Source organism: Mercenaria mercenaria, chromosome 5, assembly GCF_021730395.1.
Source record: "Mercenaria mercenaria strain notata chromosome 5, MADL_Memer_1, whole genome shotgun sequence".
Lineage (NCBI taxonomy): Eukaryota > Metazoa > Mollusca > Bivalvia > Venerida > Veneridae > Mercenaria > Mercenaria mercenaria.
In genome coordinates, this window is record NC_069365.1 from 24910499 (window position 1) to 25036858 (window position 126360).

Genomic DNA, 126360 nt, shown 5'->3' on the forward strand with positions numbered 1-126360 from the left:
GCTCTAGCGTAGCGGTCCCTAAAAGGGGCCTCGTGTCCCCATTGAACAAACTTGGGAGAGGACCATATAATTATGCTACATACCAAGTTTTGATGGAGATCCATCAAGCAGTTCATGATAAGTTGTTTAAAATGTATTTCTATTTTTAGCACTAGCGACCCCTTAACGGGGCCAAGTGCATCCATCTGAATAAATTTTGGTGCGAACTATATAATGATGCCACAGACCAAGTTAAGAAGTCGTTTAAAGGTATTTCTATTTTTGGCTCTATCGGTCCCTAAAAGGGGCCAAGTGCCCCGATTTGAACAAATTATGGAGAGGACGACATAATTATGCTTCAGACCAAGTTTGATGATGATCAATCAAGCAGGTCATGAGTTCATGTCGCTTAAATGTATTTCTATTTTAGCCCTAGCAGCTCTAATCAGGGGACTCCCTCCCCACCTGGAAAATTTTAAAATACAGATATGAAATAGTGGCCTCTGGTGAATGTTTTATCTAAATTCTGGGGAACTGGAGGGGTAATCTCCTCATTTGAAGGGGGTCAGGTGGGTCTTTTCAAATAAAGGCATGGAATAGTGGCCTGTGGTGCGTTTTTGGGCCTAAATTTTGAGAAAATGTTATTTCTTTGCCAAAATAGTTGGGTGCAACTTTGATGATTATACGTCACTTCTGAGGGGCCCAGCCCTGATCACTCAATGAAGTATATCTTTATTTCATGAAGCTGTAACCAAGGAACTCATGGAAACTGATAGAATTAACATCCTCAGTAAATGAATCTGAAAGAATATTACCTTCAATACAATAATTAGGTCATTATGTGCACACCTTTGTGCAAAAAATAAGTTCAGACCAAAATTACAAACAAGAGGGCCAAGATGGCCCTAGGTCGCTCACCTGAGAAACACACCATAACACAACATAACAGTGTAAACATGTTTGACCTAGTGATTTCATGGAAAAAAAATATTCTGACCAATTATCATTAAATTGGAGCAAAAATCTTGAGTATAAGTAAGTATTCTTTGATTTGACCTAGTGACCTAGATTTTGACCCCAGATGACCCATATTAGAATTTTACCTAGATTTTATCCAGGCTATCATTCTGACCAAATTTCAGGAAGATCAATTCAAAAATATAGCCTCTATCGAATACACAAGGTTTTCCTCTGATTTAATCTAGTGACCTATTTTTTGATCCCAGATAACCCATATTCAAACTTGACCTAGATTTTATCAAGGCAATCATTCTGACTTAATTTCAGGAAGATCAATTAAAAAATATAGCCTCTATCGAATACACAAGGTTTTTCTTTGATTTGACCTAGTGACCTAATGTTTGATCCCAGATGACCCATATTAGAACTTTACCTAGATTTTATCCAGGCTATCATTCTGACCAAATTTCAGGAAGATCAATTCAAAAATATAGCCTCTATCGAATACACAAGGTTTTCCTTTGATTTAATCTAGTGACCTAATTTTTGATCCCAGATAACCCATATTCAAACTTGACCTAGATTTTATCAAGGCAATCATTCTGACTTAATTTCAGGAAGATCAATTAAAAAATACAGCCTCTATCGCATACACAAGGTATTTCTTTGATTTGACCTAGTTTTTGACCCCAGACTACCCATATTCGAACTTGACCTAGATTTCATCAAGGCAACCATTCTGACCAGATTTTATGAAAATTCAGTGTAAAATGCAGCCCCTATTGCATACACAATGTTTTTCCTTGATTTGACCTAGTTTTTAAACCCAGATGACCCATATTCGAACTTGACCTAGATTTCATCAAGGCTATCATTCTGACAAAATTTCATGAAGATCAGTTGAAAAACAAGAGGACCATGAAAGCCTTGTATCGCTCACCTGACCTATTGACCTAAAGATCATCAAGATAGTTTCATTAAGATGGGATTAATTGGACCCCATTACAAATAAGTAATTAATTTTAACTTTGATGGGTCATCCCAGGTATTTTTTTCTATTTAATAAATCATAAAATATACTGACGTAATCTTTCATGTACCAATTATGAAGTAGAAATCTGTTTTAACATGTATATTATATTCTAATCAAAACATCTTTCAATCTATATACTAGGCTATTGTATACATATATTTCAATGCAGTAGTTTTATTTAATGTTTTATGATCTTATGCCTGAATAAATTTGAATTGAATTGAATTGAAGATATGGTCATAAATATGGCCTCTAAAGTGTTAACTAACTTTTCCCTTGATTTGACCTGGTGACCTAGTTTTTGACCCCATATGACTCAGATTCAAATTTGACCTAAAGATCATCAAGATTAACATTCTGACTAAGTTTCATGAAGATACAGTCATAAATGTGGTCTCTAGAATGTTAACAAGCTTTTCCTTTGATTTGACCTGTGACCTAGTTTTTGACCCCACATGACCCAGATTCGAACTTGACCTAAAGATCATCAAGATTAACATTCTGACTAAGTTTCATAAAGATACAGTAATAAATGTGGCCTCTAGAGTGTTAGCGAGCTTTTCCTTTGATTTGACCCGGTGACCTAGTTTTTGACCATACCTGACCCAGATTTAAACATGTCGTATGGATCATCAAGATTGACATTCTGACCAAGTTTCATTAAGATACGGCCATAAATGTGGCCTCTAGAGTGTTAACTAGCTTTTCCTTTGATTTGACCTGGTGACCTAGTTTTTTACCCTACATGACCTAGATTCAAACTAAATTTTGAGATCATCATGAGTAACATTCTGACTAAGTTTCATGAAGATACAGTCAAAAATGTGGCCTCTACAGTGTTAACAATCGTTTCCTTTGATTTGATCCGGTGACCTAGTTTTTGACCCCACATGACCCAGATTCAAACCTGACCTAAAGATCATCAAGATTAACATTCTGACTAAGTTTCATGAAGATCAATCATAAATGTGGCCTCTAGAGTGTTAACAAGCTTTTCCTTTGATTTGACCCGGTGACCTAGTTTTTGACCCCACCTGATCCAGATTTGTTAATAACCTATAGATCATCAAGATTGACATTCTGACCAAGTTTCATTAAGATATGGTCATAAATATGGCCTCTAGAGTGTTAACAAGTTTTTCCTTTTATTTAACCTGGTGACCTAGTTTTTGACCCTACATGACCCAGATTCAAAATGAATTTTGAGGTCATAATGTGTAACATTCTGACCAAGAATCATGAAGAAACAGTTATGAATGTGGCCTCTACAGTGTTAACAAGCTTTTCCTTTGATTTTACCTGGTGACCTAGTTTTTGGCCCCAGATGACCCAATATCGAACTCGTCCAAGATTTTATTAAGGGTAACATTCTGACCATGTTTCATTAAGATTGGGCCAAAATTGTGACCTCTAGAGTGTTAACAAGCTTTTCCTTTGATTTGACCCAGTGACCTAGTTTTTTACCCCAGATGACCCAATATCAAAATCATCCAAGATTTTTATGAGGGTAACATTCTGACCAAGTTTCATTAAGATTAGGCCAAAATTGTGACCTCTAGAGTGTTAACAGTCAAATTGTTGACGACGGACGGACGGACGACGGACGACGGACACAGGGCGATCACAAAAGCTCACCTTGAGCACTTCGTGCTCAGGTGAGCTAAAAATAGCCTCTATCGCATCCACAAGGTTTTTCTTTGAATTAACTTAGGGACCTATTTTTTGACCCAGATGACCCATATTCTAACTTGACCTAGACTTCATCAAGGCAATCATTCTGACCAAATATCATGAAGATCAATTGAAAAATACAGCCTCTATTGCATACAGAAGGTTTTTTTATTTGACCTAGTGACCTACTTTTTGACCCAAGATGACCCATAATCAAACTTAACGCAGATTTTATCAAAGCAATCATTTTGACCAATTTCATGAAGATCAATTGAAAAATACAGCCTCTATCGCATACACAAGGTTTTTCTTTGATTTGACCTAGTGACCTAGGTTTTGATCCAAGATGACCCATATTCGAACTTGACCTAGATTTTATCAAGACAATCATTCTGACTTAATTTCAGGAAGATCAGTTGAAAATTATAGCCTCTATCGCATACACAAAGTTTTTCTTTGATTTAACCTAGTGACCTAACTTTTGACCCCAGATGACCCATATTCAAACTTGACCTAGATTTTATCAAGGCAATCATTCTGATAAAATTTCAGGAAGATCAATTGAAAAATATAGCCTCTATCGCATACACAAGGTTTTTCTTTGATTTGACCTAGTGACCTAGTTTCTGAACCAAGATGACCCATAATCAAATTTACTGTAGATTTTATCAAGGCAATCATTTTGACCAAATTTCATGAAGATCAATTAAAAAATACAACCTCTATCGCATACACATGGTTTTTCTTTGATTTGACCTAGTTTTTGACCCAAGATGACCCATATTCAAACTCGACCTAGATTTTATCAAGGCAATCATTCTGACTTAATTTCAGGAAGATCAATTCAAAAAATATAGCCTCTATCGAATACACAAGGTTTTCCTTTGATTTAATCTAGTGACCTAATTTTTGATCCCAGATAACCCATATTCAAACTTGACCTAGATTTTATCAAGGCAATCATTCTGACTTAATTTCAGGAAGATCAATTAAAAAATATAGCCTCTATCGAATACACAAAGTTTTTCTTTGATTTGACCTAGTGACCTAATGTTTGATCCCAGATGACCCATATTCAAACTTGACCTTAATTTCATTAAGGCAATCATTCTGACCAAATTTCATGAAGATCAATTGAAAAATACACCCTCTATCGCATACACATGTTTTTTTCTTTGATTTGACCTAGTGACCTAGTTTTTGACCCCAGATGACCCATATTCAAACTCGACCTAGATTTTATCAAGGCAATCATTCTGACCTAATTTCAGGAAGATCACTTAAAAAATATAGCCTCTATCGAATACACAAGGTTTTTCTTTGATTTGACCTAGTGACCTAATTTTTGATCCCAGATAACCCATATTCAATCTTGACCTAGACTTCATCAAGGCAATCATTCTTACTAAATTTCAGAAAGATCAATTGAAAAATATAGCCTCTACCGCATACACAAGGTTTTTCTTTGATTTGACCTAGTGACCTACTTTTTGACCCAAGATGACCCATTTTCAAATTCGGCCTAAAGTTCATTAATGTTACCATTTTGACTTAATTTCAGGAAGATCAATTGAAAAAATACAGCCTCTATCGCATGTACAAGCTTTTCCTTTGATTTGACATAGTGACCTAGTATTTGACCCCAGATAACCCATATTCGAACTTGACCTAGATTTCATCAAGGCAATCATTCTGACCAAAATTCATGAAGATTAATTGAAAAATACAGCCTCTATCGCATACACAATGTTTTTCTTTGATTTGACCTAGTGACCTAGTTTTTAACCCCAGATGACCCATTTTCAAACTCGGCCTAGATTTCATCAAGGTATTCATTCTGACCAAAATTCATGAAGATTATTTGAAAAATATAGCCTCTATCGCATACGCAAGGTTTTTCTTTGAGTTGACCTAGTGACCTAGTTTTTGACCCCAGATGACCCATTTTCGAACTCGGCCTAGATTTCATCAATGTAATCATTCTGACCTAAATTCATGAATATTAATGAAAAATACAGCCTCTATCGCATACACAAGATTTTTCTTTGATTTGACCTGGTGACCTAGTTTTTGACCCCAGATAATCCATTTTCGAACTAGGCCTAGATTTCATCAAGGCAATCATTCTGACCAAAATTCATGAAGTTTAATTGAAAAATACAGCCTCTATCGCATACACAAAGTTTTTCTTTGATTTGACCTAGTGACCTAGTTTTTGACCCAGATGACCCATTTTCAAACTCGGCCTAGATTTCATCAAGGTTATCATTCTGACCAAATTTCATGAAGATCAGTTGAAAAGTACAGCCTCTATCGCATACACAAGCTAAATAGACAGACAGACAGACGACAGACGCCGGACATCGAGCGATCAGAAAAACTCACCTGAGCTAAAAAAAAATAGGGATAATCTAAAAAAAATAAGGGCTTTTTTAAGAATCTGGTCCTTTCTGAGAGGGTTTTCTAGGAATTTTGGAAGGCCAAAAAATTAGATTTTTATGAACTTAAGGGCCACTTGAAAATCCTAGAAGACGTCATTTAAAGGTTTTTTTTCTATTTGTAGCTCTAGCGGTCCATAAAAGCCCGGGTGGTAAACGCGCAATCCAATTCCCACTGGGAATACGCTACAAATGGGTTGCGCGACTTCCGGTGCTGGCGATGCGCATCAATATATACAAAATCGAGGTAGGTGGGTTTTTGTTTTTGTAAATAATGACACATTTACGAGTGCTTTCGAAAAAAAAAGAAAATGCTATTCGACACAAAAATGAATAAAGATCATATGTGTGAAATACAAATTTATTAATTTAAGAATCAGCTCCGTCAAAAAAGCATGGAATCATGAAAAATGAAACTTTTCTAACTCTTGTGCCTTCTTTCTGGAAATGTGACGCTTCTAATGATCAAACACGTGTAGAACAGTCATGAATATTACATACACTTGAATGAAATGTTGCTTTTGGGGAGATTGGCAAAAAATAATCTGGAATGGGGTTGCGCCCCGGGAATGGAGTTGCGCGTATACAATATATACATTACCGGTATATACATTATGATGTATATGAGCAACTCCATTCCTGGTGCGCAACCTCATTCCCGATGAATTTTTGTCAATTATGTCCCCGTTAGCAGGATTTGAAGCAAATAATTTTGATATTCGTTACTTTATAATAGTGGAGTTATCATAAAAAGCATCAGATGTCCTTAGATTAGGCATATGAGGTCAGAAACTTCCATTTTTGTTGATTTCCTACTTTTTTCACGCTTCGTGTCGCCTGAGTTTTTGTGATAATGGAGCCGATTCATAAATTACAAACCAGACATTTTAAACATAAATATGATGTATTACCATATTTGTGTCGAATAGCTTTTTGTTTTTTTTCGAGAAAATTTATTCTTGTCTTATACTAAGCAAAATCATAACTTCACATACCTCAATTTCGTCTTTTCTTACGCGCAATACTAGCACCGGACGTCGCGCAACCCATTTCAAGCGTATTCCCAGCGGGAATTGGATTGCGCGTTTACCACCCGTGTAAAAGAAGCCAAAGTGTCCAAATTTGAACAAACTTGGGAGTCTCAGGACCATATAACGATGCTACAGACCAGGTTTGATGAAGATCAATTAAGTCGTTCATGAGAAGAGGTTGTTTAAAGCTTTTTCTATTTTAAGCTCTTGCGGTCCCTAAAAAGGGGCCAAGTGCTCCCATTTGACAAACTTGATAAGAGGACCATATAATGATGCTACAGACTAAGTATGATGAAGATCAACCCAACAGTTCATGTCAAGAAGTCTTTTCAATGTATTTCTATTTTTAGCTCTAGTTACCCCTAAACGGGTCAAAGTGTCCCCATTTGAACAAATTTGGGAGAAGACTTTATAACAATGCTACAGACCAAGTTTGATGAAGATCCATCAAAGGTTCATTAGAAAAGCAAGTGGCTATTCTTATGTTTCCTTTTGTCTATCCATATTTCACAAAGATTGAATTTCTGTTAGCTGCATGATTTATCAAATGATTTGTATAAAACTGAATCCCAATGATCAAGAAAATGTTGAATGATTGCTAAATTTGTATCATATATATATATAGTAGATAACATTATTGTTACAAATTAATGTTTGAAAAATTTTAACAGAAAGGCCTTTTCAACAGTAATATATATATAATGCATATCTCTGCAAATTCAGGCTACACCCGAGTCACATAAACAATTTGCTAAAACTGAATGGTTTCAATTAAATACAGCCTGCAGTTAGCAATTATCTGTTTGATGGAACGCATTCCATTGAGCGATCTATTATATATTGCGTTCTGTTAAGCTATCTATTATGTGATCCATTATACGATCTATTTTGTTTTGGGTTTAACGCCGTTTTTCAGTCATGTAACGATGACCTATGTTGTGATCCTTTTACTGATCTATTATGCCCTCCATAAGGGTGTTGTTAAATGACACATTTATGTTAATTAGTGATCCATTAGCTCAGTTGCATGTGAAATTGGAACATGGTTTTGAAGGTGTTTATTGGACTAACAACTCACTTGCGGACCATGGTTTTAGTGGTGTTTATTGACAGTGTTTATTGGGCCTTTTTTTGTTTGGGTAAGTATCGAAATCATAAGTAAACAAGCAGCTGCGTTCAATAAATGCTTGATGCCCCCAGTGGCATCCTTGTCGATACAAAGCAACCTAAGTCCAAAACGAGGTCAAGGTCAAACTGAGGTCAGGTGATGTTTGAAGGTGAGGAATGGTCACAGGTTACATCTGTATTAGTATCAATTCATTCTTGTAAGCGTTATTGATGCAAGACGAAACGGTCCCATTTGGTTAACCTCGTACGGACGAACGAACGAACGGACAGACAGGACAACCACTATATGCCTCCCGCATCAGTAGATGCTGGGGGCATAATAACAGTTAAAACTATATAAAATCATTACTTATTCACTAAGAAATCAATTACCGGAAAGCTAGAAAATCCCCTGAGGATTTGCTAGCCATCCAGTGACCAGACAGACAGAATGCCGGCTAGACACTTCCTTCATGAAAAGACGTTGTTTAAATGTTTTTCTATTTTAAGCTGTGGCTGCCCCTAAAAGTTGCCCAAGTGCCACCATTTGAACAAATTTGGGAGAGAAGTTTAAAATGATGCTAAAGACCAAGTTTGATAAAGATCCATCAAGTGGTTCATGAGAAGAGTTTTTCCATTTTTAGCTCTAGCGGCCCCTTTAAGGGGCCATGTACCGCCATTTGAACAGATGAAACAAAAGGACCTCATCAGGATGCTACAGACCAAATTTGGTGTTATTCTGACCAGTAGTTTTATAATAGAAATGTGTAAGCAAAACTGTGGATGACAGACGATGGTCAATGGCTGACGGATGACAGACGCAGGACCATCCACCCAATACTAATAGCTCAGCCTCGGTTTAGGTGAGCTAAAAAAAAACAGACAAATTTCACAAAAATAAAAATTTAATCATAATCATACCAAATAGTCACAGATAATATGTCCTTGCATGTAACTGCATCAAAAACTAACAGTTATTGTCAAAGGTTTTATTGTAACATAACTTTCAAGTCTGTGAGGCTAATTAAACAAAACAAAAAGTATAACTGATCTTAATTGCCTTAAGGAATGTTAGAGATCAAAAACATAAACAAAATTTAGTCTTACTCCAACATCAAATTCACAGATATGAAATAACAACATGTTACTATTAGTTTATATACAAGATTTAGTACAGAGCTGAATAATTTACAATCAAAAAGATTCTAAGTTTGATTAAACCAAGAAATGACAGTCTTTCAGTTCTGCAGTTATTTTGATTGCATGATAAAAACAGATAACAGACTGTATTTAAAAAATGCATTACTCTCAATTTTGCATTTTCAGAAGGTGAGCTCGACTACAACGGTCCTTGATAGCGGAACAGGGAATATCTAAGAAACTAAAGCTATCACTAGAACGATTAATACCCTCAAATATATGAAAATAAGGAATAGCTTAAGTCTGTGTCAAATCTAGCTGGTATTTGATTTACAAAAGAAAAGAGTGAAAGTGCAATAAAACATTTACGAGTACAAGAGTCTCTTAAGTATAAATGGAATTCAATTAATGGAATATTTCAATCAGAATAATGCACCCTGTGTAATATGTGGATGTACATGTAAAACAGGGAGTGTGTGTGTTGTGCAGTTGTGATGAAAGGATACTGTTGGGCAAGAAACTGAACGATTATTTTTTTATCATTTTTATTTTTTGCAGGAGTGGGGGTATATATTCCAAGTTTCAAGTCAATACTTTTAATAATTTTTAAGTTATGCTCCGGACACAAAATATTATGGGCAGATTTGACCTTGCTGTGACCTTTTACAAAAATATTCGTAAATTTTCTAGCTGTATAGTCATGTTTGAGAGTTTTAAACAAATTAAAGTCAAAGGAGTGTCTTTCTATAAATTAGAGAAATCACACCCATAAACTGAATGTACCTACGAAATATACTAGCATTTCCAGCCGAAAAAGACATGTCTTGCAAGTCGTAGTGCTATATGGTTATTGCAAAAAATTGAAAACAATGTCAAAAATTCTTTGTAAGTAAGTTAAACTAGATAATCAATCAACGTTTAGTCTTTAAACATCTTATTTAACCCTTTACCGAGTATGATCAAAACAGATCTATGCATCAATAACAGGGTCATAACTCTGCAGTTTCTGAAGAGATCCTATAGTGATATACTTGACTTTAATTTCACGATGATCCATTAATGGATTACTTTGTAAGATTGTAAAACATTTAACTAACTCTGAGATTACAGAGTGATCCTGACGGAAGTTGCAGATGCTGCACGGCCCAATAGGGATTTATATTTGTGTGGGTAAAAGCCTTACAAACAACATCAAATCTGTATCCCTTCACTTTGGTGGGGAATTTTAATACTTTTTATATATACTGTGAAATCATTAATATTCGTGGGGGACTAATTTTCGTGGATATCGTGGTTGGGTCAATCCACGAAATTTAATCCCAACGAACAGGTAAAATTCCCATTCATTTTATGTTCAAAAGTTTAATCCTCGAATTCATATCCCCACGAAATTGCTGTTTAGACCAAAACCACGAAATTTCATGCCCACGAAATTAAATGATTTTACAGTACATTCAATGTTAATAACCAAACAACAAAAAAAGGAAAATGTGGATTTCATTGAAATACTATTAAAATTAACCCTTACCATGCTGGAAATGACTGATTCTGCCTTTGCAACCAGTGTAGATCATGAGGCATAAAAAAAAATATGTTTGTTTCCTGTAACATGCTGAAAAAATGGGGGTCGGTAGGTAGGGATGTTTTTTTTTTTTTTTTAATTTTTTTTAGTAGGTGTCAGAACATTTCAGTGTTTAGTAACCTTATTATCGCCAATTAACTGCCTAATCAGGCCTCAACCTTAACTTTCTTCAGCAGTTGCCAGCAGGTTCACCAACTGCTAAAATCTAGTAGACCTGCTCAGACTTTAGTGGACCTCCAATTCTATCTCATAAATTGTGATGCTGTAGACGTCATAACTTCATATGACTCAAAGAAACAGGACTTATTTCTAAATAATTAAAAATGGAAGACTGTAGCAATCTGTTATCCCGAAAAATAATTATTTTGAAAAGTGTCCCAGTGTTGAAAGTGAAAAAAAAAAAAACATCAACAATTATCGGTAATCATTCTGATGATAAACTAAGTAATTGGCCTCGTTTTCATCATCAATTAACACCCCCTCAAAGAGCTAAAAGAAGTGTGTCGGTTATTGTGGCATCTGCAGTGGAGATGAAAGCGGTATAGTTTCCACGAGATTGTCATTGCATTACGTCATGTTTTCGCGCCATGTGACACATCACTGTCTGATCGTACTTTCTCGATTCCTTTAATTGTTGAGAAGAAATCAGTAAAAAAGTTTTTTCTTTAATTCTTTAAAAAGCGAATGTGCAATATCCCGAATAAACTGACATGTAAATGTGTCAGATCGTGAACGATACTGACCTATTTGCCCTCAAGAAATTTACATTATTGTTTGAGAAGAATATCTAACAAAGTGTTGTGTCAAAAAATATATGTACGAAGACTCATTTACATCTTATTAAAAATCGCAACGACATCATACTGCCTCATTTTAAAACCACATTTCTATTTACGTTCATGAGGTCACGTAACCTATTCTGCCGTGTTAACAGAACAAGAGGACCATGATGGTCCTGAATCGCTCACCTATCCCCACATGACCCCGTGTTGAATGAGTATGACGTCGTTATTTCTATTATTTGAAAAGTGAACTGTTTTTCAGCCATTGACCTAGATTACTCATCAAGATAAAAAATTCTGACCAATTTTACATGAAGATCCATTGAAAATATGCCTCTAGAGAGGTCACAAGTTTTTCTTATATTTTACTAATGACCTAGTTTTTAAGCAACGTGACCCACTTTAAACTTGACCTAGATATCAAAGTGAACATCTCACCAATTTTCATGAAGATCTCGTGAAAAATATGCCTCTAGAAAGGTCACAAGGTTTTCTATTTTCTACCATGACCTAGTTTTGACGGCACATGACCCATTTACGAACCTGACCTAGATCTCATCAAGCTGAACATCTCACAATTTTCATGAAATCTCATGAAAATATGGCCCTAAGAAGAGGTCACAAGGTTTTTCCTATTTTTAGACCTACTGACTAGTTTTTGACCCCACGTGACCGTTTCGAACCTGACCTAGATATCATCAATATGAACTTCTGACCATATTCATGAAGTATCTCATGAAAATATGGCCTCTAGAGAGGTCACAAGGTTTTTCTATTTTTAGATCTACTGACCTAGTTTTTAACACCCACGTGACCCAGTTTCGAACGTGATCTAGATATCATCAAGGTAAACATTCTGACCAATTTTCATGAAGATCCATTGAAAATATGTGCCTCTAGAGAGGTCACAAGTTTTTCTATTTTTCTACCTACTGACCTAGTTTTTGACGGCACATGACCCAGTTTCAAACTGACCTACATATCACAGGTGAAATTCTCACAATTTTCATGGAAGATCCATTGAGAATATGGCCTCTAGAGAGGTCACAAGGTTTTCTATTTTAGACTACTGACCTAGATTTTTGATCCACATGACCATATCGAACTTGACCTAGATATCATCAAGTGAACATTCTGACCATATTCATGAAGTATCTCATGAAAAATATGGCCTCTAGAGAGGTCACAAGGTTTTTCTATTTTAGATCTACTGACCTAGTTTTTACCCCCACGTGACCCATTTCGGAACTTGACCTAGTATAATCATCAGACTGAACATTCTGACCAATTTTCATGAAGATCCATTGAGAAATATGGCCCTAGAGAGGTCACAAGGTTTCTCTATTTTTAGTCTAATGACCATACTTTTGACCACGTGACCCAGTCTCGAACTTTGACCATGATCATTATCAAGGTAACATTCTTGACCAATATATGAAGATCTCTGAAAAATTAGGCGTCTAAGGAGCACAAGGTTTTTTATTTTAGACCTACTGACCTTAGTTTTGACGGCACGTGACCCAGTTTCGAACTTGACCACGATATCATCAGGTGAACATTCCTGACCATTTTCATGAAGATCTCATGAAAATTGGCTCTAGAGAGGTCACAAGGGTTTCTATTTTTAGACCTACTGACCTAGTGTTCGACCACGTGACCCAGTTTCGAACTTGACCAGATACTTGCATAAGGTGAACATCCTGACCAATTTTCATGAAGATCTTGTGAAATATATGCCTCTGAAGGTCACAAGGTTTTCTATTTTTAGACCTACTGACCTGTTTTTGACGGCAAGCGTACCCAGTTTCGAACTTGACCTCTAGATATCATCAAGGTGAACTTCTGACCAAATTTTCATAAGATCCATTGAAAATGTACCTCTAGAGTGGTCACAAGCAAAGTTTAGCGGACCGACGAGACACAACGCACCAACGGACGGACGACGACGAGGTACGCCGCGCGATCACAAAAGCTCACCTTGTCACTTTGTGACAGGTGAGCTAAAAATCGTTTTACTCCATGTATTTAAATTGCTGCCGCTTTTTCATTATTTAAAATTTTTTAATTGTGTTTTTTGTACTTTCTGGTCAAAAGTCTGAATTTTATTACCATAGTAAGTACCGTTTATTTACTTTAAAAAGGAAATAAATAATCAAGATCGCGCTGTTTTGAAATTATACAAAACATATATGAAATTTGATCGTTTAAAAGAATTTTGCCTACATTCCTGTCGATTCTTTAAAATTGTTATAGAATTTCAAACTGTATTAGTTTCTCAAGCGGTGTTGAATATCTGAAGCGAATATTAAAAAAATGATGCACTAACGCGCGTTTTTTTGTGTCAAAAGTAATGCGATGTAAATTAAGTATACGATAGGGCGCACGTGCTTTGGAATGGAAAATTACCAGCATGACGTTTTTTATATTTTACGATTCGCGGTAAATTCCAGTCAATCCAGGTAATTTTGCCTGATGTAATTACTCAATTTGGTAAAGTTACCACGTAAAAACCACTCACCCGATCGGTGGAGTAGTCCATTCGTGCTATCCTGACTTTAACTCGCCAATGCTTATAACTGTAGAATGCCGTACTAAGGCAAAATCAACTTTCGTTTTGTGAATTCGCCGATATGGGTACGATCCCCCACCCCCCATCACCCCTATTTTTCCACTTTTAAGGGTTTTATTTTATTTGCAGACCGTGACTGAAAATTGGTTGACCGTCGGTCTACCCAACTTTTGATAGTGGACCTGCCGATTTTGGTTGCGTCGGTCCAACGGTCCACCGCTAAGGTCGAGGCCTGTATAAATTAAATTACTAATCAAATAAAATTATTGAAAATTTGCTCCCGCCTTTCAATAACGGATGTTGTTCATACAAATTTTTTTTCTACACTGATTCCTTTCGTTCAGTAAACATTGTGTAACAGGCAAAGTTCATAGTTTTGCAGACAGACATAGCTTCGGGCCGTTTCTGCCAATTAGAGATTTTCGGGGCCACAATTAATCTTTTGTCGCAAATGGCTCAAGTGCAACCGACAGCGTGACCCCTGAACAAGTGGTACAAACATGATAATAGACTGCTCTTCTACGAATTGTTTATCAATTAACGTTTACACCTTGATCAATAAACACCTTTCATAATGAAGTACTAAATACAAACCGCGAGATAACCACGTGTCAGTCGGCGCGTGGCGTGATTGACATCTGTCAGTAGCTAATTAGTATATGACGCTCCGCCTACTGCCATACTTCCGCTTGTGGCGGCGAACAGTATTGAAATTCACCGAGATTTTGATTGACTAGGGGCAGAACTTTTGAACTCGATATGCATCAAAGAAAACTTCTCGATTTTCGCGGGTGAAAACCCGGAACCTCGAGTCTACCGACAAACAGGCTTTTCGCCATGTTGTTTCATGTCGACAGAACCAGGAACGTTCGTGACTATGCGCGACGAGGTCGGGTGCAACTAAATTATCCCTATAATCAATAAAGATATGATCAGAATCTCGAATTTTAGCCCATAAAAAAATTGCGGTCGGCGGTAAAAACTTACGGTCGGTCGGGTTACAGGAAACAAACATATTTTTTTTTTAGGCCTGATCAACTTGCATATCCATGCAGTCTGATCATGATCAGCACTGTTCACCACTCAGTATCTTTTTGGTGAGCACCCCATTTAACAGTCAATGGCACTGTCCAAATTGAAAGGTGGACAAGTCCATTACAGCAATTTAGCAGGGTAAGAGTTAAAGATACAGCCACAGACCAACATACTGTCAGAGGTAAAGCTTGCAAGTACTAGCTACTTCCTGCATTCTCTATCATTAAAATACTTTTAGTCCAAAGTTCATTTTGGAAATCTTCATTATATGTTAAACTAGCTGCTTCTGTTCTCTCTGAGTTGTCATAGTAACATCCAGTTTGACCTTCCACCTCCGGTGATATGGCGGCATATAATGTAGTCTCTGCACCTTGCTCTGTATTCTGAAAATATTATTGCACATAGATTTTGATGTACATGTACATGTCAGAGTTTAATATTCATTGATTTATTCTGGAATCTCTGTATCAAATACACATATTCTTTAAATTCACAACCATAAAAGTACCAATCCAAATCTTTATTATTTCTTGAAAGTTGAATATTAAGTAAATTCTTTTAGTACAATCAAGTTCACGATATTCAGTACAGCACCTAGACAACAAACAGTCTAAAATACATATGTCAGAATAGTTTTTTAACTTGCAAACAAAACAATCCAAGGGAAAAAACTCCCAACATATTGCAGAGAAAGATAATACCGGTAGTTTAGCTTGATAAATACCCTGATGCAACACACTAGGTAAGTTCTGTAGGTGAAGAACAAAACTTTATTATGTCATTCATACTCCATCTTTGATTTTCTCCAAAAATATGACAGAAAACTTTATAACTAAAGTCATTAATGCCCATCCCCTTACCTCCCCGCTGATTTTCTCTAAAATTTGAAAGAAAACTATGCTTGAAGTAATTTATGCTTCACTTCTAATTCATGTAGGCAGGTATTTGAAAAGAATCATGAAACACCTGTAAGGTTAACCAACTTTAGAATTGTTGAAAAATTCTGTTTAATTCAATCACAAATATTTCTGATGTCATATACTTACAAGATAGGCCCAGCCTTCTAACAGCAATCTGAATGGCACTTTGTGTATTGCACTGACATGTTGGAAGAGATTTGTTCTCACTACCCCAGGGTGGAGACTGCACACAGATACTGGGGCCTCATCCTCCCGCAGCCTTTTACTCAACATGTTGGCCCCTGCTATCACCATCAGCTTAGAATCCGCATACGCTCTGTGTGAAGAATACTCGTACCAATGTTCAATCCTGAAGTATGAACTCCATGGTATGAACAAAGAAAACAAAGAACATACTTATTTAAAGTCTACTACTTGAGAAACAGATTGGTCATTTTTCTAAACATACAAATATAAACTATCATGGCTTCAATGGGACAAAGTATTTTTAAGAAAGCCAAATACCAAATTCAAGAAAGAGGAAATTAGTAGGACTGGGATGATTACTTGGTTAATCAGATCCAATTTGATTACTATGTGAAACCGGTTTCAATTTTGCAAAACCGCTAATCGCTCTCAAACGATAAACCACAAATCGTACTTTATATTTATACATTTCTCTGACCAACACATAAACCCACAGTATATTTCCGCTAAAACACATCAACTTGAACATAATCAATAGTCTCTGATTTGCTTGTCATGATATATCCAGAACTAAATACACCAAAATACAACTTATTAATTATCAAACTGCTTCCAAATGATAAAGTCCATAAGTTTATGGGCTTTTATACAACAAATACTATTTATAGCAAGATTTACAAAAACAGTTTTGTGGAACAGTTATCACCATAATGAAGCATGCATTACCAAGAAACAAATATGGCAATATTGTAAGGGGTAAATCTGCATGAAAATATAACAACCCTATGTATCTATAGTGCTGACCTGACAACTATGTTTACAGTAGCAAATATAACAAGAGCTGTCCGTAAGACAGTGCGTGTGACTTTTCTCAGTGCTTGACTCTGAATTACAGCTTTGCCAGTAAAAAAATTCTAAGTTAAAAAGGGATATTACTCTGTCAAAATTCAAATCAGAGTTATGGGAATTGTGTCTCCTGGTGTAGACTTTGATAGTAAATAACTATTTTGAGTTTCAAGTCAAAAGCTTTAACAATAACAGAGATATCTGACTTTTAACAAAAAATTCTAAGTTAAAAAGGGGCATAATTCTGTCAAAATTCAAACAGAGTTATGGATATTGTTTCTCCTGGTGTAGAATTTGATGGTAAATAAGTATTTTAAGTTTCAAGTCAAAAACTTTGATAGTAACAGAGATATTTGACTTTATCAAAAACTTTAACCAAAACTTCTAAGTTAAAATGGGGCATAATTCTGTCAAAATACAAACCAGAGTTATGGGAATTGTGTCTCTTGGTGCAGACTTTGATTGTATATAACTATTTTTAGTTTCAAGTCAAAAGCTTTAATAGTAACAGAGACATTTGACTTTATTAATTTTTTTTTTTTTTAATCTACGTTAAAAAGGGGCATAATTCTGTCAAAATTCAAACCAGCGTTATGGGGATTGATTCTTCTGGTGTAGACTTTGATGTTAAATAAGTATTTTTAGTTTCAAGTCAATAGTTTTGATAGTAACAGAGATATCTGACTTTATCAAAAACTTTAAACAAAAATTCTAAGTTAAAAAGGGGCATAATTCTGTCAAAATTCAATCAGAGTTACGGAGATTGTTTCTATTGGTGTAGGTTTTGATAGTAAATAACTATTTTAAGTTTCAAGTCAATAGCTTTGATAGTAACAGAGATATTTAACTTTATCAAAAACTTTAACCAACAGCGACGCCGACGCCGGGGCGAGTGCAATAGCTCTACTTTTTCTTTGAAAAGTCGAGCTAAAAAGGATATTTGTTTGTTTCAGTGTAAGATTGAAATATCTTTCACCGACTGAACATCAAATGCAATATTTTCTCAGTGGCGCAGCCACAAGTTAAAATATAAATTATGATGTTCATGAGTGAAATATATTTGGATCTTACAAGTAAAACAACAAAGTTCTCTTTTTATATCATGATTTTTAATTGTTTTAACCAAATGATACTCACTTTAACCATATAACGTCAGATGCATTGCATCATGATGTCATACTGTCATGACATCACAATATCTATGTTGAAAAATTGTCAAATAGTTCTATGAAATTTCCAGATTTCTCTTACATTTTATTATGGTGGAGCATATAATCTTAATGTTTGTGTAGGTATTTATGTATATCTGTATCTTTATTGAAGCATATTTTGCAAAGAATTTCCGATTATCTATAATTCATATTCTTTCGCATTCTAGTGTAGTTCCGTACAGTAAAAAATAAAAATGAAATTTTCACTGTTTGAAACAGTGAAAATATAAGCTCTTTTTCACTGATATATTCCAGTATTTCACAGAAAAGCATAAAAGAGCAGTTTGATTACTTTCTTCACAAGCTTAGGCGTGTCAACTTTGTAATAAAAAGAATCAAAATACTTTTAGGAAGAATTTTGATGAGACACTATAATTTCTGGAACTATGTTGTAATGTTGAGACAAGAAATATTCAAGTATTTAGGGTTGACTTCATTTCTTTAATAAATATATACACCATAACAGTGCTAGCCCTGGCCATTATAAATTAATAGCCACTTTTTTTTCAGGGAAAAAATTAATAGACAAACTTGGCGGCGCGTACCTCGGGCGTGCTTTAGCATTTGGATGAAAAACATAAAACACAAAAACTGTTTAATATTTTTTTCATGAAACACTTAAACACGCTTTATTTTTCAGTTATCATTATTCATATTTATCATAGACTTTGAATTATCATACATTTATGCATATCTTCTGTTGTTTGTATTCAAATGTCACTGAAAATACCATTTTAGTAAGTGACATGACCCCTTGTGAATTCTTGTCAAGAATGATCATTAATACTTTTTGTGATGGAAGTCAGGGCTTAAGCTAGGCTAAGATTTTTAGGAGAAGTCACTTCTCCCTCAGCTAAGATTAAGGAGAAGTGGAGAGATTTTAGGGAGAACTGACAAGATTTTAGGGAAAACGTGGAAAGATTTTAGCGCCATGACATGCAAGTTGAAAAAGGAACTAAATATGCTTAATATAATGTTACTATTTTTCTTATTTCCTGTCTTTGTTTAAGTCTATTAATTTAAAGTAAATAACAAATTCACTGAAAATGTCAGTGATTCTATTTTCTTATCCTTGTAAACCTTGTGAATCTAATGTGATTAAACAGCAAATTAAAGATTTTTTTTTCACTCTTGCAATGATTGCCCAAACCAAGAAAACCCTTTAAATATGAATACAATTAAAAAAGTTAATTCCATATCAGCAAAAAATAAATCAAGCTTCCAGTGCTATAATGCACTCAAAGTCAGTCACGTTAAATAGCAAGTGTGTGTTATGCTGGTCCTGTCAATAGCAGTGACATCACTATGACATCACATGGAATACATGCATGTCTTCTTTGATCTGCAGGTGTCTTCTTTGATCTGCTGGTGTCGGCACACATTAAAAGAAACAAATTGTCAAACAGGTTAAACCCAGTTTCTGATGGCAGGTGTCAAAAATTTGCGTAAATTTAAGTTTGGTTATTTTAGTCACAGAAAGTGTCAGTGATAATATTATGTTTCTAAAGTTTGGGTTTTGAAAAATACGAGTAAAATTAAGTGGATTTAAGGAAATTACTGAGCCAGTCAAGGTAAGATACTTTCTAAAGATAAAAAAAGAATATGTAAGCTTATGTAATATAAATCCCTACTGTTAATTTGTACTTGTCCGTGGACAAACGGAATGCAAAAACACACTTGTCCACGTCAAAAAGTCTCGAGTCAGACCACTTAAACTTGTGGATAAAAAAATCTGTAGTTTTGAACAAAAGGGCTATTTCGCTCAGACATGAATATGTGAATTTCCATTGAAATCAAGATAAAAGAAAATGATAAATGTAGAAATTTCTTGTTGGCTTGGATTAAATTTTGTGGACTGATGCAACCAAGAAATACATGAAAAGTAACCTCCAAAGAATATGAGCCGCGCCTTGGGAAAATCAACATAGTGGTTTTGCAACCAGCCTGCGCATTGGCACAGTCTGGTCTGGATCCATGCTGTTAGATTTCAAAGTATATTGCAATTAGAGAAACAGCGAACAGCATGGATCCTGACCAGACTGCACATCCATGCAGGCTGGTCTGGATCCATGCTAGTCGCAAAGCCACTATGTTGGTTTTCTCATGGCGTGGCTCAATTACAGTCAATTTCACAGTACTTTTTATCCATCCATAAAAATGTAAATATTACCTATTTGCCATGTTTTCTATATCTGGATTTCCAATATAATGCATGTATGTCGAGACATTTACAATTCTAGACCAGGAGCCTGGAGTTCCTGAGCGCACGAGTCTATCGAGCAATAACTGTGTCAGGTAGAAATGAGAGAGAAAATTCACCTGAAGCTGGCTCTCATATCCATCTACTGTACAGCTGTATGGTGTAAACATTATTCCAGCTGTAAAAAAATAAAATAGTGTTTTAAAACTTTCAAGCAGTAATTACATACAGTATATAAAAGTTCACCCTTCTTATAACTAAAATGCTTTTTTCATCAAAGATACATCCAACATAATACCTAAGTTATTCAAACTAGAATGTGTCTGTAGGACACAGGGTGTGCCCCCCACTGGTACATTTGTCACAAATAAGGGGCAATAATTCAAATGTCTGCAGTCTTAATGGGGTATAGCCTCAACAAACATTTTATGAAAAGGATTCATTATTCTAGGCCCTATACTTTTTGAGCTATGAGCATCACAAACAAACAATCCACTATTTTGGCTATTTCAAGGGCCATAACTCTGTAATAAGAGCTAAGATTCTCAAGAAGAATGCCAAGTGTGCCAGGTCACATCACGTTAAAGACTCCAGCAAGGTTTCCTGAATCTACATCTAATACTTTTTGAGCTAGGCACATAATTAGGTGAAAAGGTGCATTTTTTTACTATTTCAGGGGCCATAACTTTAAAAATAGGGGGTGGAGCCAGCCAAAAAATTAGAGGTGTGCAAGTTTATTTCATGATAAAGACTTACGCAAGTTTTCAACCATATATATTAAATATACTTTTTGAGCTAGGTGCGTCACAAGGTGAAAATGAACATTTTTGACAATTTCAGGGGCCATAACTCTAAAAATAGCAGGTGGACCCAAATGAAAAATAGGAGGTGCGCAAGTTCATATCATGATTAAGACTCATGCAAGGTTTCATGAATCTATATCAAATACTTTTTGAGCTAGGCATGTCACAAGGTGAAAATGTGCATTTTTGACTATTTCAGGGGTCATAACTCTTAGAATAGGGCGCGGACCCAAATGAAAAATAGAAGGTGCGCAAGTTCATATCATGATTAAGACTCATGCAAGGTTTCATGAATCTATATCAAATACTTTTTGAGCTAGGCGCGTCACGAACTTCGGACGTACGCACAGATAAGACCAAATCTATATGCTCACACCACAACAGAGCTAAAGTTGAAAAAATTCATGTGACTTTACCAACAACCATCCTAAACAAAATAGTACTGATATCCTTCAAAACCTTTCTATAATTTTAAGTAATTGTCATACACCCTGACCAAATGCTATATTTATCATGAGGCTCTCTATTTTCTTGTTTGTTTTTTTGGGGGGGTTTTGCCTCATACCTCTGACCAATAATATGAGCATTTTGCAAAATTCACTACCAATGTTATATATCAAACAGGTAAATAATTTTTTTTTTCATAAAAAAAAAAAAGCTGGACACTGTGATAGTTTTAACATTTGGGTACTAGGTTACTATTTTTGTTGATTATCAATGGAATTAAATCCCAACAAACATGCAAAGTTCCCATAACTTCATCTTGGATAATGGGAACCAATAACTCCAAATCCCAATGAAATAGTCATTTTGGGCAAATAAATCTGAAAATTTTGTAACAAAATTTGGCAATACTTGTGCACACTGAAATTGACATTTCATTCCAAGTTTGTATATATATTTATTGATGATAGAATGCACTGAAAAACTTATAATAACTATATGATATACAATACTGTTACATATAAAGATATGAGTCATAAAGACATTGTCCAAGTTTTGTTAACATAACCTCTTAATTACTTACTCCATTTTAAAGTCCAATAAGTTACAAAGGAAATTAAATGTCATTATTTTTCCATACTGACATACATCAACAATACTTTCAATTTGCCTAAAGAACAAATTTACATCATCTATATAATTTCATTTTATGAGAAGACGAATAGGTGTGTATGTTATAAAAAGATAACGAGGTTAGCATTAATTCCTCCACAAGCTCCTGAAGTCTGGCAATATTTTCACTGCGGAACTTGTGCATATTTCTAAATACAACTCTTCTAACCTATAATTATCAATAAAACAGATTTTTGAAACACTCATGTTATCACATACCATTATTTATAAGTATATGAAGTGGTAAATTCCTTGATAGGAAGGTTTCTGCAAATTCTCTGACTGACTTCAGGGATTCCAGGTCCAAGTGGATATAATCAACTGAAACAGAAAATATTACAGTACAGCAACATGACAAATGAGGTTATCTACTCATGCAAGTCTACTGTAATGTAAAATAAGACATTTTCACCTGACTATATTTAAAATTAGACCGGCACATTTTGAGTTTGAGAATAATTCTGATGTAACGACAACTTAGGAAATTTCACTAAAATAATGTCACTTCACTAGTATTCATTTCTTCAAAAACAAGACAGTCAAGTAAAAAATCCCTTGAAAAACTTATGATACTAGACAGTTACCTGAAAAAATTCTTTAAGCAAATATCTGCACCTCCATTTTCTTCAAAATAATTGAGAACTAGTAAATAGTTTCTGTAATACTGACATTACAACTAAAATGACTAGATTTGCTGTTGCTGAACTTCCTTAATTTTCTGTAAGGAATTTTAAACCCAATTTTGAATTTCATGCTGAAAATCCTGGTTTGTCCATTTATTCATAATCTATATAGAAACTGATTGTGCAAGTACACTTGATTCTTTTTAAGTTATCTCCCTTCCATTTCTAACCATGGAAAAGTACTTGTGATGCTTGTGAAAAATCTAGTCCTTTCATTAAAACTATCTATATCAGTTTTCTTCCAGCGTTTTTATGAACACTGGCAAAAACGTTATATTCATTAAACCTAAATGAAAATAGAGACGTCTGAACAGATAAATAAAGGAAACATGTCATAACATATGCACATTGAATATCCTGTTACCTTTAGCATTTGGGAAATCTTTTCTTATCTCTCTGATAGCATTCTTGCCCGTCTCTTCACATTTCCCTCCTGAAAAATAATAAAAACTAAAATACACGTCTCACAAAAACAAATATTATCTCTTTAGTTATGTAATTTACAGATGGCAAAACTCTTTTTATTAACAAAGTCTGCAAAAAATATCTCTGTTAAGTCACCTGGTTTTACTGAGAGACATTTTTTCAGAATTTATTCATCAGAAGACATATTTTTATGTACTATTCACAGTGAAAACAAATGAGCCGTGCCATGAGAAAACCAACATAGTGGCTTTGCGACCAGCATGGATCCAGACCAGCCTGCGCATCCGCAGGCTGGTCTGGATCCATGCTGTTCGCTTTTAAAGCCTATTGGAATTGGAGAAACTGTTGGCGAACAGCATGGATCCTGACCAGACTGCGTGGATGCACAGGCTGGTCTGGATCCATGCTGGTCGCAAAGCCACTATGTTGGTTTTCTCATGGCGAGGCTCAAATACAAATTTGTTACTGTACACATTTCTAAGTATTTCAGCATAAATACTGATGTGTGGCTATTTGTGTGCCACTGTGAAAACACTGACAGGTTGTTTTTTTTTAAATATTTCACTTGTTAAATGACTAACATCAATCAAGTACTGGTCGTGGTTATAAGACCTTTGCCTGTCAACTAGCAGGTTGTGGGTTTTAGTATTTTTCAAAATATATCAATGTTAAGAATGTATCTTGTCTTTTTCAAAATTTATCTTTCTCCCATCATATCTAAGAGTTTTTTACCTAAAATCAAGTTTACCATTTTGGAAATGATAGGTAAGTATGCCTCATACAGTGTAGTACTTGAACAAAACATCCAGTGTGTAAATAATACTCAAATTTCTTTATCTATTTGTTTATTTATCTAATCTGGGTGAATCACAATTTTTCAACATTACTTCAGTTATTTTTTACTGGCAGAGTGTATCTAAAATATGTCTCTGCATTCTATAATGAGGTAACAGGATGGACCCTTACAGCATTATGAACAACAAAATGAACAGCCTACCGATAATGACATGTACATTTTTGGCTACAAGCCCTTTTGATACATCGAAGCCAATCCCTGCACCTCCTCCTGTAACTATGGCAACCTTTCCTGTTTGTAACGGCAAATCTGAAAATATCAGGTTACACTTCAATAATATGACTGTCAATAACTAGAGTTGCTTTTGAGAAAAGCGCATGTCTCCCACAACTGCCTAATCATCTAAATAGCAAGTCAGTCTTTATACACTGTTTACTCACTACAAATATACCCTTAAGAGCAAAAAGGCCAATTTTGGGTAATTCAAGGGCCATAATTCTGGAGTTCCTCAGGCGATTTGGCTAGTTAATGAACCTGGTCAAGGAGTTATGGTAAAAAACATTTGGTTTAGGTTTGTTGAAGATCTGGTGAGAAATGTTGGACTTATAGCGCGGACGAGAATAAAAAGGCCGATTTTCGGTAATTCAAGGGCCATAATTCCAAAGTACCTGGGTCGATTTGGCTAGTTATCGAACTTGGCCGCGGACCTATGGTCAAACACATTTTGTTAAAGTTTGGTGATGATCGGATGAGAAATGTTCGACTTAGAGCACGGACAAGAGTAAAAAGGCCGATTTTCGGTAATTCAAGGGCCATAACTCCAAAGTGCCTGGACCGATTTGGCTCATTATCGAACTTGCCCTACTAGAGCGCATGCACATTCATCAAATCAAAAGGACTCCTATAGACTGCATGCGCATTCCTGGAGCCAAAAGGACCCCTATACTACTCATGAACTCATGAGTAGTATAGGGGTCCTTTTGGCTCCAGGAATGCGCCTAAAATCTGAGCATTTTTCGGTAATTCAAGGGCCATAATTCCAAAGTGCCTAGGCCGATTTGGCTAGTTATCGAACTTGGCTGAGCACTTATTGGCAGACACATTTTGTTGAAGTTTGGTGAAGATCGGATGAGAAATGTTCGAATTAAGAGTGCGGACAAGCTTTGTGACAGACACAGACACACACACACGCACACATACAGACTGAGTAAATCTATATGTCTCCCACACCAATGTGTGGTGGGAGACATAATAATAATACCCGGTAAAAGAAAGACTCATGGGTGCTGTATATCCTTTTGTATGAATGTATTTCAGCGTATTTAGGTAAAAACACGATCAGATAATATATTTAAATGATGAAATCGTAAATCAAAATAAAACTGAATCATTCTTTGGTTTAAACATAACAGTAAAACATGTAAATTCATAATTCTAACATGTCCAAAACATTGTTGAATGATACTGTAGTAGGGTAGCGTATAAGGGTGCACTTATACTTCCTTGCTATTGAGCTAGCTTTTATAGTGACGAGGTAGAGTGTCTGCCTTAGGAGTGAGAGGTCCCGGGTTCGATTCCTGGTCAGAGCTGAAGTATTTTCAGCCTGTTACATTTGGCGCCCAATGCAAATAACTCACAAGTAGATATGAATGGACACCTTGGAACGTCCCACAGAGGCTCAAACTCCTGGAATTCGAGGACAAATTCTAAAATGGAGGGGGTGTATGTAGTAGGATAGCGTATAAGGGTGCACTTATACTTCTTTGCTATTGAGCTAGCTTTTATAGCGACGTGGTAGTGTCCGCCTTAGGTGTAAAGGTATTTATAAATCAATATGATATTCCAATGAAACTTCAAAGTTTTGTTGTTTGTAGCATCATCTGGGGCATGTGCAATGAAAAATCTTAATTTGATTTCTGAAATAGTACATGGTATCTATTTCTAAAGTCACTATATCATAGTATATGTTCATTGCAAATATTCTTCGATATACGCAAGTGGAAACTGGCACTAATTTTTATGTTTCAGTTTGGCTACCTCGCTGTATTTACATGTCCACCATTACAGTCAGTACAGCAGCTGACAGTGAGCGGTTGGCAAGTGACATGAAGCAGAGCCATGTAAAATGTGGGTTAACTTTATGGTGCATTGTTTAAAACAGTGACAAACTCGTGTTTTGCCATTTATTCACATAAACATCAATGGAACAGAAGGAAAAAATAGATATTCTGAACACAGGCACGGGTCCAGTGTATATTTTTTTTTTTGTTTGATATGATTTTTTTCACACAAATATATGTTATATATATGTTAGTCAAATGAAAAAAAAATCGATGACAAAATTTCCGGTCACAATATCATATACATGGAAAAGGTGAACTATGCAGGGTTCGACACTAACGGTGTCCCGGGGGCCCGAGGATCCCAAATTTTGAGGAGGAACACCAACTTCTAAAAGCTGGGATTCCGGCTGGATACCTATTTTTTTTGTCATGATATCCAAAAAGTAAAAGATAAATACCTGTTTGAAAAATATTTTAACCCTTTCCCACATCGATACGTTTATCACCATATCTATCGATTACCAAACAGAAACGTATTGACCCGTGTCTACCGGTTACCCGATAGAAACGTATAATAACGGTCATTTGAACAGAATCGTTTCATCCCGTGTCTCATAATCAATCGCTTTATTTTCGTTCTTTTCCTAAAGAAACAAAGTCCGGATGTTTACTAACTCAAAATATGGGATTTCGTCATCATTATTTACGTACAAGATCATGTGGTTACTATTTAAATATATCGAGTACTTTGCAAAGAAAGACCGGGTTTTTTTTTCCTACATGTGCACGACGCTACGTCATGGAAAATTACTGAGAAAACTGCTTGCAACTGGCCGGTTCGCGGGACTTTCCTCGTTCTAAAAATAATAACCATTTAACATCTTAGTATTTTTAAATGTGTTAGGTCGTGAAGGTCACGCGTGATACATGCAGATTTTCCCTGAACAATATTTGTGTTTACGATGGCTTGGAATTTATGGCCTTACATAACGGGAAGTGTTAATCAAAACAGAAGGACCGCGGCTTCCAAATATTTTATGACACCCCAAGAGTTAATTGCAGCGGAAGTCACCCGTGATGAACCGACGTTTGATCATCAAAATATTACGTAATATTATCTAAAAATATTTTAATTTTTAGCACAAGAATACTGTCTCGATCTCAGCGATCTTTCTGCACTTTCAGAAATTTTACGATTCGTTATTTTTGTAGTGTAGTGTTATTCAGTTTGATGGTTGTTTTTGTTTTATATAAATACTTACCGAGTCCGATTCGGAAGATAAGTCTGTTAACTATATAAATCAAGCTTTCAAACATCAAAATGAAATTGTATATGAATTTCAATGTGAAAGTAATCCAAAACAGAATTTTATGCCTAAAAATATAATTCCCTTACTTTAACACTTTATATCTTCAAACCTCAAAGAGAATCTACAATAAATTTTGTATCATCGGAAATATAAATGCCAGGTAATATTAAGATTTTATATTTTAAAATATATGAAGAGAAGTCAAGAAATTCAAGAATATTTTTTGATATCATAATTTTTAGTGGTTGTCACAATAGACTTGACAATGATTATATCTATAAGAAACAAGTGTCTCCAAAGTCGAGACCTTGTCTTGACATTGGCAAACATTTAAATTGATATCAGTTTGGATACATTCTTCTGTAGTAGTTAAGGTGTCAGCCACTCAGTACAGAGGTTGCGGGTTCGAACCCCACTGGGGTACGACCGTAACTTCTCATAAGACATCTGTTGTGATTGTTTTTATATATCATATTATGAGGGATCCCAAAGCCTGAGGAGGACCCCCAGATTTAAAAAGTAGGGATTCCTTTGGGAACCTTGTTCAAATAAGTTAGTGTCTAACCCTGACTTGTGGAACATTTCAAAATCGATGTTTATACACTTGCAGCCACTACCTGCATGATTGCACCTTCGAAACATTTAAAGCCTTCCATAAATACTAACCTGATCCCATAAATTGCTTTGAAATACACAGTACAAGTCCCTAGGAGCGAAATATTTCAAATACCACAAACGATTTCAGCAGCCAAACGAAGTGATAAAAACCAGGAACACGTCCGCTATCCGGAATGAACTGAAAAATTTCGCTCGTAGAGACTTGTACTGTGTTTTCAAAGCAATTTGTGGGGTCAGTTTAGTATTTATGGGAGGCTTTAAATGTTTCGAAGGTGCAATCATGCAGGTAGTGGCTGCAAGTGTATAAACATCGATTTTGAAATGTTCCACAAGTTTGCCGAGTAGCTTCCCATAGCGTTACGCTCATGTAGTTCACCTTTTCAATGTATATGATACTGTGACCAGATTTTTTGTCATCGATTTTTTTTTCATTTGACTAACATATAAAAGGTTAATTGTGTGGGGAAAAAAAGGATTTTTTATATTACACAAAAAAAAAAAAAAAAAAAAAAATGAAAATAAATAAATAAACACTGGACCGGTGCCTGTGATTCTGAATGGAAGGAAAAAATAGATATTCTTTCCAGGTATCTCAAAATTTCACTATGTTTTTGTTTTTTAATAGCAGAGCTATCGGCGCCGCAAAGCGGCGCCGATAGCGTCGCATTACAGTTAGACGTGTGAAAAAGAAAATGAATAAAACTGTGTACAGACATTACTATCGAGTTGAAAATTCGTGGTAAGTTTTTGGAATCGGTGTTGTTCGGGTTTCTTCTAGTACGCAATGCTCATAGTAATTAATCACTAAGACGTCAATAGACGCTTGCTGTTTACAGTTGACAAAAGCGTTTCGCTTACTGCTTTGAACGTTGAATAAAAATGTAAATGAGCGCCTGATAATAAGAATTTAGTGCTAAATACATTTTCTACGGAGAAAGAAAGGTAAAATACAATATTTTCAATGTGAAACGATTTTCGTCACGCTGCCGCAACTGAAATTTATTCTATATACTTATATTTGTGTTGATGACGTCATACTTCCACACTGGTGCAGTGGTTAGCGAGGTCGCGTTAAAGTCCAAAGGTCGGGAGTTCGATCCTGACCAGAAGCGTCTTTTTTTTTAAATTTCTTTTTTATTTCAGTTTTTTTATATTTTATTTATTATGGGTTTTGAAAGTATTGTAAAAAAAAAATAAAGTCATTCATGTGATATTTAACAAGTGTTTTGTTAGTGATGTCAGGTTCCAATGTAGTACTGTCTGTAGCCTACAGTAGTCAGTAGATAAAACTTTTTTTTTAAAAAAAGGTTTTTGGATCAAAATTTACAGGCATTGAACTGTGAAAAGCACAAAATGCTCTTCTCCCTGTTAACATATATTTCATCCACAAGCTTAAAAATCACTGACCAGAGTTTATTACTAGGAAAAAAACTATTGACTATGAATTATCAATAAACATCAAAAAGGCTCCTACTAGTAATTACCATTCCTATTCTATATCAGTTGTGCTAAAAGATTAACCATAAAAATGTTAACTTCGCAGTTCAGTAAATAAAACAGAAGTTTTCGAGAATTTCGGCAAAAAGTGATTTTCTCTGGGTAAAATTCTCATCATTTACATGTACAAAGGTAGTCTTTTGGTTTTTAAACAAGCTTTGTACATGTAAATGATTTTCATTCTCCCATACCAGAGGTCTATCATAGTAGTATTTTGCCTTAAAGTTGGACACATTCTTCTTTCTAAAAAGAACTGTAACTTTCTTTAGATTAAATCTTAATGCATTCTAAGACATTCATTCAGAAATCAGGAATTATCATTAATTCATGAAAATTTTAATTGATCTTAAAGAACATAAACTTCCTAAAACGGATCCATAATTCCAGGTCATTCCAGCAGCACTCCTTTAATTTTCAAGGGGCACTGGTGATTTTTCAAGGGAGCTCTGCCTTCTAGGTAGCACCTAAGTTCATATTAGTTTAAATGCAGTTTAATCGAATTGTTGTACACGGTTCACCGCTGAAAGATCCTTCATATGAAGTACGTGGTGGTTACGAATATGTATGAGTACGAGAAAGTTTAAAGCGTTTATTAACAAAGATCGAAAAAACAGGAAGATAATGAGCAAATTCACGTTTAGAATGATAGTTAAAACAATGACAACCTATGTTTCTCTTGCGTCTTGAAAGAACTTGCATCAACAGGCACCATCCACCAACGATGTACGTCAATATATAATATAAAATCAATTGAAAAATAAAATAAAACATTTTACAATCTTCTTTTCACATAGATCTTTTATTAACTCAAGTAATATTAAGTAACTGAAAGAAGAATATACAAACCGAAAGCAAAGGAATTGGTTGTCAATGCGACCATAAGATAAGATAAGATAAGATTTATTTAAAGTCGGCAAGATAGCAAACAAATACAACATAAGTTTATGTGAGCTTTTGAACCGACTACAGAATAACATATAGTATATATTTAGACAATTGTATAAAAGCTGCAATTATAATGTGGAGATTAATGTTAAGAAAGGGAATATGCAACTAAAAAAAAAGCAGTGAGCTCAATTGTAAAAATAAAACATTTAAAACTATGACATTTGCCTATCTAGGTGTCACTTAAAAGAGGAGAAATGCTTGAATCTCAGAAAGCTTTAATAAAAAAAATAATTAAAAATAAAAAAAATATATAAAAGTATTACAGTAAGAGTAATTACCGGTTGTGTTTCTGGGCAAAAAGACCCAAAGGTAATGTTTGCAACAGATTGGCAGAAGTCATAGCTTGCAACACAAAAGTACAAGAGCAAACAAAATATATAAGCAGGTGTAATAAAAGCAAAAACAGGCAGAAAGACCATTAATTGACTGCAAGTGGAATAATGAAAAAATATACAATGTCATACATAGCATCAGCATAATAATAGCACAAGCAATTTGTACAATATTTTGCTTATTTCATTGTTATGTGTGGATTGTCTTTAGACACATATAAAGGTAAAGGTAATTTTTGTTTACCGAATTACTTTGTGAAACAATGAACATAAAATCGAGATCTGAATCGAGAACAGTTAAAACCAATTATACTTTACCCCCAGCAACTTGCTGGTACCCATTTACAGCTGGGTCAACTGAAGCAATCGTAATAAAGTGCCTTGACCAAGGGCACACCGTAATGGGAGTAGCCAGGAATCGAACACAGGGCCTTCACCTTCGAAGGAAAGCGTCTTAACTCTCTCGAACAGTGCGTCCAAATAGGCTCTTACCCTACATTATCAAGGACGGTAATATCAATTTATATCCTTAAATTTAGGATGAGACTATAGGTCCTGTAACTATAGATCTCTAGCTGACGGGAGTCTAGAGCTAGGTCTGGTTTCAGGACTCGTAGTTATAGAGGCTTAAAATTATTACGCCCCGAGACTCAATACTTGGCCATTTATAATGACACTGTTAAAGAATGCTTTATGTCAACAGGTTAGGAAATGAAACTTCTGATCGTATAAGGCAACGTACTGTTAACTCTTCTAAATATTATTTCAGATATTCAAACGAGTTGACTGCTTCACAGATAAGGACAATAAGTTATGGCAAGAATTCCTCCCAATTTAAATATATTGATAGATTTTTTTTTCGATGAAATGAACGAAGCACTGCCGCAAGAGCATGGAGCATATACATAAAAAGGCAAGCATGAAGAAAACGCCATGACATGCAAACCAATGGCAAGGATAACACAAAAAAGACTTTCATGGTATGCAACAGTCTCCTAGATGGCATATGCACAGTTGATCAGTACAAAAAATTTGTCTGCTCCTGGAAAGGCCCAAAGTATAGATATGCAATGTGTGAGTAGCTATGCACCGCGCTTTCTATGTTATCCTGCTTTACGTACCTGCTTGCTTATTCTTGTATATTTACTTTGCAGTTTACAAGTGTGCTTTTTACGACTGCCTTTACGTTGTTTTATGGTGTATATGTCTACTTTAAGATTGTTTATATTGATTCGAGACATTCAGGTGGCATTTGTGTTTATTTTATAAAAATATGCATACGAAAACCTTTGGAAGAGTGGACTGGTTGAACAGGAGCCTGGTGATCCGGTTCCAGTAAATTGCAGCAGCAGAACAGTCACGTGTTATGCGTGTTATTTTAATTTTTATGTGTTTTTTTTTTTTCTTTTTTTTTTGCGAAGATGCTAACAGGTGATACCAAAGCTGAATAAGGTGTTATTATCAATTAGGAATTTATGGAATAAAATACAGGCGTAATAATTAAATCACGAGTGCTTAGATTGTGTTGTGTGTGACATCGGCATCACATCATTACGATGCCATGTTTTTATAAAACATATTTGAGCAACTTCGCTCGTAAGGAATTTCGGAGACCAAAAACGTGTTATGGACTCGTGTATTAGTCATAACCGTTTTACCATAATAATTTGACTGTATGTATTTGAAATGATGTTTTTGCTATCGTTTCAATCTTCATTTTCAAATTTGTCACTGGAATGTTTTGTATAAATCTATAACGCAGCAAAGGTAGAATCTCTTATGTTACTATCGTGGTGCCGGGGGTGGGGCGGGTAAAATGTAGCAGCCAATCATTCTTTATTGTAGAATCATGCATAGGTTATTTGCTATAGGCTAAAGTGATCTTCTGCTCAGATTTATTGATATCTTTTCTGTTCATTTTTTTTATCATTTCATGCAAAAATAACCACCTTCTATACAGATTTTATGTTGTATAATATGTCTTCCAGTAAACAACTTATTTCATTTCTCGTGTATGTTGTGATTTTTATGCTTTATAAGTGGTATGTATTGCACACTATATGTAAATTAGTATGTCTTTCTGACTTAACCTTGCGATATTTAGTTTATTTTAACTGTTTTAGTTTGCTTTAACCACACGCTTAACTTTTCTTCATTGCTAATTTCTGTTTTACTTATGTTTGTCGGACTTAAGCTATTTTTATAAAGTAAAGTTTACTGTAACCAAACTTTGTATATATGGTAAGGATTCGGCTATAAATCATCTTCATGCAGGAACCGGAAACGGAAGTGGAAAACTTTTGTTCCTGTAACAGACTATGAGTTCTAATGTTTACTTCATTCACATACGCACATTACCAATAAAGGTGAAGGTGTGCGGGTGAAACGTATTCAGACAGAAGCAGTATATTATGTTTACGTGAAGTATTTCTTAAATTGTATGACAATAATTCTCATCATAACCACATATATACTTCAATACAAGGGTCAGGACCACGCACCTCCTTCCTATCACCTACTCCCGTCCACTATCATCTAATTCTATATTTCATATCACAGTTCTGAATCATAAAAATATTTGATTAAAATTTCAGTTTTATATTTAATATCAGTTTTTCAGTTTATAGTGCAAATCGTATCCGAGCTAAAACTTTTGCTTGCATAGAGCTGTCGGTTTAGTCCACTATAGAGAAATTGGGGTATTTCCACCCGTCCGTCACTCCGTCAGTCAGTCAGTCAGAAAGCATGGATCATGTGATACTTTTTAAATTAAAAATGTTTTTAGTTCATAGATACAGAGGGAAATGGAAAACATACATGTTCTTTTAGTTTGTTGCTATATCAAAAATGCAGTTTCTTTGACCATAGTTGGTTTAAATATGACAGTGGATCCTGCGGTAGTAAGTACGAGCATTTTTGTTAAAAATTGTACATAGACAGAAGACATGGAGAACATGCACGTTATTGAATTTTTCCGGTCTGTCCGCATGTTTGTCCGTCAGTCAGCCTGTCTATCAGCCACAAAAGATAGACACTGTCGTAACATGTTGATCTAAGACATTCTGACCTTGTACATAAATAGAAGACAACAGGAAAATATGCAAATCCTTTAATGAGTTTGTCCCTTTGTCCGCCCGTCTATTTGTCTGACTGTCAGGCACAAAGATGGACTCTGTGGTAACTTAAGGAGTACATTGTATAAGTGATTTGTTTATGACACCTCGTTTATTCCTTATTTTTGTTTCGGTTTGTGTCTCACCGGCACATTTATAGGCCATATGGCTTTAAAGATCACAGATAATTTTGTTAGTACTGAAAGGATATCTAGGTAAATTTTAGTATGATAGTTATATCAATATTTTGGATAAACCTTCATGATCAGGTTTTGCTTCAGTGGCGAGCAAAGCGAATACAAGATGACAACCGGATGATTCCTACTTAGGTCAGATATTGTCAAGGATGTAAACTCAAAATAGATTTAGTGTCAGTGTTGACATTACTTTGGGATATTGTCGAACACCGGGATTTTTGCTATTTTCCTCTTGAACACATCATTTTCTTTCATCTTTCTCAAGAACGGATGGCAAAATGTAAAGGTACAGAGATGTAGAACATAAACAATAATGGAAGGCTTCATTGACCCTCTAATCTTTGACAGCATTTATTCAGCTAACGTTCTATTAATCCATTCCTAAATACAAAACAAAACGCAAAATATCAATAAAGTTTTTTATTCGGCATTTTTTTTTTCATAAACTTTCCTCGACATAAAACCTTCACGTACAAAATAAGTAATGTGTAATAGACATACAGTGGCAAGAATCTACAACAACATTTTGTCAACATGAATATCGAGTAAAATGTCTGTAAGGAATATCTAACACCGGGTTTGCTTATTGCACATACATCTAAACCAATGGCTTTATTTGATGGAATATATTGTACAATATACAGAAAATACTGGCTTTTGTTTTAAAAGATAGTCGTATGCCACATTAAAACTCCGATGGTACAAAACCACGCAAAGCCTTTAATGTAGCAGCTGAAGAAATGTCTAAACTCTTAACATGTTCATGTTTACAGGTACAATAGTCCTCCATTTGTAATAATGTTTGATGTTACATTTTTTCAGTTCTTTAAGTTCTCATTAGTAATCCCTAGCTATATATGCAAAATGATATAAGCTGCCCATATTAATTATTCAAATACTTCCAGAAACCATATCATCCCTTACCCTGCTAAATTTCTATAATGAACTTGTCCATCTTTCAATTTGGACAGTACCATTAACTGTTAAAAGGGGTGCTTACCAAAAAGTTACTGACCGAATGGCGAACAGTGCAGATCATGATCAGACTGCACAGATGTGCAGGCTAATCATGATCTACACTGTTCGCAAAGGCAGAACCAGTCGTGTCCAGCATGGTAAGGGTTAACGATCGAGTGATCTAGTCCATTCATGCTTTATTTGTACGTAAAATACCATAGCTTGGGACAACTCGTTTGATTGCACATGTTTCGGAAAAACGGTGGCAAACTGTTTGTTAAAGGCAAGGACTATGCCCTTCTGTCACTGATGTAATCTGTTTACATTCCATGCATGAATTCCCTAACAAACTAAACAGCATTATTTCAGTTCTACAAAAGAGTCCCAGCAAAGTTCTAAAATCACAGACAATCCCTGATAATAGGACGCACCGATTTTGAAAGAGCACTTTGATGCCTTTGCAATTCTCGTATTACAGTTACTTTATACTGAACATGACTTCAAATGAATCAGCCCCAGTACACTTCCGGATTTGAAATTGAGCTTTATGTCATAAGTAGAGTGCATCTACTTCATGTTCATGTAACTGCTTCTTGAACACAACACAGTTAGAGACTGTCATAGATTTATAAGCATCCCAGTTTGTCTGGTCCTGTAGTTTCTGTTGCAGACTTTCCTCACTTGGTATTGGCTGAATCTGTAAAATATAGTCATCCCGTATATTCCAAAATGTGACGAATAAACATGATAAATACACGATATAAATGCTGTTATTTTTATGGAAAACGTCCAGATTTCAAGTTGATGAATGTTATTAACGATAATATATGACATTGATAAGCTACACGTTATCCATAGAGCATAAGTTTTGGTTTTTATCTGGAGTAGATATGGAATACAAAAATATCACGAGAAATTGTTTACAAAATTGTTCTTTAAGTATGACAAACAGCTTGAATGTCTTTTAAGATCTTCAAGAGTCTCGCTTTGTGGTAGAGCGAGTTCTGATAGAGTAATAAAGGGATTTGCGTAATGGACACATACAGTTTTACGTATCTGTTTTGCGACATTGTCTGAAAGATGTTGTAGGAAGAACTTTTTGTTGATGAGAATACATTCAGCTCCGTCTGATACCAGACTGCAACTCGTCGTCTGACCAATCATTCCAAACACCGTCTGTTCTAAACCCTATAACAGATAAAACATTTATTTATCTACTTTCAATTATCATCTGCTCCAAGCCCTGCAACAGATAATACATTTTCTAACTTCAAACACCGTCTGCTTTAAATTATAGAACAGATGAAATACAGCCAAATTCAAACACAGTCTGCTCTAAACCCTGGAACATTGTCTAATTCCAAACGGTATGCTTAAAACACTGCCTTAATTTCATACACTAGCTACTGATAAAACATTGTGTAATTGCAAGATTAGTATAATATTACATGAAGCATTTTCTAGAGACACTTATAACATGTAAACCTTGAAACTGATACTGCTGTATGGAAAAAGCAATGAAGGATTCCCTTTCAAGTTTCAAGCATGTTATAATCTACTGCTATGTGTTTCCAGCGATGTTAGTTTCCACAACTGCTTGCAATGGTTAGAGTTACAGAAGAATCTCCTGTTACATCTTATTTAATATGTATTTCTAGGAAAGTCTGGATATCATAATTTTCAATGTTGATAGCATACAAAACATGTTTTGGGTCGCGCAATGAGAAAACTAACATAGTGCATTTGCAACCAGCATGGATCCAGTCCAGCCTGCGCAACCGCGTAGTCTGGTCAGGATCCCTGATGTTCGCTAATGGTTTCTCTAATTGCAATAGGCGTTGGAAGCGAACAGCATCGATCCTGACCAGACTGCGCGGACCACTATGTTGGTTTTCTCATGGTGTGGCTCACAAATAGTACTGTAGATGTAACTTACAAAAACATCTCTTGAAGCCAGTTTCTGGATCTGTACAAACACTTTACCCGCATGATTAGGATTGTTTCTGTTTTCTTGCTGTGAAAGATCTTCGCTCTGCAAATTTTTTAAATTCAAAATTATTTAAAAATGGTTTGCTTTTATAAGTGATGTTTCTAACAAATGTTTGTTTGGAGAAATATTTTTAACTTAATTCTGTGAATTTAAATTATTACATGTCAATACTTACATATCTATCACTCCGAGGTACTTTGTGCCTCTTCTCAAATATTGCATTCAGTTGCGCCTGATGTTCGATAGCCGCCGTCAGTACTGAACAGTAGATAAAACAATGTGTTGGGGGGATTCATGAAGTCTATGTTAATATCAATCTGCTTCTTAGGATCTCCCAGGTTCGGGAGAACTGTTTGTAGTTATAAGATATAGGTTAAACACTTTGGATCATTTCTAGCGTGTTATATGAAAGCGTGACATCATATAGCGTTAGTCTAGCTATTGATACAACCTTTCAAGAACATGTTGAAACGTAATGTTTAAGTAAATTATGATTTAAGTGAGTTTTACTTTAGTAACATTATCATTCATTTTATTTTTAACCACTTCAAAGAATGAAATATAAACATAAAGGACAGTATGAAAAGTTTAGATTAGCAATAGCTTGCACTTGTACATTTTTCTTTCTGTTGCAGAAAAAAAGGATAATTATGATCTCAATGGCAATGTCAAGGAAAGTTAGCCTTATGTGGGCTTAAAATGTATTCAAAACTTGTATTCTTACATTGTTCTGAAGACCGTTTATAAATATCAGGTAAACGTAGGTGGTGTCTGTGAGCATTATGTTGTATCGATGTATGTCTGTGTGATCTCGGAGTGCTCTCTGTAGACTTGATATGAGGTATTGGGGGTAACTCTGTAATGTACATCATTCTCTAATTATCCTTTATCGAACCACCGCCTTTTTTTAAATATCAAGTACTGGTAAGATGTAAAAACATGTTTGATATAATTTATTCAACTTCCTTTTCCAATCAATGTGGAAAAGTGGTAACTCCATTGTTTGTTTCGTTAGTATACAAGGTATTCAAAACTACATTTCGAAAATACTGCACAAAATGTGCTGAAGGATTTCAAAAAAGCTAGAATCTATGTTTGCATATAACTTAAATAATCTTTGCCACCCCCACCCATTTCAGGTCAAGACAGAATAGTTCATATTACTAGTATTCACTTATGAAAACGTAATATCTCGAACTTTGCATTTTGTTTTCTATAAGCTGTGAAGCAAGCGCAAAAAACGTCAGAACTTAGGTGAAGGGAAAAATTACTTCTATACAACAGTTGCACCGGTACAAAATTTTACGAAACAACTGTTAATTTAAGCACCTATAGCACAGGAAATATTAAATGTATTTCATACTTGTAAATGACTGATTCAGTGAGTACGGTACATATTCAAGACCCGGTATGTTAGGCCTTGTGTCAAAGAGATCCTTGAGAACCCGACAGGTGCCCGTCTTTATGACGTAGATCCAGTCGGTAGAGTTACTGTCCTTGCAGAGTAAAACACCTCGCCTTAAATAGAAAACACGAATTGCTTTTTTTCAAACATGTTTAGCTAACATTTTGTTTTGAGAAATATCGTTAATTTCGACATCGTTAATAAACTTATTCAGTTCATCGTGCTGGTTTTTCCACGCTTCCTGTAATTAATTAACTTTGCAAAATATACAAGGGTTCCATTAAATGATATTACGCCTCCTTATTGCGATATAACAGCGGAATATTGAAAAAATAAAATCATTCGTAAGTGATCAATAAAACTTCTTTAGCAAAGTATCGACATTTCCTGTCTTTTTAAATAAGTTCATTATCCATTCCAGTCATTTTGTGGTTAGCATCGTATTGAGTGTGAAGCTGTTACATTGGCATTATTGGCCAACTTTGTACTATTGTAGAGCGTACCTGAAGAAAGTGAAGAGACATATTCTTGGGTTATTATGTGGCAATTTCTCCACGGGCCAGCCGCGGAATACGTCGATAGTACGGAGAAAACTGATGTGTTCTGGCTCTTTATCTTTCTCTGTGTGCATGAAGATATCGATAAAATCTTCTCTGCTGACTGCAAGAAGCTCCACGTTTGTCTGACATGTGACTGTGGCGCTTCTCTTTGCTCCATGCATCAGTGCTAACTCCTGGAACATGTTTAAAGTACACAATCTATTGAGTGATCGAATACTGTGCACATACATTGACAAACTTAGTTTAATTAAATAAAATAAACATGCGATTCAGACTTAGAAAAGTTTACCTGACTGAGAATGTACTCTTCGTCGTTCTTGGTATGTATTAATTGTCTATCAAAAGTGAATTTTTGTGTTATACTCCTGTCACCAAGTTTCATATTGTACAATGCTCTACTGACTGATATACCGAGCAATGTACAAATGTTTCTTCCATTTTTTATGATGAAGCTCTCTATTGTGAAATTCTAATTACTATAAATGCCATGATTGCTTTTGTTTCTCACCCCAAAGCTGTTGCCTTTACGGAGAAAGGCCACTGTTCTAACTCCTTCCTCACCCGTGTCTTTGTTTGTCTCCAGTAAAGTTACAACAGCTGAAAACAAAAAGAAATCTTTACTAAGTTGTCGCATCAATTATTTTACCATTTTATTTTATCTGAGTCTAGTATACAGTAAAAGACTGACTTAAAATGAATCCCGCTTTCTTGTTATACTGAAATGTCTTTTAAAATCAAGTAAGATGTATTTGACTTTTGTACAAAAACTTCCTTCGAAATAATTTAAATATACAAACAAAAGTTAGAAATTATTACATGACTCCTAATATGTATCACCCGGCGCTAGTTTTTTCTATTGACCGGTTTAGCTTTAGTTCAACACACGTTTGTTCGGCTAAAGTCAAAAGAGAACAAACCATTTCTTATGGAATGTAATTTGACAATAAAACATTTATCAATTTGCATATAATCAACTGATCGGGAAGCCATCCAGTAATGCGTAATATATACTGGCACATGTATTGAAATCAGGTAACAAAACATATAAGAAAATATAAACCATTCTCTTGTCACACAAAGACCTATCAATATTAAATTATTTGATGCTGTTATTTGAGTGAAAGGAATGCCCTTACGAAATTGTCAAAAAGCTGCGAACATGCCGCGAACATATCTATTCGCAGGAAGTATTCGTGGGATATTCGCTGCTACCGCGATTATGCCGCGATTGGTTTGATACTAGTTCGCGGGATATTCGCAAGAAAACCAATGATCGCGGCATATTCGCGAGAAGAACTTAGAATATTATAATCTTTTGGTAAACTGTTACTGAAGAGAGTTTATAAGAGCAGGTAATTGTAGATCAATTAATTTATAACATTATCTGTAAGGTCACAGTATGAGTCTGATAAGTTAATTACAACCAGATATCTGGACATGTTTAGAAGGAAATCTGTGTGCATTACAGTTTTCATAAGTGATTCTTAGAGGCTGATAGGAATATATACTTTTTTGTGGTAAGTCAGAAAATTTATGTTTAATATCTATACTCATATATCTCAGTAAACATAAGGAATTTTGAAAATGAAATAGATATGCTTAATCATTTGCAGAGCTGTATCAGATTATCTAAAAAGAAATATAAAAATAGCGTATTTTGACAATTTCTAAGCTTCATAAGTATGATAAAACTTGTAAAACTATGACAGATTTGTAGTTATACATATAACTTATAAGCAGTGTGAAGAAAAACATTGGAATGAAATGAATACATGCACTCAAACACTGTTATTGAAATGACAAGTAACAGTTAAAATTCAAACATATTTTATCATTAAAACTTTGTTTAAAATGCTCCAAATATGATATGAAAAAGTTCAGACATTTACAATTTGAATTTGTTATAACCTCAGTGTTCAAGTTTATTCAATAAATTTATATCCCTGATTCCTACTAATTTATTTGTTTTTGCACTTTTTCTGTACATGCTTTTTTGTACACAATTTCTGTAGAGATGGTTTTCAGCTAGTTCGCGGCATGTTCGCAGCAACTAGTTCGCGGGATGTTCGCAGCAACTAGTTCGCGGGATGTTCGCAGCAACTTGTTCGCGGGAAGTTCACAGCTACTTGTTCGCGGGAAGTTCGCGGCAACTTGTAAACGGCAAAACTAATTTGCATGTGAAAAGTGAACACCAAACGAACATCCCGCGAACAATTATACCAATTGTATCAAATGTGTTTGCAGCATGTTCGCCGGATATTCGCGGCATGATCACAGCAAGTGTTCGCGGCAAACTATAAGATTTCCATAAGGGTGCCTTTAATGTTCACGTAAGACGTAAACAGCAGTCAGATTAAAAGTAGGAAGTAATCTTTTCTTTGCATACCTGTCCCTGAGAGAATGAAGTAGAAATTGTCTGCTGTATGTCCTTGACGTATGATCACACGTTTTGCCTCGAAACTGAAAAAGAAAACAACAAATGTCAGTCCATTTCATTGGCGTTAGGCTTCAAGAACTGACATTGCAACGAGTTCAATTTAAAAGTTGGCTCTAAAATGATAGTTGTTTTCCTTGTAATATGTTTTTCTTTTCATAAAATACCTGTATGACAAAAGGAAAATCAGTTCATAAAGTAAATGCAATGCAATATTCATACACTAAAACGACGATATCATAGTCATTCTACATAAGCTTAATAGTTAGTTATAATATAAAGAATGAATGCCGAATGTGTGTTTATACCTATCACTTACTTCTCATACCAGCCTACACTAGCGAGAGATCTCTGTAGTTTGATAGGGAACTCTCCGAAGGCGTCTACTGCCTGGTTGAGTGCGAGCAGAGCCAGCTTCAGCTGGTCCTCGGTCCGGTCTGCCGGGTACAACGACATTATTATCTTCGCTTCGTTACTCAAGTATTTCTTAAAAAGAAATTAGTTCAAATCAAATTTAAGAAGTAACGTCAACCAATGACTTTTTTTATCACCCGAATGAACGTTATTTTCTCTTGAGGTTTAATTGTATTCACATTTAGGTCTTTTGACTTAAGAAATAATATCAGGAAGCAAACATGCTTTCATCTTTGTAATAACATGTAATAGATTTTTCTATCATATGTAAAGAGAAGCTATGGTAAAGATGCCGGCCGCCCAACCTGTGGGTCGTTGGTTCGAGCCACATAAAATAAAGACTAATGCAATGTAGTAATAAGTAAACTGATTAAGAACAGCGTCTGTTAATCGACAACAACAACAACAGCATAATGCATCAATAATAATAATAATGATAATAATAATAATAATAAGAAGAAGAAGAAGAAGGGGAGGAAGAAGAAATAGAAAAAAAATAATGATTGTAATAATGATTAACTATATTCTACGCGAACCTCAACAAGAACGAAGCAAAATAGGAAGTATTTAAATTCGGGTCTGAGGAAAAACGTAACCGGATTAAAATTGGATATACTTGTCACCTAAAATCTGAAACTGCATTTCAACTGTAGTATTAAAATTGTTGTTTTTCTTCTCAAATGAAAATAAGCAGGGAATACTTACCTCACGTTTCGCTTTGAACATGGAGGGATCGAAGGAGATTCCAAACAGGTCATAAGTCCTTTTTGCCGTACTCTGTTCCTCTGCGATCTGTGACCAAGATTTTTGGTCCTGGTGACCCTGGCTTGCATGTCTGTAACACATTTGATTGAATTTACAATGTCAAGCTTGACTTGTTGTGCTAATGATACAGGTTATATCCATACATAGAATTGATTTCTCCTGCTCAGACACCTTTTTTTTGTTGTTTAATTGTTTAGAACTGTTTGTGAACATTTATGCTAAGATCAAACAAATCTACGCTAGTCCATGTTGTTAATCTCTCGGAAAAAATATTAATCCACTCTAATTCTACATGTATGTAGTTTGCAAGCAATTTCTCATGTCTTGTCCATAGTTCACAGTGCTTAACAGTTATTTTCCCTTTGCCTTTGTTTCAACATAATTTGTTTTAGATGCATTTGCTATACGTGTAGAATCCATAAGAACCCAACTTTTATATCCATGCAATACGCCAATTAATTTGTTTCCGGATGGATTTCAGGGTAACTGTTTTTTGTTTAATAGAAGTGACTGTACCAAGGATGGGGAATGAAATAACTTTTATTATTACATACTCGTTTCTTTTCTCCGTTAAGTTACAATGGCATCGGAAACGTCCACTGATGCCTGAATTTCATATCGGCTGCGTGACGAAATTCAATATCGTTGTATCAATCCTTTATTTAGTTCAGTATTATCAATATTATTTAGGCTATTGAACAAATTCATAGTATTTACATTACATTTATACTTGTAGATACGTATGTAAAAATGTTTATTATCATTGAATCAGGAAATATGCACTCGTTCTTTAGCGGAAGAATATTGCGCTCCTAAAGTCGCGCAGTATTTCCGCCGAAGAACTCGTGCACATTTCCCGATACAAAGCTAATAACCCATAAGTATAGTCTGCAGAAATCAATGAAAGGCCATACTTAAAAGGTATTAGCATTTTCAGCTTGAAGAAAAAAGTGAAAAGTCATGTCTTAAGTGCATTTCTTTATATGCTACAAAAAACAAATACTTCGAAAATGTGTTATTCAAGTAACCAGCTGTTTGAAAGGAAATCAGAAACAAAGAACAACATTTTTTCTTTGTTCTATGCTATTCACACTGCGGTCATCTACATTAGAGAAAGTCAGTCAGGTACTTATTAAAAGACCACACGTGAGCATAGACCACCTAGCTTTAAAAGACCACTCATTTCCGACTGAAATATTTACAGGGTTATTTGTTCTGTGAATAACGACCGCTTGTAAATAAAAACGACTTCAATAATTTATAGCTAGTCTTAATTGTATCTTAAATTCAATTCAATTCAATTCAATTTAAATATATGTACACTCTAGATCTTTTACAACATCTCATCCATATATGGCAAACATTTCATTGTGAATAATTTTTAATTTCAAAAATTTTAAAAGTTTATTCTGATTTGATATGGGGGTTTCTTTTGTGATACTTGAGGCGTGACCGTTGTTTCCTGTGCACGTGGAGCTCATGCTGTAATGTCATACAAAGCTGGAATGGCGATATGCAAAAAGGAAAATTTATTATAGGTTAAAGACGATTACACCCTAATGAAAAATCTTTTTGTATCAAAATTTCCCGTAGTTTTTTTTTTAATAAAACATACATTTAATAAAACTATCATCGACTTTTATTCCTGTCAAATGTAGGCGTTTCTCAAAACATTTTACTGAAACGCTATAATGCAGTACTTAACACCGTTATTTCGATATGGAAGAGTCGCCTATTTTAGTTTAAACAAAATTTTTACAACATCTAGATATAATTATATAAATATTAACTTATACAGTTCCTCACATTGAATAAAAACAACATATTTACATATATGACAGATGATTATTTCCTTCAGTCTAAAATTGTTACTGAACAAAAACTAAAGTGAAAACAAAACAAAACAAACAAAAACACATTAAATTACATCAACGTCACTTGCATATTGAAACGTAAAAATCAAATTAACCTTTTTATTATTTGAAATTGTCAATTTATTTATCTTTCAACAGTGTAACGACTTAAGTCTTTTCCAACGACGGAAGTTTCCTTTATCCGAACAAAGAGCTTCATTATAGCACTGCCAAATTACCACCTAAACGTTTTAAGTAGTATATCACAGAACTACAGAAACATTTGGTAAACGAACAACATCTTGATTAATAATCTACCAGTCCAACGACCACATACTTAGAATATTCTCAAAAAGTTGTCCATCTTTAAAAATGAATGCTGAAAACTAAGTTAAATTTAAGTACTGAACACTTTTGCAAATGCATAAAAGTGTAGATATGTAACAGTCCTTTGAAAATGGTGAGTTTTTAACTATCCTAAAGAGTAGTCCCTTTATGCGGTGTTTTTACAGCATTCAATGTGTATATCAGTAAATTGACAATCGTTTATCACATTAATAAATATTTTTATAAGCTGTTCAATTTTCATGTAAACAACTCTTTCCTTCTATGATTAGGTGTTGTTCGAATGCTTCGGAAAATACGGACCTAACCGTTAAGATTTTTTTTATGTACAGGCCTATTTCATAAACATAAAAACATTATAACTCTTTTACGCTCATTTTTTTTTCAACTTGTTAGATAAGGTTGTTTTTAAGTCCTTGAATATACTGTATGCAATACCTTACAGCAAAAACAAACTACAGTACCTGCTACTTGCTGTTGCTTTCAGAAGAAGTAAAACAATTCTCGCAGCTCTTCTGAATTTGGTCAATGGCTGAAAATAAGAAACAGTAGTGTGTATTATTCTAGGTAACCATAGATCTGTGATCTGTTATATCATTTTTGATCATCCATTAAACAGACGACAGTAAGGTTCATTTTTTCCAACAACGTGTCCCTGTAAAAAACAGTTTGCACACAGGTCGCAACAAGGAAGACAAAAATGCTACATTTGCTAGAGTTATGCAGCTACATCGGTACTTTAACTAATTTAATACAGGATTCTGATTCATTTGCCTAAATAGGTTGGAAAACCCGTAAAAAAAACTTCTTTTTATAGTTAAGATGGATATGTAATTTGGTAGTACTCATGGTAAGGTTAGGTATGATATGATGAAAAAGATATATAGACGTTGATTACAAATACTAAGTTAGTAGAAGTACAAAGTCCTTGACGTAAACAATATAGTTGATCCGGCAACAATCCGCTGCTATAAGTCTCTCTTATAAACAGAATGATAAATTCAAACAAAAGAGAAAGGCAACAAATGTACATAAACAATTAGTTCAGGATACCCTTGATCGCTCACCTGAGTTTCACAGTTCAAACAGATAACAGTACAGAGTCATCCAACAGTTATACCAAATTCCTTTAGACTGGCCTGTAGTTTCCGAGGTCATTTTCAACGTTTTCCCTAAAGCAAACATGTAGAGAAAACTAACTCCACCCCCATCCCCGACAAATGAATATGATTTCAGTAGAGGGCCCGAATGAATAGTTCTGTGAAATTATTACAAATGTCAACCAGCTTAATGTTTATTGCTGTGTCGTCCGTGTTTTAGTTTTGACAAAAGAAATGAACAAATCGACAATTGTCGACAGACGATCACCTAAAATCATTTCTTTGTAAATTTTTAATTACTGCCAAATATGACCAACTGTTTAGAAGATGTCTGAACGATTCATTTTAGCACTAACTGTAATGTTTTTGGACAAAAAGGAAGAAGAGAGGTTCTTTGAAAACAATATCTACAGTTATGTTTTGGCAATAAACTGACAGTTTTTGGAAGATGGTCACCCAAGAAACATTTCTCTTTAACATTTTCAAAATCACTCCTGCGGTTTAGGAGGAGATGCTCTTTTAAACGTTTTCTGTTTTCAGCTCTGCCGCTTATGTTGCTCACAAACTAGAATAATTTAAATATTCTTGCTAAACAAGCATTTGTATCAAATTATTTTGAAACCGAGTGCAGTCAGTTTCTGACAAGAATTTTAAAGTTTCCACGGAACAGTGACGACAACTGTCAACGACCGCGGTTTTCGACTAATCGGAATAATTTAAAAAATCTCGGTAGATGGTTAATAAAGTAACATTTCTAAGACATTATTTCAAAACTGGATTAGCGGTTTAGGAGATGTTATCTAAAGTCAAAAGTACGAGGTATGTTGCAGAATGCAGGTTTTGCTGATGTGTAGGAATTCCCCGTATCTGTACATACCATTGTTTAATACTCGTTTAAGGGATATATATATGGCAGAATGGCGCACTAAAAAAGACTTTAGTATGTTATCACGTACATCTTTGTTCCTGTACATACAAATAAAAACTTGCTTTAATCGTGCAGAATACCTTACCATTTTTGATATTCCGAAGTATAGAAATGTTATTGCTAAATAAAGGTTAAACTCGCACAACTTAAACATTGAAACTGGTAGACATAGAAACATTGAAAGGAATCGTCGTTTTGCATCTTATGTAACACAAATGATATAGAAGACGAATTTCATTTTGTTTTAGAGTGTCCATTTTACAATCAATATAGAAATATGTATATTCCAAGATATTTTAGCACTCGTCCATGTATGTATAAATTCTGTACATTGCTTAATTCAGATAAAACGTCTGTTCTGCATAAATTAGCAGGGTTTTCTTTGCCTAAAATGTTTCAAAATAAGAAATGTATATTTAAATAACTAATCATTCTATTGTATATTATATTTTATGTTTTTGTTTTTTAAAAATATAACGACTTTAAAAGGTGATCACTCTCAAATCTCTAAATTGTCAATTGTAAAATGAAAACTGTGTGTATATATAATATGACACTGTATGTTTTGTAAAATTGTGACTGTCATGTAATGTTATATGCATGCTGTATGACGATGAGCTGCAAAATAAAACTTCTGTTCTGTTCTGTTTAAAAAAATCTGTCTAAATTGTTTGTATAAACAAGCTTTTACCAAACGGTTTCAAAGGAGTTGTGAACAGACTGACGAACGCCGACGAAGGGCGCAAATCGAGAGTATTCAAAATAGCTCTCATTGAACATCTTGTTTGTTCTCTGGATAGCTAAACCCGTGAAATGGTCTAAATTCTTGATTGTTGATTTGATTAATTTGAAAAAAAAATCAATTGACAATTCTAGCAGTTCAGATATGAGAACACTGAACAGACATATGCTGTAGTATTACCGTAAATGTCTTTCTAGATGTTATATTAGCTATTCCCTTTTCCGTGTCAAACTCTTTCTTATATGTTCTACTTGACCTAGCACTTGAACTGGCTACAGCCGTGTCTAGCTGTAAAACTCGTTCAAGTCTCGCACTTTTGATTCCATCCAGTCTCTTCCTCTTCAAATATTTCACACTTTTATCTTCGTATTCCATGCGTGTGTTCATGTCTACATTACCGTATGAATCATCATGTGCACTTTCGACTGTATTTCTGTTTTCATTGCTTACAGTTACACGAGGTTTCGTACCGCAGTTAGGCACTGACTTTGCCTGTACTATTTTTGTTGTGACGTCACTTCCGTCTGGCCATTTTCTTGTAGACAGTATATCTTCCCAGTCTTCCATATTTGACTTTCTCCGTCAATGAGTAATCAAGTTGTCCAGAATTTTCAAAAATTTGCTTCAGCGAGATGACATATTCCACTGACTTTAACTAAGGCACTGTCAAATCAAACCATTTATTTTGCTTACATTTTTTCTAATTCACAAAAAGCAATATCATCAATTTAAACAAATATCCTATGCATGTATAAGCATTCGACTGCCTGCTAAAAAGAATAACAATCTGAAGACAATTTTCCGCTTTAAACCTACAAACAAAATTGAAGAATTTAAAATAAGCTATGTAAATGCATTATTTATGTGTTTATTGCCATTTTTGTGACAGTATAGTAGGTTACTATTTATGAAGTCTCTTTGACAATTTATGCTACTATTGTAGTTTGCGACGAGGGCCAACCAGAAAGCATTAGGAAGTAAAATAAAACCTGGAACAACGCCAAGAAGACCACACACAGACTGTTAATAGTAAATAGCAGTTAACCCTTACCCTGCTGAATTTCTATAATGAACTTGTCCGTCTTTCAATTTGGACAGTAGCATTAACTGTTAAAAGGGGTGTATGCCAAAGTGATACTGACTGAATGGCAAACATTGTAGATCTTAATCACACTGCACGGATATGCAGGCTGATCATGATCTATAAGAGTGGCAAAGACAGAATCAATTGTGTCCAGCATGATAAGTGAAATTTCAAATTTTCATATGAAATTTGTAATTTCTATCATGTTTTCAAGTCTTCCCTTTCGAAAGTCTTTAAACGTTATAATTATTTATAGATATACAATACCGCGCATTAATGTCGAAGACGTAATGCTGAATTCCATGTCCGTTGAAAGCTTGAGAGTTCCTATATTCGGACACTATTTTCGGACATCCGTTAATGTTAATAACTTTAAGTCAATGATCTATTTCTGGAACTACCTGTGTTTTGTTTAGTGACAGGTAATGTAAAGAACACTCAAATTAACTTTTAAGCTAGGTTGTTTTTTTTAATGCGGTGTTCTGTTCAAAATATTGGATCATCTGATAATCTGATACCCTTTTGAGACGCGTTTCTCTTGAATCTACTATATTAAATTGTAAAAGGACATTATAAAACTTAAATTAATTTGCCAAAATCTTGAAAGTAATAAAAAGATCATTTTATCAAAATCGGAAAATCAAAACGGGCATTGAGAAACTGGTATTTTGTAACACAGTTATGTTACACTTTAGATGAACTTAGTATACAATTCAAAATGTAAAATAATACAGCTGATCAAAATATTTGAATACATTTCCTAACTATTTTAACTACTTTTAGATTATCTATTTGTAACCAGGAATCTTCTCTTTCGTTTAGGTAAGTATATAACCGTTCAGCACAGAACATTCTATTTTGAAAATATATTTTGGCCGTTCAATGAAAAATGCCTGCATAACGACAAAAAAATCAAAATTAAAATTACAAAATATTAATAAAGAATATTCTTTTTTCCTTTTAAACTTGAAAATTTGAGGAAGTCACTACACTTTAAATGCTTTTAAGTAAGCCACCTGTTGCGTTATGGAATGTGAGGTCAAAAATGTCCTAAAAGCATTTGACGTAGACGCGCATAGCACACATTTTTGGCAAAATAACCATGCATGTTTTGTTGCAACAAGACACTTTTAGCTCCCCGTGGTGTATTGGTGTTTTTGATTTTTTTTTTAATTTCGGCTGTCATAACATCTGTTTGTAAAATATTGTTTTGGGTAACTTCACAATAAGACAATAAGCTAGTTTTTAGTTTTTGCAGAAAACACAATAAATTTCAAGTATTTTCAATTATCAATCATGGATTGTGCAATACTTGAATATTTCATGGAATTACCAATTTCTTTTATCTATACTGTTTACATTACTAACTTCTGTGGAACTTGCGCATTTGTTGAATACTGCGAACCTTGAGAATCTTAAAATCTTGATTTATTGTGTGGCCCTCATTGCAAAACAAACTGATAATTTTTATCAGATTTTAAGCGCCCTCGTTTCTATCAGATCCGATTAAAGTTTCAATTAAGTGATTGTAAACAGAATGGTGTAACAATTAAAAAGCATTGAATGGTCAGATAATCGCAGTTTTTTTTTCTTTACATATTTTTTTCAAGCGCAGTCAGGTGCGTACACTTAACAAGTTATACATTTGTAATGAAATTTCATAATATTGAATAATGCTATTCGTTAAAAGACTCTACTCCAGCTTTAAAAATAATCTGAGACGCAACAGTGTTTAATACTTCGTTCTGTCTCTCGCGTTTTCTTAAATCGTTTGAGGCAGTTAGGTTACGAATATGTGATAAAAATTTTATGTGTATGGCGACATTATATATAACAAATTTTAGTCATTGTATATAGTTTCCTCAATCGAGAACAAAGCATCTTCTTACACTCAACTCAAGAAACCAAAGACAGTAATGTATTTACATACGTGTCTGCTTGAGAAATTATTCAGCAGTGTGAAAATGACGTCATATACCTCTATGGTTAGCCATTTTTGCTTAAGGTATCAAGCAAGTTCTAGATAACAGTGCTATCAAAATATATCAAATATTGATGTCTGGTAAGCTCATATAATTTTGGTGTCTAAAAGTGAAAGTGTATTCATCTACTGAAAAAGAAAAGATACAGTACATAACAAAAATATGTTATGGAATTTCTATTCTTTTTACTTTATAGTTTTCAATGATACTTCAACAAAAATCCGGTTTTAAGTGTAAGCTTTATCATTTAGCAGTAAAAAACATGACTGAAGTGATTCGTGCATGTCATTATTGCCGTCTTATTTACTAATTCTTGTTCAGCAGACACAACTCTTTCAAACGATACAAAAAAAAAATGAAAAATTCTTCCAGCATGATGAATGTCTGGACAATGGCTTTTAGGTAAAAAACATTCCATTCGAATAAATTTCTGAGCAAATTTCATTATATCGAAAGTTTAGTAAATGACGTTTCGCAAAAATATGCTTAATATCAGAAAAAGTATATTTTCTTCTTTGTTGAGGCCAACTAACAGCACTGGTTTGATTTATATAGTGCCTAACACCCCTGTATGCGAAACATTTGGCTACACCCCTGTATGAGAAGCGATATTGACTGACTTGATAGCCCAGTATCAGATCATTCAACATTGTATAGTAGGCCCTTTACAATCCTAGCTGTTGACATAAGTGTGAAAATAAAATAATTATATGATTTTATAGATACGGATTGAAGTTTCTTAAAATATTTATTTACACAGGACATGTCAAAGTCATAAAAGCTTATAAAATGATAAAATTGTTTAGTATGAGGGTACCAAGTGTCTAGTTTTTCAACAATAACTGCCCAAAATGACTTATCTGATTTTAGGTGTAAATCTATTCAAATTTATATAATTATATACCGCGGAAATTATTTTAATATGCTGGTACTAAAACACATCTTTTAGAATTAATTGATGCATTGTACTTTTTAGTAAACAGAATATTTGCGCCTGACAAATAAATATATATATCCTGTCAAAATAAATTATGTTTAAATATAGAAAATTAAAGGCGTTTGTTCAAATCTCGTTCCTCATCTTTGATATTATACAACCTTAGTAAACTCTACCTTGCAAGGTGACTTTTAACATTCACGTTCTTTTACGTAACCAGCTGCATTTGGTTAAATAGATGTAAATATTATTCTAATATCATTTGACTGGACCTGACTATGACATTTACATTTTTATCAATACCTTACTACTTAAGCAATAAAATATTTTCTAGATATTAGTTTTTATTATTATTATCTGAACGGTAGCTGTGGACACCTATGCAAAAGTATCGAGAACATAATACGATAATATTTTCAGGAAACTTTCTAGAACGGTTATTATGTGCGCAGAATAAGTCGCTAGACGTCTGTGCACTTCTAAATTATTCCGCGGGCCTTATTTCCTTCCGTGGCAGCTACGTTGACGTCATATAGTCCTTTTGGCGTCCGGCATGCTCTCATATCTCATACAACATTAGAGACAGTTTAGAATGTATGTACAAAGTATACTCTGCCTCTGTGGTTGACCAAATATTAAAAGTTGTATGTGAAAGAGAAAATCTAAACTTTCTATGAAAAGTTGTGACTCGCGATGCAATAATTTTCGTAATCAAACGATTTCTAAACCCTTGTATCAGAGAATATAATAAACAGGTCAGAATCGATACACTTAATCAATAATATAGATAATGGTTCGTACTTAATTATAGAGATGTAATTGAACTGTCTTATGTTTTGAAGGAATTCTGCCTGTGTGGTATTTTCTATAGTCAATATTACGCATTATAAATTTTCGTGCTTGTTTTATATAAAAATTACATTAATTTGTCTGGTGTAGCTAGCTCGGAGAACTGTTCAATACTTTAATTATAAATTGAAGGCGCATGCTTTATGGTAAATATATATGCCACATTTCATTTCTATATTACATGAGATACACTTTGAACACTTTGAAGTCAGTTCATTTCTTATTGTCTAGAGACTCATTATCACTACTTGCATCACAAGTCATAAAGTTTTTGTTTTAATCGTTTATAATATAACCTTTACCCTGCTAAATTTCTATAATGGACTGGTTTGTCATTCAATTTGGGCAGTACCATTTACTATATGAAGGGGTTTTTCACTGAAAATTCACTGACTGAATAGCGAACGGTGCAGACCATGATCAGCCTGCACAGGTCTGTACGTCGCAAAGACAAAATCGCTTGCGTCGCCAGCAGGCTAACAGTTAGTTCGCAGAAAAAATATCTCAGTTCTGTTGTCTTATTTTTGTATCTTAAAAGAAAATATACACAAAAACATTTCCCGACAGTAACTTGCGTAGATTAGGAACCAGGAAACGTCAGACATGACTAATATTGGTTTTTTTTTGTTTGGAATCAATTTACAGCACAGAAGCTAAATACATAAATTGTTTATCATATAATCATTTCAAAATAATATAGATTGAAATATTTGAATTGTAAGGTATGCTTTCACAGTCCCTTTACTGCCTTGAGTTCTTACAGGTTATGCTTTTTTCTTTACATCCACATCTTTATGATCAGAATATAATTTATGCCATGATTCACATTCAATTCCAGTTTAGATTGAAAAACTTACGTCAAAGCGTTGCCTCCGCTGCCTGTTTTTCAGAACACTGTCAAATGTCTGTAGAGACTTTATTTTCCGTAACAACCTTCGTCGTTTACTTATGTTAATTTGACCTTTTGAATTCCGCTTTTGGTCATCGACTCTTGTGTTGGACGCATTGAAGCTATTTAGGGATTTAGTTTTGATAAACCGTTTCTCAAAATTTGAAAGTCCAGTAGAAACGTAGTCCGTGCGTGTGTCACGTGATGAAATTTGAGGTTTCTGTAGAGGTACTAAGCTTGAAGATCTTTGTTTCTGAGTTGTAAATGATGTACATTGACTGGTTAAACTAAGGTGACGGGATCGGCGTGAAGTTTGTGCAACAAATGAGTCACGTGAAAGATTCCTACTAGTGCTGAATACGAGGTCGGAAAGTGATCCCCGACGACTTGTAATATAATCCGTGATAGATTCCCGTCGGAATATTTTACTGTCTTCAGATGGCAAATCAGATTCACTGACAAACTGTCGTCTGCTTCCCATTTTGTAAATTAGAAAACAATAGTTTTGTATCCGCTCAATTAAAATTCATGTTCATTCATATAATGAATTCATAACAACTTTAATAACCAACTGCTCTTTGTGAAGACAGAAAACAGCTATTATCTTATTGCTTCATTAAAACCATCCCAAACACCTTAAGAGCACTGTCTTTCGTGACCTTTTGTACTATACCTAAACACAAGACAATGTTTAATCACATGTGATTTATTGCTTTCATAATATTATGGTCTACAATCGCGTTTGATGCGATGTTCATGCCGGCGATAAGGCGAGTAGATTACCCTTGCGGGTCTACCCGACGTGGTTACATGAGCCCTCCTGTCAGTCGACATCTTCGTTTGCTTTACGATCGGTCTCTAATCTCCAGACGACAGTCCTATCGACTACAAAGATTACTTTTATCCTTGTAAAGATTAATGCAAATAAATCAAACAACGCAGAAAGACTATACTACTCTCGATTTTTGTCAGGACAAGTGTGATTTAGCAAAATTTTATTTGTAAAAGATGTGAAAGATTTTAAACATATTCCTAGAGTGCACTTTGCATTGTTTTTTTTGTTTTGAAGTATTCATATATTGTTTAGATAAGTACAACAATAAAATGATTTATGTGAAATAAAAGAAAATAATCCCAGAAGAACTTAAGAGGCATATAAACTACATGCCAAACAAGTGGCCAGGGATAAACAGATGTTTACTGAATCAATAAATTGCACGAAAGTAATTTATTTCCCGTACTTTCCTTAACACGGTATTTTCCGTACAAGTGCTTGGTAAACAAACTTGTCGAGCATTCCACAGAGTGATATTAATCAAAGAGAGATTGCATGTAATAAATAATTTATGTTACTTCACAACACTTGAAAGGCAATGTTTAGCAACATTTTCAAGGGTAATGCTTTATGAAAGCTCAGATGAAACATGAATTTTTAGCCGCTGGTGTTATGGTTTTATGCAAGTTTCATTTTCGTTGAGATATCTATCATTTGTTCACGTTCTTTGGGACAATTTTGTATACTCTTTCATAGTTGAATTATGTCCATTCTCATTGTAATGAAAAGCCAAGAACATCCATTTCAATTTTAACATAACGGAGTTAAAATCGTGACTTCCTGAAGTCTTTTGACCTATCAAAAATATACAATGAACACAAAGTGAACTATAATAGCTATCATAAAACATTATTCTTTTTGTTCGCTTGTGATGTTAGAGTGGTGTTCACATCTTCAACACTGACAACGACTTTAGCTTGACATAAATAAAAAATCTCTAAAGAGATCCTTTGGAAGCATATGATACAACCAAGCAAAATTAGAAGATGCTTTTGTAGAAAAGCGCATGTCTTCCCCACTACATAATCATATAGGCAAGAAGTTAATAGGGGACAGGAGCGAAAGTCAAAGAGACAATGATGGTTGACTGCAATAGGGATCATCTACTTGACATGCCCATGCATCCCACTAAGTTTCAACATTCTAGATCTAGTGGTTCTAAAGTTATTAGGCGGAAATCGTTTTCCATGTCCAGACCCCTGTGACCCTGACCTTTGATCGAATGAATCCAAAATCAGTTGGGGTCATCTACTCTACATGTCCAATCATCCTATTAAGTTTCAACATTCTGGATCAAGTGGTTCTCATGTTACTGATTGGATAGAGTTTTCTATTTCCAGGCCCCTGTGACTTTGACCTTAGCTCAAGTGTCCCAAAAATGATAAGGGTCATATTAACTTTTGGTCTTATCATTCTACGAAGTTTGAAGATTCTGAGTCAAATGTTACTCAAGTTATTGGCCGGAAACCGTTTTTTATGTTCTGGTCCCAGTGACCTTGAGTTTTGACCAAGTGACCCAAAAAAGCAATAGAGGTCATCTACTTTACATGTTTGATCATCCTATGGAGTTTCAATATTCTTGCTGAAGTGGTTCTGAAGTTACTGATCAGAAACGGTTTTCAATCTTCAGGCCCCTGTGACCTTGACCTTTAATGTAGAGACCCCAAAACAATAGATGTCAATCCTATCACCGTATGAAGTATGAAGATTCTAGGCCAAATGGTTCTCAAGTTATTGACCGGAAATGGATTTCCATGTTCTGTCTGCTGCGACCTTGACTTTTAATAGAATGACCCTAAAATCAAGAGGGGTCATCTACTCTGCATGTCCAATCATCCTATGAAGTTTCAACATTCTGGGTCAAGTGGTTCTCAAGTTATTGATCGAAAATGGTTTTCCATGTTCAGGCCCCTGTGACCTTGACCTTTAACAGAGTGACCCGAAAATCGATATAAGTCATTTACTCTGCATGTCCAATCATCGTATGAAGTTTCAAATTCTGGGTCAAGTGGTTGTCAATTATTGATTGGAATAGGTTTCATGTCAGGTCCATTGTGCCTGACCTTTGATGGAGTGGACCTAAAAAAATTTGGGTCGTCTTCTCCCTAAGCCTCCAAACCTAGAAGTTGAAGGTTCTAGGTCAAATGGGTCTCCAGCTATTGATCGGAAATGAAGTGTGACGGACGGACAGGGCAGAAACAATATGTCGCTCAGTGGAAGTGGGAGGGAGACATAATAATGCAACTTGTTGATTGAATCTGTCAGAGGGTAATGTAGTGCAACACCCCTCACGCCTCACGCCCCGCTAGCACTGGCTTAGATGGACTTGTATTACGGCAAAAACGATAAAACATAAAACAATCTTTAGAGTACATCTTAGAGGGGTACTAATGCATTTTGCTATCGTGCTTTTTTTTTTTTTTTTTTTTTTTTTTTTTTGTGTGTGTGTTTTATTTTTTTGTACAAAATGTGCCGAAAAGCTGCACACTAATTGTCAAAGAAAATGGGACGAAACAGATTTTGGTCTACATTTCATAGACGCCGTGTTAGTTATAAACATGTTGCAAGTTGTTCAATACAGTTGAACAACGCGTCAAAACACACTATAGTCAGTTCATAAGGGTTTTTTTTTTGTACCGTCTGATGTGACCTTTCTTACTTAATTGTTCATAACCAGGCCTGCAATCACAAAGTTGACCTGTTTTTCTACTTCCATAACGCTGCCGAAATTTTATCACACAATATCAATTTTCACCCTCACATTTGTCCAAAGCCAAAACACAACAAAAACACCTATCAAGAATCATTGTGAACCTACAAAATCAGCTCAAAATCACTTATGATCAGCGAAAAAAAAAGACGAAAACTATTTAGATGCAAATATGGATCATAATATCCTTAAGACCATCTGAAAAACCGTATTATACAGCTTCACGCTAAAGACTAAAATATAGCTAAAACGCATACATGAAGAAAAAAGTGCATACAATGTTTCAGGTTGACGGATGGACAGATGAATAAATATGCAGACAGACATGGCTGTAACATAATACAAATATGATATCAAAAAGTAAAGTAATTTATTTTGAACGGTTTTGAAAAAAAGAAACTCTTACTAACAGAGTTCCCGTAGATGGATATCGTTTAAACAGAAAAGTTTAAATTCAAATTCAGGAGACTTTTAATATATTGTTGTTCCGGTTCCTGTTGATTATAACAACAAGTTTTACGATCACATTTGAAAATTCTGTTTATATTGTTAACTTATATGATAGTGGAATAACTCGAAATGCCCGGGAAATTAATCTTCGCCAGCTGCAGATGTATCCACATGGACAATATTCTTAAATAAAAAGAACATTTTATTCGAAAGAATGGTTACTAACACTTTACATGATAACTAACTTATAACATATCATTGATAACAACATTTTTGAAATAAAAAACAGGAACACAACACAACATACATACATGATACAACAACAGAAGCAACGTAGATACACAATATACTTTAATACTCTTGTATCAGTTTCAAAAACTTTAAACCTGCATTAAGTCAATAACAGTATGCACAGATCGACGGTGCTGATCGACCCGTAAACTGAAATTTGGCGCGGATTTTTTTTTCTAAAAACCGTATCATTCTACAAAATTTCCCGATCATGGTCTCAGTAGCCAGTTGTGTTATTTCAATGCAGCCGTGTGTATACTCCGTCTCTGATGTTTTCCAAGAGTGCACTTATGGAGTTTGGACTTGGCGTTTGCAGTTACGGGTTCTTATACAACTTGAACAGTCAACATATTTAATTGTAGTCAGCCTTAATATTTTATCATATAAAATACCATTACCAAATGAGTAAATATGGACCTCAATGATGCTCGTCAAGGAGGATTTTTTTTATAAAATTTAGTAACAAAAGTCCCGTTGCTTATAAGCAAAATAATTTTTTTGATGTGAAGCTATGTTGGGCATAACACAATTTTAAACAAGTCATAAACGCCTTTGTTCCAAAAGCATTGCCTTTGTAATGACACGGGAAGAACAGTTCTACCGTCTCCTGAAAAGTTGCCATTTCGCACATCAACACCGTCGGTATAGCTTGTTATTGACTAATCCAATAACGGAAACCAAAGTGTTAGCTTGACTTTAAAAGCTAAAAAAATCTGTAATATTTCGTTTAAACATAATAACTAAGTGGTCCGTCAGTTTCTTAAATTTGTCAAGGTTGGATGAACAATTAAAAGAAAAAACACTTTCTGAATTAATGAATGTTCGGCTATAGATAAACACAGATGAGAAAATGCAGAAAAGTAAGCGGGATTTTCTATTTTCGGTAAACCTGATTTGGAATCCCATTTTCTGCCACCGTATGTATACTCTTAGAAGTTAAAACCTTGAAACATCATGAAGAACGTTTGAAAGGACGAAATTTTGAACGATAGATATTTTAGCCGTGCCATGAGAAAACCAACATAGTGGGTATGCGACCAGCATGGATCCAGACCAGCCTGCGCATCCGCGCAGTCTGGTCAGGCTCCATGCTGTTCGCTAACAGTTTCTCCAATTCCAATAGGCTTTAAAAGCGAACAGCATGGAGCCTGACCAGACTGCGCGGATGCGCAGGCTGGTCTGGATCCATGCTGGTCGCAAACCCACTATGTTGATTTTCTCATGGCACGGCTCATTTAGTGTTTTCTTGAAAAGCGCAAACAGGCGAATCTCGAGCTTTTATAGCAACAACAGCAACTAAACAGCAAGTATGGTTTTATGTTATTTATATCTCATACAGTGGTTAAAGTTATAAGATTTAATAAATGTTTAAAGTAAAATGGCAAACTATATTTTACATACTTTGAACAAAAAAAATCTGCAAGAGAGGAAAGGATAGCATGGTAATCAACTTTTATTAAGACATGGTAATATGTATATATTTAATGTCATAACTTCGTTTTTGTCATTGTGAATCAACTGAAGGCATTTTCTGAATTAAAATTATATGCACTTCATGAATAGCTTGCCGGTCGATAGTTACCGCCTCAAAACGAGTGTAATAGTTTTAACTACTGACCAGCAAACAATAGCAAACATGTATTTTAAGACGTCAGTAATAATCTTTCAGAATTTTTCTTTTTCAAGTTTTGACTTCAGCACAGCAAAACATTGTTTTTAATTACAGACATTACAGATAGATCAATAGTACACACTATAAACCGGCGATATATATATGGTGTCATTAAAAAATGATTCTTTTAATTTGAAGTTTAAACAAAGCCTTACCGCTGAACTATGTGAAGAACTCTTATGATCTGCAGGGAACACAGGGTGTGGCAACCTGTGTGCGGTCCCACCCGTCGTCGCCATTTTTACCAGACGTATAATGTCACACATTTTTGTCTGATGGAATCAGTTTCCTGCTTTGTCAATCACTCAATATTTAGGTTCATCCAAAATGTAATAAAACCTATGTCAGCACAATTGCATATGGTACTTTGAACAACAACAACGTGCCACCGAATTGATTTTAACAAAAGTACTTCCTTTCTGATAATTTGTCCTATTGTTTTTACGTTCACAGCCTAGACATCGGCAGTGGCATTCAAGGTGGAACAGTACATCGGTGCCACACCTTATTTACCGAACTACGGACACTTCACGAAAAGACCCCTTCCAGTGCTCATAAAATAGACTGAAAAACTTCGGTGTAAATTATTCCCATACTATAAACTACATCTAAAGCTGACTTAAAAAGATCTAATGTTTATTTATAACAATGAAGGTGATCATTTTTTTTGGAAAAGTAAACAAATAACGCTTCTGAATTGAAGTAATCTTCAATTTTGTCTTTTATTGGCTATGAAAATTATTTATCTCCAATATAACACTTTATACTAAATATATATGAGCAATAAATTCAGATGTAATCGAATTTGTTTAAACACAGTAGCTCTTTATCGAAATGATACAGTCCTTCACAATTGAATAAATAAACATTTTATGAAGATTATCAATACAGAAATAAGAAAGGCACTCGAAAACACAGTGTGAATGGTAACCAGCGTGCAGACAAATGCTTAACAATCTGTGTGAATCAGTGAGACTACAGCAACAATACAGAGATAGACAATTTTTATCAAAGTAAATACCACTAATCTCTGACCCTAACATTTCCATTGTTGTGAGCTAAATGCCGCTCTAACATTTATTAAAATTACGCGTTTATCTTGGATTTGTGTAAAACCATCAAATGAATTTTGTGAAAAGTCTGAATCACTATATGATAAAGCTTGCGTTTTAGTTACCAACAGGTTAGGATTCGGAAAGGATTTGGAAATTAAAATACATCAAACAAGTATCTGGGGAGCCTATGATAAATTGTCACCTAATAGATAGAAAACATGTAGCATTTATAAAAAATGACATTTTATTAAGAAGACAAATGCAGTTTTGGAATTTAACTATATACGCTTTCATGTGAATATTTGTGTTTCGATTTAGCGTGATTTTAAATCACATGGCGACTTTCCGATGTGTCCAAGAGGACAGAATTTCAGACAAACACAGAGGGTAGCCAAGTAGACCAACGCCTTCTGCAAGCTAGCTGTAAGTCTAGACTATAAAATGGCAGTATTTCTATGCTAATTTTAAGAAATCCAAGGCAACTTTGATGTAAGCAGAATATAACACATTTTGTTGTAACCTGAAAATGAAATTTAAAATCGCTTATACATGTATCAAATAAGGAAATTTGGAACAAAGATAAATATATGCTAGCGAACAATAACAGCCCGGGTACCTATAATTTTTATTATTACATACTCGTTTCTATTCCCCGTTAAGTTACACTGGTACCGGAAACGTGACATAATTCAGTGTGTGTTGTTGCACTATTTTTTCTATTTAGTTCAATATTGTCAATCCTATTCAGGCTATTGAACATATTTATGAAATTTACATAATATTTATACGTGTAGATTCGTATGTAATAAAAAGGTTATTATCTTTGCATCGGGAAATATGCACTCGTTCTTCAGTGGAAGAATATTGCGCTCCTAAAGTCGCGCAATATTTCCGCTGAAGAACTCGTGCATATTTCCCGATACAAAGCTAATAACCTATACATATATATTTCCGTTTTAAACTTCATCTTAGTTAGTACACAAAGTTGAAAGAAATTCTGTCCGCAGGAAATTTTTGCCTATATACATATAGAAAACTGTCCGATATGTCTTTAAGTAGAAAATAAGCGCGCTTTTGAACAAAGATAAATACATGCTAGCGAACAATTACAGCCCGGGTACCTATAATTTTTAATATATATTTCCGTTTTAAACTTGACTCTTAGTTAGTACACAAAGCTGAAAGAAATTCTGTCCGCAGGAATTTTTTGCCTATATACATATAGAAAACTGTCCGATATGTCTTTAAGTAGAAAATAAGCGCGCTTTTGTGGGAAATGGTAAACTGTACATACAGGGAGCAAGTGCAGAATATTCAAATGTAGGTTATAGTAAGACTCAAACAGGATATTCTAAACAAGAATATTGAATGGGAGGGTATGTTTTCGCCAGTCTGAACCGGCTAATATTTCTATAAACAGAAGACTGAATGTACATGTATTATTATTGTTCCTTTCTAAGTTACTACCAGGTTTAACGTAATCCCTCTTTGCTTAAAATGCGTATGTTTTTTTGAAATTCGGGTATAGTTTCATCCATGTAAATGATACCAGTTAGAAACTGAGAAAAGCAGTCTTGAAAAATTGGAACAAGTTTTCATTTTCATTCCATTCTTTTTTACTTTGTTAATCTGATGCTTTGTAACTAAGTAATTTGTATTTATGTCTGAATTTACTGAGCATCCTTGTTTATGTCAGTGTTAAATGTCGTATATACAAAACCTAACTTTTTAATAAACGTTTTGCTTTTTCCTGGTTGGTAAATTATTGGGGCGCTGCAAACATAGATCCAACTTGACATGGCTTAATTCAGGACAACATAATAAATACAATGATTATCTTCGAAACAGGCATGAAATTTGGGAAGAAAATGGATGCTATAGTGATGGAGTTCGAGAGGAAAATTGTGGCAAGGTATGTGTAATGCAGACACGTAGGGCAGAGATGGACTTCGAGAGAAAAACTAAGGCAATGTTAGTGTATAACAGACACGGAATTCGTGAAGAATCGTAAGGCAAAGTAAGTGTAGGAACTCGAGAGGAAAATTGAGGCATTGTAAATGTAAGGCAGAGATGGCCTTCGAGAGAAAAAACTGAGGTAATGTTAGTGAAGGGCAGAAACGGAATTCGTGAGGAATCTTAAGGTAATCTAAGTGTTTGGGAGCGACGTGAAGACAACAGATTCAGGCAACGTAGGTGTAGTGCAGCGACGCCTAGACGAGAAAGAAATGGATCAAAACTGATGGAGCATAGACAGCTATGACTAAAACATTAACTAACAACACAAGATCCTAGTATTATATGTTTATCAGAAACATGTTCGTCAAAATAGTAATATGTTGTGCAGGCTTCTTAATAGTTTCTCAATAGTTCTGATTCCCATCTCAATGACGGAACGTCCATTATCAATGTTATGCCCAAGTTCGTATTTGTCACATATCCGATTCGTTTATTTAAACTTTTACATGACAATATGACGAATAGCATACATTTTTACAAGAAAGTTAAGCATAGATAAAATATTTCTATGCGGTTATCACGCCAAACCTGACACACTGCACATCAAGGATCAAGGATACTGTCTCTGCTAGCAACGGTATTTTTCTGTTGCAACGTCAGATATTTAGCATGAAAAAAAATCGTTTGAACTTGGAAGACGTTAAACTTTCACTGCACGAACACAAGCCACAATCAATCACGGAACAATGTTATGGTTATCTTTTATTTGATATAGGATTACAGAACAATTGTCATATTTTATCTGAAGTGTTCCTCCTTATAGATAACGAAATGTAACAGCAGGAAATTCCATGTCTGCGTTTGCTGTGAAATATGTTTATCATATCAAACTAGCTGTTTAATTCAACGACTTGGCAAATAATATTCTTATTTTAATCAGTCCGCAACATAATTGTTAAAACATAACAAAACTAAGCCTAGAAAGAAAAAAAATATAAGTGGCCTGTTTCAAATGGTTTTAATGAAACATTGTTAAAACATGCACGATAGTCAATTATGATGCCTTAATTAGTTCTGTCCTATGGATAGAAATTATCAATATTCTCTTTAGAAACAATACATGAATTTTATGATCCAAGTAACAAATAATGAACAGGCTATAGGCTGCCTTCTCCCGCTGCATTAAATACACACAATTTACCAGCATTGATATCATCATTTGAAATGATTTTGTTACTGTGATGCTTTGCTGTTCACGAGTTGAGTAAAATTTGGAAGTTGAAACTGATACTTTCGTTGTGAATATTTAGATCTATTTGTTATTGAAATGATTTTTTAAAACTCAAATCGCCAATTATAACGACAGGATATAGCACATTGCAAAATAAAATGCAGTCTCACGTAGACGAAATCCAACAGCAATGTATGTATTGGTATACAACTGACTGACATTTACGCAATAATGCACAGATCATGGAAATAATAATGAATAAACATAAAGTAGATATACATACACCAAGTAAAATGATCAGTCAAACATTTGGTTTTCGCTACAGTCATGGTTCTTCATTATCTTCATGTTAGGTGCAAACTGATTTGGACAGCGTGAACTAAGCCTCTAGCAAGCATGTGTCATTTTTCTTTTGTATTTAAATCTATATACTATTCATATTGTAAATGGTCAATATTATTGAGTAGCATAACCAACAAGCCTGTAATGTTTTGTAATAACGCCATTGTTACTGTCGACAGCGGTAATGAACAGACTGTCCAAAGCAAACCGACTCTGCTATTATATTTCTTGATAGTTTTCTATTCCGCTTCAAAAAGTTCTTCTTAAAGACTTTATTCCTTACAACAAAAAATAAAAAAATAATGCCTGAAACTTTTTTTAAATTGTATTCATAGAAAAGTAGAACACTAAAACTTACAAATTAGCAACATAAGTTTGAATTATTACCTTACTGTTAGGATTATACTTCTTAGGTAAGCCTCTTCTCTCTTCCCCTTGCACCTTCTTAGCAATGAATCTGTCTGTCTCTTTCCGTTTTACAGATCCGTGAACCGGAGTTTCCAAATGAGAATTCGTCCTGCTATGTAATCTAGGCTTTGTTCTTGCTAGAAATGTTAGAATGTGTGCTGGGGTGAACATATTGTCAATTCTAGGTTATGTTCTATAGAGTGAAAACTTTAATATCCAAACATCCGAATCCAAACTGAAGTGGAACCAACTGTGACATTCTCTTTTACCTAAACATATACCTATTACGTTTTTGTTTATGGCGCAGACTATGTAAATCCCCAGGACTTATCCTTTATTGCTACAGACAAAAATATACCCAAGTCATGAAATAGTAGATAAGACATGCATGCGTTTTCAATATTTCACCTTTCACTTAAATTTACACCTTCCCGTGTCATTAATGATAGAACTCTGCATGTTCTACGTGGTCTGTCTAAATAGATATAGCTTAAAACAATAAGTCAATATTGGCAAATTACAGATAACGAGGCGGCAAATCGTATCTTTATGACATGTTCTCATCATTGTTTCGTGATTAAACACCATCAATAATTGTTCACCAGTAACAATTTTCCGGGTAATTTGGTTTTTTAACTTTCACGAAGATCAGTTCAATACTTCATCTTACATGGTGTTTTACCATGGTTGATAAATTATCATCATTATTATTATTGTTATTATTATCGTATTATTACTATTATTATTATTATTATCATTATACATGTCCCTTGAGCTCTAGTTAAATAAAAACCTTTATCGATATCATTCACACAAAAATATAACAAAAAGGTTGATTTTAATGTTAGTATTTTATATTTCCCTTATTTAGACGGAAAGCGCTCCTCACAATATATTTTGCGATATACATTCCTTAATCTATAAGATTTGTTAGAAAGTGAAGCCATGCTGAATACTTCAATAAGCATGATCAATACTTATGTTTCCAATAAATTACTACAACGGGGATGTCGGTATCATAAACTGCGTAAACCTCTTACTAAATGTGACTAATTGGTATAACCCGGCTGATTGAAAACACACTGCATGTTTACAGATGGACGCAGCTTTTTGAGTGTGTCTGACAGGACAGGTGGTAAACTACACATCAGGCATTTTTTAAAGCCCTCTGGGACTGAATTGCTTTAATGTTTGTATTTTCCCTGCTTCGTCGGGCCCTTAATAGTGTTTCTTTTCTTGTTATGCCTTCTGCAGATATGTTTAGTACCTGTGTACATGGTTATTCGTTTGCTTATAAAATCTTTCTATGAGCATTTTTGTGGTTCTTTTTAAGTCGTGCCTTTTATGGCGGGGATATTTTTATTTACACTGTCAGGAAACTTTAGTAGAAAGTAGTGATGCAACTTATTTAGACATCACAGAAACATGTCTCACTTAAACTATTTCTCAGTCATGGGCAAAGGGGAACTATCCAACTACGATTCTTTAAAAGAAAGTGTTGAATTGTGTTACACAGCTCATTGATAAAGATAATATACTTCCTGTATATGTAGACTTGTTCAATATCGGACAAGTAGGAGGCTACGAAGAACCAGGGTTTGGTCTAGTACTGAATGTCCGTACACGAGTATTACTCAAGTACATAGTGGTACTTTCAGAGGGCTGATTTTGCTAAAATACTGCACACCCGTGTATGAAGTAATATACGAATAATCAACATGAGTTTTCCTTCACAGTTCTGCCAATGTTCCTGCCCATGCCCGGCGTAATGTAAAGGTGGTCACAAGGATCTTCCAGTATAGTTCAAGAAACATATTTAGCCTATCGATTATCGAAAAGTGTTCATTGACGAGTCGTTCGTTATTTTAAAATCTTTAACGAGACTGTCATTGCCAAATGATGACTTCGTAATTTTCGCTAGACCTTCGCTTGGCAGCAGTTCTGATATTCTGTATATCTTTTAATGTAAATTATGGCCTTTTTAAATTCGAGGTGTCCGTATACGGGACATATAATACATTATGCTACATACATCCGTCTGTCAGAAAATATGTCCATCTCTATCCCAGAATCGTTTTCGCAATTCAGATTGAATTGATATGAAGTGCAGAAATATGTAATAATTACCAACATAATGACTTGCTTTAATTCTGGTGAGTATTTTTAAATGCAGTTTGGCCCTATCACCTTGCAGGTTTGTCAGCCAAGAATGTACATGCTGTACTGAACATACGCAAATCCAGTCCATTTTGTTTCCAATCTGACGGCCTCTGTACATATTATTTTGATCACTGTAAAACATTTAAATAGGACAGTGGCGTATTAGTATAAGTTGACGATGGTCTTTATTTCCTTCAACGAATTTATTAGTTAACATAATTTGTATATCTGTTTTGGGCCACATCTGGCAATGCCAGTTTCACTTTTAAACGATGTTATTATATCTTTTTTGTAAAAAAAATATTTAAGTCAAGTGAAATTGTGATGATACGTTAAAGCCTGGGGTAATGCCTGTTCATTCATAAACATTGAATAATTGGAAATATTTATAATTATTTGTGGGAGTCAAATAATTATTGGTGTAAATGTAAATATTTCCCCTGTGAACTTATCTTAATGACTTTATTTGTTAGATGTTAGCAAAGATTGTTAATTCTGTCTCTTTGACATTAGAATGTATTCAATTTTGTCGGGCTCATCAGTTCTTGGTTTATATGATTTTATTTAATTTTGTTAAAGTGTTCCTTATGTGGGAGAGGTTGGTGGGGTAGCATGAAAATTGTTGAACATTTTATTACCACTGATGAACAGATTAAGCCAAATCGTGTCTACTGCATGTATTTTATTTGCTTGGTAGTGTTGAATGCGTCATAATTAATGAAAACAATGACCAGCTCTTGTTCATGATAGAGAATATTAAAGATATTTCGTGTAGTTCTGTGTGTAACAGCTGGTTTACATCAGAATTACCTCCTTCTTGTTGTACTTTTTGTCGTACGATCCCGTTGTACAAACATACGGCTGGTTCCCTTTCGTGGATTTTGATGTGCATGGACAGCGTTTCTCGACTGGAGAAGTATTTCCCACAGTTACTGCAGAGGTTTGAGGACCCTGGTTCTTCTAGCTCATGGAAGAATGGAATTTTCCGTAGCGCTAATACTAGTAACTTCTCCAAAACAACAAAAATATTATGACTGATGAAACGAGACTAAGCAGAAGACGTGAATACACAACGTTCACTGGCTGCTGATAAGAAAACCTCACCGTAAGTATGATGAGCCATATTCGAGTATTTGGTATATATCCATCATAAGTTATGTTTTGCTATCTGCAAGTATTATATGCAAGTATTATGGTCAAGCAGAAATGCCACGAACAAAGTGCGCAGCCACCCCAAAACGCAGAAAGAAAAGGCGAACAGAACAAAGGGACAAAACTAAAGGTAAATGCCTTCCCAAAGTACACGTTCTTTCCTTCCAAACAAATAAAGATCGAGTTTTGTACTCTTATTGCAAACAATAAAGTAAAACAATAGAAAATCTTAAGTGACTTTAGTAAGCTCAACAAAACACTTTCAACCACAAGAACAAAGATTGGTTTGTTTGTTTGTTTCGGGTTCAGCGCCGTTTTTAAACAGTATTTCAGTCATGTAACGGCTGGCAATTAACCTAACCGGTGTTCCTGGATTCTGTACCAATAAAAACCTGTTTTCCGCAAGTATCTGCCAACTTCCCCACATGAATCAGAGGAGGAGGACTAATGATTTCAGATACAATGTCATTTATCAAATAGTCACGGAGAACATACGCCCCGCCCAAGGATCGAACTCGCGACACTGCGATCCGTAGACCAATGCTCTTCCTACTGAGCTAAGCCAGCGGACTTGAACACAGATTGGTGTGGAATTTATAGTAAATTACGCACACAATGTACTACCAAGATACTTACAAACACAATGCATATGTAAAATGGAGATACCAAATAATTTTGACAGATCGTGAGAACTAATGACAGAATTTGACAGGTGACTCATTACCTGATTAAATGTTTGCTCTTATGTTTACCTTCAAGTTTGATTTTCTTGAATAGCGTTTTCTATACTGTAGCTAAAACATATAAATTAAAACAATAAAAGAACATAGAGTTACCTTACTGTCGTTTTGTCTATCTCATAAAAATTCAAAATTCACCATCACTTAGTATTTTCAAAAGTATATTAAAGAAAAACTTTCAACTACCGCCAGTTCGTTCTTATTATCTTGTTGGTGAAAGACGTTATTCAGTAAATCTTGCAAGAATAAGAAACAATTGCAGTAACTTAAACATTGACCTTTTCCTAAATCATCTTCGTGAAAATTCAACATGTCACTGTGGAGCCGTATGCAAAGATGCTGAGCATTACTTTTTGTCAATGTCCAACTTTTAACGAACAACGCACAAATATATTTAGGTTGACACAACATTTCATTCTCTGAACTTGGACTGTTTGTTATTAGGAAAACATGTGCTGTTACCAGAAGAAAATGAAGAACTATTCATCGAAATTCAAAATTATATAAAACATACTAATCGTTTTGAATAGAGATTGGGTGTGTATCATTAACAATTACATCCCTGTGACTCTAAAACTCGTCCTTAATCCTTGTGGAAACTGGCATCAACTTCTTCAATCTGTTCGAGCTATTTTCTTCTTTCTTATAAGGTATTTAAACAACCCAAACATAAATATTGCTCATTTACATTGTATTTTGCTCCTTTGGGTTATATTTGTCAGCCGATCAACTTTTATATGTTTTTTGTTAGGGGAGGGCATTTACTAATGTTGTAAGAACTTGTTGCCCAACCCTTTTTGCTTTACTTCTTTATGCTATGTATATGTTATGTTATTGTAAATATGTAAAGAGCAAATAAAATGTGATTAAACTAAATAAGAATTCCTCTTGTTTCAATCCTGTCACAAAGTAATTAGGCCATTCACAGGGTTACAAACAGACAAAACACATCCCTTATTTCACACAGATATTGGGGATTTATCTAAAAAGCATATTTTAATACCAATTGTTTATTACAATAATGCTAAAATATCTCAGCCTGACGAAGTGACCTTGATAATCCAGTTTCAAAATTGGTCTAGACTTTGTAAAAAAAAGCTATTCTGAACAGGTCTCATGTAGATTGCATTTAGAGTGTAAACAAGGTTTTCTTATGATTTGACAAAGTCACCTTGTGTTTGAGCCAAGACGACACAGTATAATCTCTGCCAAGAATTTGATAATACAAGTAACTAGCTATGTTCATTAAGATAGGGCTAAAGTTGTGGCATCTAGGGTTGTGAACGACGGACTGCGGACACAATGCGACCACAAAAGCTGACATTGAGCACTTTCCGCTCAGACGAGCTATAACCAAAACCGCAAGTGCGTTACTCCTAATGTTGAATAAAATTCTAATACAATTTTTATGACGCTTATTTAATACTTTAGACGATATTTGTAACACAAATTTTCTCTGACAGACAGACGAACAGGAAATGCCAAATGTACATCACCTCCCTGCAAAGTTAAATAATAGGCCAATTTTTGTCGCTGTTTTTTCTAACCTCACAAATACAATCAAAATATGTTGAGATAATCCCCTTAAAATATAGACCGTCCGAGTTGTTCAAACTCTACTTCGTCTTAAACACAGTTATAGCGATCTCTTTAAAATTTCAAGTAGTTTGGATTATTTAAACAATTTATACAGACAGTAGCCTATCGTGTTGGTTCTATTTAGTATACATGTATGTGAACAGGTATTCCATGTTACATATCATGATTATTGACCCAGGTCGACACATGTTCTGATAACACAGTTACGAAAACGTTGACAGGTGAACGATTTAAAGTCCTCGTTAAGGTTCTGTATTTTCATCTCGCTACCCGTTGTTTCTTTAAAATGTTGTATCTTTATAATGACAAGCCGTCTTACCAAACTGCTGTTTTCATTCAAGTGACAAATTTATAGATATGGTAATTAATGTCACCAGATGAACATTTTTCATTAAAATGTTTAGTGAACTGACACGAAAGATGATGACTTGAAAACTATATCTGCTTTGTAAATAGGTACTTGCTTGAAATATAAGTTTGCAAATAGATATTTGCTTGGAATATAAGTTACATCAGTTTAAGGAAAAAATACCAGTATCAATTATCATGTACCTTTATTTAAACTAGTGTTTTACTGATATGTATCATGATCAAGACAAGGTTGATATAAGCATCATACATTAGTCATGCAGAGATAAAATAAAGATGACTACTTGCATCGAAGTAATATGAGCTGTGCCATGGGAAAATCAACATAGTGGGTTTGCAACCAGCATGGATCCAGACCAGCCTGCGCATCCGCGCAGTCTGGTCAGGATCCATGCTGTTCGCTTTCAAAGCCTATCGGAATTAGAGAAACTGTTAAACAGCATGGATCCGCGCAGGCTGGTCTGAATCCATGCTGGTCGCAAACCCACTATTTTGGTTTTCTCATGGCGCGGCTCATATATTAGTTTAGTCCTTTTAAAGCAAGTATATTAAACTGAAATACAGTTGAAACTTGGTTTCGCGAATTCCAAGGGATCGAGCGTTTTGCTTCGAGACAGCCAAAATTCTGCTTTAAATGAATGCTGTGCACGTATTTCCGGGATGGGACTCGAAAATGTCTTCGAGATAACCGAACTTTTGAGATAAGTGAGTTCGAGACATGGTGGGACAATCAGAGAATAGTGTCGTAGACATAATTAGTAAAAGTATTCCTAAAGTTCTAACCAATATATACCAATCAACTGAATGATTTAGTAAATGCTTTTTTTTTCTATATTTAGTTCATTGAAAGTATCAAAAGTCACAACAATTTTGACAACGTTTATAGTTTTAAAAAATCGTCTTGATAATATTTACTTCATGCACTTTATCTGATATGAATTTTCACTTTAAAATCTTGTGGTCTTCGAGTCAGTCCAAAAACTCCCTTTAACGACGGTAATTCAACGTCATCTGGAGCTCGAAATTCTAGTTTTTGCACAAGCGTAGTAACATACAAGAACAGCTCCATACGCGCAAGAGTTTCACCAAGGCACGACCTAGGCCCAAGTGAAAAGGGAATTAGTTTTTCAGACCGAATGATTGAGGCCTCTGCCTCATCAAGGAATCTTTCAGGTCTGAAAGCATCTGGTTCTGGAAAAATATCGGGATCAAAGTGTACAGAGAAAATGTTTGGTAAAATTGTAGCTTCTTTGGGTATTTTGTAACCTTTGAAAATGGTATCATGTAGCACGGCGTGTGGTACAGAAAGGGGTACAGCGCTACCAAATCGAAGAGCTTCTAAGATTGTCGCCTCAACGTAAGGTAGATTCATTTTGTCTGATATAGAGGGCGACTTGCCTTTGTCAATAACTTTATCTACTTTTCTCTGCAGCTTTTTCTGGATATAAGGATATTTCGCAAGAGCTATTATGACCCACTTCAGTGTAGTTGCTGTTGTTTCACTTCCAGCAGCCATTAAATCGTGTAATATTACCCATAAGTTTTCTTTTCGAAATATTTCATTGTTTTCCTTGGCTGCGATCCAAAAGTCAATGAAACAATTATCGTCACCTGGTTTATAGTTTTCATAGTTCATGCGACATATGTCGTCAAAGTATTCCATATTTTCTTTTACAACTGTATCTTTGACTTTTTCATGGAGTAAGTCTCCTGGTAGATAGTGAAGAAACGGGAAGCAAGCATTCAATACTTGTGTTCTGACATGAACCTTAAATGCTTCATCAAGTTTTTCAAGATACCATTTAAATTTTGCATCATCATATCCTGCGCGTCGTCCGTGTAAAATGCTGTATATTACATTTGCGAAACTTAAAGTAACAATATGCGATATTTCTACGTTTTTGTTGTTAAAATTCATTAATTTCTCAGTTAAATGGGCCAGTTCTTCAGTTATTCTTGCCTCCAATGTATATCCAGTTTTTCTAAAACAAAGATCCCGAAAGGCATGCAAGGTAAATTTTCTAAGTTCCTTCCAAGATGCGCCATTTCCAAATACAATTGCAACATGGTCGGGCCCTCGCTGCTGATTTTTCGGACGTTTAGAGAAAACTGTTCCACGCTTGACCAAAGCTTCATGAATCATATCGTAGCCGTTGATAAATATCGTTAGTTCTGATCCAAAATATATACCATAGATATCCCCATATTTCATTCGTAAATTTGCTAGTATATTCAGAGTATCTCTGCCAATTAGAGATACCAGATTTCCAACAACAGGCCATCGGTTTGGTCCAGGTGGTACACCTTGTTCACGTCTTGTAAGTAGATAGAATATTATCAAGGTAATAAAAGCCACTAAAATTGTTTTCAAGTTTTCAAATCCTAAATATAAAACATCCATCTTTCCTTTAACAATGTACACTCTACTTTCAATATCTTAACACTTGCATGAACCTTTATCAAGTGAATCAAGGTTACGGCGATATTTATGAAAAGGTCATTTTGAAACCGAATAAACAAGTGATAGGTATATTTGCTTGCGGTAAATATGAACTGTATTGCCCTTTAAAACATTTCTTCATTTTTGGAGCATTATGTCTATATACACTTTAAATAATGTTAAAGCCCGCCCGCTTAGCTCAGTAAGTAGAATTCAGATCTTATCGCGGGGTCGTGAATTCGATCCCCGAACGAGGCGTATGTTCTCCGTGACGATTTGATAGAAGACATTGAGTCTGAAATCATTCGTCTTCCACCTCTGATTCATGTAGGGATGTTGGCAGTTACTTTCGGAGAACAGGTTTGTACTGGTACAGAATCCAGAAACACTGGTTAGGTTAACTGCCCACCGTTTCATAACTGATATACTGTTGAAAAACGGCGTTAAACCCAACAAATAATGTTAAATGGTATTTCTATGCGACAAGTATTAAAAAAAAAAATCTTTTCTAAATGGAGATATAATTTCAGTATTTCAATATAATTTCAATGTTACAAAATAAAACAAAGGAACAATTTGATGCTATAGTTATGAAATCAAGTGTCCTATAAAATTTTCAATGAGATGTTTATTTACAAAGAGTGAGGACCAAGAACCAACCAAATTGAATACTTACTCGTTTGATATTTTTGTCAGAAAATGAGACAGCAAGCACAGCAAACATAGATTTAAAGGAAAACAGGAGCAATCAAAAAGGGGACTAAGAAATATAATGTTCTTATTTTAATTCTCATTCCAATTCAGTTCACATGCATAAATTCCTTTACGGCAACATCCATACTCTTCGTTTATCAAGTTTAGTACTTGCATGCAATTGATAAGTAAACAGTATAGCCACAGATCAGCATGCACGGACGTACGGGCTGACCAAGATCAATACTCGCGAAGACCTAACAATGGTTTTGCTAATATATGCAAATCAGATAAATAAATGTTTGCATTGACGATGTCTCATGTTAATCGCCTACTTGTACATATAAATACGCCACAATGTATACAAACAGACAGCAAGGACAAAATTAAATATAGGAACACAGTGGTCACCTCATTGGTACGGGCACCGACAAAAATTCTGACCCAAGACCAGGTTCTACATACTATTAGACCTATAGTTGTCCTCTGGTGAGCGATAGTGGGTGTAGAGAACTGATTTCTAGTCTTTTGGAAGATAGGAACTTTGTGGCCGAAGAAAATAAACTATTCGTTTTTCTAAACAATATAGAATCGGTCAAAATACGAACTTTAAACTAAAACATCTATAACATTTTAAATGGAATTCTGATCGAAATGTTGCTTAAATAATTTAGAATAAAACTTGGTATTTGAATGAATCAAAGTATACCTGGTATTTATTTGTTTGTTTCGTTTTGTTGAGTTTAACGCCGCACCGACAAAATTCAGGTCATATGGTGACTTTCAAGTTATGACGGTGGAGGAAGACCCCAGGTGCCCCTTCTTTCATTATTTCATCACGAGCGGGCACCCGCGTAGAACTACCGACCTTAAATGAATTAGGTGAAGAAAAACAGTGGTTGGAATTTAATTTACCGCGTTTGCAAGAATGAATCTTTTCTATTATTTCAGTTGTCTGACCTCTTGTGTCCTTTAGGATATTAATGCAGGACATAATGGCCCTATGTAATGCACAAAACCGGGAATTACCAGATTGACATTTCTAATACATGTATATCGGCTAGATATGATGCAGTTTATTACAATAACAGTAGAGTGCAACCAATGTGATTTTTTCTTTTAAGGTAAAATTGAAGAGATGTAACTTACTACATCATTTTTTAAAGTTGCAGTTGGATAGTGTCACCTTGTACGGGAACATATAAAAAAGTAAACGTAATTAAATAATAGGGGTTGTCACAGTTTCAGAGAAACACTTTTATTATACATTGGCATTAATTGTGACGTATTCATCCAATTTCGGTGGAAGTTCGAGTTTCAAGTTAAATATCTTAACTTTCATTGGATACATAGAGTTGATAGCAGGAATAGAATATTACGTACTTCAAAACGATCAGGTAACACCGATTAATTTCTTTTTCTTCGGCACAGTGTTATGAAGGGCAGAGCTAAGACGCCGTAATCGGCAATTTCAAGCGTGTTCAAGCTTTCTTCTTTACTTTTGTCTTTTGTATGTATTTAAGTAATATGTTTCATGTATTTGGCGTCAGTATATCCGAGAGGAACAAATGTGCACTGTGTGCCTTTTATTGAGGCAAGCAGTTTTTCTTCGGAACCAATATGGAATAGTTTTAAAAATTGCTTTTGTACGCATTTGGCACAGACCTTTACTTCAAATGAACGCGCGTTATTTGTTACGTCATAAAAGAACCCTACATGTTTCAACTTAATACAAACTGAAACACTTTGAAGTCTCATACTTGTTGAGATTCTGCTAAAACTTCTTATTTTATATAAAACGGTTGGAAACAAGATAATTATAGACCTATTACAAACAATTTACAACGTTTAATTTTGAAATCATTAATGCGTAAAAATGAATTGGATGGAATGTTTTTCGATAAATTCTGAAACTGATATAAAACTCTTCTCTTAACAGTTCCGGAATCGAACAACAGTTTTTGTTTAAAAGATTAACAGATATAAAAGTCTTGATTGGCAGCGTATTTAAAAGGAAAGGCACACGAAAGGTTTCCAGCACCATTTGAAAGTTGATTTTGTTAATATTTCGTATGTGTAGCACAGTACAATGTGTTTTTTCTTGTAAAGTGTTTCAGTCTTCTAAATTCTGTTTTTATCATACGGTACTCTTCTTCACTCTACTACGAATGTCAGTTTTGAAACCCTATTGGCGGTAAGTCTGTCCAAAACCTCCTTTTAAAGACGGTCATTCAACCTGTAGCTCGAAATTTTTAGATTTTTGTACTTAGTCTAGCGTATTTACCATCAAAATCGGAATCATATAGATGACAATCAGTCATATCTTGGTCAGTTTGGGTGATAAAACAATAAAAATGATGTCAAAATGGAGCTAAGACATTGGCCTTTAAATAGCAGCATTTTTATGTTAATTAGCTAATTTGCATATTCATGAATATTAATGAGAATATTACAAAATGACAAAATTTTATTAGAAAATAATATTTTCTAAGTTTTAAAAGAATTTAAATGTAACAAACAGTTTTGATCTGTTCTGAAAGTCTCTCAGTATTTTCTTAAATAGTATTTTGTATCACTGATGGTATTATTTTTACTCCAAAATAGCTATGTTTAGGTAATTTGCATAAAATTAACCACTACCACAACCAACGTCTCAGGAAACAAGATACCACTAAAATTTTATAAAATGATATAATTAATTGTTATCAACAAAATAACAATTATGTGAGATATATTGCTTGGAAATGTAGTTTAAACACCTTTTTGAAAGAGGAATCAGTATGTGAAATATTTGACACATGTTACGTTACCATTTCAATACCTTTGTTTAATTACATCAATTATTTAGAAAATATAGATCAGACAGTTTTGATCTGGTTTTAATGTCTCTCAGTGCTTTCTAGAATAGTATTTTGTTACTCTGAAGGTATTTTTTTTTCTACATTAGGTATTTTAGCTAATTTGCATAAAATTAATATACGTTAAAACAGACATCTCTGGAAATAAGATATAACTAAAAATGAACAACATGATGAAATAAACTATTATTAATAAATTTGTGTTATATGAGCTATATCGTATGAAGATATAGTGTAAATACTTATTTGAAGGGAAATCTGTTTGTTGCATACTTTATACATATTACGTTACCATTCCAGTAATCTTGTTTTATTGTATCGTTATTTTCTCAGAAAATAGTAGATGAATATTTAGTTATCAAGTTATCAAATACTCTTACAAAAAGTATAGTTCCATACTTCTTAAGCAATGAGATTTTTCCATAACGGCGCTTTAAAATACGTTACCCCCGTATTTTGCTGTATTTAAAAATATGTAGGAAGAAATTTGAATCATTGTTATCAATATTATGATATCTTTGATTTGTTAAAACTTTAAAGTATTCCTTCTATCATCCTTTCTTTACTTTTGTCAACCAAGAAATCATCTGAAACATTCATTACACATTCAATGTTCCTTTTTCATTTCGAATTAATGCATCTATCAGTTTAATAACACTAGTATCAGTTTCTTAATTATGTTGTTCTTTATTTGATGGTTTCACCAAAATTGTTAAGAAAACAATTACATAATGCTATTCAAAAGTTCTAAGAAGACACTGAGTGCCTTCTGAACGACACTTCAGAGTTGCTGAAAACATTTTGCAATAGACTTTACGAAGATCCTTTAAAAGCAAAGAACGCAACCAAGGAAATAAATAGCAAACTCAGTTGGTTCAAGTCTGTTTATGAGAGGTAATGAAGTGTGAAATACAACTTACGGTCCCTAGCACTGGCTTAAGAGGAATTCTGTTTTAGTAAACACGGTTCAAAGGGACCAGAAAATCTAACAACACTGAAACCGAGTATGAGCTGAATTTTTACAACCGTCACATGGCACGTACAGACTTTTTTGTGATAGCAAGTATTTTTTTAAATGATCCTTTGGAAACATAACAACACAACCAAGTAAAATAACAGCTGATGATTTGATTGTGTCTGTTCGTTAGATGTAGTGAAATTGCTCTCACACCCCTAGCACAAGCTTAAACAGTGTATAGATAAGTTAAAATCTGAATCTAAAATCAGATGAAATGTCTGAAAAATATGAACTGCACACAATTTGAGGCAGCAGTGTTACAAGAATAACATTCTGCATGTCTTGATTAAGATGGACTTACGATATTTTCACTTTAATGTTACATAATATAGCATATTTGCTCTCTTGTTGGTTAGCTGTTATGAATAATATGTTGCTTTAAAACATATTATCGATAAAATAGAAAGCAACTTACAAAATAAGATCATAGGCTCACAAAAATCACTTTATTTTTATGAATGACATTTGATTACACTTTTATTTTGAAGGAATTTGTATCATTCTCTCGAGTTTCTTGCTACAGTTTGAACTTTTGACAAAGACAGGACATGCCTTTGTCATAACCTTTGGTACGTAACTTAAATGATAATCAAACTTTATTTGTTATGATTGATGCATAGTTTCTCTAAGTAGTGTTTCTCTTAATGCTCTGGTATATCCAGGAATATTCCACCACATTAATGCAATTTAGTCCTTGTCTGTTCAAGTTAAGATATTAAAAAAATATTTTGAATACTCTGTCATTCTTGTAAATGTATCAAAATGACTACACTAGTCTTCTTTATTTCATATCTATAAAGTTTTAATTATTTCTTTTATCTTGATTTGGTATCACTAAAACAGATTTGTCAACCTGGAAAAAGTTTTAAATCTAAAGTGTTTCCTTAAATACCAGCATATTTTCTTTTGTTTGTTAGTTTTGGTTTAGCATCCCTTTGCAACAGAAATTCAGTCATGTAATGTTGAGAAGTTAACCTAACAAGTGTCCCTGGATTCTGTACCGGATCTACTCAGTTCTCTACAGGCAAGTGCTAAGTTCTCCGTATTATACAGGTGTAAGTCTATTGACTTCAGATACGATATCTTTATTGCATCATCGTAGAGAGCAAAGACCTCATCCAGATATCTGTCTCAAGACCCTATAGGTAATTCGTCCTATCGAGCTAGGGTTGGTTTTGTATATGTTCTTATAATGCTATTATTTCTAAAATTCAAAATGAAATACATTTTGTAAAACTTGACTTTTACTCACAGGAAGACTGCACATATAAGCTGTATGATCATAATAATACGAATGCACAGATGGATATTTTTTATGTATTTATTGAAATTCCATCTAAAATTATAGATACATGGATGGTGCAATATATGTTTTAGACAACTTTTGAAATAACAGAAGAAAACCGTCTTAAAACTTACCGCTAACAGTTTAAATAAATCAGTATGTGACAATATGGGCTTTAATTTCTTCTTAAATATCTTTTTAAAAAGCAATAGTAGTGGTAACGTTTTTTAAAGTGTGTTACGGAAAAAAATCACACTGTCTGACAAGTAAAGAATCCTATTATATTATTATAGTACGGAATAAGCAATATTAATTATGTTTCTGGAATATCTTTTAAATAATTGAAGATGCATTACAATTAGGTTATTGAAATGGTAACGTAACATATGTTACCTTTAATTCTTCCTTCAATAAAATGTTAATACCATGTCTGCGAACATTATAGACCACATAAAAATTGTTATTTCATTGACAACAATTAATCATATCATTTTATTCAGTTTTTGTGTTCTCAGAATTTTATTCGTTGTTTGTGACACTGGTTCATTTTATGCAAATTATCTGAGTACATCCAGTTTTCAATAAAAAATACCACAACAGTTACAAAATAATATACTAAAAAACGCTGAGAGACTTTAAGACCAGATCAAAGCTGTTAAGTACATTTAAATTGATTTGAAACTTAGAAAATGTTTTTATTAACAAACTTTTGTTATTTTGTAACATTCTCATTAATTTTCATGAATATGCAAACTAGTTAATTAACATATAAATGCTGCTATTTAAAGGCCAATATCTTAGATCAATTTGGACAGCATTTTTGTTGTTTGATCACCAAAACTGACAAATATATGACTGATTATCATCTATATGGTTGTCCTTTTAAAAAATGAACGGTAGCCATGGAAACAGTGAAATCATATATAGTTCAAAAGAGTTTTTTCATGAGAACATTTTTCATTTTGAAATCGTTGGTCCTACCGAACAATTTGGTACCTATGAAAAAAGTCTAGGTGTGTATGTGGGGGGGGGGGGGGGGGGGCATGGTAGACCTTATTGGCCCCCGTACTAGTATGGTCCGATGTTGATGCATGAGAGTTCAATATATAGACTCATCTGCCGATTAGGGAGATCAGCATGGTTTATTTTGCCTTATTTATGCAAGAACAACTATCATACTGAATAACATTACCTGTATAATGGACCGTTCCACTATTAAAAGTACAAACATTTCGCTGACCTCAAAATCAATCTATAACTCGTCAAATGGGTCAACTGTGTTATTGTACTTATAAAACAGACTGGCCCGGTTTATAGGTTGGTCAGGGTAACGAATATGTATTGTATTTTGCCATCGAAATATTTCTTTAAAATGTTTCTTCCCCTTCCGTTTGGATCTGTCCATGTTTACAAACACGTTTGTTTATTTTATGGACTATAGAAATAGTTCGATGGCTAAATACAATACATATCGTAGCCCTGACCAACCTATAAACCGGGCCAGTCTATTTTATAAGTTCAACAACACGGTGACCCATTTAAACGAGTTGTATACACACCTATCATATAATATAAATACACACCTCATTGAATAAATGCCTTGTCGATAAACATTATGTACTTTTACCGTTCTAAATTATTTGACCATTCTGTTTTACTCCATGTTTTTTAATTGCTGTCGGTTTTTAATTATTAAATACTTTTTAATTATGTTTTTTTTTTTTGTATTTTCTGGCCGAAAGTCTAAACTTTTGTGCTCGCAGCGATTAACTTGTATTTACGGTAAAAATTAAATAGCTGTATGGAATTTTACAAATTTTTTTAATATAAAATCGTCCGTTTTTATATACTTTTGCTTGATATTATGTCCATATCTTATTAAAATGCTATAGAACTCAAGCTATATTTATTATCTAGCGGTGCTGAAGGTTTGAAGCGATACTATCAAATTATAATGCCTTATGCGCGTGTTTGTGTACGTGACGCCTAATATCGCGATATTTCGTTATTAAACTAAAAGATTACCTGTCTCTTTACGGTTATAATAGGCTGTTACTCCTCCGTTAAGGTCCTCGCTCGTGCGCTTCTGTCCCCGTGGTGAGTCCGACTGACAGCGTGAATCAACTAGTAAGTGACGATAGCAGCATCGTCATTGGCAGGATTGAAGTTGGCATGATTTATGTTATTCGCCCGCCTAACATTGGCATTTCGACCGACAGCGCCTCTAAAATATTCGAAGGTTTGTATTTTCTAAATGACCAACTACTTGCTGAACTGATGTTTTCAGTCTAGCAACAAGTTGATATATTTGATGATTTATGTCGCAAGACGAGCCAATTCGTTTGTCATTTATCCATAAAAAGCTGAAACAGTGAAACATTTCATGATTGTCAAAAGCAGTTGCTTTGCACATAGATATATTAAATTACGTGTCTGTTTAGAATATAATTTTATCAGTTTTAGGTTAAGATTTGTCAATAAACATGAATATTTCTGTTGAATATTTCTGTATCTGTTCACCTTATTCCAACATAAATCTGAGCTTTGCATTGATCTGACCGCTTTAAATACACAGCATAATGCACACACATATATCTTTTTAGCTGAATGATAATGTATCAATCTCCGCACAATTCGGGTCTGGTGTAATTGCTTACATTTGCTATGCAGCAAGCACAGGTATACGTTCCATGTATCTTTCTTATTTAATATATTGTTTTATTTTTTTCATGGATCTGCATTTTTTGTCCTGAACGTGACGCCGGACATGTTTTTACTTATCTAAAATGTCATAGAGAGTGATAGTGCATATTATCTCGTTTTGATATGTGGCATCTGCATGAAAAATCACGTTTATAGATAGATCGATTTTTATTCGTACAAAACTTTTAAATATATACAATGCTAGATTTTTCACTATCCATATGTTATAAGATTGATACAATTCATGTTTGGATTTTTCCAGCAGTATTTTTTTCATAAGCATATGTCGAATATCTTAATACAGTGGGCATTCAAATAAGAAATGTAATTCTTCCTCCAGAGGTTTGCATAACTTACATTTTCTCTGTTCCAACGCTATTTCATTTAGCTTATGCCATCTGCCCGATTCTAGTTCTAAATAATGTGCAGATACTCTCAGTCTTGTAAAAGCATTTCTAAACTTTTTAATATTAACAATGTCTAAATCAGAGTTGATATCTAAAACATGAAAATAATGTATATGTTCTTGCCCTGGCTGAGATTTGTAGTTGGGCGCTACATTGTTGCAATCCAGTATCGTGCAGTCTCTGTTTAAATACTTCTAAAAACATAATTTTAATTGGCAACACTTTGAAACAGCCATACATGGTTAAAACCTGATGATTCAAGTACATATCAAGTGTGATATGTCCATGATTTCTTGTTAGGATACACATCCAAATCTTGTAACATGATATAGTATACATTTTTTAAATATTTTGTAGAATTTGAGGATTTATCTAATAAACACATTTTACTACCAATTGTGTATTACAATAATGCTAAAATATCTCAGCCTGACCATGTGACATTTATTTTTGACCCTAGATAATCCATTTTCAAACTTTGTCTAGATTCTATAAAATAAAAAAAAGCTATTCTAACCAGGTCTCGTGTAGATCCAGTTGAAACAATTGCATTTAGATTGTTAACAAGGTTTTCTCATTATTAATTATGATTTGACCGAGTCACCTATGTTCATAACTATAGGCATCTAGAGTGTTAAAAGTAAAATTGTGAACAACGGACTGCGGACACAGTGCTACCACAAATGCTGACCTTGAGCACTTTGTGCTCAGACGAGCTAAAACCAAAAACTCAAGTGCGTAAATCCTAACGTAAAATAATATTCTAATACAATTTATGACAGTTATTTAGATTCTTTTGACGATATTTGTAACAAACATTTTCCATGACAGAGAGAAGGACAGACAAACAGGATATGCCAAATGTACATCATCTCGCTGTAAAGTGGCATAATAAGCCAATCTTTATCACTGTTTTTCTTACCGCACATAATACAATCAAAATGTGTTGAGATCATCCTCTTAAAATATAGACCGCCCTAGTTGTTCAAACTCTACTTCGTCTTAATTTACGAATGTTTAACGCAGTAATAGTGATCTGTTTAAAATATCAAGAAGTTTGGATTATTTAAACATATTTATAATAAGGACAATATCATGTTTGGTCTGTTAAGTATATTTGAACAGGTATTCTATTTTACATATCCCGGTTATTGACCCAGGTCGACACATGTTCTGATAACACAGTTATGAAAACGTTGACAGGTGAATGATTTAATGTCCTCGTTGAGGTTTCGTATTTTCATCACTTGCCAAACTGTTTTTTTTTATTTCATTCAAGAGATATATTTATAGATTTGATGATCAATGTCACCAGATGAACAAATGAACCACTTCTTTTGTCATTAAAATGTTTAGTGATAGTGAACTGATACGACAACTGTTGACTTCAAAACTAGCTGCTTTGTAAATAGATGCTTGCTGCAAATAGATACTTGCTTGGAATATTAGTTTCATCAGTTTGAGGTCAAGATACCAATATCAATTATCATGTACCTTTAATAAAACTGGTATTTTACTGACATGTATCTTGGTCAAGACAATGTTGATATAAGCATCATACATTAGTCATGTAGAGATAAAATCAAAATAACTACTAGCATCGAAGCATGAAATCAAATCAAATATATCAGTTTATTTCTTAGAACGCAAATACAAAGTGGGACAAACAGTAGGCATAATAAGTAAGGTTCTAGCCAATATATACTAATCCACTGAATGATTTAGCAAAGGTTTTCTTTCTATATTTAGTTTAGTGGAAGTATCATAAGTCACAGCAATTTTTCCGAAGTTTATCGTTTCAATTTTGATTATATTTACTTCATGCATTTTATCTGATACGAATTTTCACTTTGAACTCTTGTGGTCTTCGAGTGAGTCCAAAAACTCCCTTTAACGACGGTAACTCAACGTCATCTGGAGCTCGAAATTCTAGTTTTTGCACAAGCGTAGTAACATACAAGAACAGCTCCATACGCGCAAGAGTTTCACCAAGGCACGACCTAGGCCCAAGTGAAAAGGGAATGAGTTTTTCAGACCGAATGATTGAGGCCTCTGCCTCATCAAGGAATCTTTCAGGTCTGAAAGCATCTGGTTCTGGAAAAATATCGGGATCAAAGTGTACAGAGAAAATGTTTGGTAAAATTGTAGCTTCTTTGGGTATTTTGTAACCTTTGAAAATGGTATCATGTAGCACGGCGTGTGGTACTGAAAGTGGTACAGCGCTACCAAATCGAAGAGCTTCTAAGATTGTCGCCTCAACGTAAGGTAGATTCATTTTGTCTGATATAGAGGGCGACTTGCCTTTGTCAATAACTTCGTCTACTTTTCTCTGCAACTTTTTCTGGATATAAGGATTTTTCGCAAGAGCTATTATGACCCACTTCATTGTTGTTGCTGTTGTTTCACTTCCAGCAGCCATTAGATCGTTCAAAACAGCCCACAGATTTACTTTTCGGAATAAATCATTATTTTCCTTCGCTGCAATCCAAAGGTCAAGAAAACAATTATCGTCACCCAGTTTATAGTTTTCATAGTGATAGCGACATATGTCGTCAAAGTATTTCACAATTCGTTTTATAGCTGTATCTCTAACTTTTTCATTGAGTAAGTCTCCTGGCAGGTAGTGAAGAAACGGGAAGCAAGCATTCAATACTTGTGTTCTGACATGGACCTTAAATCCTTCAGTTTGTTTTTCAAGATACAATTTTAATTTAGCATCATCGTATCCTGCGCGTCGTCCGTGTAAAATGCTGTAGATTACATTTGTCAAACTTAAAGTAACAATATGCGATATGTTTACGTTTTTGTTGTTAAAAGTCATAAGTTTCTTAGTAAAATAGGTCAGTTCTTCAGTTATTCTTGCCTCCAAGGTATATCCAGTTTTTCTAAAACAAAGATGATGAAAGGTATGCGAGATAAATTTTCTAAGTTCCTTCCAGGATGCACCATTTCCAAATACAATTGCAACGTGGTCGGGCCCTCGCTGTTGATTTTTCGGACGTTTAGAGAAAACTGTTCCACGCTTGACCAAAGCTTCATGAATCATATCGTAGCCGTTGATAAATATCGATAGTTCAGATCCAAAATATATACCATAAATATCCCCATATTTCATTCGTAAATTTGCTAGTATATTCAGAGTATCTCTGCCAATTACAGATCCCAGATTTCCAACAACAGGCCACCGGTTTGGTCCAGGTGGTACACCTTGCTCACGTCTTGTAAGTAGATAGAATATTATCAAGGTAATAAAAGCCACTAAAATTGTTTTCAAGTTTTCAAATCCTAAATATAAAAAATCCATGTTTCATTTTATAATATTCACTCAACCTTCAATATGTTTACACTTGAACGAATCTTTATTAAGTGAATGTAGGTTACGGCGATATTTATGGAAAGCGAGTAAACAAGTAATAGGTATATTTGGTTGCGGTTTATATGTACTGTATTGCTGTTTAAAAACTTTCTTCATTTTTGAGTATTATGATTTATTCATTTTAAATAATGTTAAATGGCATTTCTATCCGGAAAGTATTTAAGGAACTCTTTCCTAAATGGAGATATGACTTCATTGTTACAATAAAATTTCAATGTAATAAAACGTTACAAAATAAAACAAAAGAACACTTTGTTGCTACAGTTATGAAATCAATTGTCCGGTGAAAGTTTCAATGTGACGTGTTTTTTTTATTACAATGAGTGAGATTCCAGAACGAACCAAATTGAATATTTAGTCATTGGATAGTTTTGTCAGAAAATGAGGCAGCCAGCGAATACATATCTGAAGGAAAACAGGAGCTATCAAAAAGCGACTAAGAAATATATTGTTCTTATTTTAGCTCTAATTTAATCATTGAAGAAACAGCAAAAAAAAAAAAAAAAAAAAAAAAAAAAAAAAAAAAAAAAACCCAACACATGGTCTCGAAAGACATATTCCCATTCAGGGTCTGAAGTGGAGATTAATATGTATTTTCTAAAATGTTGTTCGCAAACTAAAATATCCAAATTGGTCTGAATAAAACTTTTGAATATACAAATATAGAAATGTGGCTACGCGTATGGGGAAATGAATTTAATGAGCGCACTGTACGAAATCCAACTTTAGGGCTTTGCGACCAGCAAGGATCCAGATCAGTGCATATCCATACAGTTCCTTTATAGCAACATCCGTACTGTTCGTTTATCAATTTCAGTACTTGTATGCAATTGATAAGCAAATAGTATAGATCAAGATCAGCATGCACGAATGTGCAGACTGACCAAGATCCATACTGGTCGCAAAGACCTAACAATGGTTTTAAAATACAAATCAGATAAATGACTGTATTGACGAGGTCTCATGTTAATAGCCTTCTTGTACACACATAAATACACCATAATGTATCCAAATAAACAAGAAGGACAAAAACAAATAGTTGTCCTCTGGATAGTGGGTGTAGGGAACTGACTTCAAGTCTTTTGGAATACAGGAACTTTGTTGGCCGAAGATGAACTGTTCATTTTGCTAAAACACTGTAGAATCGGCCAAAATGCTAACTAGAAACTAAAAAATCTGTAATATTAAATGGAATTCTGATTGAAGTGTTTCTTAAAATATTTTAGAATAAACCTTGGTATTTGAATGAAACTAAGTATACCTGGTACTTGTTTGTTTTGTTTTGTTGGGGTTAACGTCGCACCAGCACAATTCAGGTCATGTGGCGACTTTTCAGCTTTGATGGTAGATGAAGTACCCAGGTGCCATTCCGAGCCTTATTTTATCACGGGCGAGCACCTGGGTAGAACCAACGACCTTCCGTAAGTCAGTTGGATGGCTTCCTCACATGAAGAATTCAACGCCCCAAGTGAGGCTCGAATCCACACCGGTTAGGGGCAAGTGATTTGACGTCAGCGACCTTAACTACTCGGCCACGTAAACCCCCACCTGACATTTAATATTAAGAATCAAAACTCCAATGAGACATAAATTTACGGATATGAAAGTGTCATATTGGACTTTAAATGAATTAGGTGAAGATAAATGTTTGCAAGAATGAAAGACTCATAATATCTCTTCAATTATTTTAGTGGTCTCCTTTCATGAAAGACCTCTTGTGTCTGTTAGGATATCAATACAGGACATAAATGCCCTATGTAATGCACACAACAGGAAATTACTAGCTCTGCATTTCTTATACATGTATATCTGCGAGGAAATGCAAGATACATGGTATGCATATAATCATAAATTTTAAACAGTACAGCGCAATAAATGTGATTTTTGTCTGTTTAGTGTAAAACTAAAGAGATGTGACTTACTATATCATTTTCTTTAAAGTCGTAGTTGGATAGTGCCCCCTTGTACGGGAACATATAAAAAGAATACGTAATTAAATATAGGGGTTTTCCCAGTTTCAGAGAAAAAATATTATTGTGTATTTACTTTGTGTGTTCATCCAATTTACAACGTATTGTGTCGGTTGAAGTGCAACATCTTCAAACATAAAGGTGTTTCAAGTTAAATATCTTAAATTTCATTGGATACATAAAGTTGATAGCATAGAAAGAATGGAAGTAGAGTAGAATATGTACTTCGAAACGATCAGGTAACGCTGATGAGTTTCTTCTTCTTTGACACAGTGTTATGAGGTGCAGAGCTAAGACGCCGTAACTGGCGTCTTCAAGTGTGTTCCAGCTCTTTTTTTTTTTCATTTTGTCTTTGGTATGTATTTAAGCAACATGTTTCATACATTCGGCGTTAGTAACAAATTAGAATGACACGAGTTAAACATGCAAAGATATGAAAAAAAATGGAATACAGTTTTAAAAAATTGCTTTTATTCACATCAATAAACGTGCTTGCATTTTTTGGCACACAACTTTTCCTGAAATGGAGGCGCGAAGTTTGTTTTATAAAAAAAAAGACCGACATTTGTTCAACACTTCCGAACTCGAACAATAGTTTGTGTTTTTATGTTTAAAAACTTAGCAGATAAAAAGTTTTGAAAGGCAGCGTCTTTAAAAAACAAGGCACATGAAAGATTTACAACACCATGCGAAAGTTGATTCTGTAAATATTTTATATGTTTTATGTTTTATATCAATTTTATAGTGTAAGAATTTCATCAAAACAACGAGGTCTTAATGAAAATGGAATAATTTTTCCGATTCCATTAACAGATACTTCTATTCTATTTAGGAATCGTTCAAGTTGTGAAGCATCTGGTTCTTGAAATATATTTGGATCGAAGTGCACAGAACTAGTATTTAGTAAAATTGTAGCTTCTTTGGATTTCTGCAACATTTGAATATGGTGTCGAATAACACGGTGTGTGGTACTGAATGGAGTGCAGTGCTATCTAAATGACGTGCTTCTATGACCATGTAGGGTAGAATATCTTCGTCTGATACGGAAGGCGTCTTATCTGCAAATAATCCCATCAAACATTTTCTGCAACTGTTTCTGGATATAAGAATAAATTAATGGAATTATTATAACCTACTCCAATGTGGTTTCCGTTGTTTCACTCTCAGCAACGATTAAATCATAAAATAAAACACAGGTTTCTTTTTTAATTGTTTTAATATTTTCTTTCACTAATATCGGAAAGTCAATAAAGCAATTATCATCACCTTGTTTATAGTTTTCAGTATTCGGCGAACTGTTTCACATATGTGATTGTAATTGTTTTGGAGGTGGATTACATCCGGAATAGAGTTTTCGCACTATGTACCCGGATAATCTTAACTCTGTTCAGTGACCCTAACTCAGTGCCAACATGGCGGATGTAAAGCTGATACAGCTTTGTTTTCTGTGTAATTTTGATGTAAAAAAGGAATTTTTTGGTTGTTATATTTGTCTTCATTGATCAAGTGTATATTTATTTCAAAATATATCATGTTAAATATATATCAACCCTTGTATTTTCAGGTGGAATGCCGACGAACAAGGCAAACTTTTCAATGAAATATATTACAAAAAATCTTAAAAAATACCTATATGCTTTTGATGCCTCTACTATTTTGTTGTTTGAAAGCAAAAATACACTGCTTTATAGGCCCATTTACACTATGTTGTTAACCCACTACATGTTGTCACAATACATGTTCAAATGTACTGACAGCGAGAAAAAGGATAAAAACCTAACTTCGAGTTGATAAAAACCGAACTCAGTTTACATGCGGAATGGATAAAAACCTAACTTACACGAAATCGTGGGAAGGATCAACACCTAACTGACTAGTATTCTATAGAAATGAATGAATTGACATGTACATGGTCTGATTATTGTAAACATTACTTTACTTTATAAGCGGTATCGTCTTCAAACTTTGTCATTAATTTTACAAGTTGTTATATGTACGCCCACTACAGTCAATATTTTTTTCATAATTCTAATATTATGCAAATAGAAATTTTGCAAAAATCTGGATAAACCCTCGAATAATAATTCAATATGAAAGTCAAATTTATTATAAATTGATTATATAAGAAATTATTTAATACCACCGATGTTCGAAGTTCGGTAACCCCCAACCTTCTCTCCCTCAATCTCTCTCACACACACACTGTTTCAGAAAAATTGCATTTTTCAAATCTTTTATATCTTATATTGTAAGGGATTTTATAGAGGTGCTAATGGAATATTTTGATATTGTTTAAATGGCATTAGATTTATGATTGATTATTAAATATGATATTTTTCCGACAGTAAGAAGGGAAGATAAGTGTGTGTGTGTGTGTTGGGGGATGGGGGGGGGGGGGGATGATCATTGACTGACAGGGCAGGGGTGTGGAAATCCACACATTTTTCACTTGTCCAAGGACACTTAAAATCCATTTGTCCATAGTCAAATTTCAGTCACTCGGATTTGTAATATTAAACTTTCATGAAACTGCAAACAGACTGGAGAATTCTTTATTTAGGACAATCAGAAGAAAAGCATATCACAGTAACTGTGGTAAAAAAATAAGCTGTTAAAATATATTTGCCCTTTAAAGTTTATAAAAGTCTGAAATCGCACAAGCAGGGTTCGGGATCTTTTGATGCCATGCCCAAAATACTGTCCACGCAATGGTACAAAGCCAGATAAATTCAGAGAAAGACTCTTAAACGTTCCGACTTGTTTTAGTCATACTTGCGATCACTGTGTACTTTTGATTTTCATTTGGCTGACTACTAGCTCCCATATTTCCTTTGACAATGACTTATTGTCTCAGTAGTTGGAATTCTACTAACAAACTTGTCGAAGTACTTTTTTAAGTTATTGATGTCTCTGCTTTTTTACCATAGTCATTGAGTTACAGTGTGCGCAAGACCTAGCCAAAGAACCAATCAGATCATAGAAAGTGGTGCTTAAAGACACAGATGTATGTTTTTTTCTAAACCTGCAGCAATCAGAGACTCTTAGCAAGTACATCATGGATTTCATACATTAAATTATCTTTATCACCTCCATACACTTGAAGCAACACATAATCTAAATGATATATTTTTTTGTTTTTTCATTTTATACCTGAAGAATTCTGCTTGTCTGCAGACACACGGAATGAAAAATGCACTTGTCTGCCGGCAAAATAATCACGTGTTGGACAAACTGGATATAGGAATCCCACATCCCTGCAGGGGTGAGTGGGTCAAAGAACTATGAGAATCTATAATTCATACATAAAGCAAAGACGAACAGCTATGTTTTCCTTTGGTTATGTACTTATCCATTCGAAGTTCGTATTTATCCAGCACTGTTTCCTATATCAGTCAGGAATTATCCGCAAATCTAAACCCACCTCATAATCAATACAGTTTTTAAGCTATAAAAATGAATTTCAAACTTTGATACTGTTAAACAATGTCTAAGAGATGTTTATTGAACTAATACTGTTGATAAGTAAGGTCTTATTGCAATTTCTGGTACTTTAAAACAGTTAGAAACATAAAACATGTTCATTTTGAAGACTTCTTTGAGTACATTTTAATGAATTCCAGCCACATAATGTGACTTGTCGATTAAAATATTTAGTACACAAAAAATGTTATCAATACAGGATATTATGGCTATCAAAAGTTTTACACTAACATTGCATACAAACATGAAAACATGAAAAAAGACAGGGAAATTAACTACGTACATCGTCCTTCTGTCAGCTATGTTGGCACTGAGTTAGGGTCACTGAACAGAGTTAGGATTATCCGGGTGCATAGTGTGGTTTTTCAAGATACCGTTTGAATTTAGTCTTCCGTGTAAAATTCATTACATTTGCAAAATTACGGGTTTGTTTTTATAATAGTGAAATACTATTAATCATTAATATCTGTGTTCGTGGTAGCGCCATAACATTACATTAAATAATTTTTCAGTAGGCTTATTCTTCAGGTTTTCTTCTAATTTTCTAGAGTACATCAAACCCTTCTGAAATACAAATTATGAAAGGTATGTAAGGTGTCTTCCTAGGCTGCCATTGCCCAGCACGTAGTTCCGTTCCTCCGTGCTGAAGGTGTTTTCTCACTGGACTCGCCATTTAAGCTGATTGTCCTGTTTGCATCGACGGGGCGCGGGCGAAACGAGATTTAAAATATTTCAATGATTTGGTCGCAGGGCGAAAGTCGATATTTATAAAAATAAAACGGTGGGGCTACGTGGCGAAAACATGTTCATTGGTGTTCCGTATACTTCGAGTTTCCGTCTCGCGACCCCGTCGTTTAAGTTATAATATATCGACTTTTCGCCCGCGTCCCCATCTAAGTAGCATGTATTCGTTCAATAATCCCTCTTTTTAGCGAAGTATTGCTCCGCAACCATGCAATTTAAAGTTGTTAACTCCAGAGTCGCAAAAATGTCTCAAATTAGCCAAGATTATAGTTTAAAAATTCATGGTAATAAGCGACTTGTCGCAAAAAGAAAGAAAAAGAAAAAACTGAAAATGCAGATATACAGTGACATTCATAGACATTGACTGACATACCTAAATATACTCAACAACATTCCTAACTCCATATTTGGTTTGCGTTTGTTATCTCTATCAAACATTAGATATGTCAAACTGATAATAATTACACCGAAATCAAGTCATGAAATTTCATAATTTTATTCGTTATAATACCTGAATACGCATACACAAATTGCATTGTTATGGTAAACTGAAGTCATCCTATACGTCTGCTGCATTTTTAAAAGTGATCTCTTTTTTAATCATTTTGGTATAAAGTCGTACAAAATGACCATGCAAAGGTCAAAATACTTTGAATGTGTAACTCATCTAAAGGTACTTTTGAAAGGAGGAATGAAATGAACATGTGTGAACATTTGACAAATATCTGGTATAACATTATTTCACTTCTTAAGCTATCTTGTAATAACGGAGACACATTCTAAATCAGAGTATATAAAGATATTCGCAATGGTGACTGAAAATGTATATACAAGATATAGCAATCCTTTTCACGTATATGGAAAGGCGTAAATGCTTGCTTTTCTTTGAAGTTTTGATAGAACAATAGCGTTATTGTTTGTTTTATGGTGTGATGTTTGTGTTAAAATGAAATGAACTTGTGATAAAAAATGAACATAATGTATTTTTGTGATTTTACAAGGAAATGGTCGTTGATTCAGTAAAATTATATGATGACTTAAAATAATTTTATTGGAATTTTTCTTCGACATTTAAAAATTAATTGTCTAAAAGATGTCGCATTAGACAACGCCTAAACATTTGTCAAAAACCCAAGTATTGCGTTAGAAGATTTGTATAGTGTGCGTCATATCGTTAACGCATTTTTCAATTAAATATCATCGCAAAGAAATCGCTTCAAACCAAAGGTGAACACGTTTTATCAAGCACTCTTCAGACACAGAGGTGAGAGCTAAATAAGATTGCAACAGGAGCCTGTTTACTTTTTTATTTTTGCAAATGATTTTTAAAATAACCTAACAAAACACACACACATATATATACTGGTTAACCATTTATTCTTCAGCAAATCTGATAAAAAAATGTTCCTGTGTTTCATCAACTTCCTCTCATCAGAATTTCCAGCATGTAATTAGTCGTGCTTCAGTACTACATTTACACAGATCGGGAACATAATAAACATCAATAAACTGTGATTCTCATTCATGCACTAGCATTGCATAAACTGGCAGAACAAACAGGGCAAAATCTTCAATTTCTATTGTATCTTGACCAACGTTAGGGGTTTGCAACCAACAAGGATCAAGATCCGTGCACATACATACTGTTCGTTTGTCATTTTCAGCACTTGTATCCAACTGATATACGACTAATATGGATCCAGATCAGACTGCACGGACGGAAGCGCAGGCTGCTTTGGATCAATAATTGTCGCAAAGCCTCTACAGCGACGCTCACGTAGACAGACATATTATGTTTCAAGTATCATTGAGAACACGCACTCGCCGGTACTTATGTCCTTATCAAATGGATACGCAAGTGCGGCTTTGAATGCACTGTTAGTTAAAACATATAAGTAATCTAATAGGCAAAGTGTTAAAAAGCGGTTGATATAAAACGTTTATGTAAATTAAAAGAAACACAAATTAATCAGAATAAGCATCTAATGTCAAATCTGGTCATCAATCTCATTCTTGGGTATCAAAACAAGCAAAGTATTTAGCAAAAGCATGTGTCATAGGTATTGCCTGCAAATTACTGTAAATTTGGTTAAGCTTTTAGGTAAATATTACAGGTAATATTCTGTTAATCAAAAATACAGTGAGTTCACGTTTTAATGTTGATCTGTTTATATATTCAGCTAAAGATAAAGCTAAAGGTTCTGTTAAAGTATCGTAATAAGCTAAGTATTTTCTAACCTTTTTTATTATTTGGCTCTTTACATTTTCGATCTCATACGAATATTTACTCTGAAATCTAGTGGGCGGCGAGTCAACCCAAACACTCCCTTTAACGACGGTAATTCACCATCATCTGGAGCTCGAAACTCTAGTTTCTGCACAAGTGTAGTTACATAAAGAAACAATTCCATGTGTGCAAGAGTTTCACCAAGGCATGACCTAGGCCCTAGTGAAAACGGGATTAGTTTCTCATTCCCAGTAATGGACGTCTCTGTCTCATTAAGGAATCGTTCAGGTTTGAATACATTGGGTTCTGGAAATATATCGGGATCAAAGTGTACGGAGGAAATGTTTGGTAAAATTGTAGCATGTCCCGGTATTTTATATCCTTTGAACATGGTATCATGTAAGACTGCGTGTGGTACCGAAAGGGGTACAACGCTTCCAAATCGGAGAGCTTCTAAGATTGTCGCCTCGACGTATGGTAGATTCACTTTGTCTGACACGGAAGGCGTCTTGTCCTTGCTAATAACTTCATCTACTTTTCTTTGTAGCTTTGACTGGATATTAGGATATTTAACTAAAGCTAGTATGACCCATTTCAATGTTGTTGCTGTTGTTTCACTCCCAGCAGCCATTAAATCATTCAAAACAACCCATAGATTTTCTTTTTGGAAAATATCATTATTTTCCTTGGCTGCGATCCAAAAGTCAATAAAACAATCATTATCATCTGGTTTATATTTTGCATAGTTCACGTGGCATATTTCGTCATAATATTTGGCGAATTTTTCTATAGCCTTGTCCTTGAATTCTTCGCGGAGAAGGTCACCTGGTAAATAGCGCAGAAACGGGAAGCAAGCGTTCAATACTTGTGTTATGGCGTGATCCTTAAATGCTTCATCAATTTTTTCAAGATACCATTTGAATTTTGCATTATCGTATCCTATGCGTCGTCCATGTAAAATGTTATATATAACATTTGCGAAAGTTAGAGTAACAATATGCGATATATCTACGTCTTTGTTGTTAAAACTGATTAATTTCTCAGTAAAATAGGTCAGTTCTTCAGTTATTCGTCCCTCCAAAGTTTGTCCAGTTTTTCTAAAACAAAGATGATGAAAGGTATACAAGGTAAATTTTCTAAGTTCCTTCCAAGATGCACCATTTCCGAATATAATTGCATGAGGTTGTTTACCTCGCTGCTGAAGTTTTGGACGTTTAGAGAAAACCGTTCCGTGCTTGACCAAAGCTTCATGAATTACTTCGTATCCGTTGAGAAAAATTGTCAGTTCCGATCCTATATATACACCATAGATATCACCATATTTTGACCGTAAATCAGCAAGTATATTTAGTGTATCTCTGCCAATCATAGATCCCAGATTTCCAACCACTGGCCATCGAATTGGTCCTGGTGGTACATCTTGCTCTCGTCTAGTAAAAATATAGTAAATTATCAACACAACAAAAGCAACTAAAACTGTTCTCCAGTTTTCAAATCCATAATTTAAAAGATCCATCTTGTGCACCATTGGCGTTTTGTGAATTACTCTATAAGCAGATCGTGTACTTTGCATATCAAAATTAGATATCAAAGTCGACAAGTATAATTATCATGCTGATAACACATGTATGTAACAAGCTGTGATCTCGCTCTTTTAGGTTTTGCTTTCAATACGTTATCTGTTGATTTCTTGAGGTGTTGTAGCTTGTAAAGATTTATGAATTTCTGTTCTCTAAAATAATCAAAGGGTTTTATCTACCGAATGACCAACTTCCTGCTGAACTGATGTTTTCATTGAAGCCACAATTTTTTAGATAGATTGGATGGTTTGTGTCACAAGACGAGCCAATTCGTTTGTCATTAATCCATAAAAAGTAGAAGCAGTGAAGCATTTCAAAACCAGTTGCTTGGCACATAGATCTGTAAACTTATGTGTCTGTTCGGAATATAATCAAATTATATAGGATGTAGCGAGTCTTTTCAGCATATCAAAGGTTCGAATATATAAGTAATCCTCAAAAACATTTATAGTATTAAGGTTTTTAACAAAATACAGTTTAGATGCCACTTGAATAGAACCAAAAATATTTAACTATAACATGATATTCCTTCAGCTTAGTATGTGAAACACTTTCAAATAATCTGACTACACAACGTTAAGGGGACGCATATTACTACTTTCACATTTGCAGAAATGAGGAAGCGTGGATTTTCAAGAAATTGATAGTAAGGAGATAAAAAGAACTTTACTTCCTAAATTGATAAGATACTTATGGACACCCGTAATATTCAGTATTTTGTGGATAACGATTAATTACTATGACAGTAATAAAGAAACAGAGGTCTTCGTGAAAGTACAGCTAACATATATAAATTAACTTTTGTATAAAGAAAAACACCAGAGTAAAAATAATGTTGAGTTTTTCTTTCTAACGTACCAGAATTGGATTAGCATTGCAGGGGCATAACATGACGTTCTACGAAATGAATACCTAAGTACAGGTATCTATGATGCTACACTGGTCTGGTTGGTTAAATACATAATGTCGATCACTTGAAATTGATGTTGAAAAAGTGGCTCATTTTAGTTTATTTACATGTTTTTTCATCTTCCCACGACTTCTCGTCGATTCACTGCAAAAAGTATTACTGCGCTGGAAGAACGGTAACTCTAATCATATAACGGAAGAAAACATAGGTGTCAGCACGTGTACATTTAAAAAAAAAATATCGGTGTTTATAATTTCATATCAAATAATGAATTATATTAAGAAAATGTGTCTTCAATATCTGAAAATTGTTAATTTATTTGGACCATTTTCAAGAAATATTACTTACAGCGGACTATTTTCCGAATAGAGGGCAATTCCCTTTTTTAGATATGAGGCACCTCCTTTATAGTTTTTGACAATAATAACATACAAGAAATTAATTAATAAGTCATATATAAAATAACTGCTACTCAGAGCAGAGTACATGTAGTTGTTAATACAACATTCTACTTGTTTATTACATTATAAGATGAAGTTTTCCTTGAACTGCGTTATCAGTTAATAACGTTTAGATAGTATTATATTTACAACTTGTCTGACCCGGATTTTTTATGTGAATGACAGTAGTGTCTTGCAACACGTGGAAACAGAGTAATGAAAAGTATGGTGGAGAATTCGAGGACACATTTTAATTGGCATAAAAGTGAGGATAATTGTATTTCTGTCGAGTGTTGATCATTGACATTACTGCTGTGTAATACTAAGTTTTGTGAATGCAATTTGAAAGTTATTTTGCACGTATTCACATTGATTCGACCTCTCAACCAAATTTCATACCATATTTGAAAGATTTTTAAGAAAATACAATTTCAAAAGTTTGTTGAATGTGTTTCGATGTATAAAGTGCATTGTATTTTGTGAATACCAAGTTGAAAAATAATAATGGAATCATTTCTAGGCAATTATTGCAAGCAACTCGACTTCTATAACCATAATCATTTAATGTTTTAGCGGTAATAAACTCTTTTAGTTTTTGAATGTGGCCTTAATGGACCACCATATAATTTGTAAACAATCTAACAACTAAATACTGTGTTTTAGCTTATGGTATGCAAAATGAAATAAAGATAATGAACTTATTTCACTTTTTTTCTTTAAATTAGTATGTATAGTGTATTGATAAATGTTTGGACAAGGTAAAGTGCTATTATTTTCACACAAAATAGTATTAATTTTTGAATGTTCACAATGAGTCGTATTAATTCAACAATAACATTCTTGTTTGAGTTTTGTCGTCTTTATTTTGTGACCATTCCTTTGAGTACTAATAACTGTTGAAACAGTATCCACTTTATGTACAGAAACCTTGTACTTTTTTGCAGATAAATTGTATCATACCCCGCCCACTTTTTTATTTCAAAGTCTGCGTCCCCTTAATAGACATTTACGAATTAAGGCGAAGTGGACTGCGGACACCTAGGACGATCGATACTTTAAGGGGGACATCTGAACATTTAAATTATATTATGTGCAGACGATAATTCATTTCCATAATAACGATAAAGTATATATCTTATTATCCCCTGACGAAGGTGAAGGGATAATGTTTTGGCGTTGTCCGTCCGGATGTTTGTCCGTCCGTGCATCTGTGCGTCCGTCCGTCCGAAATTGAAAATGCTTATGAGACAAAAAGCGTTTAGACCTCAAATAATTATGAAGAGGCGCACGACCTTTGCTCATTCGTAGAATCATCCCCCTTGACTCAGTAAAAATAGAGTTTCCCCCTTGATTTGTTTGAAAAAGATGCTTGTAATTAAAAAAAAGGGTTTCAGCTAGGATAACCAAACCTAACATGAATATATATAAATATTAATTAGCATATGGCTTTTGCTGACACATAATATTATCCTCCTTGACCCAGTAAATGATTCAAAAAGTATTTTAGCTAGAAACACCAAACCTCACATAATTATTAATTTACACATGACATTTGCTTACACATAGCATTATATCTCTTTACTTAGTAAAAGCAAAATTATTTTTCCTTGTTTTGGTAAAAAAAACAACAAAAAGTACTTCAGGTAGAATCACCAAACATCAAATAATTATTAATTAGCACATGATCTTTGCTCACACGTAGAATTTCCCTCCCCACCCCTTCACGCAGTAAAAGCAAAGTGTTTCCCTTTATTTTGTAAAAATAGTTTGTTTATTTGACAGTATCTAAGTAACCTGTTCATGGATCTTCATGAAACTTTACACAAATACAAATACAAAACACAAAATTTCATTAATTTCAAAACATAAAATACATGTTGTCGATAGCAGATCTTCATGAAACCTATAGATCACTACAGACCGGTTTTTTTTACTTGACTTGTAAAAATAATGGGAAACAACAAACCGTTGCACGGTCCTTTTGTACATAACATGTGTATATCTGTTAATAAAATATCTTTCAAAATATACCCCCTCATTCACAAAAACAATTTATTTAAGGGATATAAATTTACTGACTTTGCTTGTTATGCCACCATTTTGCGGTAAGGGTTATAGATTTGGTTTTGTCTGTCCGCCCGTTTGTCTGTCAGAGAACATTTTTATACATATAACCCAAAATTTGTGATCCAACATCATTACACTTTATTGAAATGTTCTTCAACATTACAAGTCATGCGTCTGAGACAAAGCAGTCAGGTTTAGCTAGTGTGAACGCTCAGTGCATCCTCCGTCCGTCGTCGTCCGGCGTAAACAGCTTCGCTTTGAAAACTCAAGAGATAACAATTATGGCACAATTGTATTGCGACTTGGTCAGAATCTTTGTCTTAACAAAATGACGGACGACATAGATAATAGGTTTGTAGAATGTTAAGTATATTTTCTATTATATATCATATACACTGTCCTACCACAATAACTCACTTTCAGCACTTTGTACCCAGATATACTAACATTTTAATTGCGCATCTCTTCTAATGTTGAGTAACATTCCAACTCAATTTCATGACGTCGTTCAATACTTTTTGCGACTTTCTTTCAATACTTTTGTGATATGTGTATTTCAAATATTCTCTGACGGACAGACGGACGGGCGGACAGACGAAGCCAAATCTACATCTCCCACTGCATAGTGGTGGCATAATAAGGCAGGCATATCACCATTTACACATTTTTCCTACCGCACACAATATAACAATGTTGAGACGGCCCCCGTGAAAAATCTATCGTTTTAGGTGTTTACACTCCATTTCGTCTAAATTCGCAAATGTCTAATAATTGGACACGAACTTTATTCATTATATATGATCAATACAAATAAAAGTTTCTAATTTTCATTTAAGTTCTATTTGTTTTAACTGTATACTGTAAGGTATGGCGTAATTCAGAATACATTACCATTGATATCAGCTCAACAGTGATTTTCTTCTTAAAAATGTAAAGTAAACAGAACTAGCAATATTTCTAATTATAATTAGTGGTTTATTTCTGGTTGCCACAAAGATATATTATTGAATTTCTGAGATGTTACAGTTCGGTAGTATTTATATATACGGCTTGTCGTAAGTCAAAGTAGAACGAAGTGCAATATGTCTACTACACCTTCAGAACAAAGTTTACAATTTCTAGATTCTCTTAGTGAATTTTCACGTATGGCAAATTCAGTTTCTGAAGAATAAGCACATGTTCTTAACTGCTCCGGCGCGTGTCTGAATGTTTGCTATCAGTTGGGTAGATAGAGAAGTTGGAAGCTAAATGACAATACCTGTTTGATTTTTAACTTACGTTACGGAAATCAGTTCTCATTGTCAGGATATAGCTGGTGAAGCTAGGAGCTGTCTTACCATTTGTGTATATTGTTAGTATTCACAGGGCCCCGTGCTCTTTCATCTCTAAAGTTTAAACAATAATTGTTGTTTGAAAAGAGATAAGACTAAATCGATTTTATTATTGCTTGGCATATAAAGATCTGGTGGGGCATGTATTACCACTGTTACCAAAGGTACAACCCTCTACAGATTTCTGATAGTGTATATCTTACGGCAATGATTACTCCAAACATTTTCTGACAAATCAAGATTGAAACTTTTAGTTAAAGCAACCTGTTGACGGTGTAAATACTTTCCACGAAGATTGTATTAAATGTGCATTTGCATAGCTTGAATTTGTAGATTGGCACTATTTAGTAAAATATGATAAGCCTCCGGATATATTTTTATTTACGTTGAAATCGGTCAAATGTAGCATAAATTTGATTTTACAGATCTCTGAAACAAAAAAATATCGTCAACTCACGGCCGCTGTTGGAACAGCAAAAGTCGCGTCTCATGGGTAAAGTCCCGTAAAGTGAACGTTTTGTCACATTGCATTGAGATGAATAAACATATGGTGGCATAAAACTGCCACCACTTAATTACCAGCTTTCATGAAACCTTTCACGAAAATAATTTAGGTTTTCACGTTAATAATGGAGGATTTCATGAAACAGTAAATTATCACAAAGGCCACTTGCATATCTTAGCACGAAATTATGCTAGTTAGTATGGTGGCATATTTCTGCATACGATAACCAGAAAAGATTCGCGAAAATATATCGAGTTTTCGCGAAAAACAGGACAGATTTTGCGAAAAAAATAAAAACTTTTCAAGAAAATAAATACAGATATTAAGTGGAAAATTTCGCGATAGTGCCCACTTCTGCAGTTAAAATAAAAGATCTTGAAAATTAATCTTTTCATGAAAAGTTGTTAAGATTTGTTACTTTTCTAAAAATAGAAACATTCTGAACGCTTTGAACAACGATAGTACACATCTCTTAGTCCGTTGCACATACAACCTATCCAAATGCCAGACTGACACCGAATGCAGTATGCTGTTTATAGCCATCTGAAAGATTTTACTGTTTTCGTTTAAACTGTTTTTTTTTTGCGAAAACATTTTATTTTCACGAAAACTTTACCGTTTTTCATGAAAGTTTGGCCCATTTTCGCGAAACTTATCTGGTTTTCTTATGCAGAAGTGGACACTTACGCAAATATTTTCACTTAATATTTGCAGTTCTTTTCGTGAAAAGCTTTTAATGTTTTCGCGAAAACTTTTCCGTTTTTCGTGAAAACTCGATACATTTTCGCAAAACTTATCTGGTTATCGTATGCAGAAATATGCCACCATAAGTTAGTGCTTTGAACTGACACCACATAAAGAAAATTTTCATGAAAAGTTTCATGAAAGCAGATCATTTTTAACGAAAGCAGATAATTTTTCATGAAACCAGATAATTTTTCACGAAACCACAAAACAGTTCAAGAAAAGTTTTCATGAAAAGTTTCGCGAAACAAGATAATTTTAATTTTCACGAAACCAGATAATTTTTCATGAAACCAGATAATTTTCACGAAACCAGATATTACCCCAAGACAGAAGAAGCGTTCCGAATATGTTTCATTTTTATTCTTAGTTAACTACTTTCATGAAAAGTTAATTGGTATCATGAAAACTCTAACTGTTATGCTGTGGCAGTTTGAAGCAGTAACGAGCAAAATTTCATGTTAAGATATTTATCTTGCATTCATGAAATGTTTATCTGTTTTCGTGATTTGTTTTTTACTTTTCGTGAAAATCTAAATTATTTTCGTGAAAGTTTTCATAAAACCTGATAATTAAGTGGTGGCAGTTTTATGCCACCATATTAACACTATTTGTAGTCAATCGAGTGATCGAGTGTTGTTAGCTCTTTAATGTTTTGTCTTTACATGTCGTCATATCCATGTAAGCTTATTTGAAAATGTAAATACAAGAGTCATTCAGTTTATTGTTGTAAAACGCAGAGGCCATGTAAAGATGTTTGTAAAATAATCACTACACCTTTATTCTGAAGAATATGAACAAATCACTTCTCTTCTCTAACTATGCTAAAATAATTATTAGCTTGGCAATAGAAATGTGATGCAAAAATGAAGTAATTTAATTTTAGATTGTATCAATATCATCATAAGTTTGTCCCTGAAATAAACATTTTGCCTTAGTTATGAAATGAATTCATAGAGTATTAATTTACATTCCAAATATGATTCCAGTGATGAGGACAACCCATATTACTTGATATAATTCAATAAAATGAAAAGCGTCGAAGACAGAAAGCGAGTGCCTAGCTTGCATAAAATGTCTACCACTTTTGCATGGAAGATTGTTGTGCGAACTACTATAAAAGTTTCAAATTTTCTCTGTACATTAATGGATGTAGGGAGTGGAATTTGTCTTACAGTTTGCTTGATTGTGCCCTGAAAAATTAGATTCTTTGTGCTCTGACTTTAGACAATTTGTTGATGTACCTTTACCTAAGACAGACCTTGTATTAAACGTTTTATTTAATACGATCTAGTATTTTGTCACTAATGTTAGAACCTGTCTCTGCGCTGAGTTATTTTGTTAACATTCTTACATGTTGAAAATAGAGCGAGTGAGAGGTTGACATGCCTTAAACGCTTTTAAAACCCATTTCCTTTACGTATGTTACTGAAAGTTTCAAGGTGGTGCCCCATTTTTCAACTTGTTTTTGTCCATTTCTTATTTTATGTTATGCATATTTTTTGTTCTGTGGTGGTGTTACCTCCCCCACCCCATGCCCCCTACTTTTACACCCTACCTCTGATTTAACTGTGAGTGAGGTACCACCAATACTGGCTGGCGTTTGTGTGAGTGTATATTGGTGTGTTGCCCTGCAATGTTTACACTGCTGTGGTTTACGGTCATGGTAGACTGCGACTTTTGAGCATGGCTTTCCCTGTTGTGTATTCATCCTTGTTTTTTTCCACTCGCACAAACAGTTCCATTTATTTCTCTATCCCATATTTTTTTTGCCTTTTAAATACCATTAAAAATGTACTTGTTGTTAGATTTTCGACTACAGCTTCTATTTGTTACAGGCCTACTTGGACTACCTGGAAATCTCTCTTTATCTTTTTCTTTTAAGGTCGCGATAAGGATAATATATGTTCGCAGTAGTAGACATGTGGCTACCAGTCAAAATGATATACCGCTTAACTTGTTAAACACATTTTGAAAAATGATATTCGACAAGAAAATGTGACTGAGGGAATTGCATGATGTATTTACATATAATGTTTAATAGATAGTCACTGTTGAATAAATTCTGACGGGTAAGCTTAGCTAACGTTTGAGCTCTTTGATTTCTTGAGAAGCAAAGCGCCCGCTTCATACCACTTCAAACTGTTGTTTGTCCGCTAGCATGTATTTTGTAAATGTCAACAAATCATGACATAGAAGTCGGGACAATTCCCAGATGATAGCAAATAATTATGATAATAAATTTAATTCAAATCACTCATTATTTTATTTTTTAAGTTACAGGTTTCAGTTTCAATACTGTACAATCCTAACTCATAGATAACAGTATTGTACGTTGGAACGCCTGGTAACGCAGTCATTTGGGACATCAAGATAGATAACACTTATCACTTGAAAGTATTCGATCAATTTTCCTTATTGCCTTTTTCAAATTTTTATGCCCAAAAAATGAAGTACTGATATCTCTAATTTCATGATAATAGACTTTTGTCCGCAATATTAATGATATTGAAACGATGATTTGGGTAGACCTTGTCGGATATGCATCTACCAAAATCTGCAGAACTTTATGACCATTAGTGAAGTCAAATCGGTATAAATACAACATTACTAAAATATAATAAAATCATATCTAATAATTGTCGTTTAACTGAAACATCTATATAATACATTCCTAATGATCAAAGTGCTTCATCAGTGGCAAACTATAAATTACTTAAAGTTGTTAAAATTGCTGCAAATGAACATATACGTAGCGGTATCTACACACACGCGCACACACGCACACACACACGCACACACACAAGGCAATATGCAAAAAAAAAGAGTTATTGTTCTTGACCTTCTTACTCACTTTCTGATGATTAAACGTTTACAATATTTCAAAGCTATAACATGCAAGACAATCAGACATAAACAAGGCATTATATCACGACATAGCAAATTTCAAAGTCAACAAGGATGATAATTTTGACAAAATGCACTTGATATGTTGCCTTAAAAGTTGAGATCAAGTCATTCTACCGGTTACATAATCTTATAGACTGTAGTTCAGTTAGTGGGAGATAAGGAGATTACATGTGCAACATTTGACATAAAACAACCCACTATCATTCTTTTTCTCTCGTGGTCAATTGCAACAGATAGCGGGTTCTGTATTTTCGAAACGTTTGACTTGGGACAGTCTCTTTATATTCGATATATGCTGTTGTTAGCTGGCGAGCAAATGCATATATTTCCATCTTTGTCAGCGGATGTATATCGCGTAACCTCGATGTTATCATCTAGATCAAACTGCCACTTCGTGATGAAACATCTCGCTGGTATTAAACACCGAACTCCAATACTTCTATTGACAATCACGAGACCATCTTGTAGGTAGCAAAGTCCAAAGTCGCCTCTATCAGAAACACCCAAGATACTGTCTATAAGAATCTCTTGGAGCACTTTACCACTAAATTCTCGTATTTGTATAACTACTCCGTACGTATAGTCTGTTTTATAAACAAGTGCTAATTGTTTAGATATGCGATTGACAGTAATCTGACGGTTTTCATACTTAGTTAGAATTTCACGTAAGGTCGATAGTTTGTTATTTTCTAACACAAAGATACCTATCTGTTTTAGCATTTTGAAGATTACTGCGAATTTATACCTGTCAGTAACACAAATATCAGATGGTGGCGCTGTACACACTAATGCATAAATGAACTTGTAGGAAGTGTCATATACTTTAATCTTTCGGTTTTCTTCATCAATAATAACAATTGCGCCATCATCTAGAACAACACAACCCGAAATGGAGCATTCGCAGAAGTCATCTCCTATTTTTATACAAAACATTTCATTAATTTTCGATTTGTCGTCAATTATTTCTGTTTGTTCCTTTGCCAGCGTAGGTATCTCTTTGTCAGTGTCATTTCTTGACACGTCTGATTCTGTCATTTTTTCGTATTTATTTTCTCCATCACTTGTTGACTTCTTACATGTAAGTTCAAGCGTTCCGAGGTTTTGAAAAAGAGACATGTGTTTGTTTTTTGTATAGAATAAATGCATTTTTTCCTTGTTTTGTTGTTTTTCAGTTTCTTGCTCAGTGATATCGAGTTTTCCTTGTATAATTGTCAAAGCAAGTTGATCTCTGTCTTCGTTCCATACTGTTCGACCGTTTCAATTACTTCACGAAATAAGTTATATTCATCTTCGATTTTTTTTTTATTTTGCTGTATCTTCTTTCAGTGATTTTAGGTGTTCTTCTGTCAGCTTCATTTACGAGCTTATTTTTCATTTCTAATAAATCTGACGTAAAGCTGGAAACGACATGTGAAACAGTCTCTATTATATCTTTCTTTTCCGTTGTTAAATCAAGAATATTTGAAGTTTGAGTAATAGATATTTGATGATTCTTTTCTTTAAGTGCTTTGATTTTCATCCGAACATCTGAAGCTCTTTGTTGGGAAAAGGTAAATGACTCTGAAATTTCAATTACCGCTTCGCATTTTCTGTGAATACCAGCTGTACAAAATACACAAACATATATGTTGTGATCTTCACATTTGTGTGTTACTTCCGTTTCTTTATGGACTGAACACGTCATCATCTTTCTAATATCTTTGAATATTTTAGGATCAGCTGGAATATTATCCTTTAATACTCTATGACTTCTCGTTAGCTTGTATTTCTTATGTTCCCTGCAACAACTTTCGCACAAATATTCAACACATACTACGCAAAATGCACATGCTGTATTCTCCGATTCGTCAGCAACACACGACTCACACATGTGTGTTTTATTGTCAGGTAAATAATTTTCTGTAATGACTCCTTTTACATTTGCCGTATGACCTGAGACTTTTACCTCCGTAGCGCATTTAACATCAGCACTATCAGGAGACACAGTTTCTTTCGATTCCGCAAGACTATCTATTTCAACAGCAGTATTCATTATGTCGGACATTTGGGATGTAAGCTGAGAATCGGCCAATGTCATGTTAATATCCAAAATTTTGTTTTCAGTGTGCTGTCCTTTACAACTAGCAAAGATTCAATATTTGTTATCTCAAGTTTTTAACCGTTTTGCCATGTTGTTATCTCTATACAAACATACATTCATCGAATCAATACATGCATGTATACATGATATCGATTACGACCGGAGTGTGTAAATTTATACGACAGCCTTATTAGATATAAGCAAGCCAGCAATCCAACAGGATTTTGCTATATAAGGCCTTATAAACATGTTTAAGCCTTAATAATGCCTTCTGTTTGTGATAACATCCGGCAAATAAAAAATAGCTGTTTTATCCTTAACAGAGCCGACCGAAAGTACAGGCTGAGGTTATAGAGATAAGCCATAGAACTTATTTGCAAAGCAGAGTGTATTTACCTCCAACAGGAATGTTATGCAAAGAAGGGACATTATACAATGATGTGGTTTGTTGAAGGCTGTAAGGATTATTCCCCATACTAGTCAGCATAGTAAACAAAATACGTAGATAAAGCACGATTCCACGCTGGAAATAGATTTTTTCAGAGCAGTTCGTTCCAAAGTTGTTTTAGCGATGAATTTCACGCAGATACAGTGGATAAAATGGATGAAATGTCACTGAAGATATGATATAATGGCATATTCTACCATTTCTTTACCGAATTGAAAGAAAACAATGGATGGAACATGATCACATATGAGGCTTTTTAGCAGCACATGTGTTCATTTATGCTGTTGTTCCAAATATTTTGAACATTACAGGTCAGAGCCGAGTGTTCTCTCCCTCTCTAGTTTACTGATAGTATTAATAAGCATGAGCACTGCAATACTTATATTTTTTTGGATGTGGAATGCTGAGATTCAGTTTATGTAAAATAATGATTAATTTTAGCAACAAAATATGCATCGCCTTAATAGCCGTTGTAGTATAAGTAAAGCATGAGAATTGTAATACATGTATTTATTTTTTTTGATTGGATGTGGGTTCGATATCCGACAACGTGGCTATATTTAAATTATTCTATAAAGTTTCATAATAACGTAACATTATATAAATTCATATATTCTTATGTGAAATATTGACGAAATGAAATAATACGGAAATCTTATTTATATATGATTATATAATTACTACATGTAATACAAAATAAACGGTAGAAGCGATAGGATACCTTTCATGAGCAGAACAAGACTTGTTAAGATCTTAAATAAACTTAAACAAAGAATGCATCAATTCAACAGAATTACTATTTATGTATCAAAATGTGTATCATTGAACAGTTAATCGTAACGAAAGCGCCGCGGTTGCCCGGCTACACGGTCGAATGATCAAAATGTTCAAACAGTTTCAATACCCGTGTCATAGTCTTGTATAATTGATTTGGTGATGGTATTTGAAAATTCAAACTGCATCTGAAATTGATTTTTGTTAAAGACATGACAGCCCAGTTCCTAAATTTTATGATGAGTTAGCGCTTATCATTTTATCATGTTATGATATGATTGTATTGTTGGGTAAATGGTCGACTTTGTTAAACTATAAGATACCTGATAAGTTGGCTTCCTGAAGTTTGGTGATTTTACCCGAGTTCCTATTCCTATCGTAAGTTATATGTCAAGCAGAGTCAAGATTCACTTGTTTTGTTTCAATTTATGAAATAGTAATATTATATTTACATATACATGTCCTGTCAGTTATCGTACCTATACGCCGTAGTCTGTTGTATTGTGTCTATACTCTGTGGTCAGTTGTATTTTATTGTACTCAGTTTTTGTTTTATCGTGTCCAGTCGTGCATAAAAACTTAACTTTAATATTTGTGAGAGAGAGAGAATTAATTTGATTGGTCAGCTCTGCTTTTTACACACAATTCAAGGCACTTTACAGATCATCTTCTTCTTCGAGCTCCTTGATACATGCACGTCGTGGAGAAAGCACATATGGCGCAAACTGTGTCAGCGCCCTAACTAGGTCAGTGCCTGGCTTAGTTAGCGTCACATGACGAAAACCAAGGAGAGTGGTCGTACAAAGCGGACATCTACCGATTGGACTGAATGCTACCGTTATGTACAGGGTCGTATTATCACTAAGCGTTCATGTGATGGACCGCGAAACGACCCGAGGGCTTAGTGATTTGGAATCTCATAACTCGATGCCGATGTATTACGATTCCATTTACTTTCTGATGCACTGACTGATATTATGATAAATCTAGTTAGACTTGTTTCACTACATCCCCAGCCGGTTTATCGACGACGAAGATATCAACACTCGATAGGTGTACATAACGGAAAGATGGCAGGCGATATGGACGTTCGACGGGAGACTTTCTACATATCACATCAACGGAAGTAGACTAGACGACACGACGTTTTGTTAGACATTCAAGAATGGCGGAGTGCATATCATAAGCAAGATATGACGTAATTATCATCAAGAGTCGGTCATCAATATTTAGTAACTTGAGATGAGCATATAGGCGATATTAATTATGTTAGGAAACTATAAACCAGAGCCATTTCAACTTCGAAGGATTTCAATTACTTAGAAGACTCGAAATGGATGACCAGTAATACCAAAATTGTAAACGAACATGTGCATATTGGTGCACATGCACTGCACGTGCAAAATATCCAATATTAGACAAAACGCCTAATGCGGTTACTTTGGCCAAGAGTCACCAAAAATAAATTAATAATTAGCTGCAGTACCTATTCAAATGTCGGCATGTCAAATTTCATGTAAATACCTGCATTATAGACAAAATGGTAATACAAATATAAACTGACCGATTGGGAATTTTGTTGAGTGTTTAGAGAACGGATGTTCTATTTGAACATATTCAGTTATTCTTTGAAACTATCCTTACTTTAGAACACGTTATTTCAATTATTTACATTAATTAGATAACATTAGATCTTTACGTGCCTGGTAAGAAATTTTAGTTGCTGAAGTGTGTTTATATCATAATAATGCTATATTTAACTAAAATAAGTACATGTATACCTTATACATTCTGGGTATCTACATCTATTAGCAGCTTTTTAAATGACTATCAATAAAATCATCTGACTTTTAACATAATTAATTTCTAAAACAATAAAAGAAAATCCGACGTGTTGTATTTATAGCAAAGGGAAGGAACCTTATGTACCGGCCTTGACCTTTGAGATAGGGTCGGGATATTGTACCAGATAAATTGCCGTGCAATTTTGATTATTTTTGAAAAGTTATTTGAATACACATCCATGCATAACATAAATTGTCTATGATTTTCGAGTTCTGAGTTTCACAAGTGACATTTCAGTTTGCTATGATTACTGTTTGTGCAAATTCACTTGACTATCCGTCCCTGCAAAGTAAAGGTATAGACCGGATAAAACATCACCTAATTTCTTTTGGATGACCTTTTACTGTGACCTTTCCTTTGTGATAGGAACCCGGGTCTCGCACATGAAATGTAGTCTCATTATGGGGATAAATTCTGCAATCTCTTGATGAATGGTAGAGTTATTGATTGGACACAAACAGATCCTTTTAACCTTTGACCATTAAGTGTAGCTAGGGTAGGTAGTGGTTTCACGTATGCTATATCATCATATTATTGGAAACGGTTGTGTCAAGCCATTTTAAAATTTCTTAATGAAATGCGGAGTTATGAACAGAAAGGAAACAGACCTGCAAGTTTGACTTTAAGCTAGGAGTCTGGATCTTGCATGCGGCACTTTGTCTGATTTCAAGAAACATGTGTGCTAAGTAATTTTAAAATTCTTTGATGACGAGCGAAATCTTGGACAGGACACAAAGCATATACTGGTAACCTTTGAACATCAAATGTGACCTTAGAGCTAGGGTTCTGGGTCTTTTAAAGATATTTCTGACTGGCCCGGGTTTAACTGACTATTCGGATGATAGGTACAGCTATGGAACACACCCATTTGTCGGCGTCAGCGTCCGCTTCCCGATTCAGTTTAATCTTTATTATATGTAAGCTGGCTTCGTGTTCATAAAACATTTTCAGTCTCAGCTGAGTTTGATAATGAAACTTAATTTCTCATTTATATCAAAATAGCATGCTTAACACAAAATTTCAAGTTAATAAGCATTTTAAAATGATTATTTGGTATTGATGGTCAGTCTCATTTGGAATTTTATCTTGAAGTTTTAGTAAAACTGATATTAACATTTCAAACTCAAATTCAGCTGAGATCGAAAAATGTTTTGTGAACACGGGGCCAGATATTTCAGTAACCACATGTAGTATACACAGTTTAAAGCTTCGCACATTTATTCCCTAAGCAGTGGAATTAAAAATATGAACATACCTAGTACATAGTAGATGTATGTGTAGTATGTGTAGTTAATTGCAACAAAGCACGCTCGCGTAGCTCAATATGGAGAGCGCAGGTCTAAGGATCGCGGGGTAGTAAGTTTGATCTCCATGCGGAGCGTATGATCTTCGTGAGGATTTGATTAAAGACATTTTGTCTGATAATATTTGTTCTCCACCTCTGATTCAATGTGGGAATTTGGCAGTTACTAAGGAGAACAGGTTTGTATTGGTACAAAATCCAGGAACACTGGTTAGGTTAACTGCCCGCCGTTACATAACTGAAATACTGTTACAAAATAACGTTAAACCCCAAACGTACACATATTATTTAATTTCATCATGTACACAATGATTTGAGCGGGAAAATGATCCTGTTTAATACATTTGGGGGGAAATGGAGACAATTCCAGAAAGTCTTTACTGTAGGCTTATGAGATTATGTACCTATTACATTCTATAAATCATGCATATTTTACCTCTGGGCTTGACAAATAATGCATAATTATAACAGTACTTTGAAAACAATGTAAAGATCAAATCAAGAAGTACTGGGGAAAGTCTAATATATTTTAGTGAAATTAACCAACAAACAGACGAAGTGAAAACCCACAGAATTTCACAAGGTTAGTACTGTACAGCAGGTAATATCGATCCGTTGTGCTGAACTAAAAAGGTTTGCTCTTTTTTGCTGTTTTACAAACTTATGCCCCCTTTTCGACTTAAACTTTTGTGTATCAGAGTGCCCATTTATGAGACTGGATTGCAGCTTCTCATATTGTTCACTGTGCTGAATCTTACAAGCACAGCATAGGTTTGATAAAGCTATTTAGCATTTGTACTAAGCCATGTCCCATTTTGGCTTTTGCATTTATTCAATTCACTTCCTTTAGCACAAGAATGTCGAACAGGCAAGCATTGCTCTCCTCTAACAGCTCGATTGTGTGAAGTCTTATAAACCTATAAACTATTTTTCAGCCTTTCGTGGTTTGATAAGAAACTCGCATTAATCATTGAATTCGTATGTTATTAACAATCGTATACAATAAATATCGAAAATTCTGCTCTTATATACGCTTGTACTCATTCATGAAATACACCTTTACCTGTGCTTGCTTTTGGAGACAAAACCGTGAGAAAAATGTAAGTCTAGACAACCATGCTGTACAAACTCGTTGAAATCTTCACATTTTCTGTGTGCGTGTGTGTGTGTTTTTTTCTTCTATTATTATTATTAATTTTGTTCGTTCAACCTTGGTTTTTCTAGCTAGAATAGACAGGACATTTCTCTCTTCTCTGTCCAGTTTTGGAATTGTGTGATACAATCTTAATATAAATATAGTTAGCCATACCCTTTCTAATGCACAAGCTTCCACTGTTCATTTATATTACAAATAAGTTATCGAATCTGCAATGTTTTTGAAAATTCTCACTTCTCTTGTCAAAAGTACAAAAATAAAATTGACAAATGTAGTTATTTTGCTATATGCTAAACAAACCTTACTGCAAAGAAGTTTAGTTCAAATAAACAATTTTACATCAATATTAAAGAGGATGTATTAGTATATACAGTCGTAACTCGTAAACTATTCAGAAATTAAATAATGATGAATAATGTTCTTCTCTATAACCTGTGTTGCAAAAAATATTTGTTTTTATAGAAAATAATAATAATTATAATATTAAAGGGAATTCCTATAGTTTTTTATGCGCATCTTTCTGCGCAGCCGACACTTTCTATGGAAAACTGAAATGAAGTCAACATTTTGTTGAAACATGTTACAGACAATCTTAAATATGAGGAATTTTGAATGAAATAACATTTTTGGTAAGTTATATCAGTTATCAAATGTTGATACTGGTTTATGTTGTATTGACAAGTATCATGCCTGACAGGTATCTTGCTATTTTTGTGGTTGTGTTTTCACATCGCATTTTAGTACAAAGACAGTGTTGTTCATATAATGTAAGATAATTGACTTAGTACTGATAAGACAATATCACCTTTCAGATTATTTAGTATTCAATTATAGAATGAATTAAGAATTTTTAAAACTTTTTTTTAACTTTTAGCAGACATACATGTAATCAATTTGGCCAGGTTCGCGCCATTTCCGTCCGAACAGGTGTTGTATTCTAGCGGTCTTAACATAAAATTTAGCCTGGTGACCCATACATTTTTAGCCATTTTTATGCTCACAATACAATTATCTATACACAAGAAGAAAAAGAAAAAATTCTATGAAAGAGTTTTTTCAAAATTTAAAAATAATATTCTTCACTATGGGTAATTTTCATTGAAAAAAGTTCACAAAAGTAAATATGAAACAATATTTTTTTTCATTTGTACCCATTATTGTAAGGATAGAGTATTACAAATATGATTATGATATCAAATAAGTATATAATAAAATCTGTAAAAAGAAAAAAACCGTATTGTGCTGCCTAGATGTATATTTTGGTTGGTATTTATAAAAAAGCAGAAAATTATGAAAATGTTGAAAAATCGCTGGCAGTTTCAGCAACAGTGGGTGTGTTCAAAACAATTTTTCACAAAAACAAGCCTGGTGACCTATTGTTTTTATTTGTTCATTGTTTTCAGCACAAATTTTCCTATCATATATGTGAATTTAAAAAAATTCTATGAAAGGAAAAAAACTATAGGAATTCTCTTTAAACAGATATTGAATGGTGTTGAGTTAAAGTTGGACGTAAGCAGAATGAATATTTAAGGGATAAATCTTTTACAATATAAAGTGTTAAGACGTAATTAAGGCATAATTAAAAGGAAATGATGTTTTTCATTTTCCTTTCTTTTTTATATATATATGTTTTAAAATAGTTTAGAAACGTAAACTCATTTTCTAACGTTCATAATAAGACCAAGCCGAAATCTGTAGGACAGTTCCTTTACTTCGCAAAACTTGGATTCAAAGTTATTGTGATAACTTTGATTTAAATGAAGAATAATTTTCTTTGTGTTGGAGTGAAAGGAGTATGTGTGTGACTTGCAAAAAAGGCACTAATTTATCAGATTTTTAATGGCATTGTTTTAACTCTGTGTGTATGACAAATTATAGAGATGTAAAGCCTTAATATTCCATGAAAGATAATCTCCTGAATGACTGCCCTAAAGCTTTTGGTCTTAATTAGCATATGTTGGTATTAATGATTCAAAACCTTAAATCGAGAAGATTTTCGACCCGTGTAAAAATTATAATCAAGTTGTATTTCACATTCCAAGGCTTCTGCTAACTGAATAAAAACTCTTTTTGAATAACAGTTATAATAGTTACTGTTCCTTTTCAGTGATACAGTGGTATAAATTTACATTTTGGTACATGAAGATTTTGTTGCCAGTAGCTGCTGTGCTGGTGTGCACATGGGTTCAAAACATACAAAAATGTAACTCGGGTTAACATATTTTAAGACTGAAATAATTACAGTTACATGGAACTAAAATTCTTTACACAGACCCCTACCTCAAAGTCATACTTAGTGGTCAAATGTCAAACTTCGTGCTGTTAGTCCTTTTGACACCTGTCGAGCTTGACATGTTGTCCAAGGTCATCTAGTTTCAGTGTAAAACAATTCCTAAGACGTTGTATGGCATGCCGAAGGATAATTGTCTGATATTTCAATAAATGGCGTATAAATCTGAAGTATTGATGAATCTTAACATAACCGTGCACCAGTCATAATTTTACGTGGTGCAATTTTATAATCATTTCTTCTACTAAACATATTACTTCATAGACAACTCCCATATTTCTATGCCTAAAAACAAAGAAAAATATCAAACAGGGAGTGCCACGCACCAAAAGCGCAGCCTCCTCAAAACGAACCCCCCAGCACGCAAACGCGTGCACCACACACACACTCAAAGCTTACACATCAGGACAAAACGAACAACACACACACACACACACACCCAAAGCCAACACATAAGGACAAGACGAATAATAAGCATACACACACGCGCGCACACAAAGTCAACACACAAGGACAAAACGAACAAACAAAGGAACACAGTGGGGCACCGCCTTGGAACGGTCAGTGGCAAAAACACCACCGGGGAGCTTAAACCGGTTTATGGTGCGCACCCAACCTCACTCCTACCCCCACCATGTTCCAAAGACATGGGACAGTGTAAATAAAAGTAATCCCCTCCAGGTGAATCTCTAACACACGTAATGGAAACAAAAAGGCATGGCATGTAAAACACAAAAATGCTCGTGTATAATTATATAAAAAGCAAACCTTAAGAACCAAAAACGTATGTACTCAATGCCTTTTCAGAAGACAGAGCAACAAGAGAAACACCCTTAAGGGCCCGACGAAACAGGCCAGAAGACAAATATCAAAACAGTTCAGTCCTGGTAGGATTTAAAAACTGCTCATCATAGAGTCCTCCCCCTCTTCCATCTGACGCAATCAAAGAGGGAAGCGTAGTGTCCAACTGTAAACGGGTTGAACACTAAACATGCGGTATGTCTCAAAGACATATTAAGGAAAAAAGAAATTGCAGCTTCTGTGATGCCATGCATCAAAACTTCGTCTTGTTTTCTAGGGGGTGGGTGTGGAACAATCTACTATGAGCGTATTGTTTGCCGTGTATGTGAAGCCCTTTCCGTCGTACTTTAACAGTTCTGAACTCTGTATTTAACCTAGTTGTTTCAGCTATATTCAATGAAATAAGGTAATGTAAATGGATAGCCACCAAGCGTATTGCGGTTTTAACCGAATAATTACTGAAAGCGGTATAATTTACTACTCTAGGGCTCAGTGGGTGCTTGAAATATTCAACATAAATTATATAATGTCTAATTGCCCCTATAAACAGTAACATGCCAGTGCAATCTTCTTGGCAATACCAGGACTGAAAAGTTAAATTAGGCGTGTTGCTCTTTGTTTCTCCTCAATGTCACATTGAGCATTTAAAATAATTAATAAGAAAAGTAAGTTATGTAAACCTGAATGTTGTGATGTACATGTTGTTATTTTAACCGCAGAATAAATGTTAATAGTAGACTTTTACGAGACTCATAACCATTTCCGATCGTTTTTATTACAGTTTCCAAACGTTTTATTGGAAGAGGCTATGGCCATATTGTTAGAGACATACTGCAATCTTTTACATTTTGTCTATGCTCAATGACCATTCACATTTAGATTCCTATGAATGAATGATTTAGTAATTGCCCACTCTTCTGCTGTTTTCCTTCCCTGTGTATGTATGTGTCTATTTGTTACTTCGGGCATTTTTCTCCCTTTTTAAAGATTTTTACGCCAATACAGTTTAATTTTTCCTGCTTTGTTGGCGGAAGATCCGAGTAGCTCCTACGAACATTATATCAGGCACTGTTGGGCACCCGGGTAGAACCACCAATAACCAGCCTTCAGTAAGCATTTGGTAGAAGACTTCATATCATGAAGGATGATACACTACAAGCGAGGTTTCGAGCCATTGTCGATGATAGGCAAAGTGACCCGAAGGTAGCGGCCTTAACCACTCTGACGCAGAAGCCCTTCAGTTTACATTATTGCAGTCAGCCGAGGAATGTTCATGTGTATAACATGGGGCCTCCGTGGCCGGGCGATTAAGGACTTCCCCTTTATGAATGTAGGTTCGAGCCTCACTCGGGGCGTTGAATTCTTCATTTGAGAAAGCCATCCATCTTGCTTACGCAAGTCGGCTGTTCTAACCAGGTGTCCGCGCGTGATGAAATACTGCAGGGGAAGGGCAACAGGAACCATCCAAGACGGATATCATATTGGCAGCTGTGTTGTTTGGGTGGGATTTTGTCCTGATAGTAAGATAGTCAAGTATTGAAATACTTATCATAGAGTTCATATATTTGTATAATAGATGTTTGCTTGTGCCTGCGGAAGGGGTAATGACAGGCCAGAAACATATTCAATCAAGATTAGCCTTCAATGTGTTTGCTGTCTAACATGCTTTTTCTTCTTAAACATTTTAATAGATTAAATTAGTCTGTATAAGTATGTTCAATTCATCAGTGTATGCTTCCAAAATCTTATATATTTAATTAGTATACTCCTGCTGTATTCGCTGCGGATCCATTTATTTGAATTACAGTTCAGTTCTTCATATTTTGATATGATTATAATACCTATAGTTTTAGACTAACGATCTGGCTTCTTCTAAAACTGGGAAATTAAATTTTATACATTTTTACAAGAAAAGCAAAAGTTAAAGAATTTCCAGTCTTACTTAAAAATCTTTATTCAGTATCCGATTTCTACATATTCTACACGGCGTTTTCTTTCAGTGGGACAAGAAAAGTACTGAAAAATTAAATTTATTAGTTTATATATTAATAAAAACATTTCGTCGTTTTCTAAATCAGCTACATCTAAGATAGCTAAGTTCTGTACAAGTAAAAGTGCACGTAAGTACTTGTTCTTTGTATATTAAGGTATTGGACCCCTAATAGTAAGTTTTAAAAACGGCATTTGTTTGGTGTATTCTTAAAGTTGACCATATTTCGCACTATGTTGCAAATTTTAAACAACTTTTACCGTGCCGTTTTTTGTAAATTTTGTATAATTTATGGTATTTCCTCAAGTTCAAGTAGAAACAAATTTCAATGTGATGGCCACTATCTAAAACGTTTGCAGAGAATTCATTACAGCATTAATATTGATAAAAGAAACATCAGACTATTGTAAAACAATTATGAAACACAAAATAAAACTGTAAATATCACTTTTTTTCTTGGGTGCCTCAAGTTAAGGTTACGAAAGAGGCCTTGAGAAACAAAAATCAAACAACACCAAATCGTAGAAAGAAAGATTTGTTTGACATGAAAATTGAACAGCATGTAAAAGATGTATATTACTTTACGAAACAAGTGTCAGTATACTGATATAAACATTGAATTCCAGAAAATGACTGCTTATAGGGGCCCCACTTCCGGACAGTCAAACCCCTTTAAAAACCCACCATTTTCAAAGAACTTTTACACATGTTCGTTTTGATGCATTTGTAATAGCGTGCGAGTGGTTAAATTTCACATAACAAGGTGGAACACAGTTTTCAGCAATTGTTTATCTTTATTTCTTTACAAATGACATTCATTTTCAAAGGGAAACAACTTTTTCTCCACGATTACTTAAAATAATCGGAAAAAGTTGTCTCCCTTTAAAATGAATGCCATTTGTAACTAAAATATTCCGAAAAAGTTGTCTCCCTTTGAAAATGAATACCATTTGTAAAGAAAGAAAGATAAACAATTGCTGAAAACTGTGTTCCACCTTGTTATGCGAAATTTCACCACTCGCACGCTATTGCAAATGCATCAAAACGAACATGTGTAACTTTAAAAATGGTGAGTTTTTAAAGGCGTCTAACTGACCGGATGTGGAGCCCCTTTAGGCAGTCATTTTCCGGAATTCAATGTTTTGATCAGTATACTGACACTAGTTTCATAAAGTAATATACATGTTTTACATGCTGTTCAATTTTCATGTCAAACAACTTTTTCTTTCTATGATTTAGTGTCGTTTGAGTTTTGTTTCTCAATGCCTGATTCTCATCCTTAACAGATTTAATGAGACAGAATTCTAACTCCAACATTGAAAAATTAAGGTCGAATCCTGTGGGTCTGTTTTGAAATTTGCTCACTTCATTCAAAAAAATAACCTTGGGGCAGAAATAAAACCTACCTGCATTTCTTCCACAATATGTAATCTAAAGAATGAAGGCAAAATAGAGAACTTTTACCGCATGTAACTCAGTATTTTTAAAGATGCCTAACTCTACCCCTCCTGATTTAGAGGTAAATTTACTTTGAACAGCAAGAAATCGCTTACAAAATGAAAATGTTCCACTTTTGTACAATGCATCCATAAAAGTCTTGAAAGAAGTAAAAACTTACTAGAAAAAAAGAAAAAATATGGGAAAAAATTTTTGGTCCCAGTGGGGCTTGAACCTACACCCTATTGAAAATTGTAGTCAATGTAGGTTTATATTAGTGTAACTGAAAACTCTTCAAGAAGGAGGTACTCTATTTCGGGTCCAGTACCTTAACGTAAGGATAGAACACATCCAATATCTTCTATCTCTTCTACCTCACATCACATGATTGATAATAATGATATTACTCCTACTCGACCTATCAAATTCGATATAAATGTAAAGTGGCTGTTAGTAATAGTAGTACTATAAATGATTATAATAATTAATATCATAATTATCTAAAGATTACGCAGTAAGAAATATTATATCATATACTACTTCTTTTAAATGTAGCCGTCCGTAATTAATAAAATATACATGTATAATCAAAGCTGAATTACTTATAATCACCAAAAAGATAAAGCAAGTTTTATACAATCATCATTTACAAATTAGTCGAATAATTGACCCAACTTACACTCGTATGAAAAAAATAAAAGTATGCATCAGAATCATTCAGTTAAAAAAGATTAAATACAGTTTATTAGAATTTTAAAAATATATAATCAAAACATGTACCTTGTAACGAGTTTGCTCAATTTACTACTGAGAAATAATTACATCTTTGATTACACTGAACTTGCACAATCATTCTATCTATCGCACGGAACACATACATTTTGAATGTACAGCAGATGAAATATTACCTCCATTACACAAGACCTTTGTTAATGTATGTTAAACCTGATGTGTCAACATATTTTTTTACTTTATGGAAATGATAAAAACAAGAAATAAGATATTTTTATAACCTAAGTGACCGAAAACGAATAAAGAAGGTACTAGCAGATCCTTTGTTAATAGTTCCAATGGAAGTCAATGTTTTATCTTTGAATTAATCTAACGTATCTCGAGAAGATGTGATCAGTGAAGCTTTCTGTATTTGAACATACAAATCATCTCTTCATTGTTTCATGTTAAAAACATGTAAGTAGTTGTCATTTTGACATCCAACAATAATTCGGTCTTTCTTGTTGCTAACAGTGACAGCCGTAGGTCCATCGATTCCAGAGGCAACAGGCTTCATTAGTTTATATTCTTTGGCAGAAATTTGATACACGGATCTAGATGATGACGAACAGACGTATAAATCAGCGTCCTTGTCAACAGCGAGTCCAGTAAGGTTAAGGGAGGTATCATCGTAAGCATTTAATGTACGTATGGTCTCTAGACTTTCAACGTTATTCCTGCGAAATATACTGATTCCAAGAGTTTTACTTGCGATTATAATATCGCCTTCGATAGAACAAATGCTGCATTCATCACTATCAATTTTCCCTTCATCTCCTTCGGATACGCTTGCTTCTAGAAGAACCTTACAGTCGGTGTCTCTTCTAACCTGTATGCTAATGCCGTCGCCATTGTTGCCGTCTACCCTGCATAGGACCACGTAAAGTTCGCGATCCATAGTAATACCAATATTAAGATACTTTGTTTTCCAACTCCGTTCAAGCTTCAGCGTCTTACCATCAACAGTAAACCTATCAATTAATTTCGTATCTTTATACACGACAGCGAAGTTTTTAGGACCAGTCTTGCATATATCAGCTGGTTTGGCCTCAAGGGAATGAGCGCAGATTTGTTTACAATCACCTGAACTGAAGACCTTTATCTTTCTGTTTTCTTGGTCTGTAGCCACGACTCTTCCATCTTGAAGGATAATTATTCCACTAATGCAGCAAACGTTCACGTCTCCAGAGAACCTTACCGAGTACTTTTTACCCTTTTTATTTCTTTTGCGAGATTTATGTTCTCCTTTCGTCGGCTGCTTTTCCCTCATCTCACCTTCTTTCCCTGCCACTTTCTTCTCTGAAAATGTTAACGGTAGATCATCTTGTTCAACAATTTCATCGCTTGAACCTTCAATATCTTGAGTTTTGTTTTCAGTATCTCCTCGACATACTTTCAGGTGACCAAGTGTCTGAATTCTATTAAATAACGGATTCTGTTTAAATTTCAAATGGATTTCACCATTTTGTTGCTGTTTTTCCAAGACACGGTCAATACCGGATATTTTCTCCTGTATACCTTTCGTAATTATTTCGAATTCTGTACTGCCATAGTGCTGTTTTGCTGTATCCAAAAGTTGGCCAAACACAAATCCCTGTTTTTCTAAATCTTTACAAATATCAATCTCCTTTCTTAGGTACGACAGCTCTGACTGTGTAACATTCTCGGACATAATTATAGCATCCTGTTCGAGTAATGATAGGTTGTCATAGACTTGCTGGAGAAGGGCAGCATTCGTTTCCTGTATTTTGTTTTTTTCCTTGATCAACGTTTCAATATTTTCTTTACGAGATTTTGCAACCAATTTCGACTTTTCTTGAATCTCACTTATTTTTTCAGCGGCTTCCATCATACCGATGTCACTGTTATTACGTTCGTTTTGTAGTTCAGTCACATGTTCGCATTTTCGGTGACCCCCTGCAATACACATAACACAAACGTATGCATTATGATCTTCACATTTATGGGATACCTGCACATCTGGGTGATCGGAACATGATGTCATTTCCTTCACCAATCTAAATATTGATGCGTCCTTCGGTAAGTTGTCCCGTATAATTTTATGGTGTCTAGTGACTTTACTTTTCTTATGATCTCGGCAGCATCCTTGGCATAAATATTCAACACAATTTACACAGAACCCGACAGCCCCCTCCTCCGTGTCATCATACAAACATGGATTACAAAGTAGAATATTGTCATCAACAGCTTGTGCGTTCACTTCAGACACTGTATCCTCTTCGTGTATTTTTGTTGCGTCTACTTTCTCGTCTTCTTTCATTTTGTTTTCTCCGTCAAGACATTCGTCTTCAGTTTCAATGTTATATATTTCGTTTGATCCATGTAACGTTTTATCTTCCATAGTTTGTACGTAAGTTACTTCCATGTTAGTCTGACTTTTATAGAAACAATTTAGAAAATTATATTACGTTCAGTTCTATCATACATGCACAATATACATTCAACTGGTCATATATGGATCGAATGCAAACTTATCTAAACGGTTTGCTGTTGATGAGGTATCTAAGGTCAATAACGTTGTGTACACGACAGACGAAACTACTTGAAGTTTAACTACTGTAAACATCAAACTATTCGCGCATAAATAATTTTGAACGCATAAGTCCAATAAGTGGTGGTCGTAAAATGATCTTCTTACAGATTTTATAAGCGATGTTTGATAAATTTCTACTCCTACTTAACCTGTGTTTTACTTAGTCTGAAATGTCAACGAAATAATATCAGTATTTTGGAATCGCCTATTGAAAATCATTTACGTGTTGCATTAGACAACTCGTATTCTACACGTGTATGTAAAGTTCTTATGTAACATTGAAAAATATGTGTTATTAAAAATGATAGAAAGAATTATCCTCCCTTCAGAAATATTTATATGATAATCCAGATATTTATGGTCTTACCAATTTGACATCGGTGTTGTATACATACATATCTCTTTTAAACTGAGCTGTAATGCTCTTTGTCATCATTGCATTTTAGTTCATACATCATTACATGACATTAGGCGAATTTCATCTAATGATTATTAGCGATCTTTGTATGTAAGTTTAAGTGATACATACTGTTGACTGTGTACTATAACCTTTTTAACGATTGTTATAACTTTTTAATGTATAACGCACGAGTCTATATTTAATGTATGCACACAAATCAGACTATAATAAAGAATAAATACATATATAACTGATAGATAAATTATTGCAAACTGTAAAAGGAAGTGAGCTTTGTAAGTACGTATAAGTGATACGTACAGTTGACAGTGTACTATAATTTTTTTAATGATTGTTCTAACTTTTTAATGTATAACGCACAAGTCTATACGAAATGTATGCACACAAATTAGACCTTAATAAAGAAAATAAAGAACATAAGTATAAATACATATATAACTTATAGATAAATTATTGAGTCAGCGAACGCGTAACAAACAACAATTTTCATGGTAAACTGTACAGCTTAGTTTATTTGTTCAGAGAGTGATAATCTTTTAGAGATATTGCTCACTAATGCATACTAGTTTACAAAAACGTTGCCAACGATTAACATTGTTCCTAATCTAGTTTTAATGTACTTATGATTGAATAAATATTATGTTCAAACATAAGCGGTACTTTGATCTAGTGCACGAACTGTTAACTCTGTCATTAGTACATTGTGTATTTACGAGCTCGTACATGGCGGTCATAAAGTCTAGCATGCGTACGTGACAATTTAATTTTGCAACTAGTGTGTGTGTGTGTTCGTGTTTAACCTTTTTTTTACATTTTTCAGCCCTATAAACGACGGTTTGTGCAACTAAGATACGCAATAGAGTTAAATTTCATACCATGTTTAATGTGTCTTTCTTTTCATTTCAGGTGTGTGTCCGTGTTGTTGATTTTTTTTTTTAATATAATTTTTAATTAATACTTTTAAGTTTTTCAAGATCTTTATAAGGTATTTCTATTTGTTTTGTCGAAGGATTATTACGTGTTAAATAAAATGTTTTTGCGAGTCAAATGAAGAATTATTATAATAATGTGTGATTTGTGGAGGCCAGAAGATGAAATTTCAAAGCATTCCTAAGAAATATTGCAAAAATGCTCTGACATCTTAAAATTGTTTTTTTTTCCTTTGTTGTCGTACAATTTGGAGGTCAGTCCCTGTAAGCGCTGAAAAATATCCAGAGCAACTTTACGCTTTAGAAATTCTAAGATAAATGGTATTTATATAATATTGTTATGATAAATCGTTAAATTATATCTTCAGTTTGTTCGGTATACAAAATGAACTGGTTTCTGCACCACTCTTTACATAAATATTTGGAAGAAATCGAACGAAATCCACAAGCATCTGCCTTCAAGTCATCAAAAAGGCAGTCTTTGCATAACATCTGACTTATTGCATTCAATTTTCAGTATGTCTTCAAAACACGCATCACTACTGAGAGGTCATTGCTGCACTGAACTAAGAATCCTTTATAGTTTGAAAAATGAAATACTTTATTCAGCGTGCTAAGATATTATTCTAGTTCAACATCACAATTTTCATCCTAGTCCTGTGCGATAATATGAACATCTGTAGTTGTGCAGGTAATAAGGTACAGTTATCCACCCCTCGTTACTTAACTAAAGGAAGTGAATCCGAGAGAAAAGCAGTCTCTTATTTCATGACAGATCCGATTGAAAATAGATATCCCGAGCTTCTGAAAGTAAACAAATTTCATAGAACCAAGGTATATGAAGAGAAACGGGTAAAAATGCTGGAAAATCATGATTTATGTTGCAAATGACTATCTGCAGGTTTGAAGATAAAGAAAACTGGACCGCTTTACTCTGCTGAAATGCAATATACTATTCATTCTGACTGATATGAGCAGAACAGTAGCAGGTCAACAGGTCATTTAATAGGATTTTTTTGTGTTTCTCTCAGATAGATTTCTAAAGAGAAGATATTTGCTTTTGTCTCTAGAACATTGTGTCAAAGTATTACATTGATGTATTTATATGTATCTCTATGAGAAGCTAATTGAACCTTTTGGCTTTCAGCTCTCAACGCAAATATAGAATCACTTGGGCCCGCCTTACCAGCCAATCATCTGGCTTCGTGTAGTTCCTTAATAACAACATGGCATAACGTATTAACCATTCAAGGTATTGAGTTCAAACTTGACATGTACATGATGTAGGTAGGTAGTGATGAAGCGTTTTGCAGAGAACACGAACCTGGTCTGTAGGCTGAGCTCAAATGTCAAATCTTTCCGTCATATTTAAAAAATGACTACAATATTAATTGTGCACGACTGGAGATATTATTATATAATATTTTGTAAAACATATTTATAAAGTTTTAAATAGCTTTGAAATGAATGCAAATGTCCATATATTTCTCAAAAACTGTTATATTTTTTATATTTTAACCCAAAGTGCATGTTTAGGAGTACTTAAACTTTTCATATAAAAGAAAAAAAAGTTGCGATAAAGGAATTGTGACTCTTTTTAGTCATGTAGAGCAGAAAAATACAAAGGACATAATATATTAGATATTTTATATTTGGGTGTACATGTACATGCACTTCTTTTTACATTCAACAGTGTTTAGGACTGCTGAACAATGATCAGTTATACTGTTCATCAAAAATATAGAACGTCAGGAACAGTCCAATATCCTTCAAATATATGTATAGGATACACAACGAGTGCCGTTGTCTACGGAATATATACAACGAGCAAAGCGAGTTGTATATATCCCGTAGACAACGGCACGAGTTGTCTATCCGACTTAGAGCACGTGACAGAAAAGCTGTAATTACTGAAACCTGTCCCATGCGTTCTATAGAGATTAGGATTATACTCGTGTTTTTATAAGAGCGATACTATCTTTGTACCGTTAGCGCTTACTTGTCAGTAGGGCATATGAAAGAATGTAGTTTATTTTGTATAAATTCAGCTTTATTCAAATACCGGATTTACTAAAATTTGACGTTCATTAATACTTGCAATCGCAAGCGCTAAACAGTGAAATATGGAATTCCCCAAAATAATCCAAATTGAACTGCTGAACAATAAGTTTTTCTGAGGACTTGCATGTTGGCGAAACACGATGACAGATACGTTGATTAAAAAGATAACCAGGTTCCGAAACTACAAAAAAGGCTGACAGCAAATCGAAGGTAAACATGTTGGATAAAAAAATTACTGTTATTTGAAGTAATCTGGTGGTATTTTAAGTATTGACTAGTGCTTACTGGTAATATAATATCAAATTCTATTAGAAATCACTTTCAGCAATCGGTATAAAATGACAAAATAATTGTGGTTATATTTATTTTTGTTCCTATAAGAACACTCAGAAACCAGTGTTGGTGTTTATTTATTTATTTATCAGGATATAGTTAATGCGTAGATGCTCGTGGGAAAACGAACCAATATTACTATATCGTGCCTTTCTTGTAAGAATGATATAGGGCCAATTCGTTTCACTCAACCCGGGGCACGCCGGTCACGTGGGCTGCAAGAAAAAATTCTCGCCGGTTTATCAATAAGACGAACGCTTCGGCGTACGCCAGCCACGAGAGCTGCAGATACAAAAAAATAAGTTTCCAATTTATTATGATTTTCTCTTGCGACCTTTTCCAAATAAGTTAGCAAATAGTTCTTGCAGCATGTTTCTACATTTACTGGTATTAATACCCAAATTTTCAAATGTTTACTCGATTTTGTATCGCGAAAATATATGATTTGCCGGTTAGCCTATCTCGCAAGACCGGCGCACATCGGCGTACGCCGGGTAGACCCGGGCAGTGCCGGCAAGCCAAACGAACGACTAGCCGGTTGTACGCGGCGAAACGGCGTACGCCGCAAAAGTGAAACGAATTGACCCATAGTTGTTCTACTTTCTAACAGGGCCCAGTTGTTCGAAACTTTAACGGGCTGTTAAATTAACCGCCTGTTAAATTTCGATTCAAAATACTAGTCT

The 126360-nt window shown here is 34.3% G+C and overlaps 6 protein-coding genes and 1 long non-coding RNA gene across 11 annotated transcripts; 1 reads left to right on the forward strand and 6 right to left on the reverse strand.

Moving 5' to 3' along the window:
• Window positions 1-14168: 14168 nt before the first annotated feature.
• On the reverse strand, window positions 14169-30802 carry LOC123556685 (dehydrogenase/reductase SDR family member on chromosome X-like). 2 transcript variants are annotated; one of them, XM_045347598.2, is made up of 7 exons: window positions 30668-30802; window positions 24716-24823; window positions 23657-23725; window positions 22829-22930; window positions 20661-20868; window positions 16374-16563; window positions 14169-15710 (listed from the first exon to the last, which is right to left on the reverse strand). In XM_045347598.2, the coding sequence occupies exons 1-7, from the start codon at window positions 30771-30773 to the stop codon at window positions 15525-15527; spliced, it is 969 nt and encodes a 322-aa protein (XP_045203533.2). In that variant the 5' UTR covers window positions 30774-30802; the 3' UTR covers window positions 14169-15524. The 2 variants fall into 2 exon arrangements, with proteins under 2 accessions (XP_045203533.2, XP_045203532.2); XM_045347597.2 differs by having other exon boundaries at window positions 16374-16596.
• Window positions 30803-34997: 4195 nt separating this feature from the next.
• LOC123556684 (cyclic nucleotide-binding domain-containing protein 2-like) lies at window positions 34998-65368 on the reverse strand. 4 transcript variants are annotated; one of them, XM_045347595.2, is made up of 13 exons: window positions 64756-65368; window positions 45780-45847; window positions 43058-43187; window positions 42258-42424; window positions 41891-41964; window positions 40013-40101; window positions 39448-39677; window positions 38903-39057; window positions 38264-38395; window positions 37715-37797; window positions 37486-37581; window positions 36594-36737; window positions 34998-36246 (listed from the first exon to the last, which is right to left on the reverse strand). In XM_045347595.2, exons 1-13 carry the CDS (start codon window positions 64945-64947, stop codon window positions 36100-36102), a joined length of 1707 nt encoding a protein of 568 aa, XP_045203530.2. In that variant the 5' UTR covers window positions 64948-65368; the 3' UTR covers window positions 34998-36099. The 4 variants fall into 4 exon arrangements, with proteins under 4 accessions (XP_045203530.2, XP_045203531.2, XP_045203528.2 ...); XM_045347596.2 differs by lacking the exon at window positions 64756-65368 and adding an exon at window positions 59940-60285; XM_045347593.2 differs by lacking the exon at window positions 64756-65368 and adding an exon at window positions 53795-54672.
• On the forward strand, window positions 60312-64559 carry LOC123556687 (uncharacterized). The gene is made up of 2 exons (XR_006687512.2): window positions 60312-61262; window positions 62688-64559. It is a non-coding gene; the product is annotated as an uncharacterized LOC123556687 (long non-coding RNA).
• A 4868-nt stretch (window positions 65369-70236) lies between the features above and the next one.
• LOC123558835 (cytochrome P450 2U1-like) lies at window positions 70237-73244 on the reverse strand. The gene has a single exon (XM_045350685.2). The coding sequence runs from the start codon at window positions 73195-73197 to the stop codon at window positions 71722-71724; it is 1476 nt and encodes a 491-aa protein (XP_045206620.2). The 5' UTR covers window positions 73198-73244; the 3' UTR covers window positions 70237-71721.
• Window positions 73245-84028: 10784 nt separating this feature from the next.
• Window positions 84029-85246, reverse strand: LOC123556688 (cytochrome P450 2U1-like). Its single transcript, XM_045347599.2, has one exon. It carries the CDS (start codon window positions 85244-85246, stop codon window positions 84029-84031), a length of 1218 nt encoding a protein of 405 aa, XP_045203534.1.
• Window positions 85247-92247: 7001 nt separating this feature from the next.
• On the reverse strand, window positions 92248-96964 carry LOC123556689 (cytochrome P450 2U1-like). The gene is made up of 2 exons (XM_045347600.2): window positions 96836-96964; window positions 92248-95427 (listed from the first exon to the last, which is right to left on the reverse strand). The coding sequence occupies exon 2, from the start codon at window positions 95364-95366 to the stop codon at window positions 94029-94031; it is 1338 nt and encodes a 445-aa protein (XP_045203535.1). The 5' UTR covers window positions 95367-95427; window positions 96836-96964; the 3' UTR covers window positions 92248-94028.
• Window positions 96965-119776: 22812 nt separating this feature from the next.
• Window positions 119777-121768, reverse strand: LOC123558208 (uncharacterized). The gene has a single exon (XM_045350085.2). It carries the CDS (start codon window positions 121766-121768, stop codon window positions 119777-119779), a length of 1992 nt encoding a protein of 663 aa, XP_045206020.1.
• Window positions 121769-126360: the final 4592 nt, after the last annotated feature.

Bases quoted from the DNA above. Each gene is read 5' to 3' on its own strand.
- LOC123556685 (XM_045347597.2), bottom strand. From the start codon at position 30,773: ATGTTTTATTTTATTTTTCAATTGATTTTATATTATATATTGACGTAC. The intron at 22,931-23,656 runs GTAACAGGATAT...TTTCTGTTTCAG, and splicing joins AGATTTCCCAAATGCTAAAG to TTGATTATATCCACTTGGAC. The intron at 16,597-20,660 runs GTAATATTTACA...TTCATACTTCAG, and splicing joins ATAGAAAACATGGCAAATAG to GATTGAACATTGGTACGAGT.
- LOC123556684 (XM_045347593.2), bottom strand. From the start codon at position 54,307: ATGGGAAGCAGACGACAGTTTGTCAGTGAATCTGATTTGCCATCTGAA. The intron at 45,848-53,794 runs GTAAGTTTTTCA...TCTTATTTTCAG, and splicing joins AGCGGAGGCAACGCTTTGAC to CCATTGACCAAATTCAGAAG. The intron at 39,058-39,447 runs GTACGCTCTACA...TTTCTATTTAAG, and splicing joins TGTCTCTTCACTTTCTTCAG to GCGAGGTGTTTTACTCTGCA.
- LOC123558835 (XM_045350685.2), bottom strand. From the start codon at position 73,197: ATGGATGTTTTATATTTAGGATTTGAAAACTTGAAAACAATTTTAGTG.
- LOC123556688 (XM_045347599.2), bottom strand. From the start codon at position 85,246: ATGATTCATGAAGCTTTGGTCAAGCGTGGAACAGTTTTCTCTAAACGT.
- LOC123556689 (XM_045347600.2), bottom strand. From the start codon at position 95,366: ATGATTGGCAGAGATACACTAAATATACTTGCTGATTTACGGTCAAAA.
- LOC123558208 (XM_045350085.2), bottom strand. From the start codon at position 121,768: ATGGAAGTAACTTACGTACAAACTATGGAAGATAAAACGTTACATGGA.